Below are 139362 nucleotides of genomic sequence, written 5' to 3' on the forward strand. Positions count from 1 at the left end.
TCCCCGGCGGCAGGGGGCGCTCAACAAATCCCATCCTCATTATTATTATTATTATTACTATTGATGAATGAATGAATGAATGAATGAATGAATGAATGAACGAACGGGCGGAGTGAGGGTGGGGGGCGGTGCGGGTCCTCCCCGGCGGCAGGGGGCGCTCGACAAATCCCATCCTCATGATGATGATGATGATGATGGCTGAATGAATGAATGAATGAAGGAACGGGCGGCGTGGGGGTGGGAGGGGGCCGCGCGGCCCGCGCAGGCGCGGTGCGCGGGGAAGGGTGGGGGTGTGGCGGGTCCTCCCGCGCGGCAGGGGGCGCGGTGGGTCGGGGGCGGGGGTCGGTTCCGGGTCGGGGCGGCCTGTCTTGGCGGCGGCCGCCCCTTTTCCGGGTTGCCTCCCCCGGCCGCCGTCGCCGACGCCGCCGCCGTCGTCGTCGTCCTCCTCAGTCTCCTCAGCCGTCTCCTCAGCCGGCTCCTCAGCCGCCGCGGCCTCCTGAGCCGCCGCCGCCGCCCTCGGTGCCCTCCTCCGTCCTCCTTCCCTGTCCCTCTTCCCTTCCCTTTCCCCGCCTTCCCTCCTCCCTCCCGCGCGTCCGCCATGCCCGGCCCGGCGGCCGGGAGCAGGGCCCGGGTGTACGCCGAGGTCAACAGCCTGAGGAGCCGGGACTACTGGGACTATGAGGCGCACCTCCCCGGATGGGGGTAAAGAAACTAAATAATACCATCATAACAAACCCCCACCCCCCATTAACAGTAATAATAGTGGTAGTTATTGAGCGCTTACTACGTGCCAAGCACCGCTCTAAGCGCTGGGAAGGTTTTGAGGTGATGAGGTGGTCCCCCATGGGGCTCACGGCCTCCATCCCCATTTTACAGATGAGGGGACTGAGGCCCAGAGAAGAATAATGGTAATGATGGCAGTTATTAAGCGCTTACTACGTGCCCAGCGCCATTCTAAGCGCTGGGGAGGTTACGAGGTGATGGGGTGGTCCCACATGGGGCTCACGGCCTCCATCCCCGTTTTACAGATGAGGGGACTGAGGCCCAGAAAATAATAATAATAATGGTAATAATGGCAGTTAGTAAGCGCTTACTACGTGCCCAGCACCGTTCTAAGCAATGGGGAGGTTACGAGGTGATGGGGTGGTCCCACATGGGGCTCACGGTCTCCATCCCCATTTTACAGATGAGGGGACTGAGGCCCAGAAAATAATAATAATAATAATGGTAATAATGGCAGTTAGTAAGCGGTTACTACGTGCCAAGCGGCGTTCTAAGCGCTGGGGAGATTATGAGGTGATGAGGTGGTCCCACATGGGGCTCACGGTCTCCATCCCCATTTTACAGATGAGGGGACTGAGGCCCAGAAAATAATAATAATAATGGTAATAATGGCAGTTAGTAAGCGGTTACTACGTGCCAAGCAGCGTTCTAAGCGCTGGGGAGATTACGAGGTGATGAGGTGGTCCCACATGGGGCTCACGGTCTCCGTCCCCATTTTACAGATGAGGGGACTGAGGCCCAGGGAATAATGATAATAACGGCGGTTACTAAGCGCTTACTACGTGCCCAGCACCGTTCTAAGCGCTGGGGAGGTGACGAGGTGATCGGGTGGTCCCACATGGGGCTCACGGTCTCCATCCCCATTCTACTGATGAGGGGACTGAGGCCCGGAGAAGAATAATAACATTAATGATGGCAGTTATTAAGCGCTTGCTACGTGCCAAGCAGCGTTCTAAGCGCTTAAGAGGTAACGAGGTGGTCCCACATGGGGCTCACAACCTCAATCCCCATTTTACAGATGAGGAGACTGAGGCCTAGAGAAGAATGATAACACTAATAATGGCAGTTATTAAGCGCTTACTACGTACCCAGCACCGTTCTAAGCGCTGGGGAGGTTACGAGGTGATCGGGTGGTCCCACATGGGGCTCACGGTCCCCATCCCCATATTACAGATGAGGGGACTGAGGCCCGGAGAATAATGATAATAATGGCAGTTATTAAGCGCTTACTACGTCCCAAGCAGCGTTCTAAGCGCTGGGGAGGTTACGAGGTGATGAGGTGGTCCCACAAGGGGCTCCCGGCCTCCATCCCCATTTTACAGATGAGGGGACTGAGGCCCAGAGAAGAGTAATGATAATGATGGCGGTTATTAAGCTCTTACTACGTGCCAAGCAGCGTTCTAAGCGCTGGGGAGCTTACGAGGTGACCGGGTGGTCCCACATGGGGCTCACGGTCTCCGTCCCCATTTTACAGATGAGGGGACTGAGGCCCAGGGAATAATGATAATAACGGCGGTTACTAAGCGCTTACTACGTGCCCAGCACCGTTCTAAGCGCTGGGGAGGTGACGAGGTGATCGGGTGGTCCCACATGGGGCTCACGGTCTCCATCCCCATTGTACTGATGAGGGGACTGAGGCCCGGAGAAGAATAATAACATTAATGATGGCAGTTATTAAGCGCTTGCTACGTGCCAAGCAGCGTTCTAAGCGCTTAAGAGGTAACGAGGTGGTCCCACATGGGGCTCACAACCTCAATCCCCATTTTACAGATGAGGAGACTGAGGCCTAGAGAAGAATGATAACACTAATAATGGCAGTTATTAAGCGCTTACTACGTACCCAGCACCGTTCTAAGCGCTGGGGAGGTTACGAGGTGATCGGGTGGTCCCACATGGGGCTCACGGTCCCCATCCCCATATTACAGATGAGGGGACTGAGGCCCGGAGAATAATGATAATAATGGCAGTTATTAAGCGCTTACTACGTCCCAAGCAGCGTTCTAAGCGCTGGGGAGGTTACGAGGTGATGAGGTGGTCCCACAAGGGGCTCCCGGCCTCCATCCCCATTTTACAGATGAGGGGACTGAGGCCCAGAGAAGAGTAATGATAATGATGGCGGTTATTAAGCTCTTACTACGTGCCAAGCAGCGTTCTAAGCGCTGGGGAGGTTACGAGGTGATCGGGTGGTCCCACATGGGGCTCACGGTCTCCATCCCCATTTTACAGATGAGGGGACTAAGGCCCAGAGAAGAATAATAATGATGATAGTAATAATGGCAGTTATTCAGCGCTTAGTACGCGCCAAGCACCGTTCTAAGCACTGGGGAGGTTACGAGGTGATGAGGTGGTCCCACATGGGGCTCACGGCCTCCATCCCCGTTTTACAGATGAGGGGACTGAGGCCCAGAGAATAACAATGATAATGACGGCAGTTATTAAGTGCTTACTAGGTGCCAAGCAGCGTTCTAAGCGCTGGGAAGGTTACGAGGTGATGAGGTGGTCCCGCATGGGGCTCACGGTCTCCATCCCCGTTTTACAGATGAGGGGACTGAGGCCCAGAGAAGAAGAAGAATAACGATAATAATAATGGCAGTTATTGAGCGCTTACTACGTGCCAAGCACTGTTCTAAGTGCTGAGGGGGGAGGGTTACGAGGTGATGAGGTGGTCCCACATGTGGCTCACAGTCTCCATCCCCATTTTAGAGATGAGGGGACTGAGGCCCAGAGAAGAATAATAATAATGATAATGATGGCAGTTATAAAGCGCTTACTAGGTGTCAAGCACCGTTCTAAGCGCTGGGGGGGGGGATACGAGCTGATCAGGTGGTCCCACGGTGGGGGGGGGGGGGTTTAACGGTTTTAATCCTCATTTTACAGATGAGGTGACTGAGGCCCAGAGAATAGTAATAATAATAATAATAATAATAATGACATTTATTAAGTGCTTACTATGTGCCAAGCACCATTCTAAGCGCTGGGGAGGTTACGAGGTGATCAGATGGTCCCACATAGGGCTCACAGTCTCCGTCCCCATTTTACAGATGAGGGGACTGAGGCCCGGAGAATAATAATGGCAGTTATTAAGTGCTTACTACGTGCCAAGCACCGTTCTAAGCGTTGGGGAGGTTACGAGGTGATCCGGTGGTCCCACATGGGGCTCACGGTCTCTATCCCCATTTTACGGGTGAGGGGACTGAGGCCCAGAGAAGAAGAATGATAATGATGGCAGTTATTAAGCGTTTATTACGTGCCAAGCACCATTCTAAGCGCTGGGGAGATTACGAGGTGATCAGGTTGTCCCATATGGGGCTCACGGTCTCCATCCCCATTTTACAGATGAGGGGACTGAGGCCCGGAGAATAATGATAATAACGGCAGTTATTAAGCGCTTACTACGTGCCAAGCAGCGTTCTAAGCGCTGGGGAGGTTACGAGGTGATGAGGTGGTCCCACGGGGGAGGGGGGGGGGGGGGGGGGGCTCACAGTCTCCATCCCCGTTTTACAGATGAGGGGACTGAGGCCCGGAGAATAATGATAATAATGGCAGTTATTAAGCACTTACTATGTGCCAAGCAGCGTTCTAAGCGCTGGGGAGGTTACGAGGTGATGAGGTGGTCCCACATGGGGCTCACGGCCTCCATCCCCATTTTACAGATGAGGGGACTGAGGCCCGGAGAATAATGATAATAATGGCAGTTATTAAGCGCTTACTACGTGCCAAGCAGCGTTCTAAGCGCTGGGGAGGTTACGAGGTGATGAGGTGGTCCCACATGGGGCTCACGGCCTCCATCCCCATTTTACAGATGAGGGGGCTGAGGCCCTGAAAATAATAATAATAATGGTAATAATGGCAGTTATTAAGCGCTTACTACGTGCCAAGCACCGTTCTAAGCACTGGGGAGGTTACGAGGTGATTGGGTGGGCCCACATGGGGCTCACAGCCTCCATCCCCATTTTACAGATGAGGGGACTGAGACCCAGAGAATAATAATAATACTAATGATGGCACTTATTAAGCGCTTACTATGTGCCAAGCACCGTTCTAAGCGCTGGGGGGAATACGAGGTGATTGGGTGGGTCCCCATGGGGCTCACAGTCTTCATCCCCATTTTACAGATGAGGGAACTGAGACCCAGAGAATAATAATAATGATACTAATAATGACATTTATTGAGCGCTTACTACGTGCCAAGCACTGTTCTAAGCATTGGAGGGGATACGAGTGCTTAGTCCAGTGCTCTGCACGCACTAAGCGCTCAGTAAACACGATTGAATGCATGCGAGGTGATCGGGTGGTCCCACAGTCTTCATCCCCGTTTTACAAATGAGGGAACTGAGACCCAGATAATAATAATAATGACATTTATTAAGCGCTTACTACATGCCAAGCAGTGTTCTAAGCGCTGGGGGGGCATACGAGTGCTTAGTCCAGTGCTCTGTACACAGTAAGCGCTCAGTAAACACGATTGAATGAATGTGAGGTGATCAGGTTGTCCCACGGGGGAGTTAACAGTTTTAATCCCCATTTTACAGATGAGGGAACTGAGGCCCAGAGAATAGTAATAATAATAATAATAATAATAATAATAATGACATTTATTAAGTGCTTACTACGTGCCAAGCACTGTTCTAAGCGCTGGGGGGGATACGAGCACTTAGTCCAGTGTTCTGCACACACTAGGCGCTCAGTAAACACGATCGAATGAATGCGAGGTGATCAGGTACCACGGGGTGCTTAACAGTTTTAATCCCCAGTTTACGGATGAGGTGACTGAGGCCCAGAGGATAATAATAATAATAATGATGGCATTTATTAAGCGCTTACTACGTGCAAAGCACTGTTCTAAGCGCTGGGGGGGCTATGAGGTGATCAGGTGGTCCCACGGTGGGGTTAACAGTTTTAATCCCCATTTTACAGATGAGGTGACTGAGGCCCAGAGAATAATAATAATAATAACGATGGCACTTATTAAGCGCTTACCACGTGCCAAGCACTGTTCTAAGCACTGGGGAGGTTACAAGCTGATCAGGTTGTCCCATGTGGGGCTCACAGTCTTCATCCCCATTTTCCAGATGAGGTCACTGAGGCCTAGAGAAGTGAAATGAGTTGCCCAAAATCACACAGCTGACAATTGGTGGAGCCGGGATTAGAACCCATGACCTCTGACTCCAAATAATAATAATGATGGCATTTATTAAGAGCTTACTATGTGCAAAGCACTATTCTAAGCGCTGGGGAGGTTACAAGGTGATCAGGTGGTCCCACGGGGGGCTCACAGTCTTCATCCCCATTTTACAGATGAGGGAACTGAGGCCCAGAGAAGTGAAGTGACTTGCCCAGGGTCACAATGATGATGGCATTTATTAAGCGCTTACTATGTGCAAAGCACCGTGCTAAGCGCTGGGGAGTTTACAAGGTGATCAGGTTGTCCCATGGGGGGGCTCCCAGTCTTCATCCCCATTTTACAGATGAGGTCACTGAGGCCCAGAGAAGTGAAGTGAGTTGCCCAAAGTCACACAGCTGACAAGTGGTGGAGCCGGGATTAGAACCCATGACCTCTGACTCCCAAGCCCGGGCTCTTTCATAATAATAATGATGATGGCGTTTGTTAAGCGCTTACCGTGTGCCAAGCACTGTTCTAAGCACCGGGGAGGTTACAAGGTGATCAGGTGGTCCCACGGGGGGCTCACAGTCTTCATCCCCGTTTGACAGATGAGGGAACCAAGGGCCGGAGAAGTGAAGTGACTCGCCCCAAGTCACCCAGCTGACAAGCGGCGGAGCCGGGATTAGAACCCACGACCTGGGCTGAGCCGCTCAGTACTGGGGGTCTGGGGAGGGTCCCCTGCCCGAGGAGGTTTTACCTGCCGCCAGACCTTGGCCAAACCGCTTCGCTTCTCTGGGCCTCACCGCCCCCATCTGTAAAATGGGGAGAAACCCCCTTCCTTCTTTGAGCCTCACCTCCCTCGTCTCTAAAATGGGGTTGAAGACTGGCAGCCCCACGTGGGACATTGGACACAGTGTGTCCAACCTCATCACCTGGTATCTAGCCATCCCAGCGCTTAGGACAGCACTTGGGAACATAGTAAGTGCTTAACACGTACCATAATTATCATTATTGTCATTATTATTGTTATCTGGGCTAAAGCCCTTTACTGCGTCCAACCTGTTTACCTGGTATCCATCCCAGTGCTTAGGACAGCACTTGGAGTATAGTAAGCGCTTAACGCATACCATAACTATTATTGTCATCGTTGTCATTACTATTATTATCTGGGCCAAAGTACCTTTACTGTCTCCAACTTGATTACCTGGTATCCATCCCAGCGCTTAGGACAGCACTTGGAGTATAGTAAGCGCTTAACACATACCATAGTTATTATTGTCATCGTTGTCATCACTGTTATTACCTGGGCCAAAGTACCTTTAATGTGTCCAACCTGTTTACCTGGTATCCATCCCAGTGTTTAGGACAGCACTTGGAGTATAGTAAGCGCTTAACGCATACCATAATTGTTATTGTCATCGTTGTCATTACTGTTGTTATCTAGGCCAAAGTACCTTTACTGCGTCCAACCTGTTTACATGGTATCCATCCCAGCGCTTAGGACAGCACTTGGAGTATAGCAAGTGCTTAATGCATACCATAATTATTATTGTCATCGTTGTCATTACTATTATTATCTGGGCCAAAGTACCTTTACTGTCTCCAACTTGATTACCTGGTATCCATCCCAGCGCTTAGGACAGCACTTGGAGTATAGTAAGCGCTTAACACATACCATAATTATTATTGTCATCGTTGTCATCACTGTTATTATCTGGGCCAAAGTACCTTTAATGTGTCCAACCTGTTTACCTGGTATCCATCCCAGTGTTTAGGACAGCACTTGGAGTATAGTAAGCGCTTAACGCATGCCATAATTATTATTGTCATCGTTGTCATTACTGTTGTTATCTGGGCCAAAGTACCTTTACCGTGTCCAACCTGTTTACCTGGTATCCATCCCAGCGCTTAGGACAGCACTTGGAGTATAGTAAGCGCTTAATGCATACCATAATTATTATTGTCATCATTGTCATTACTATTATTATCTGGGCCAAAGTACCTTTACTGTATCCAACTTGATTACCTTGTATGCATCCCAGCGCTTAGGACAGCACTTGGAACATAGTAAGCGCTTAACACATACCATAATTATTATTGTCATCGTCATTACTATTATTATTATCTGGGCTAAAGTTCCTTTACTGTGTCGAACCCGATCACCTGGTATCCATCCCAGTGCTTAGGACAGCACTTGGAACATAGTAAGCGCTTAGCACATACCATAATTATCATTATCATCATTGTCATTATTATTATTATTATCTGGGCTAAAGTTCCTTTACTGTGTCCAACCCGATTACCTGGTATCCATCCCAGTGCTTAGGACAGCACTTGGAACATAGTAAGCAGTTAACAAATACCATAATTATCATTATTATCATCGTTATTATTATTATCTGGGCTAAAGTATCTTTACTTGTGTTTCGCCCACCCATAATAATCATGGTATTGGTTAATAATAATAATGATGGCATTTATTAAGCGCTTACTATGTGCAGAGCACTGTTCTAAGCTCTGGAAAGGTTACAAGGTGATCAGGTTGTCCCACGGGGTGGTCACCGTCTTAATCCCCCGTTTACAGATGAGGTAACTGAGGCACAGAGAAGTGAAGCGACTTGCCCAAAGTCACACAGCTGACAATTGGCTGTGCCAGGCACTGTACTGAGCGCTGGGGTCCGTTCGGGATCATCAGGGCAGACACAGACCGCCCCCGTCGCACCTGGGGTTTACAATCGGAGAAGGGAGGGAGAACAGGTATCTCACCCCCATTTTGCAGATGAGGGAACTGAGGCTCAAAGGAGCGTGTCTTCACCTCTTCCTCCAGTTGTGGGGGTGAGTTAGGTTAAGGGATTCTTGGCAAGACTGGGGAGCCCTCATGCAGCTCTCATGTGAGTAATTCGTTGGTGGCTAATACAGAGTCAGTCCCCAGAATCCTTGCCCCTGAAAGTGGTTAGGTTGCGGGGCGGTGGGGAAACCAACCCAGCCCAACGCCTCCCCCTCCCCCTGTTGCTTATTTTCCTCTCTCGCCATCCACAGTAATCAGGACGATTACCAACTAGTTCGGAAGCTGGGTCGGGGAAAGTACAGTGAAGTTTTTGAGGCCATCAACATCACCAATAACGAGAGGGTGGTTGTGAAGATTCTCAAGGTGAGTGTCTCGGCGATGATTCCCCTTCACGCCTTTCCCGTACTAAAACTTTAGAGAACTTAAAAGGATGAGTTTCCGGTCGTATTCCAGAAGCAAGATATTCCCCCCACCCCACCCCAACCCGCCATCACCGGCTTTTCCTTCTTTTGGGCCCTTCCACCTCCCCCAAAAGTTACGGCTCAGCTAGTGGTGTTCAAGACCCCAGAATTTTAGGAGCGGTCGTGGAGAATCAAGAACGCTGTCTGCCAGTAGTGAATAAAAGTCATACCTACTACATTATGAAGATGGGTTTGGGATAGGGAAGGTGGGTGCCACTGAGTCTGATGACTTGTTCTGGTGATTTTTCAGTTCTGGTGGAACTAAATTGAGGCATTGCCCATTTTCTATCTCGGAGTTGATTTTAGCCATTCGGGAAAGTTTGTTACATCCCTCCAGTTAACGCAGGCAGCACATGGACTTACTCATAGCTGGTCTAGACCATGGGCAAATAAACAGCGTGTTAAAGCCACTTGGAAGCAAGTTTTGACTTCCCACTGGTGTCTGCTTTTCTATTTCCCTAAGAGTAATTTCCGTACGGTGAATTTTGAAGGGGAGTTGTGTTTGGCTTTCTTTTTTTTTTTCTTTTAGTTGTAATACAGTAATTCGTTGACGCTTTAGGCCAAGAGCTTAATAGGTGATTTAGTGGCCCTTTCCTAATGGTGATGGGGACAAATCCTGGTCAACCGTTAGCTGAAATTTCCCAGAGATTGGATTTGTGCGGTAACCGTTGATGCCGACATAGTTGCTACAGTCTGAAATAAAGTATCATCCGGACCCTGTAATGGGTCAGCAATTGGAGGAACCTTACATTAGGGGGAAAAGCAGTGTCGTAACCCAAGAGTCCTTGGTTTTGTCATTTTTCCGCTAGCGTTTTGATCAGCTAGTGGACTAAGGCTACGGGATGAGAGGCTTGTTGCCATTGTGGTTTTGCCGTGTCCAGCATCGTGGGCGAACCGGGTTTGATTTGCGGTCTCTGCTCTCTCCGTCTGGGAATGCCGTGGGGAGGAATAATGTCACACTGCTTAATAGCAACCCTTCCAGCCGATGAAGGAACCGGATTGAAGAGGAGGAAAAGTGGGCCCTGGCAGGTTGAGGGGGAAAGGTGAAGTGGGTTACGGGCAAAGGGTATTCAGCCCGTGACTTAGTAGTGATTACCTTTGCTGAGCAGGGTGCGAAGAATTTTTTTTTTCCTCCCTTTGCATAAACCATTTCGATGCTGTTAGTTGGCATAGCATAATGATAAGATAGGAAGTAGTAATGGTTAGAGAGGCAGCGTTGCTCAGTGGAAAGGGCACAGGCTTGGGAGTCAGAGGTCATGGGTTTGAATCCCTGCTCTGCCACTTGTCAGCGGTGTGACCTTTGGCAAGTCACTTCAATCAATCAATCAATCGTATTTATTGAGCGCTCACTGTGTGCACAGCACTGTACTAATCGCTTGGGAAGTACGAGTTGGCAACATATAGAGACAGTCCCTACCCAACAGTGGGCTCACAGTCTAGAAGGGGGAGACAGAGAACAAAACCAAACATACTAACAAAATAAAATAGACTAGATATGTACAAGTAAAATAAATAAACAAATAAATAAATAGAGTAATAAATATGTGCATTATCTCATCTGTAAAATGGGGATTAAGCCTGTGAGCCCCCCATGGGACGACCTGATCACCTTGTATTCCTGCCCAGCGCTTAGAACAGTGCTTTGCACATAGTAAGCACTTAACAGATACCAACGGTATTATTATTAATGGTATCTACTGAGCGCCTACTGAATGCGGTGTGCTTGGGAGATGCCCCTGACACCGTCCCTGCCTACAAGAAGCCTATATTCCGATCGGAGACAGACCTCGAAAGGGTGTACCTGCGCACACGTGTGATGTGGGTAGACTTTCTGCGTTCAGTAGCGCTTAACAAATATTATGATTATATTTAAGAGCAAAAAAGGTGGCTGAAGGGTTGATGAGAATCAGGGCACTGGTCATTAGTCTGGGGACGCTTATTTGAGGAAGCGGGGGTTTTAGTAAGGCTTCGAGAGTAGTGGGTAGGGCAGAGAGGGAGAGAGTGAGGGTGTGTGTTTGGGCTGAGGTCTGTCAGTGTGTTTGTGTGTGTTAGGGCTAAGATCTGTCAGTGGGGTGGGGCAGGAATTCCAGGCCCTGGAGAGATGGAGATAGGTAGGGTTTTTGCATTGTGGTTTTTAGTTCTTCGTTTTTCCCGAAGAGGAAACTCAGACCTAGAAAACGTGACTTTCCTCAAGTCACCCTTTAAAGCAGAGGCTCCCAGCAAGTCAGCGGTACAAATTTGGAACAGCTGATTCCTTGTCGCTAGGCTCTATTTACTAGACTAAACTATTAACAGTTGCTTAATTTAGTCCTAGATGATACACAGTGCAACAGGCTGGAAAGATGGATCCTCCACTTGAACACTGATTATACTTCCTAAAGTTGGTCGTGGAGATGAGGGCCTCGACCACCACCAAATTCTTGCCGAGGATTCAACGAGATTTAGTCCTAAAATTAGGCCATGCCATTTGTCTTGTTCTACCCAGATTTCTCTGCCAGCTGCACCGTGGAAGTTTATCAATAGCATGTGGTTTTCGTTGCTCTTATGTGGGGAGTTACCGCATCTTCATCTAACGTATGCTCTGATATCCAAATAAACCCCTCCAGGTGTGTTTGGTCGCCCTTTAATTTGTGTTGTATTAGATCCAGCGCTTAGAACAGTGCTTTGCACATAGTAAGCGCTTAAGAAACGCCATCATTATTATTATCAGAGTAGCTTGTGATCCAAAGGCACTTCTTGGCCTCCATTTGTGACGCCTCTCTGTGTTGAGAAAGTCGCCGGATCTGGCATCAGCCCACATAATAGTCAAGAAGCAGCGTGGCGAACTCGATGGAGCCCGAGCCCGGGAGTCAGGAGGACCTGGGTTCTAATCCCGGCTCAGCCGCGTGTCTGCGGTGTGACTCTGGGGAAGTCGCTTAACTGCTCTGGGCCTCAGTTCCCTCATCTGTAAAATGAGGATTAAGACTGGGAGCCCCAAGAGGGACATGGACAGCGTGCAACCCAGTTTGCCTGTATCCACCCCAGCGCTTAGTACAGCGCCCGCACATAGTAAGCATTTAACAAATACCACAGTAAGTAGAATGTACCTTCCCTAAGGGGTGGCGGCGGGGGGGACGCCTACTTCATCCTGCAAAATAACGGTACAGTGACTTTTACCTTAGAGCAGTCAGTGAGCTCTAGGTGTTAATGAACAAAAGAGATGAGTTTTCTTTGTGTAGCTGGATTGTTGTGTTACCCATTATCTATAGCTGTGTCACAGCCATCTGGAAAACGTTAGGATTCTGAGAACTGATATGTTGAAAGCATCAATAAAATTTCCTGTTTATCGGCAAGTGGAATTCTCTGGCTCCAGACGAAAGAGAAGAGCTGTGTTGAATCAGTAACCAGGTTTGGGGGGGTTGTTTTATTCCTAGTTTCTGAGGGGAGGGGAGCACCAAAAGGCCTGTCCGTTTTGACAGGCCAGCCGTTCAACTCCTGTCCCCCGTCGTTCAGGGAGAGGAAGAAAGGGCAAAACAGGGATGATGGTTTGCTATCTAAGCCCGGATATTGTGTTTATACAAAGTGGAAGGAAGTTTTCGTTGTTATTATTTATGGGGTCCCACTGAACGTAGTGGAGTTCTGTACGGAATGTTTGGGAAAACATGGTCAAGGCCTCGGGAGTTTTCAATTGTGAGGCTGATTTATTTCCCTACATCCCCAAAAGGAGCCAAAGGGCAAGATCTTTTTTCTTTTCTTCTGAAAGCAAAATAGAAAATAAATGTACGGTGGCTTGGAAATTCTCAATTTAGGTTGTCTGTGAATAGTGTCTTTGTGATTAAATGGCATGGGTGACTCAAACTTTCCAAAAAAAAAAAAAAAAAAAACCCCTTCTCTGTCCCGAGTCCTAAGAGAATGATTATCCCAATACAAGTGTATCTGGGAGTATGCTCGAATATGCATTCTGACTTTTTTTTTTTTGACAAAGGTAGTTTGGGGCGGGGGGGCTCTAAAATAAGCTCCTCTAATAGAAGGCTGAGAACAGCCGTGATTGTGTATCTGTGGCAGTGACTTTGTAATAAGCCGTTTTAAGGTAATCCAGATAACCTCCCTCTTCCTTACTGATGGCACTTGATGTGCTTTTTTTCTCCTTTTATTTTAACTTTTCCTGAAGGCAGGTCCTCCCCATCTTGACTTTGGCCGTAGTGCCTAGCAGAGATGCCCTGCCATCCCTAAAGTATTGAATTCAATGTAGTTCTACTTTTCGTGCATTAGTAAAACTTGGGTGTGGAGGTTATATTGCAAAGGGAATGGGAGCCCGATCAACATTATCCCATTCCCAGCTCTGGAAAAGCCAAGATTTCATTTGGATAATGTCACTTATCCTAGCCTTGTTGACCCCAGCGACGAAACCTCTTAAAAGTCCTGCCGAGGCATGGGTCAGCTGCAGGTCTCGACGCTGACTGTCCCAAGGGTCAAGAAAAATAGCCAGGCTCCAACACTCGCTCTTATAGTATTCCCTTGCTATTCCCTCTCCCACTCTCTTTCTCCCGTCCCACTCTGGATCTGTAGTGGAGGTGGTAAGGTGTTGTTCCTAGCCAAAGATTTTCCATCCTTTCAGGACTCTTTTGTGTGCGAGAACCGGTTATTTGTCAGCTAATACCAGTCAATCCCCGGTATTTATTGAGCGCTTACTCTGTGCAGAGCACTGTACCGAGCACTTGGGAGAGGACGAATTAGCAGACACGTTCCCTGCCCGAAACGAGCTTATATTGATGCATTTCCTGGGAAGCAGCTTGGTCTGGTGGCTAGATCCTGGGAGGCAGGAGGACCTGGGTTCTAATCCCGGCTCCGCCACTTGTCTGCCGGATGACCTCGGGCCTCGTATCACGTCATTTCTCTGGGCCTTGGCTACCTCATCTGTAAAATGGGGGATTAAGACTGGGGATCCCATGCGGGACCAGGGCCTGTGTCCAAACTGATTAAATCGTTTCTGTCCCAATGCTTAAAATAGTGCCTGAAGCAGGGTAAGCTCTTAACCAATCCCTCTCACCCCCCCTCCAAAAATTGAATCCAAATGTGAAGCGCCCATTTGAGACAGAAGCTCCATTTCATTGTAATTAATCAATAGCATTATCAAGTCCTTACTGTGTACCAAGCACCTGGGGAGAAAACAACCGAATTTAGTACCTAGGCACTTAAATCTTGGGTAGGAGGGAGCAGTAGAGGGTGTAAGGTTGAATTTAAGTGTTTAGGTGGCTCAGAAGGGCTGAGCGGCAGTTGGGAGATAAGAAATTAATCAGGGAAGAGCTGCACGAGCTATGATTTCAGGGGGACTTGAAAAGTGGGGGAAAGCTGAGGCTGTACTGTAAAGATCACTCAGATACGGTGGTTTTCCCTAAATGCTTCTCAAGTGTGCATTCAGAACTGGCGGCGTATCCAGCTTCTGTGTGCAGCCTCGGGGTTCAGCTCTGACAATACCTGAAGTTAAATATTGAAGAGAGTGGGCAGTTCTGTCTAACCACTGTTGTTTTCGTTTGTTTTCACTGCCCTAAAATCTGTCCCTGTTCCGTGTGGTATGTAGACTGTAGGCTCGTTGTGGGCAGGGCATGTGTCTGTCTATTGTTCTGTTGTACTCTCCCTAGCACTTAGTATAGTGCTTTGCACACAGTAAACGCTCAGTAAATACGGTTGAACCGATGAATGGTATTTCATCCAGTGTCCACCTTCTCTCAATATTTTTTCCAGGGCTCGTGGCTGATGTTTAATACATCTGAGTGGACACGTGGTGCGTCACCATTTTCTAGGGTGGTCTTTCCAAAGAAAAGTCTCTGGGCTTCACTAGGGCAGGTGTAGTTGAATTATGCTATTAACGGGAACTGCCGCACGTGCCACAAGGTGCAGCCAGATGGAACCTGAATCATTCTTACACGCGTAAGCTGATTATGCAGCCGAGTGACCCGGGCTCGGTGGGAAGGGCCGGGCGTGGCCTTGCCTCCTGGCTGCCAAAAAACCGAATTCCGGCTCCAGACGGTTGCCCAAGGAACGTCGTCGTTAGAGGTTTGAGTTGGCCATGCTTATGACTTGGAACTGTAAACGATGCCGTCTTAGTGGGGCAGTACTTTGGTTTTGCTCTATTCGGACTGCCCGGTTGGGCGGGAACAGGATGAATCCTTGCAAGTCGGGGCTTCCCATTTTCTTGAGTGGAAGGAAGGCATGCCCAAAATGTATATTCATGTAGCTGTGGCTGCAGTGGATAGGACCTAAGCCATACTGGTATCGGATCTACTGTCAGATTTGCTCAGGGATATCGTCACCGTCCCATCTGAGCTGTCCTGCTGTATTCCTGGCAGCTAATATTTACCATAGTTTCCAGTGATGAAATTAATGCTGCTGGTGCAATCAGTGATTTGCTAGAAGTAGAGCAAAAGTAGCGCCTCGAGGGAAATTCTTTATCTGCCTTTTAGCCAAGAACTCCACCCCTCCCCTCCACCTCGGTATTCTGTAAGATTACTCCTGAAGAAGTGAACTGGAACGGTCTTTCCGGATAACCTGTACTGTATAGGCATTGATTTTTATCGGAAGCAGTTCCCAAATAGGAAACTCCAAAAGCCACTCTGAAATCAGGAACTGATGGTCATTTTCATTTTAGCTATTCAACAACTTCAGAAGGCGATTCGAAACAGAATAGTTTTAATGCATTAGCATTGTTTAGAAAATATCAGCTCTCTAATTTCTTAGCTGTGTCGCAGACTTGTATCCTTTCATTTCAGCACTATAGTGCCCCAAGGATCTTTTGTGGGTTTTTTTTTCATTAACATTTAATTTTATGCTTGTTGGCAAGCCAAAAGAAAAGTCACTACGTTGTTTCAGAAGATAGAGGTAGGAACCAGAGAAAATCGTTTCAGAAGGTGGAAATACGTTTAGAAACTTCCCAAAAAGTAGCTTCTTATTACTAGAATTCCATATTAAAATTGTGTATTCTGTTCTTCGGTTTTGACTCCAGTGTGGATAATAGATATATGTTGCTTAATGTACCCTTTTACCTTCCTGGATTCAGCCGCTTTGAGTTACTTATATGCCAAATTCCCATCGGATGGAATGGAAACATTTTTGTACCTTAAACAACTCAAACCAGACTTTCTAAACATAGACATTCGCCTCTGGATTGAGATCAAACATGGGAACTTTGCAGACAGCTTATGAAAATCTAGGATTATAGTGGGAGCCCCTTTCCGACCTTAAAAATGGCAAGTATGAATGCGCACTTGTGTGCTGGATCTTGTTAAGAAGGTTCAGGTTACACCTAAGTATGTGGGAAAAATCAAAAATCCTTCTTTTCACGTATGGCACTGAGGATCCTCAGATAGGAGAAGTGGAGAGAACACGATTTCACGGCTCCCCTTGCTCCTCTTAAAATACCTTCTGTAAAGTTATTAATGAAATGCGAACTCATTAGCTTTCGCCATTCAGGCCCTCTTCCATTTCATTTGGAAAATCACAGTTACCACTTGAACTCCCATGGAGCCCATTTGTGGTTTGGGGCCTGGAGCATCTCCCAGGCTTAAAGAGCTGAGGTAAGCCGGGGTGGAGAGACAGCTGGGATGGGGCTTTCCTCGTCCGGCCCAAAGCCCGGTGCCCGTTATTTCGATCTCGGGGAGTGGGGACAGAGTCGAGTTAGGCTCTGTATTCTGCCATCCCGTGGATTCCAGCGTAGGTGGGTGAGACGTGGAAAGTGGGCAGACGAACTCAATTCCTCACACTGACTTGGACCCTCAGAGTTAGTAGAACGTGAGTTCCCTGCCAAACGGGTACACCAAAATCACGGACGTTCAACATCCAAAACAACCACTTGAGAGAGCGAAGGTAGGCTTTGGGAGCGGATTAAAAAAAACAAAGTGTGTTGGAAGCGCAAGGGCCCTATAAACCCGAGGGCGGGACGGGTTTCTCGTTTCTCTTACGGTTGCCGGCGGGGTCTCCTCTTGGAGTTGAAGGCACGTCTAGACATCTGCAGCTGCTGGTGACCCCTTTCTCACGTTCCACCTGGCCGTCGTTGAGCTTTGTGGCTCTGGTGGCATCAAACGCTCGTTTGCCGGTGTCGGGCCCATTTCTTTAGAGACATTTTACGTGTCCCGGTCTCAAAACGCTTCTTCAGTTGTGTATTTGGTGAAATCTCCATGGTATGTGTGGGGCTTGAGCTCCACAAGAGGAGGAGCACAGTTAGCGTGGGTGTCTGCCGTAACCGTACGGATAGATTTTTAAATTTCTAAAGACCTTTAGCCCCAGCCACAAGGAAGACTAGAACTTGAAACACCTTCTCTCTCATACAGTTCTTTCAGTACTAAAGACTTCCAGGCTCCGGGAAGGTATCTTTGGAATGTACCCTTTCCGCCACCAGTTGTGTGCTGGACCCTAAATGTGATCAAACGACACTTTTTTCCCCCAGTTTAGTGGTATATCATAAGCCGATCTTCTCTTTTGCCTATCCGATGACTATTTCCATGGAAACTGGATCCAACAGAAGAGCTTAATGCGTCTGCCACTGACATGAGGTCCCAGACCTGGGGGAAAACAAATGGCAACAGGAGGTGGGAGCCAGCAGCTTAGGCACAGTTTGGAAACGATTTCAATCCTCCAGCTTCCCGATTTTTGGAGGGCAAAATAATTGCGTGTCGACCAGTGAAGGGACAAGTTCGTGTGCCGCATCCCGTTGTAAATTTTGCCTTAAATGAATACAAGCTGTCGGTTCAGGGTTCTAATGATGCCAGTAATCCCCATTCGGCATTTCCGTAATTGGGGAACTGTACATTATACTAGAGTTCACTGTAGAAAACAAGCATTCATAGTGGCATTCCAAAGACCTCCAAACCTGCAGAATGCCCGGGGTGTCATCAGTTTAAGTAACCGGTATTTAAGGCGTTCCGAGACGCAGTTAACGCTCCTCAAAATTAGTGCTTTTAACCATTACAAAATGATGGGTGTTTGCATTAGGTACTCTGCATTTGTAGTTGTCTGTACAGGATATGGCCTTAAATTTAGAGGAAAAGAAACCACCTCAAGTTGGAGCCAACCGCTCTGAGAGGCTCCTTGATTCTCTTCTGAACCCCATTTGTTTTTCCACTTTAGACCCGCTTTTTCCCGTTGCCTGGTGCAAACGAATAAATAATCCATAGGGCGTGGTGTACGGTATTAACTTCCAAATGAATCTCACATCTACTTGCTCTTGTGTATTTAAGCCAGTGAAGAAAAAGAAGATAAAACGAGAGGTAAAGATTCTGGAGAACCTACGCGGTGGAACCAACATCATTAAGCTGATTGACACGGTGAAGGATCCTGTGGTAGGTGCCCCCCGTGTTTTAGAAACAAACGCAGCCTTCCAGATCGGTGATCCTTTTAATCAGTTGAGAACCGAATCGCCTTCTCAACATTCAGAATTTCTCCTGGCTATATGGAATGGTAGCCTATCTATGCTGCGAGGAGTGCCTTTTTTAAAAAAAAAAACCCAAAACAAACCAACCGTGATAAAGGATTCCAAGATTTCACATTTAATGAGTTGGTTGTGTTTTAACCTTGACTTGAAATTCGCTTGCTTACCAAAAAATAGAGTGGCTGAAAGGATAAAATATCTGCCATCCTATGGTTTTAGTTGCATTAGGGAAGTAGTGTAAGCACTAAACATATCATTTAAAAAACCAAGAATTTTAAGAATCCCAACTGACACAAGAAATACCCTCCATTCTCTTATGATACAGGGTTTATATTCTTGGTGAACATTGCGTTAAGGAAAGCTCTGCCCTACATTGTGTGCCTTGACTGTGATTTCTTCCGATGTCACATTGTGTACTGTCCGGACAGATGTACGTTGTTGGAAGAGCATCTGTTAATGGCCCGGCCACCTTCTGTCCGAACACATGGGGGGAAAGAAACGCGCGTTCGAGAAGAACCGAGCCTAGTAATCCCCCCGTAGAGCAGTATAGAACTTATTAGGCAGCATAAAAGTAGACGGTACATATAGTCAGTTCCCCTATATTGCAGGTTTTCACCACTCATTTTGGATTAAAACGTGGTCGGGGAATTGGGAGAGCCTTCCCGGTTAGAATGCGAAGCAGAGTGGCAGAAATAGCTGGGGGCCCGCTCGTGTTTCTGGTCTGAACGTGGGTGCTACAAGAGGAGTTTTCCTCAACCTGATATTCCCCCAGAACATTGCCCCCACATTATGGGAGAACCGACCGCCACTAAATAGTCCACGTTGGTACCCACCTCTCATACCCTTTTGTCATCTTTTTCAAACTATACCGTATCTTCTACGGAGTGGATTATGAAAAAGCAGTCTCCTGTAACGTAATGAAGGTTGAAGTAAGGCTACTCTTCCAGATTGGTTTCTTCGGTTCCCCCTTTAAACTATACCCCCTCGCTTGGTTTAAAATCTGGTGTCCAATAACCACCGGTAGCGTGTTACATTCTAGCTGATGGGTAATTAAAAAAAAAATACAAATAAAAGTCCGTCGCTCGTCTCTAAACCTCTGGTGGTCGTCAAACTCCCCTGCTTTACTATGAATTGAGAGCATAGGAGATGATATTTTAACTCTCCGTTTATAGTCATCAGGCAGTTATAAGGGGAGGGAAGATGGGGAGAAAGTGCAAATCTCCGTGGGAGGTGCCGGGTCCGTGCTGCATGTGCGGAGAAGGCCGGCAGTTCTCCTTGGGTTCCCACTGCCGGGGCAGGGCAGATTTTTCTGATCTCCCTGAGCCAAAACGAAAACTGCCAGGACGCTTAAGGGAAGAGCCAAGGCAATTGTTTTGATAGCTGAGTGGGATCAAGGGGCCTGCCTTTGTGGAAAAGGCTGAGTCTGCTGTTCTCGAGCCCATTTTAAACGACGACTCTTCTTTCTTGCAGTCAAAGACCCCCGCTCTGGTGTTTGAATACATCAACAACACAGATTTTAAGGTGAGTGTGTGTATTTTTCGTCGCCTCCAAGCAGTTACTATCTACCAAGTGCAAAGATGCCTCAAAGTCAGTGGGCCGTTGGTCCCGGCAGGACGAAATTAGTCTGATGCCTCACAGTCTGCATTGGCAGCCAGACCCCAAAATGGCAAGGAATAAGAAATAAACTAGAAAATGTCCCATTGTCCGTTCTGGTTATTGTTGAAACGGTTCAGAAGACGTAGGAAAATGGGCATCGGGTGAAATCATTCCCCTTCTCACTCTCAGTATGGCAGAAGCTGTTGTGATGTGTCTTAAATCTAAAATAATCTCTTTGCGGTGATACTCTATTTCTGGAAAGCCTGTTGGTAGAGATGGTAGCTTTGATTTGTATAGAAATCCTGCAGAGCTGGCACGAAGTGTTGATGACTAAAGGCTGATATTGTGTGCTATCATGATAAACGATGCGTCAAAGTAAAGCAATCATTAATGTGTGTGCACACAAAATACAAAAGGTGACCCATTTGGATCCACAATAGGGCTCCTTTCAGCTTGAATTAAAATTTATTTTTGAATTAGAGGAGTGTCCCCAATTTTAGATCTACAGAACTATCCTTCCAGAGGATTGCCGTGTGGGATGGGATGGAAGGGAGGGCATGGTGCAAAATTTAGTGTCTGGGTTTTGGTTGTGTGAGGAGTCAGGGATGAAGCAGAAAATCACCAATTCAGAAATTTCTCCATTCCTTCAGACACCGTCATATTTATTGAGCGCTTACTGTTTGCAGAGCACTGTACCGAGCGCTTGGAAATGACAATTCGGCAATAGAGACAATCCCTGCCCGCACCGGGCTTACGTTCATTCATTCATTCAATCGGATTTATTGAGTGCTTACTGTGTGCAGAGCACTGTACTAAACACTTGGAAAGTACTAGTTGGCAACATACAGAGACCGTCCCTACCCAACAACAGGCTCACAGTCTAGAAGGGACGAGACAGACATCAAAACAAGTGAACAGGCATCAGTATAAATAAATAAAATTTAGCTATATGCACATCAAAACAAGTAAACAGGTATCAATATGAATAGAATTATAGATATATACATAGTGGGATGATGATTTCTAATTGCACTCTGAAACCACCAGATAGGTTCTTTTTTTTCTTCTTGAATTCGGGGAGACAAGCTTTGCAAGAAAAGCAGTGCACGTTTTTCTTCACGTAACTTCTGAGTCATAACCTTTTAAAGATGAATTCAGTTTTCTGCACTGAATGAGTGAAGTGCAGCTTAGTCAGTTGGCAAAATTTTCCTGACTAGATCACTGGTCCCCGTGTTGGTGCAGGAGGAGGAAGCCCTGTCGCTCTCCTGAAAACATAATCTGTATTTAAAACAGTCTCCCACAGGATAAAGAAACGAAATCTGACTGTGTTGTACCGAAGAGCCCTATTTGGGCTGAAAAACCTGGGCCTTAATTTCTGAGAGGCATCGCTGTGCGTGTTTGAATGTGTCTTGGGTATATGGCCGTGCCTCAACTGGGCTATCTGTTCTCCCATCCTGTCTCACACACCCCTCTTCCCCTAGACAGGGATGGTGGACAGGAAGAGCCGGGGGTGTGCAGAGAACATGGTAGAGCCCAATTCTAGTCTCTTACGCGTTTCTGTACGATGCCACGCAGCAGCCATCCTCTAAATCATCTGTTCCCGTGGCTTCAGCTACCCTCTCCGCATGGACAATTTCCAAATCCACCTCTCCATCCCCGATCTCTCTTCCTCTCTGCAGTCTCACATTTCCTTGTGCCTTCAGGACATCTCTACTTGGACGTCCTGCCTAAACCTCAGACTAAACATGTCCAAAACAGAAGTCTTCATCTTCCCACCCAAACCTTGTCCTTCCATCACTTGAGACAATACCACCCACCATCTTCCCTGTCTCCCAAGACACGTCTCTCCCATTCAACCCACAGAGTCGATCTGTCACCGAGTCCTGTTGGTTCTACCTTCACAGAATCTCCAGAATCGGCCCTTTCTGATTCCAGACGGCTACCAGGGCTGATTCAAGCACTTATTGTGTCCCACCTCGACTGCCGGATCAGCTTTCTCTGACCTTCCCGCCCTCTTGTCTCTCCTCTCTCCAGTCCACATCTCCCCTCCCCACTCCTCCAGTGGCTGCCCAACCACCTCGACATCCGACTCCTTACCAACAGCTCTGTCCCTCCTACCTAACCCAGCATAACTAGAAACATTTAAAATAAGGAATCCAGGACAAGGAAATACGGCTCAAATCGCCTGAGACCTTGTGAACAGGGTTGCAGCCTTGATTTGAGGGCCTCTAACGAAGTTCTGATCAAAGCCTTTATCCAAGGCCTTTTTGATGTTCAGTTAGAGGCTGCATGAGAGAGACCTGAAATGCCCGAATCAATTTGGACCCCAGATACCTTGGTGGTGGTAACACGGCCTTTACACAAATAGCAGGGAGAGCACTAAGGGTGGCATTTTCAAGTTATTTCTTTTAACTTTGATTCGAATCAGCTGAGCTGCTGGAATGCAACTCCCTCCTTAGTATGAGCGGTCTACTCCGGAGTCCTCTGTTTTTTAAATCGGTGCCATATTTCTGAAGCCATTGTGGCTGAAAGTGAAAAACTGGAAGTAAAGTAGAGCACTTCAAATTTGAGATACTGACTCTCATGTTTTGATCTCGTTGTTTGGTTTATGGCCATTCCAGGAGCTAGCAGTCTAGGGATCACTGGAAGGCTTTGGTGAATGCCCCGAGAGATAAATTGTAGCAACCGAGGAACCCCTAGCCCTAATCCTGTAGCCACGTCTGTGAACACTCCTCGTGTATGTGAATTAGTCCCAGAGTCATTCCAGTCTCCTCAGGGTGATCCAAGCAGGGCCCAGCCTAAATTGGGCCCTCAAGGGATCCCTCCCCAGCAAATCATAACTTTGGGATGTAGAGTTCCTCACAGAATCCCTTTGGACCAGTGCTAGGTCGTCTCCCCCACATTTTCCTACTTCAGCTTTCCTGGGGCTTGATTGGAGGGGCTGGTTTGGGAATTAATATAACAGGTGAAACTTGGGCAGGCTGTGAATTTTCCTGATTTAAAGCAATTCAGATTGCAGTTAGCGTTTGAAAACTTGTATCATCAACTCCCTAGGGGGAGGAATATGTCTTGTTAAGTTAAAAAGAAAGTTTAAGCACTTGGAAAAGTTGCTTTGGCACTCTACATGTTGTATTGAGTAAAAATGACTGTAGCTAAGGAATACTACCGACATGCAGTACTGGTTATATGATGCTTTGTTTTGTGCTTTTATTTTGGAAGTGGATAGCTACAGGTTCGCTGGTACAAGTCACTTAAATTCTCTGGACCTCAGATATCTCATCTGTAAAATGGGGATTAAGACTGTGAGCCCGGTGTGGGACAGGGACTGTGTCCAACCTGATCTGCTCACCCCAGCGCTTTGAACAGTGCTTAACACTTAGGCATATAGTAAGTGCTTGACGGATACCATTAAAAAAAAGGTACAGATTTAAGTTAAGAGTTGAGGCTTTGCCAATAATTTCCTATTTAAAGGGGATTTTTGTGGCGTCTCATGTTTGGCCCAAGTGCGTCTAGTTGTGAATGAAACAAGAATCCTAAGCAAGTTGTCTTCTCTCACATTCATCGCATAAAATGCCGTCTTCACTGCTGATATTAAGGAGGAAGGTAAATAGAAGGTGGGAGGTGGCTGTTCTCCCCACCGCTTCCTCCCGAACGCTTTCGGTGAATGAAACTAATAACCCAGTGCCAACTTGTTGCTGAACTGAAGCGATTGTCAAGTTCAAAAATTAGGCATTTGTTCTCTTTCTTAATTTTTCATTAAATTTAGGACAGTATCATTAAATTTGGGACAATTAGGGGAGTCTTTTTTCCTTAGCCTCCTAATCGATGAGCAGCTCCCTTTTGCCTTCTTCATTCTGCCCTACTAATGACAAACAGTAGTCCATCTTTCAATACTCTCCAAATGGTGCCAGATAGAAAAACACCCTAAATAACATTGCTGCCTCTTGGTAACGGACACTTATAATTAGCACACTGACAGCTCAAGGACATTTATTTTTAAGCCCCACTCAGTTTACAGCGATGCCTAAGGAAAAACCGACGTGGCATGGGAAGAAACGTCTGTAAGAATGAAATCTACAGTATTAATGGTGATAATAATAATAATTGTGGTGTTTAGGGGCTTTGTGCCAAACACCGCACTAAGCGCTGGTATAGATACAAGGCAGTCAGGCCGGACACAATCGCTGTCCGTTATCACCCCACAGATATCCATTTCTGTAATTTATTTAGTTTCAGTAATGTCCGTCTCCACCTCTAGTATCTGAGCAGGGAATTTGTCTGTTCATTGTCGTACTCTCCCAGGCGCGTAGAACAGTGTTTTGCACACTCTAAGCGCTCAGATTCATTGTCGGTCATATTTACTGAGTGCTTATTGTGTACCGAGCACTGTACTAAGTGCTCGGAAAATACAATTCGGCAACAAATAGAGACAATCCCTACCTACAATTGAATGAATGGATGACACCAGTACGTTTCAACCGCCTCTTCAGTCTGGCCGAACGACCCTTTCACTCTATCAGCCTACTTGAGGCTCACCTTCAAGGGGTCACGCTAACTCTCGGACTTAAAGTCGATGTCACGCCCCTGAAGGGGAACTAGTCTCCCCTCCACTCTAGACTGTAAGCTCCTTGTGGGCAGGGAATGTCTGTTTAGTGTTGTTTTGCACTCCCCCAAGCTCTTGGAACAGTGCTCTGCTCACAGTAAGCGCTCAATAAATACGATTGATTGAAGGAAGGAGTGAATGAAGTTTTGAAGCCTGTTGCCGGGGCACGAGCCCAGGAATGAAGTCTGGCAGAGGATGGGGCGTGCAGAGGTGATGCTGGGACAAAGTGAGCTCCCCCGGCAGCCCCTCATAGGCCAGCTCTAGTTTCTGGTGTGGGAATTTCAATCCCCCCATAGTGGGATTTCCGTGAAGCTGCCTGGCAGTTCCCTGAGCCAGCGGCTAAAATAAATAATAAATAATTATGGTACCTGTTCAGCGTTTACTACGTCCCAAGCGCTTTTCTAAGCACCGGGGAAGTTACAAGCTAATCACGTTGGACACAGTCCCTGTCCCTCACGGGGCTGAAGGTCTTAATCCCTGTTTCACAGATGAGGTGACGGAGGCCCAGATAAATGAAATGACTTGTCCGAGGTCACACAGCAGACAAGTGGCATAGCCGGAATTAGAACCCAGGTCCTTCCGTGCTCTGTCCACTAGGCCGTGAACTTCGAAGTTAATGAAATCGGATGATTGGAATAGTCTTTGAGAAGACCCTTGTGCTGATTGTTTTTTTTACAAGGGGGATGGGAGAAGGGAGGTTGAATCCTTCTTTACTTTGCTAAGAAAACAATTTGGATTTCATTTCATTTCAAGCATCTCTGGTGAGAGTCTGCCGACGTCGGTGGAGATTCTTCTTTACACTAGGAGCGGAAAGAATGAGATAGAGAAAAGTGATGAGTTACAGAAAGATACCGGAGAAGCTCCGTTTGCGCTAATTATGACCTAGGGGTTAGTTCACCATGGAGGTGATTGGGTGACAGATTTTAATGGTGTTAAGTGACAACGCTCTGAGGCTATTAAAATGAGTCTTGAATCTTAAATGCCTTTCTGGCGCCTCACAACAGCTGAAAGATTAAAGTACCCAGTGAGAACATAAAAGCAGGCTTATTTTTACTGCAGATAGCCATGTCTTCAGTAGATCACGAGTAGAAAACTTTCCGTTTTTGCCTCCTGGTGACCTCTGATTACTTACACTTGCCCTTAGGTAGATCGAGGACCCCACGGTCCATTTCTTCTTCCTTCCTGCTACTAAACATTCTCTACTTTGGCGTGGGCTCGAGTAGTGGAGGTTTTTATGGCACCCTTGGCAGACCGATCTTGCCACCTTGATGTTTTGCTCTCCCAAGTGCCAAGAGCACCCTCAGCACCAGTGGAGCACCCCTTTGTGCCTGTTTCTCCAGTAGCTTGCCACCCTGCGAGTGCTTTGCCAAGGACCTCTTGAAGCGCATCTCTCCACTTGACAGTTCATTGGGAGCTCTGTAAATTGCCCGACAGTGCAAACTTGGGTGGCTGCGTGGCCAGGGAGAATGTTCAGGCAAATTCTCCCTTCCCAGGTAATTTGCGCTCACTGGATTTACTTGGAAAGACTCTCTAGAGGTTTGAACTCATTCTTTTTGCCCCTTTCCCATCCCAGATGTGAAACCAGGAAGTCCCCCATTGGTCTCTGGTTCTCTCTGGTAGCTCCACGATACGTATTAAAGAAAAGAGTTCTTAAAAACAACGGTCTGCCTCTGAATTCAGGCATCGAGACTTTTCCTGCGGAAGGTATGAGACTTTGAAAAACGAAAGGAACAGCAACTGACTCTTCCGTTTTACCTCATTCCAGCAACTCTACCAGATCCTGACAGACTTCGATATCCGGTTTTATATGTATGAACTGCTAAAGGTGAGCGATGTTTTGGGACAGGAGGTCAAGGCCACTCTCCCGCTCTTGAGCGGAGTTGGGTTTTGTTATCCAGTTTTAGAGAGCGGACTCTTTTCAAGAAAAGATTTAGCATTCATGTGGGCACACCGACAAGTATGTAAAGAATTGCGGAAAAGTATGCGAAATGGAGTAAGAGTACATTCATTGGGTTTTGACATCATTGACAAAAGTTATCAGAAGAAAATGTGGGTTGACTTACGGGGGGAAAAATCTCCTAGACTTGAATCCAGTAAATGTTCTTAGCTGGATCTGCCTAGACGTTGTTCCCCTTCAGGATTATTATTTTCACCGAGAAATTCCCAGGCAAAAGACATTAGGCCCAGTGGCATCAATTTGACAGATTTTCTGTCTTTTCCACTGAGTGGCATTTGGGGCATTCACAGAAAGACTGAAGGAAAGAGGAGACCGAATGATCTTACTAGATCTTTCCCGTTGACTCAACTGGCAGTGCTGCTGGCATCCTGTGGATAAAATTAGGTCTTTGGGGCCTTCAGACTCTCACCTCCCACTGGCAGCACAAAAACACTATATTTAAGGTAAGATAGTCTAGGATTTAAATGGAGGACAAAAGTTATGCTCCTTAAATAGAGCCCTGTAGTTCTTTTTTCGGAAGCTGGTCAATAAAATAGGTGCTCTGACTTCCTACTTTGCCCGTGATCCCTGCAAGCAATAATTGCATAATTCCAGCTCAGCAATAGGAGATACATTTTCTTCCTAATAAGATTTAGCAGCTGAGAGCTCAGCACAGTTGAAAATTTGGGTCCCAGCCCCAAAATGGGATAAGTCCATACCATGCCTGAGCTGATTTCTGGGCAAGATCAGATTGCATGTACCCTAGAGTCCTGTCCGAAAAATGGTTTTGTCTCTGTTCCTGGGGTTTGTCGTTCCAGTGGATGCCTGGAGACTGTGACTGAAGGGATTGGGGAGGGGTGCGGGGTGGGGGGGGGTCGATCAATCAATCAATCGTATTTATTGAGCGCTTACTGTGTGCAGAGCACTGTACTAAGCACTTGGGAAGTACAAGTTCGGTCCTCAGGAGGTCCAAAACAAGGAACAGCGGGGGTAAGGGTGCGAAGTCAGGCCCTATCCCTTCCATTTCGGGTCTCTCTCAAACAGCCCCAGCAGAAGTTTTTAAAACATCCTGTTTTGTATTGACTATTGTAGAGCAATGCAGTGCCCTGACCCCAAGCCCTCTAATCTTAGAGCTCTGACCACAGGGACCGCCCCTGAACTCTCCCAGTGCTCTGCACCCAGTAAAACACTCAATAAATGCCACTGATGATGATGGGGGGGTTGTTAGCAAGTGTGGTTTAGCGGCATGCAGTGGCTCCAGGCTTTACCAAATCCCTTCATCGGGAACATCAAATCAGGAAAATCCATTTTTGAGTACATTATAATATCGCCCACCTTTTGAGAACCCAACTTTTAAGGAGGCAGATTTCTAAAGGCCTTTCTTAGAGGTCTTAAGCTTCAGACGTAGTTCAAGGAATACATATATAGCGCTCATTAAGGTAGGAAACTCTCATGAGGCAGCCGCCCAGAAGTCAAACTGTAAAGGATGGCTTTTAACTAACTCCTTTTTCCTAGTGTATTTAATGAAGTGTCCTCACCCTCCAGTGATGGATACTATAGGCCAGGTGCTCTGACTTTTTTCTTAGGTCAGGGGTGCCATGATTGGATGAATTTCAGGAAGATCTTGATGTTGGTCAGATTCTGAGGCCCCGAAGCATTCAGTGGGGCTCAAAGGTGTATATTTTATCTGTCTGCCAGGCCCTGGATTACTGTCACAGCATGGGGATCATGCACAGAGACGTCAAACCCCACAACGTCATGATAGATCACCAACAGAAAAAGGTACTGTTACCTCTGAGCAGGAGGATGGTTTTTGAAGGCTTCGGCGCAGGCTGAGCTATTTCCGGTGTCTCTTTTCTTAAACTTGGTGTGGTCCATCTTCTCTCTCCTTCATTCACTTCTAAATATTGGCTTCGAATTTGCTTGCTGTCAGGTCTAAAGCTCAAGCGATTTTGCTGGCCTGAGGCAGGCAATTCCAGCACCTGAAGTTCCTAGATCAGAAAGCCGTCAGCATCACTTAGTGTTCATTCCCAAGTCTTGGATCCCATGGTTTATTAGCAGTAGCATATTTCCCGTGAATTCCTTAGCAGATGATGTGTGGTTCCCACCCCCGCTGCCCCCCAACAGCCTTTAGGCAAACCTGAATGCTCTTTCTAAACTTATTTTCAACTATAGCTAGTTCAGTTCTTCCCAACTACTGGCTCGCTGTTTTAACAATTGGTATTGTCAGCAGTAAATGAGCCATCCAGTAATAGAATTATGCAACTCTAGATAAATCTACAAATAGTCTGCAAAACACAGCTGATACCCAGTGCTGGGGAAGCAGTATGGCGTAGTGGAAAAAGCGTGGTCCTGGGAATCAGAAGGACCTGGTTCTAATTCTGGCTCTGCCACTCGTCTGCTCTATGACCTTGGGCAAATCACTTACTTCAGTTCTGTGGGCCTCAGTTCCCCCATCTGTAAAAAGGGGATTAAGACTGTGAGCTCTGTGTGGGCCGTGGCCTGTGTACAACCCGATTAGCTTGTTTCTACCCCAGCACTTTGAACAATGCATGCATAGTTAGTGCTTAACAAATACCTGTTAAAAAAAAAATAAAAGAGAAAACCTTCAATTCCAGAAATGACCCCGTAATTTGGGTCAAATGAAAGTGTGAAATGAAAGAATGAAATAATAGTGATGGTATTTGTTAAGCGCTTACTAGGTGCAAAGCACCGTTCTAAGCGCTGGGGAGGATACAAGGTGATCAGGTTGTCCCACGTGGGTTCACAGTCTTAATCCCCATTTTCCAGATGAGGGAACTGAGGCACAGAGAAGTTAAGTGACTTGCCCAAGGTCACACAGCTGAGAAGCGGCAGAGCAGGGATTAGAACTCATGACCTCTGGACTCCCAAGCCCAGGCTCTTGCCACTGAGCCACGCAGGACATTTGAGGTCGATCACTTTTATAAGAAATTTTAGGCCCGATGGGCTTTGGTGGCGTCGCCTGCCAATAAATAGCTAAATAGAAGGACTCCCGATTGCATTTGTACCTTTTGTTGTTTGTATAGTTGCGACTCATAGACTGGGGACTGGCAGAGTTCTATCATCCTGCTCAGGAATACAATGTCCGTGTGGCCTCTAGATACTTCAAAGGACCAGAGCTCCTCGTGGACTATCAGGTAAAGTGATATCCACACCCTTTGGACATTCCAGTCTGGAATCCCGATAATGCCGACGTAAAAGCGGAGAGATCTGAGGTGAGGAAAAAGCAGCCCCCCTTGCCACAGTGATATGTGGTTTTCTTGTTCTCCCCAGATGTATGATTACAGCCTGGACATGTGGAGTTTAGGCTGTATGTTAGCCAGCATGATCTTCCGGAAGGAACCCTTCTTTCACGGTCAAGACAACTACGACCAGGTAAGGAATTGCCGTTGGGCTTCTCCGTAGTTTTCTTCGCTGCCGTTTATCTGGAAGAGCAGGTGGAAGAGTATCGTTTAGTGGGATCTAGGTGGATTATCTGTCTGCCTTTCCCCATGACATATATTGAGTCACCTCCTGGATGTAGCACCATACACTAGGCACTTCGGGCATTTAATGAGGTGTGAGCTCTACCCTGGAGTTTCTACAGACAGTGCAGAGTACGTTCTAAACTGCTCAGCAGTCATAACATCTCCACTAGGCAAATAATAATAAACTGTATCCCTGTGACAATACAGAGGCCAGTAATAGGTCAGTACCTTCCCAGGAATATAAAGTGAGTCAGAAATGGAGCCAGGAGCTAAACTCAGATCAGCCCAGAGTTCATTAGACCAGAGTTCCCCAGATGCTGTACCCTAGAGCGGTCGCCACAGTGCTTCAGGAATCTTGAATTTTGGATGTTCCTGTGGTGCATGGTCAGGCAGAATCCTAAATGTGCTTGGCCCTGTTCATCCCATGTAATACTGGCCATAATCTTGGGTGACATGTATGTGGCTAGTAGACTTTTTAGACTGTGAGCCCACTGTTGGGTAGGGACTGTCTCTATATGTTGCCAACTTGTACTTCCCAAGCACTTAGTACAGTGGTCTGCACACAGTAAGCGCTCAATAAATATGATTGATTGATTGATAGTACCCTTCCACCTGTGCTTTTCCATGTGTACCTCCATGTTCCTGGGGTTTGGTGGGACTTGTGGGGTGGTGGAGGAAAGATGGGCGGGAAGGTGATGCATACAGATGCAGAAGCATCTCCCAGACTGAAAAAGGATGGGCAGTCTTGGTAACTTGAAATCTAAAGAGTTAGCTGTGGCTTCTTGAGTTGCAGTGTTGGAGGCAAAAACTGAGGGACTTGGATTTCCCCCCAAGCCTGTGCTGTTTGGCCAGGTGCTAATGGATTCATTTCTCAGGCTGGGCAATAGTTTTTGAGCTTGGGTGGTCAGGCGGCCACCCTCTTCCTTCTTCGGCAGAATATCTTTTAGCTCCGCAGGTCGACGGTGATGCCATTTCAGTGAGGTTCTCTATGTCTGTTTTGTGTTGCAGCTTGTCCGCATTGCCAAGGTCCTGGGCACAGACGAGCTGTATGGGTATCTGAAGAAATATCACATAGACCTGGACCCTCACTTCAATGATATCCTGGGACAGTAAGTAAGAGAGAAAGGGCTTTAGCATATCTTTAACATAGAGAAGCAGCCCGGCCTAGTGGGTAGAGCACGGGCCTGGGACTCAGAAGGACCTTGATTCTAATCTTGGCTCCATCACTTGCCTGCTGTGTGACCTTGGGCAAGTCACTTCACTTCTTTGTGCCTCAGTTACCTCATCTGGGATAAGACTGTGAGGCCCATGTGGGTCATGGACTGTGTCCAACCTATTTTGAATCTTCCCCAGCACTTAGAACAGTGCCCGGCACTTAGTAAGTGCTTAGCAAATGCCATTTTAAAAAAATAAAATCTGTTTCAGACCTACAGAGCTGACATTACCGTCCAGTGATTTTTTTTCCTCCTCTCCAGGTTTATGGAAATAATAACGGTGGATTTATTAAGTGTTGATTATGTGTTAGACCCTGAGGTCGGTACGGAGGCATCAGATGGGACACAGTCTCGAACCCACATAGGGTTCATAGTCTAAAGGCAAGAGAGAACAGGTATTTAATCCCCATTTTGCAGATGAGGAAACTTGCACAGAAAAGTTAAGTGCCTTGCCCAAGGTCACTCAGCAGCCAAGCGGCAGAGTCCATATTAGAATTCAAATCTCCCGACTCCCAGTCTTACGCTCTTCCCACTAGACCACACAGTCTCCTGAAAGATAAACACAGTACTTAATAGATTAGACAGAGTTTTCATTGTGAAGCTTTTGACCATTGTATGGGTCTGTCTCCAAAGAATGGAATGCTTAAACCTGGATTACGGTAGATGATTTAAAAAAAAAAAAAAGATCAGTGCGGAAGGTATAATTAGTTTAGCTTGGCTGATTCTTGTACACAGATCCCTCTGGGACCTACGGGAATGTGTTTAGGATTAAGAGAAACAGGCCTGCCAACAACCAAGCATGCTGAGTTGGGAAGAAAGGCCTTTGAAAATGTTACCCATGCTTTGGCAGGTGATCCTTCATGAAATTTGGAAGGAGAGATTACTGTTGAATTACTACTGGGTGTGGCTGTGTCTCTAAGGATAAGGGCTAGTAAGTGACCCAATGCCCTCCCAACAGCAGTGGCCCAAGTTGGCTCCATGAAATGCAAGAAGTTCAAGGTGACCACTGCCCTAGTAGTTTGCAGGGCTTTTGTTATTCTCAGACCGTTCACTAACGCTCTGTTCTTTTCTTCAGACATTCGCGGAAGCGCTGGGAAAATTTTATCCACAGTGAAAATAGACACCTTGTCAGCCCCGAGGCCCTGGACCTCCTGGACAAACTGCTGCGTTACGACCATCAACAGAGGCTGACTGCCAAAGAGGCTATGGAACACCCGTATTTCTGTAAGTTCCGTTCACTGAGGTGGGTCTCAGGAAAGTATCTCTTAATACTTAGGAGGCGTAATTTTAAAAAGAAACAGATTGCGGTGGGCATCCCAGCTCCTAAATCCAGTTCCGCTATTAGGCTGCTCCAGACGGAAGGCACTTTGCACCTACGGTGGTTGTTGTTGTTGTTGTGTACTTGGATCAGCCCCGGGGAGTTGTTGCAGGAAATCAGGCTTGAAAAAACACCTTGTGAATCAGTCAATCAATCAATCAATCAATCGTATTTATTGAGCGCTTACTGTGTGCAGAGCACTGTACTGAGCACTTGGGAAGTACAAGTTGGCAACATATAGAGACGGTCCCTACCCAACCGTGGGCTCACGGTCTAGAAGGGGGAGACAGAGAACAAAACCAAACATATTAACAAAATAAAATAAATAGAATAAATATGTACAAGTAAAATAAATAAATAGAGTAATAGAGTAAGAGTTGTTGTAGAGTTGTGAAGTCTGCTGGGTTTCTTTTGGCTTCCTTGGATTTTCGTAGAAGCCCTAGTGGACACAGTGGAACGCTTGACTTGAAAATCTTTTTAAGTTTTGCTGCGAGATTCTCACAATAAAGCCCATCAGACACCCCAAGCTCTGTTCATCACAAAGCGAGTATGCGGGATTGATGCTCAGCCGATTAAGAGGAAGGATTACTGCCGTCCAAATGGCAGAGGCGGTGCTTTAACCCCAGTTACAGGGTCTCCCGCAAAAACAAAATGGAGCCCCGAGTTCTGCTTGCCTGAAGAGGGTAGGCCTCTATTGACTCTTCATTGGCAGGCTTCCTCCAGCCCTTGCAGGAAGAAGGGTTACCGCTGCTGAGGTGGTTAGGCAGAAGCCAAACACATTTTACCTGTTGCCGTTCTGCTTAAAATTAACTTCAGTTATGCTTTTTCCAAAATGCAGTGGTTGCAACTTTTGTCTTTGTAAATTTCTTTGAGATATATATATATATATATATATATATATATATATGCACACACGCGCACACACACACACACACACACACACACACACACACATATCCCTTTGTGGGGTAGGATTCTCTGTTTTATCTTATATCAACCCCATTGCTTAATGCAGTATTAGGATTTGGTAAATGCTCAATAAATAACCCAACTATTGTTCTGAAATGACCTAAGAAACCTGGAAAATTGGCATGGATATTCCCCAGTACATATAAACCCCATTCGGGTAATCAAGAGCCGAATGTAATATTTTAAAAATTAAGAATGAACATGGAGGAACTGAGGTTTACTTAGATTTCTGGGCCGCCTTTTATGGTGCTCAAAGACCTCGGCGTACGTGACGAATATTAAGTAAATGCCCAGTAGTTAACTGGAAGAGCAATATTTTACCAGGTTGAAAACATTGACCGGAACGTTGTGTATTCACTCCATCGAATTTATTAAGCGCTTACTGTGCGCAGAGCACTGTACAATCACTTAGGAAAGTACAATACAACAATAAACAGTGACAATCCCTGCCCACAACAAGCTCATGGTCTAGAGCTACGCTACTCGGTATTTGAGCTGATCAGTTTGCATTTATCACTCTGCTATTGTGACTCAGTTTCTCTTTCTTCCACTCCTCAGCTCCTTGCTTGCTATCCCTCTAGTTCCATATGTCCTTCAGTATTTAAAATAGAGGGTGTGTCTTTTCCTGCCTCCACGAGGGAGGATCTGGGCCCTGACTGATCTCCCAGCACTGGCTGACTTGGCTATCCTTCTGTTGCAGATCCAGTGGTGAAGGAGCAGTCCCAGCCCAGCTCAGACAATGCTGTGCTCTCCAGTGGTCTGACAGCAGCTCGATGAAGACTGGAAAACGACGGGTAATTCGAGATTGATGCTTACCAATAAACCAACCAACCAAAAAAAAAGTCTTGAAGGAAAACTCCAGTGTGATATAAGAAATTCTGATAACTCCTCCTAAATGCAAAGAAGAGTAAAGAACTAAAAACCTTTCTGTCAAAAAAAAAAAAGAAAAAGAAAAAAAAAATCAGTGAACAAGGAACTGCTATCTTGACAGTTTGACCGTAAAGTTTAGGGCCCAGGTAAAGATTTCTCTCCATTGGAATGAATGGGAGATGAGAGACTCAGACTTGTTGTAATGCAAGTTTTATTTAACAGGAAGCGACTGTTGAATTAGCCAACTCAAACCAACAAACTCTGACCATCTGATTTCCTATCTATTCCACTGTGGTCTGGGTTTCATTCTGTGGGATCCAGGCTCGAGTTTTAGCAAAATGTCAGCTTCCACTGACGCACCAGCCTCATTTATCAAAAGGAGATATTAAAACAGTGACAGTATTTCTTTTTTTTTTTTAAGCTGTTTTACAAATTCATGTTTTATGTACTTATGGTGTGAGCGCTGTGGGGGACTGTACCTCATCACTGCAGTTTTCCTTTAAGTCTCTCAGCATATGAAAGTGAACTAGAACGCCTATTGCAAAAAAAAAAAAAATCCTCTTTGGTATCAGCTGACGTCACCGAAACCTTGGGTCGTCAGTTACCAGGGACCACGATCTTGTCAAAAGTTACGTAGGGGTTGACTGGGGGAGGTGTTGGTCCAGGGCTCAGGACATCTCCATAAGTCCTTCTTTTTCCTTTTTGGTTTAGCCATTTTCCACAATACTGGCCGAGAGAAGCACCATTTTCTTGCCAGACTGTGTGTGCACCTGTTATCAATTCATAGTATTGAAACATTCATTTACCACCAGACATAAGAATGGAAAGTTTGTACCTCAAAATTGGAACAAAAGAATAGTGATCCCAAATAGTGTATTCAGGAAATATTGGGGGGGATCAAGGAAGTGAAGACCAGGGAATCTATAGGCTTCTTTGCTTCTTCTTTTCTCCCATAGGGGAAACCGTTTCCCCTAGAAGTCTGGGAAGTGAATACTTTTGGGCTCTGATTTAAAGGACAAGTAACCGTGTAATGTAATACATGGATTACATGCTGTGATCTGTGCAGAGCAAATCTCATCGTTCATGCGTGAGAGTCTGGAGTGCTGTGGGGAAAAAAAAATGCCCTGAGGAAGCAGAAGGCACCCAGGAGGAAAAGGAGGAGGAGGAGGAGGAAGGGAAAGAAGAAGAGGAGGAGGTGGAGCGGGGCTGGGATACATGAAGCGATCGGGGGAGGTGAAATTAGGGATAAGGCAGGGGAAGTGAGCCATTGCAGAGCATGGATCCAAGACAGTGGCCCCCAAGCGATAGCAGATAAGCTAGATTTTTGTCGTTCAGGGCAGTTATTTCATTTTAGGGATGCTCCCTCACGAGTTATCACCATCCCGGTCCAACTCCATTAGCCCCATTGATCACAGAAGCCTCCCGTGGGTCCCAGCTGGGAATCTGGCCAGAGTCCGTGGAGACGTCATTAAACCTTAGGGCAGAGCTACAAGTGCAAACCACCAGTACCACACATTAGGACTTCTTTTATTAACTATTTAATAATGCCATACATTTTTATATGGTTAGATTGTTTGTTTGAAACATCTGTTTACATTCCATATTCCAATAAAATCATATTGGTATTGGCAGTAGGTCCTATCTATACATGTAAATCCTATTTTTGTCTTCTAGTCCGTGGGAATTTTAAATGCCGATAAAAAAAATTCTCCCTTTAATGCAACTGAAAGGACCCTCAAGCCAGGAAATGCAAAAGTGAAGGTTCTCACACCAGTTCTTCCTTGCCTACGATAGGTGTCCTGGATATAGCGCTTGCCATCTACCTGAAAAATCCAAAGCCGCAACAGTTCGGCTACGGGCCGAAGCAGCCAGTGTGTTTATCAGAATAGCAGCCTCCAGCCATTACGGCCTTAGACGGTACAAAGCCAGGAGCTGACTGAGACCAAAGGAGCCTGGCTCGGGATCTTGGGAAAGCAATAACACAGTTCTTCTTTCTCTTCTCCGCCTCCCCCTGCCCCCTCCTCCTTTTCCTGCAAGCAAGAGAAGCACCTACCTGGCAAAAAAAAAAGTCAGTTGATCTGCGTGTGCTTCTCCCTCCTCTGACCATTAGTAAATACTCACTGCACAGCTAACTGATCTGCTCCTGGCAAGGTTTTAAAGGCGGGTTTTACCAAGGACCACCTCTGCTTAGTGTTAGGAGCAGGATGTGCTTTTTTTTCCCGAAGCCTAGCCAAGAGATCTTCTCTAGGGGGTAGACCAGTTTCACTTTTCAGCACCCTGCAGGAAAAAAAAAAAATCCAGTTTGAAAATATACCCATCAGTTGACTTCTGGTTTGGGTTCTCTCTCCTACCGCACCCTTTTATGTCTTCAGAGTGCCCAAGATAAGCATCATCTCGTACAGTGTAGAGGTTCTGGTCTGTCTGGATTTTTGCTCTCACCTCTGACCCCGCCCAGTTTGTGGCTTAAAAAGACCATGTAGTGGAAGGCGAGGGAAGCAATACATGCGATAGGAAATACACTCCTGGTGCCATCATGAGCCGTTGCTCTGATGAACTAATGAAAGACGGGATAATAAATCCGGACTGGGGCGGTGGCTGTGCCAAAAGACTTGTCTGCTCTTACACCTTAAGTGTCGTGATGAGTTTGCTTGGATTCAGAGCATGCTGTGAACCTAGCACCTGGGCAGTGGCCAAAGTAGCCTTTGTGGTCAGAGAGCGGGTTCACTTCCCCAGCTCGCCTCCCGTTCATTTTAACTTGAGGGGGGATGGCCACGTGTCCATCTGGAGTATCCACTGACCCGGATTGCGAGAGGAGAGCCCCGAACTTCTGCTGGACTGTGTCAGTAATCAAGCTGGATGTGGCTCTGCCCTCCTGAAGAAGGATTGTTGGCGGTGGGGTTGCCCGGTAGGAAGAGGCTCCATGAGCCTCTTAACATTTTTGTGTAAATCAATTTCTCGACAGGTTCTACTCTCTCTTCAAAATGGATTGTTCCTAGTCCAGCTGGATTTCCTCCTACGGACACTGTAGCACAGACGTACTCTGGGCTCTCAAAGCAAACAGTTGGCGGGAGTCTGAGAAGGAAAGCAATCAAACTTCTCAACCTACACTCGGGTTAAGCGTGAAGGGGTTAGAGAGGAAAAGCTAGAAAAAGATTTGGGGGCTTGAGGGAAAGGGCGAGGGAGGTTAAGGGAGGGGAAGAATGAGAATAGGGTAGTGCGTAGTGCAACTAAGGAGAGGTGAGGCAAGCAGAATCAATACACGAATGAGGAATTTGAAAAGCCAAGAGGTAGATGAATTAATTCTTCGATGGATGCCGGAGATAATTTTTCTTGGAAGGGCCTTAAGAGGGGGAAGATGGTATTAGGTTCTAGCAGGAGAAACTTCCCAAAAGGGAGATCTTAAGGGATAGGGTCGTTGTCCTTTTAGATCCCCGAACCAAAATTGGATAATTCAATAGAAAAAATGGAATATGGGGACTGACTTGAACTAGCCCCAAAGGAGGACTAGTTGCGAGAGGTCTTCCAAACTTAGGACCGTGCATACTCAGGGAAGCAGTTTATGTTTTCTAATATGCTACATGAATCAGGACGGGCTAGCTTGGATGGAATCCGTCTCCATGGGCAACAGTAAAATACTTGGGTAAAGTCTAGGGCCTCTTCCAAAGAGGCACCAAGTTGGGATGCCAGGGCTGCCACATCAGTTTTAGAAGCAGAGGTCTGTGATGCCGCCATAAAACGAAGTCCCCGCTACAAAAAGGAACGGCAGGTAGCTCACTGGGTTGGAGTTATTTGAACGCACTCCTCGATGCTAAAGTCCATCCAGGACAACGGCAACCGAGACGCGGAGCGAAACCACAGGATACCACCCGTTGCCTCGGAACGTGATCCCGGGTGGAACGGAAGTCCACCTTAGAGTGCTGAGATCCGGTAGAGAGACTTTGATGAGAAGCTAGGAGTGGAGAGGGAGCAGATGTGATACCGTGTGTGTTAAGTCTCCAAAGATGAGGATAGAATAAACCTCCTTAAGCTCTGTGGATTGGTTACGGGAAACAAAAACCCAACCCCTTTGAAGCGGGAACTGGAAGAAGTGGCAACCCGTTGTGGAATGGCACAAACGTTGCCTGACTCCGATGGGAGACTCGATAGAGAGTGCTTCGGGCATCTTCTTAACCCTGAACTGTATTTATTAGGATTGTAAAGAGAACCTTTTTTTTCTACCGGACCAACGAAGTAACAGCTTTCTCCCGCTGACCATTCCGGCTGAAGGCGGAACGTGAGGGATTGGGACTGAAAGCCAGAGCCTGGCAGGAAAGCCCGGATGATAACCTTCGTAAGGAATCACGGAGCCTTCGTCCTCCTACCGATGGCCGGAAAGCAACACCGTCTGGAGCGTGAGCCTTAACAAATGACTACTTGAGACACAGTGGGCCACCTGTCTTTGTATCACTGGATGACTCGATGACTGATGTATGATGTTTGCTGCTGCCCTCAGAGGAAAGACAAATGCCGTGTTAAACCTTATCTGTTTTCATAAATAAAATTAAAAAAAAAAAACCCAACAACCTCCTTTGAGACCTGGGCGACTTAGCATTCCTAGGAGAACCTAAACTCTTGCATTTCCTGTCTCTCTGGGGGAGGTGGGGGATGAGATCTGTACCCTAAAGGTTATGTTTCTGTGGTGTTCACACTTGATCCTCAGGCCTTGACTGCTGACCCGTAAGTGTTTGGGGAGAGGAACTGGAGCAGTTTCCTGGGTGGAGTTGCACGTTTGTATTTTTGCGTAAAGTCCGCAGCTTTTAAGCAGCATTGCTCATGGAGACACCAGAGTCCTGCCTTAGGCCCTGAGGAGTTGGGCAGTGTGTGTTCTGTACACTGTTCCAGGTAACTTATACCAGACATGTACTCTTGCATGAATGAGAAGTGTTTTTTTGGGGTTTTCTTTCCCTCCAATTGCCAGTGGAAGTTGATTTTGAAATTGAGCCAAGGGACTCTTCCATTCAGAGTTGGAAATGAGTAGAGTGGCTTTGACTTTCCTCTACCGGCAAAAAAAAAAAAAAAAAGGCAAAGGGAACATGTTGATTTTTTATTTTAATTTGTGCTGCATCTGCTCCCGCCAAACATACCGATGTATTGATACGGCTGCATGGAGTTTTCTCCGACTTTACGTACGCCGATAGCACTGTCTCTTCGGTAGATTCACTTCAGGTGGACACTAGGCCCTGGATAACTTTTTAATCTATAAATGGATGCATTTAAAAAAAAATCGATAGCCCTGAGCATGACGTGGCTCCCGCTAGCGTGTGAACTCAGCTCTCTGGAAACATTACTTTCAGAATGCTTTCCGAGGTACACGGTCCCGACTCACCGCGGTTGTTACGGGGAGTGGTCGGAGAAAGAACATGACGTGTATTTTTCAGCTCCCGGGCTGTGCAAGGAAGACAGTTAGTGTGTATTTTAACCTGTTCGCTACAGCCGTGTTGGTCGATAGCTTCAGCCTTACTTCCCGCAGGGAGCATGACAGTATTTTCACACGCCTGTTCACTTTGACGCCGCCCAAGTGTGGTACCCACGTTGAGGATCCGGGTTTTGGCTGCCGAGCTTGTTTATTATGATGGAGGGGTGGTCCGTGCTCCGGAAAAAGCAGCCTGAGCACCGACGAAAGCGGCTAATAGGAACTCAGAGGCACAAGATAGTTGAGGGACATACCCCGGTCAATAATGCATGGTGTGGCACTGACTAGCATCAGGTGGGATGCGTCTGTTCTTAAGACGGCGGCTGGCTTTTGCGGGAGGGTAAACGAGCGGGAACTGGCGGAGGTTCTACCGTCACCTCGGGCTTGTGGAAGAAAGTGACGGGGGGTACTGTCTTTTCGACCATTTAGTTGGGAGGTGAAACATGAAAGCCAAATTACTTGCAGCCCTGCCAGTCGGCAGAGAAGAAAGGCCTGGTGAAATGGAGGCGAGCTGTCCGCTTCAGACGACCCGTCTTTAATGCTTTCTCTTCCCTCCTCCCCTCTCTCTTCCCAGGTCTGTTGCTGTTCCTTCTAATTTTCCATAAGCAGAACAACAACCAAATCAAACGTCTTAAACGTGTGTACAGACATCGGGTGCAGCGGAAAGACCCCGTCACAGTGACAGGTTACGAGAGCGTGAAGCACACCGGCCGAATTGCACCCAACACTCTATAAAACAAACCTCCTCACTTCTGAATGTAAAAGGTTCATTCGCCTTTGACTTCCTGTTGACCTCTTCCTGACCCAGAAAGCATGGAAAATGTGAAGGGTATGCAAAAAAAAAAAAAAATGGTTGTTGGCTATTGTTGCCCTCCTTCCCGTGGCCTTGGCCACCCCACCCACCCCCCCAGCCAATTCTACTAACTAGCTGGCCACAAACTCCAGTCGGGGAGGGGCGGGGAGTATATGGCATGATGGACAGTTATATATTATAATTAAATCTATATATTATTGAATAAAAGTTTTAAAAGAAATGTATGGAGAGTTTTCAGTACGGCAGGAGCCGTGAGTCAAGATTCCCACGGCAGCTGGAGATCCCGGGATTAGTTGGCTAAAGATTGTGACCTCTCAGGGCGGGGGTGGCTCGTGTCCCATTTAGAGTTCGAGAGGTTAGTTGAGGACAGGAGCAGCTTTGGGGAGAGGGCGAGACCTCGCCGTTGTGGTAATTCCGCGGCGTAGCCCGGAAGGTTAGCGACGTGGAGGGAGATACTTTCTGGGACTCAGGCCACAGTAATTAGGCATAGGAGGGTTCAGTGAACCTGTCAGGAAAAGTTTCCCCTTTGTTTAATAACTAGCCCTCTCTTTGATCACACAGATTCCTCTCTTTTTTTCCAGCAGGTTGCGGGACTGGCTACCATTTTAGCTAGCGAACAAATCTCCTTGCCTCTGCATTAACAGTGGACTCAGGAAGATTGCTTAGCTTCTCCCCCTCCTGCCTTCCCTTTCTCTCCCTTCCCCCATCCCCTCTCCCCTCCGCTGTACCTCCGCCCCATGTGAAACTGACCCGCTTCAGGGTTAGTAACCTCGGGGAAGGGCCGGCCCGTCATCCCAGGGTAGGGGGCATCGACTGGGCACGGCCTAGTCCCTGGAGCCTTTAATCAGTTCAAAGTAGGAAATAGTGAATCCGAAAAATCAAGGGACTGGCCCAAATGGGAAAAAAAAGTTACCGTTAGTAGTGAAAGGGGCGGTATCTGTGCCCAAAGAGACCTTCCCCCCCCTTCAATGAAAGCCGGAGATAAAATCACTAATTCTTCATTGTTTGCCTACCCACCCCTACATCATCTTCATCTTCCTGGCAGGTCATGCCAGTGAAGAGGAAAGCTTGCACAGCTTTCTGTGCTCATCTCCCGTTCTCTTCTGCGAATGCTTCCCCGGGGCCTTCCGCTGGGCCTGCATGAGAACTTTTAAAAAAAGGGGGAGAAAAAGCACTCGATTGGAACCGACCAGAAGTCGCGCGAGCTAGGCCTTCGTAATCAGTCCTCATGACAATCCTTCCTCCGGTCCGTCGTCCGCTGAATTGGAACAGGTGAAACCGTGGGAACAACTGTATGCACACAAAGTATATTTTTTCGGGGGCGGGGTGGGGGCGAGAGCGGTGTACAGCAGAGGGGTAGGTGGAGAGGTTACAGCTTTTGTCACGTCGTCGCAATGTCAACCTGTCGTTTGAATCAATCAAATCACCAAGACTGAGCTGCCTCTCTGGAACGCTGGAGCTCATCAACCGGACTTTGTATTTTCCCGGCCTCCGTCTGGCCTAGTTTTTCTGCAAGGTCCCGTGTGTTGAAGCTGTCTGTTGTAAGGCTACCTCTGATATAAGGCTCTGTTGACCTTTTTTCATCTCCCAGCTCTTTGGAAGCGCAGTATAAATACCTGTCTATAACGAGCACCTCCCTGTACCGCCGTATTTTTCCTATCTCCTAAGCCTTATAGAAGTGGTGCTTTGTATGTGCGTGCGTATATAAAACGTGTATTGATTATCTGTGTGTTGGCCCGTGTGTGAATATGTATCTCCACCCAAAGAGAATCTTGTTATAGGCTGAATGTAACATTTGTTTTCTTTTAACAAACCACAAAAAACCCACCATCACATGGAACTCGGATTCTCACCTTTGAGTTGAAGTCGGCTCCTATCCCAGAGCCAAGCTGGGCATTGCGGGATGGAAACTCCATTCAGTGGAGGCTTACAAAGAGGATCAAACGGCCTTTTGAAAAGTAGACGAACTTAAGGAGGAGAGGAGCTCCAGTAGATGGAGGAATAGTAGGGGTGGGCTCAGTTCAATCAGTTGGTACCTAAAGAACCTACAAACGTTTATTCATTCCCCGGTTAAAGATGTTCCCAAACCCAGCTTGCTCACCTATGTATGGAAATCCAAAATTCACAGGCACTTCCTTCTGGAATCCCTGCTGAAAACAATGGCCTGATTGTTAAGGGCCAGTGTTTCACTAGATGTGTTCTTTATGGGCTGAATGTTTGGTGGAGAAAATTCTTCAGTAGAAAATGATTATCATTGTGGTATCGGTTAAGATATTTGTTTAGCGTGTATTACGTGTTAAGCACCGTTCTAAGCGCTGGTTGTCCTGTGTTGGTTTGTCCTGTACGTATCCAGGGCAAGCTTCACACTAAGCAATTATCTAATGTTTTCAGTGTTAGGCCAGGTGGAGATATCTTTCACCGGAGACGCATGTACCCCTAGTTTCACCTCTGTATTTGCCCTAGGGATACTGATGTCGCTGGAATGACGAAAAACATCTCAGCATTTGTCCAGGTGCAGGGGTTTCCTCGGAGCCACATCTGCTCATTGGGAAGCAGGACGGCCTAGTGGATAGGTCACAGACGTGGGATTCAGAAGGACCTGAGTTCTAATTCCAGCTCCATGGCTTGTCTGCTTGTGACCTTGAGCAAGTCACTTCACTTCCCTAGACCTCAGTTCCCCCCTCTGTAAAATGGGGATTAAGGCCGTGAGCCCCGTGTGGGACAGGGACCATGTCCAGCCCTATTGTATCTCTCCCAGCACTTAGTACAGTGCCTGGCACATAAAAGCACGTAACAAATACCATAAAAAATGTTTTCCTTTATCAGATTCAATGACAATATGAACATACATATATCCATATACAGAGATACATAGTTGTCCTTGGTATTCAAAGAAGACACCATTGATGGGGAAAAGCACAGATGAATATTTGTGGGACCGAAAAGGCCAATATGGGGCCACTGCCTCAGCCGCATTGTGCCCACAAAAAGGCTCTTTGTGGTGTTGTCGTGTTTGATGTCTGTAGCTCCAGATGCCTTGTCTCATTCTTTACCCTGTGACAAAAAGTACTAATTTCTAAGCCTCCTTACTAACGTGTTATTGTTAAATGAGAGGAGACGAAGCATGGCCTAGCTGAAAGAGCGCAAACAAGTCAGAATCAATCGATCGATAGTATTTATTGAATGCTTGCTGTGTGCAGAGCACTGTACCAAGCGCTTGGAAAACACTATCGCAGAGTGGGTAGACACGATCCCTGCTCACGAGGAGCTTATAAAGGCCTAGGTTTTAATCCCGGACCAACCACTTGCCTGCTGTGTGGCCTCAGTTTCCTCCTCTGTAAAATGGGGATTTAAATACCTGCTTTCCTTCCCTCTTAGACTGTGAGTACCTTGTTGGGCAGGGGCTGCTTCCAACCTGATTTTCTTGTACTTACCCCAGTGCTTAGTCCGTTGCTTGGCACTTAATAAGTAACACAGTTTTTGAGGTGACATCTGTGAATTATTTTCTGCCTGGTATCGGATTCTCCAGACGCAGACATGAGCTGCCTGTTCTCCCAACCATCAATTATTCACTTTGGGGGCTCAGAGCTACTTTTAATTGCTTTCATTTTTATTCTGTGGGAATGTTTGCTGGCAGCCAGCCCCAGAATGAATGGGACATGGTGCCAAACACTAAAAGGCCCCGTGATTGACACTTAACAGAAACGTATCTCAATAAGGAAGGGACCAGAGTCTCAAACAATCAGTCGGTCGATCACTAATATTTATTGAGCACTTCATGTGTGCAGAGCACTGTATCATCTGGAAATTTTGGAAGGAGTCAAGTTCTTAAGTTTGCTTATGTGATTGCCCATTCATTCTCAGAACCTAAAAAAGGAAGAAAATATAGGTAGTCCCAAACTCATACAAAAAGTAGGTCAGTTCCTTCAACTTTGTTAAATGGCAGGGTCTCTAGGATTTGAGGTGGATTGGCATTCTTAGCCAAGGTACCTCTTCAAGAGCTAAAGTTTCAACTTCAGTGATGTTGAGCCAGGGCCCGACGTTTTAAGCCCGACAGAGGTCTGGTAGTGGCAATCAGCCACTGTCACCACCTCCCCAGAAAGTCTAATGGCTCAGTTGTGATCGAAGGAGTTTTTCTATTATTTCCCTTTGAGATGACCTGGTTTAGAAACACCTTGGGACAAGTCACTCAGCCTTTGCGCTAGTGTTTTCAGCTCTCTAATAGGGTGAGACACACTTTGTTACAGGTAGTGCCTGAGCACACTTTATGATCCAGGATAAAGATATGAATTTTAGAGTAAAGAGCAGAAGCAATCACCTAGCATCGGAAGACGCATTTCAAGTGGACTGTATGAATAGGATTGGATAAGTTGACTTCGGTCCTGTCTTTATGTAACTGGTGACAGAGAATATGAGAACACATTATTTTTCCCTGAAGCAGAGGCAGATTCCTGATAAGCCATTAATAAATCAATTTTATCCATCTCTTGCTCTTACGTTCAGTCTGTCTACCTGTCTTTCGCTGTGGTGAGGAGATAGCTAGTGCCTGGGGTTTCCGACTTGATAGCTTTCATTTGGAAGAGTTTGACTACGGCCAAAACCTTCACCGCAAGAATGACATGCTTGGGAGAGTGCAGTACAACAGCATTAACAGCCACGGTTCCCTGCCCATAATGAGAGGGAGAGACAGACCCCATTATTTTTTCTTCCTCACTCTTTCTGCCCAAACGGAGAAGCGGCGTGGCCTAGTAGTTTATTTTATTTTATTTTGTTAATATGTTTTGTTTTGTTCTCTGTCTCCCCCTTCTAGACTGTGAGCCCGCTGTTGGGTGGGGACCGTCTCTATATGTTGCCAACTTGTACTTCCCAAGCGCTTAGTACAGTGCTCTGCACACAGCGCTCAATAAATACGATAGAATGAATGAATGAATAGTAGATCACAGGCCTGGGAGTCGGAAGGATCTGGGTTCTAATTCCAGGTCTGCCACTTTGCTGTGTGACTTTGGGCAAGGTCATTTAACTTCTCCGTGCCTCAGTTACCTCATCTGTAAAATGGGAATTAAGACTGATGAGCTTGTCTCTTTCCCAGAGCTTAGTACAGCGCCTGGCACGTAGTAAGCACTTAACAAATGCCATCAAACAAAAAATGGTAATCGCTGAGCGGTTACTGCGTGCAGAGCCCTGTACTAAGTACTTGGGAGTTGGTAGGCACATCCCTGGCCCACTAGGAGATTACAATCTAGAGGACTTGAAGTAGTGAAGGTGTGGAGGGGAAATGCACAGGAGTGAGGGCCTGGAAACCAGGCGGCCCTGAGGCGGTGTAAAATTTTCTGTCCTTTCCCAATCCCTATAATGTCATTATGTTATGCTGCGTCTGTTATCCCAGGCACGGAGCATAACTTGACATCATACGGCATTTCACCCAAATCCCAACACCCGGACGGTTTCTTCAGAGTCTTGTTAACACAGCTGCTAGTTTGGACTCGGGCAGAGGGAGGCCAAGTGTCTTCAAATTTCCAATCTCCGTCAACCCACGGCTGCCTCCGCACCTTCCTCCCTAGTCTGCTTGTCCAGAGCCGGTTCCACTGTAGGAGCCAGAGGTGTAGACTGAAGGAGAGGACCACTGAGGCAAGCGGGTGGAAATAGCCACCTTGGGATCAGACTCTCCCTTTGCTACGGTTTCCCCGAGTACCATGAAAGATTTGGGATGATGTAGCACTTCTTCTCAGCAGATTCCTCTCTCGGCCATGATTTCACCATAAGCAGGGGGGAACCGGCCCAATATACCAAACCCACTCCAGCCTCTCCTTTCTCTTCCGAACCGTTTCACTCTTGCATGTGAGAAAACACTTGGAGCAGACAGGAATTGATACAATTAACCCCAAAAGAGAATACTAATATCCGGGTTCATCAAGCCCTTACTATGTGCCAAGCACTGGGATAGATGCAGGTTAATCAGGGAAGACACAGTCCCTGTCCCACATGGGGCTCACTGCCTAAATAAGAGGGAAAACAGGCATTGAATTCCCCTTTACAGATGAAAAAATCGAGTCTCAGAGAAGTTTAGTGACTTGCCTAATGTCACACAACAGACAAGTGAGGTAGAGCCAGGGTTAAAACCAGGTCCTCTCCTTCCCCTAGGCCGCTCTGCTTCTCTGTTTAGCCTTATTTCTCACTGATCTTTAATTTGGTCAAATCCTAAAGGTCGCAGGATTTATTTTTTTTCTGCTGAACTCTGCTATTAGTTCAAGGAAAACAAAAATATTTGAGCTTGAGAAAATTTCAAGCCTAAAATATAGGCCAAAGTGTGACAGATGTTTTTCTTTCAGTTTGTTGAAAATTTAGGAGTTTGGGTATTCATTCATTCCTGGAAAGAGCATGGGCTTTGGAGTCAGAGGTCATGGGTTCAAGTCCCGGCTCTGCCAACTGTCAGCTGTGTGACTCTGGGCAAGTCACTTAACTTCTCTGGGCCTCAGCTACCTCATCTGTAAAATGGGGATTAAAACTGTGAGCCCCCCATGGGACAACCTGATCACCTTGTAGCCTCCCCAGCGCTTAGAACAGTGCTTTGCACATAGTAAGGGCTTAACAAATACCATCATTATTATTATTATTACTATTCATTCGTATTTATTGAGCGCTTATTGTGTGCACAGCACTGTACTAAGCGCTTGGGAGGTACAAGTTGGCAACATATAGAGACAGTCCCTACCCAACAGTGGGCTCACAGTCTAGAAGGGGAAGAGAACAAAACAAAACATATTAACAAAATAAAATAAGTAGAATAAATATGTACAAGTAAAATAAATAAATAAATAGGGTAATAAATACGTACAAACATATATATATATATATATATATATATATATATATACACAGGTGCTGTGGGGAAGGGAAGGAGGTAAGGCGGGGGGATGGAGAGGAGGGGGAGGAGGGGTAGAAAATACTACTCCTATAATTGTGGTATTTGTTAAACAATGGTATTTATACGACAGAATTAGCTGACACATTCCCTGCTCATAACTAGCTTACAGTCTGGAGGGGGAGACGTTGATGTGAATAAATAAGTAATTTATAATGTATAATTTAAAGAAATATACATAAGTGCCGTGGGGTTGGGGGTGGGGCGAATATCAAATGTCCAAAGGTCCAAGCGTGTAGACGACTCAGAAGGGAGAGTGAGCCGGGGGAAACAGGGCTTAATTGGGGAAGGCCTCTTGCAGGAGATAATAATAATAACAATAATAATAATAATAATAATAATAATAATAATAATAATAATAATAATTGGCATTTGTTAAGCGATGTGACCTTAACTGCTTACTAGGTGCCAAACCCTGGGGTAGGTGGAAAATAACGTGGTCGAACACCATCTCTATCCCACATGGGGCTCACAGGGTAGATTTGTTATTGAACGACTTAGGTTTAGGGCTAAGCACAGTTGGGTATCTAATCCCAGTTTGTGTCTCCCATATGGGAGGGAGAACAGGTATTGAGTCCCCATTTTTCAGATGAGGAAACTGGGGCCCAGAGAAGTGACTTGCCCAAGGTCACACAGCAGACAAGTGGTGGCTCTGGGATTAGAACTCGGGTCCTCCGATTCCAGGATCTCTGCTCTTTCCACTAAGCCGCACTGCTTCCCATAATGTGGGTACAGCTATAAAGTGGAGACTGGCTTATCAGCCCTCTCTCCCTTTTCCTCGTCTTCCCCGCTTCCTTCTTTTCCTAGCCACAGTCAGAAAGGAAGCAGCAAGAGGGTGCCTGGGTCCTGTTTGGACTCTTCCCAAACCCCATCGTATCAACCTTCCCAGTTTTGATCTTGTCCTGCTCTGATGCCCTGGCTGTATTCCATCCAATTTGTCTAGATGTGAGCCTTTTTTTTTCTTGCTACTGCGGTTCTTTATTTTTTTTATTCGTTTTTCTGCTTTTCCTCTGGTTTTCATGAGAGAGAGAAAACTCCCACTTTATCCCTCCCAGCTCTTAATAACCACTCTAAACATTATACTTTGACCCTGAGGCCTCCTCCAGGAGGCCTTCCCAGACTGAGCCCCTTCCTTCCTCTCCCCCTCGTCCCCCTCTCCATCCCCACCATCTTACCTCCTTCCCTTCCCCGCAGCACCTGTATATATGTATATATGTTTGTACATATTTATTACTCTATTTATTTATTTATTTATTTATTTTACTTGTCCATATCTATCCTATTTATTTTATTTTGTTAGTATGTTTGGTTTTGTTCTCTGTCTCCCCCTTTTAGACTGTAAGCCCACTGTTGGGTAGGGACTATCTCTGTATGTTGCCAATTTGTACTTCCCAAGTGCTTAGTACAGTGCTCTGCACATAGTAAGCGCTCAATAAATACGATTGATGATGATGATGATGATGACCCTGAGCACAGGGGAAGCTGGTGAGAGGGATGTGGATGGGTTCAAATGCAAACCACCACAATTTCGGCCAAAATAACCCCAGGGCCTGTCCCGTTGCCGGCAGGTTACAACTTTCATGTGCTCGCCTGAATGGCAAAGGGCCAGAAATTAATGATGATAATAATTATACGATTCGTTAAGCGCTTACTATGGGCAAGGCACTGTACTAAGTGCTGGGGTGGTTACAAACAAATTAGGCTGGACACAGACCCTTGTCCCATGTGGGCTCACAGTCTCAATTCCCATTTTACAGATGAGGTAACTGAGGCCCAGAGAAGTGAAGTGACTTGCCCAAGGTCACACTGCAGACCGGGATGAGAAACCACAACCTTCAGACTCCAAGTCCCCTGGTCTAGTCACTACGCCGTGTTGCTTCTGGGAAGGGTGCACTACAGTATTTTCATGGACAAAGTGTGGAAAAGAGATTTTCTCTCTCTCAGTGACTCTGAAACTCATGGATGCAGTCATGGACGCAGTCACAACGTGGGGAGCATTTTCTTCAAACCCAATGGGTCGTAGTGTCGCGACAGGCGTGCGATTTGCTTGACAATCCTGTGGTTGCTCTCAGAGGTTGTCTTGGCACCCTATTCATTCATTCAATCCTATTTATTGAGCGCTTACTGTGTGCAGAGCGCTTGGGAAGTACAAGTTGGCAACATATAGAGACGGTCCCTACCCAGTAATCCCAAATCTGCTGTCTGAGCGGAGGTTACCGCTTTTAGACTGTGAGCCCACGGTCGGGTAGGGACTGTCTCTACATGTTGCAAACTTGTACTTCCCAAGTGCTTAGTACAGTGCTCTGCACACAGTAAGCGCTCAATAAATACGATTGATGATGATGATGATGATGATGAAATCCCAATCCATCCCACCTTATTCTCACTGACTCGCCCAAGCGCTTAGTACGGCACTTTGCCCATAGTAAGCACCCACTAAACACCTCATTTAGGCCTCCTTTGATAAGTCAACCCAAAAATCCTGGGCCTGATCTGGGTTTGGAGGGGAATGCTATTGAAAGCCCTCAAAAAACCCACTGTTGGGTAGGGACCGTCTCTATTTGTTGCCAAATTGTACTTCCCAAGCGCTTAGTACAGTGTTCTGCACACAGTAAGCGCTCAATAAATACGATTGAATGAATGAATGAATGAACAGCGGGCTTCACAGTCTAGAAGGGGGAGACAGACAACAAGACAGAACGTATTAACGAAATAAAATAAATAGAATAAATATGTAAAAATAAAATAAACAGTAATAAATACGTACAAACATATATACAGGTGCTGTGGGGAGGGGAAGAAAGTAAGGCACAGGGGATGGAAACCTTACTTGTAAAGTTTCCTTCCCTTACAGAACCCAATGCAAAGAGATGTGGTAATCAATCGGTGGCACTTACTACGTGCTTACTCTGTGCAGAATACTGTATTAAATGCTTGGGAGAGTACAGTAGAGGAAGTAGGCACAACCCTGCTCTCCAGAAGTTACAGTCTAGGGGTGGAGGCAAGCATTAAAATAAATTACAGGTAGGGGAAGCAACCGAATTTGAGTGGCCATAATTACTGCAGAGGTAAGAAAATCCCTAAAAGCAGGAACCTAATTTGATTGGAACTCAAGGCTGATCCTGCATGGAAATGGGAGGATGGGACAAGGGCCGTTAGCTTTCCATTTCATTCATTCATTCAATTGTATTTATTGAGCACTTACTGTGTGCAGAGCACTGTACTAAGCGCTTGGGAAGTACAAGTTGGAAACATATAGAGACAGTCCCTACCCAACAACGAGCTCACAGTCAAGAAGGGGGAGACAGACAACAAAACAAAACATGTGGACAGCCCATCTTGCGATGAAAAGGGACAAGATTCTGGAATTTACTCCTACAACCACTAATACTATAATCACTTTGACCAATTCCTCCACACAGATTTACTCAAGACGGAGGCTTTTCTTTTTCTGCAGTTTGTTAGGCGCTTGCTCTGTTTCAGGCATTCATTCATCCAGTCCGCCGTGTTTATCGATCGCCTACTGTGTGCCAAACACTATACTAAGCTTTTGGGAGAGTACAATATAACAACGAACAGATAGAACAGTGCTTTGCACGTACTAAGAGCTTAATAAAGGCCATCGTTATTATCATTAATATATTCCCTGCCCACAACGAGCTCACAGTATAGAGGGCTGTACTAAACCCTGGGGAAGATGCAAGATAATCAGATTGGATCCACAATGGGCACTTATGTACGTATCTGTAATTTATTTTTTTACGGTAATGTCTGTCTCTCCCTTTAGACTGTAAACTTGTGCGGAGGGAAAGCTCCTAATCCGTTATATTGTGGCATAGTGGGTCGAGCAGGGGCCTGGCAATTGGAAGGTCATGGTTCTCATCCTGGCTGTGCCACTTGTCTGCCGTGTGACCCTGGGTAAGTCACTCTACTTGTCTGAGCCTCAGTCACCTCATCTGGCAAATAATAATAATAATAATGGCATTTATTAAGCGCTTACTATGTGCAAAGCACTGTTCTAAGCGCTGGGGGGGGTTATAAGGTGATCAGGTTGTCCCGTGGGGGCTCACAGTTTTAATCCCCATTTTCCAGATGAGGGAACTGAGGCCCAGAGAAGTGAAGCGACTTGCCCAAAGTCACACAGCTGACAATTGGCGGAGCCGGGATTTGAACCCACGACCTCTGACTCCAAAGCCCGGGCTCTTTCCACTGAGCCACGCTGCTTCTCAAATGGCTGTGAGCCCCACGTGGGACAGGGACTGTGCTCAACCCGATTTGCTCGTACACCCCCAGCAATTAGTACAGTGCCTGGCACATAGTAAGCGTTTTACAAATCCCATTATTATTATTATTCCAAGCACTTAGTACAGTGCTCTGCGCACAGTAAACACTCAATAAATACGATTGATTGGGGCTCACAGTCTTAATCCCCACTTTACGTGAGGTAAATGAGAGATAGAGGTAGATGAGCCCAAAGAACTCAAGTGAATTGCCCAAGGTCACACAGCAGAGAAGTGTAAAAGACTTGTACATATCTATTCTATTTATTTTATTTTGTTAGTATGTTTGGTTTTGTTCTCTGTCTCCCCCTTTTAGACTGTGAGCCCACTGTTGGGTAGGGACTGTCTCTATATGTTGCCAATTTGTACTTCCCAAGCGCTTAGTACAGTGCTCTGCACGTAGTAAGCGCTCAATAAATACGATTGATGATGATGATGATGATGTAAAATGGGGATAAAGACTGTGAGCCCCACGTGGGACAACGTGATCACCTTGTATCCCCCCCAGCGCTTAGAACAGTGCTGCGCACATAGTAAGCGCTTAAATGCCATCATTATTATTATTATTTAAGTGGATGGGGCTGAGGGGGATTAGAACCCAGAACCCAGGGCCTCTGACTAGGGGCCAGTCGCCCGTCGTTCTCGAAGGGAGACTGTGAGCCCACGGTTGGGTAGGGACCGTCTCTATATGTTGCCAACTTGTACTTCCCAAGCGCTTAGTACAGTGCTCTGCACACAGTAAGCGCTCAATAAATACGATTGATTGATTGATTGATTGATTGAGGCTCCATCATCACTACTAAAGTAATCCGACCAAAGGATCAGGACTGACTTGACTGTTCCTTTTCTTTTCCTTTCCCCCTCAGCTTTTCCAATCGCCTTCCATTTGGAGAAGCAGCGTGGCTCAGTAGAAAGAGCATGGCTTAGTAGAAAGAGCACAGACTTGGGAGTCAGAGGATGTGGGTTCGAATCCCAACAGCGCCACTTGTCTGCTGCGTGACCTCGGGCAAGCCGCTTCACTTCTCTGGGCCTCAGTTTCCTCATCCGTAAGATGGGAATTAAGACTGTGAGCCCCACGTGGGACAACCAAATTACCTTGTATCTACCCTAGCTCTTAGAACAGTGCTCGGCACATAGTAAGCGCTTAACAAATACCATCATTAATTTTTGAATTCTGGACTGTGAGCCCATAGTTGGGTCGGGATTGTCTCTATCTGTTGCCGAATCCACTTCTCTGGGCCTCAGTTTCCTCATCCGTAAAATGGGAATTCAGACTGTGAGCCCCACGTGGGACAACCAGATTACCTTGTATCTACCCTAGCTCTTAGAACAGTGCTCGGCACCTAGTAAGCGCTTAACAAATACCATCATTTATTTTTAATTCTGGACTGTGAGCCCGTAGTTGGGTCGGGATTGTCTCTGTTACCGAATCCACTTCTCTGGGCCTCAGTTTCCTCATCCGTAAAATGGGAATTAAGACTGTGAGCCCCACGTGGGACAACCAGATTACCTTGTATCTACCCTAGCTCTTAGAACAGTGCTTGGCACATAGTAAGCGCTTAACAAATACCATCATTTATTTTTAATTCTGGACTGTGAGCCCATAGTTGGGTCGGGATTGTCTCTGTCTGTTGCCGAATCCACTTCTCTGGGCCTCAGTTTCCTCATCCGTAAGATGGGAATTAAGACTGTGAGCCCCATGTGGGACAACCAGCTTACCTTGTATCTACCCTAGCTCTTAGAACAGTGCTCGGCACATAGTAAGCGCTTAACAAATACCATCATTTATTTTTAATTCTGGACTGTGAGCCCATAGTTGGGTCGGGATTGTCTCTGTCTGTTGCCGAATCATACTTTCCAAGTGCTCAGTGCAGCGCTCTGCACCCAGTAAGCGCTCAATAAATACAATTGAATGAATGAATACCTGAATTATTATTATTATAATTATTGAATTATATTGAATAATTGAATATTATTGAATACCTCAATAATAACGATTATTATGAATCATGATTCACAGAGAAGCAGCGTGGTTCAGTGGAAAGAGCCCGGGCTTTGGAGTCAGAGGTCATGGATTCAAATTCCGGCTCCGCCACTTGTCAGCTGTGTGACTTTGGGTAAGTCACTTCACTTCTCTGGGCCTCAGTTCCCTCCTCTGTAAAATGGGGATGAAGACTGTGAGCCCCCCGTGGTACCACCTGATTACCTTGTATCAACCCCAGCGTTTAGAACAGTGCTCGGCACAGAGTAAGTGCTCAATAAATGCCCTCATTATTATTATTATTATTCTCTGGGCCTCAGTTCCCTCCTCTGTAAAATGGGGATGAAGACTGTGAGCCCCACGTGGGACCACCTGATTACCTTGTAGTCACCCCAGTGCTTAGAACAGTGCTTGGCACAGAGTAAGCGCTTAATAAATGCCATCATTATTATTCTTCTTCTCTGGGCCTCAGTTCCCTCCTCTGTAAAATGGGGATGAAGACTGTGAGCCCCATATGGGACAACCTGATTACCTTGAGAAGCAGTGTGGCTTAATGGAAAGAGCATGGACTCGGGAGTCAGAGGTCGTGGGTTCTAATTCCCACTCCGCCACTTGTCAGCTGTGTGACTTTGGGCAAGTCGCTTCACTTCTCAGTGCCTCAGTTCCCTCATCCGTAAAATGGGGATAAAGACTGTGAGCCCCACTTGGGACAACTTGATCACCTTGTACCTACTCCAGTGCTTAGAACAGCACTTGGCACATAGTTAGCGCTAAACAAATACCTTCATTATTATTATTGAATAATAAATGCCACATGCTCCGCCACATGTCTGCTGGGTGACCTTGGGCAAGTCATTTCACTTCTGGGGCCTCAGTTCCCTCATCTGTAAAATGGAGATGAAGACTGGGAGCCCCCCGTGGGACAACCTGATCACCTTGTATCCCCCCAGCTCTTAGAACAGTGCTTTGCACATAGTGAGTGCTTAACAAATGCTATTATTATTATTATCAACTCCAGCGCTTAGAACAGTGCTTGGCACATAGTAAGCGCTAAACAAATACCTTCATTATTATTATTATTATTATCAACCCCAGCGTTTAGAACAGAGCTTGGCACATAATAAGCGCTAAACAAACACCTTCATCATTATTATTATAATTATTATCAACCTTATCAACCCCAGCGTTTAGAACAGCGCTTGGCACATAGTAAGCACTAATCAAACACTATTATTATTATTATTATTATTATCAACCCCAGCGTTTAAAACAGCGCTTGGCACATAGTAAGCGCTAAACAAATACCTTCATTATTATTATTATTATTATCAAACCCAGCGTTTAGAACAGCGCTTGGCACATAATAAGCGCTAAACAAACACCTTCATCATTATTATTATAATTATTATCAACCTTATCAACCCCAGCGTTTAGAACAGCGCTTGGCACATAGTAAGCGCTAATCAAACACTATTATTATTATTATTATTATTATCAACCCCAGCGTTTAAAACAGCGCTTGGCACATAGTAAGCGCTAAACAAATACCTTCATTATTATTATTATTATTATTATTATTATTATTATTATTATTATCAACCCCAGAGTTTAGAACAGCTCTTGGCACATAGTAACAGCTTAACAAATGCCATTATTATTATTATTAGTAGTAGTATCATCAACCCCAGCGTAGAACAGTGCTTTGCACATAGTAAGCGCTTAACAAATGCCATTATTATTATTATTATTATTATTATTATGAATTATTATCAACCCCAGCGCTTAGAACAGGGCTTGGCACATAGTAAGTGCTAAACAAATACCTTTATTATTATTATTATTATTATCAACCCCAGAGCTTAGAACAGCACTTGGCATATAGTAAGCGCTAAACAAATACCTTATTATTATTATTGTTATTATTATCATTATTGTTATCAACCCCAGCGTTTAGAACAGCGCTTGCACATAGTAAGCGCTAAACAAATACCTTCATCATTATTATTATTATTATTATTATTATTATTATTATTATTATTATCAACCCCAGTGTTTAGAACAGCTCTTGGCACATAGTAAGCGCTTAACAAATGCCATTATTATTATTATTATTATTATTATTATTATCAACCCCAGCGCTTAGAACAGTGCTTTGCACATAGTAAGCGCTTAACAAATGCCATTATTATTATTATTATTATTATTATTATTAATTATTATCAACCCCAGCGCTTAGAACAGGGCTTGGCACATAGTAAGAACTAAACAAATACCTTCATTATTATTATGATTATCAACCCCTGCGTTTAGAACAGCGCTTGGCACATAGTAAGCGCTAAACAAATACCTTCATTATTATTATTATTATTATTATTATTATTATTATTATTATCAACCCCAGCGTTTAGAACAGCGCTTGGCACATAGTAAGCGCTAAACAAACACCTTCATTATTATTATTATTATTATCAACCCCAGCGTTTAGAACAGCTCTTGGCACATAGTAAGCGCTTAACAAATGCTATTATTATTATTATTATTATTATTGTTATTATTATCATTATTGTTATCAACCCCAGCGTTTAGAACAGCGCTTGCACATAGTAAGCGCTAAACAAATACCTTCATTATTATTATTATTATTATTATTAGCATTATCAACCCCAGTGTTTAGAACAGCTCTTGGCACATAGTAAGCGCTTAACAAATGCCATTATTATTATTATTATTATTATTTATTTATTATTATTATTATCATCAACCCCAGCGCTTAGAACAGTGCTTTGCACATAATAAGCGCTTAACAAATGCCATCATTATTATTATTATTATTAATAATTATTATTATCAACCCCAGCGCTTAGAACAGGGCTTGGCACATAGTAAGCGCTAAACAAATACCTTCATTATTATTATTATTATTATTATTATTATTATTATTATTATTATTATCAACCCCAGCGCTTAGAACAGTGCTCGGCACATAGTAAGCGCTTAATAAATGCCCTCATCATTATCGTTAGTCGGAATCACGCTCCCCCTCCCTTTGGGCGCCAGGGGGCGGGGCTGCCATGGAGCCAGCGTCCCCCGTTGCCATGGCACCGCGCAGGCGCAAAAAGTCCAATCACGTTCCTTGAAGCCGTCTCTCCGTCCGCCTTGGAGAAAGTAGCGCCGGCCCAGTGACAGAAAGTAGTTCCTAAAAACGACGAGTTTTCAGGGAAGAAAATGCGGAGAAAAGGCCGTCCGGGCGGGATGTCGGGGAAGGGGCGGGGGGGTCGCCGACATCGCCGTCGGGGGGCCTTGAGTCGCGATCGGGGGGACGATGGGGGGGTGGCGGAGGGATCTGGCGGCCGCGTGAGGCGGCAGGGCCTCGCGGTTGCCGTGGAGTCCGCGCCTCAGGCCGCGGAGGGAGGGAAGGAGGGAGGGCGGGGCGGGGGGCCGCGCCGCATCGGGATCGGGATTGGGAACGGGATTGGGATCAGGATTGGGATTGGGAGCGGTCAGGGCGGCAGCGGGGGTCTAGCCCGCCTACAGGCCCTCCTCTGTCCGGGACTCACGGGGCCAGGAACGCCAGGAGGACCGCCAGGAGGAGGAGGACCACCAGGAGGAGGGGGAGGAGGACCCTGCCACCGACCGCCTCCACAATGTTCAAGAACACCTTCCAGAGCGGCTTCCTGTCCATCCTCTACAGCATCGGCAGCAAACCCCTACAGATCTGGGACAAGAAGGTGCGAGGCCCGGGCTGCCGTACTTACTGAGCGCTCCCTCTGTGCACAGCACTGGGCTAAGCGCTTGGGAAGTCCATTCGGTCATCCCTTCAGTCCTGTTCATTGAGCTCACGGCCTAGAAGTGTTTACTGAGCGCTCCCTCTGTGCACAGCACTGGACTAAGCGCTTGGGAAGTCCATGCAGTCATCCCTTCAGTCCTGTTTGTTGAGCTCGCAGTCTAGAAGTGTTTACTGAGCGCTTCCTGTGTGCACAGCACTGGACTAAGCGCATGGGAAGTCCAGTCAGTCATCCCTTCAGTCCTGTTTGTTGAGCTCACAGCCTAGAAGTGTTTACTGAGCGCTTCCCGTGTGCACAGCACTGGACAAGGGGTTGGAAAGTCCAGTCAATCATTCATTCCTTCAGTCGCGTTTATTGAGCGCTCCCTGTGTGCAGAGCACTGGACTAAGCGCTTGGGAAGTCCATTCAGTCATCCCTTCAGTCCTGTTTGTTGAGCTCACAGTCTAGAAGTGTTTACTGAGCGCTTCCCGTGTGCACAGCGCTGGACTAAGCGCTTGGAAAGTCCAGTCAATCATTCATTCCTTCAGTCGTGTTTATTGAGCGCTTCCTGTGTGCAGAGCACTGGACTGAGCACTTGGAAAGCCCATTCATTCATTCCTTCAGTTGTGTTTATTGAGTGCTTCCTGTGTGCACAGCACTGTACTAAGCGCTTGGGAAGTCCATTCAGTCATCCCTTCAGTCGTGTTTATTGAGCCCACAGTCTAAAAGTATTTGTTGAGCGCTTCCTGAGTGCACAGCACTGGACTAAGCGCTTGGGAAGTCCATTCAGTCATCCCTTCAGTCGTGTTTATTGAGCTCACAGTCTAGAAGTGTTTACTGAGTGCTTACTGTGTGCACAACACTGGACTAAGCGCTTGGGAAGTCCATTCAGTTATCCCTTCAGTCCTGTTTGTTGAGCTCACAGTCCAGAAGTGTTTACTGAGCGCTTACTGTGTGCACAACACGTGCACAGCACTGGACTAAGCGCTTGGAAAGTCCAGTCAATCATTCATTCCTTCGGTCGCATTTATTGAGCGCTCCCTGTGTGCACAGCTCTGGACTAAGCGCTTGGGAAGTCCATTCAGTCATCCCTTCAGTCCTGTTTATTGAGCTCACGGCCTAGAAGTGTTTATTGAGCGCTTCCCGTGTGCACAGCAGTGGACTAAGCGCTTGGGAAGTCCATTCAGTCATCCCTTCAGTCCTGTTTGTTGAGCTCACAGTCTAGAAGTGTTTACTGAGCGCTTCCTGTGTGCACAGCACTGGACTAAGCGCTTGGAAAGCCCATTCAGTCATCCCTTCAGTCGTGTTTATTGAGCTCACAGTCTAGAAGTATTTGTTGAGCGCTTCCCGAGTGCACGGCACTGGACTAAGCGCTTGGAAAGTCCATTCAATCATTCATTCCTTCAGTCGTGTTTATTGAGCGCTTCCTGTGTGCACAGCACTGGACTAGGCGCTTGGGAAGTCCAGTCAATCATTCATTCCTTCAGTCGCGTTTATTGAGCACTTCCTGTGTGCACAGCACTGGGCTAAGCGCTTGGGAAGCCCATTCAGTCATCCCTTCAGTCCTGTTTGTTGAGCTCACGGCCTAGAAGTATTTACTGAGCACTTCGTGTGTGCTCAGCACTGGACTAAGCGCTTGGGAAGCCCATGCAGTCATCCCTTCAGTCCTGTTTGTTGAGCTCACAGCCTAGAAGTGTTTACTGAGCGCTTCCCCTGTGCTCAGCACTGGACTAAGCGCTTGGGAAGCCCATGCAGTCATCCCTTCAGTCCTGTTTGTTGAGCTCACAGCCTAGAAGTGTTTACTGAGCGCTTCCCCTGTGCTCAGCACTGGACTAAGCGCTTGGGAAGTCCGTTCAGTCATCCCTTCAGTCCTGTTCATTGAGCTCACAGCCTAGAAGTGTTTACTGAGCGCTTCCCATGTGCTCAGCAGTGGACTAAGCGCTTGGGAAGTCCATTCAGTCATCCCTTCAGTCCTGTTCATTGAGCTCACGGCCTAGAAGTGTTTACTGAGCGCTTCCCATGTGCTCAGCAGTGGACTAAGCGCTTGGGAAGTCCATTCAGTCATCCCTTCAGTCCTGTTCATTGAGCTCACGGCCTAGAAGTGTGTATTGAGCGCTTCCTGTGTGCACAGCACTGGACTAAGCGCTTGGGAAGTCCAGTCCGGCAACAGACAGCCCCTACCCAACAGCAGGCTCACAGTCTAGAAGGGGGAGACAGGCATGAGTCATTCAGTTCATCATCATCATCATCAATCGTATTTATTGAGCGCTTACTGTGTGCAGAGCACTGTACTAAGCACTTGGGAAGTACAAGTTGGCAACCTATAGAGACAGTCCCTACCCAACAGTGGGCTCACAGTCTAAAAGTTATTCATTCCATCGTGTTTATTGAGCGCTTCCCGTGTGCAGAGCACTGGACTAAGCGCTTGGAAAGTCCAATTCATTCATTCCTTCCGTCGTGTTTATTGAGCGTTTCCTGTGTGCAGAGCACTGGACTAAGCGCTTGGGAGAGCACAATTCGGCAACAGATAGAGACGATCCCTGCCCAACAGCGGGCTCACGGTCTAGAAGAGGGAGACAGACATCAGTCATTCATTTATTCATTCCGTCGTATCTATTGAGCGCTTCCTGTGTGCAGAGCACTGGACTGAGCGTGGCCATTAGGCCATGCCCGGCACCTACCCCGGTGCTTGGAACAGTGTTTGACACATAGTAAATGCTTAACTATTCATTCCTTCAATCGTTTTTTAAATCAATCAATCAATCAAAAATGGGGCTTTAGACTGTGAGCCCCTCGTGGGACAACCTGATCACCTTGTAACCTCCCCAGCGCTTAGAACAGTGCTTTGCACATGGTAAGCGCTTAATAAATTCCATTAAAAAATGGTATTTATTCATTCAATCATATTTATTGAGTGCTTACTGTGTGCAGAACACTGTACTAAGCGCTTGGAAAGGACAAATCAACAACAGAGACGGCCCCTACCCAACAATGGGCTCACAGTCTAGAAGCGCTTACTGTGTGCGGGGCACTGTACTGAGCGCTTGGAAAGTACAGTTCAGAAATAAAGAGAGACAATCCCTGTCCACACCAGGCTTACAGTCTGGGAGGGGCGGGGGGGACACACCAAATACCAAGTGAACTCTCCTGAGCGCTTAGTTCAGTGCTCTGCGCATAGTAAGCGCTCTTTAAAAGCCATTGATTGATTGATTTAAAAAGCAAACAAGGAATAGGACAGGCTCCTGGGGTTCCCGCCCCGACTCTCCCAGGCATCACCTTCTAGACTGTGAGCCCGTTGTTGGGTAGGGACTGTGTCTGTTGCCGAATTGTAATAATAATTAGAGAAGCAGTGTGGCTCAGTGGAAAGATCCTAGGCTTGGGAGTCAGGAGGCCTTGGGTTCTAATCCAGCCCCAGCACTTGTCTGCTCGGTGACCGTGGGCAAGTCACTTGACTTCTCTGAGCCTCAGTTCCCTCATCTGTAAAACGGGGATTAAGTCTGTGAGTCCTGTGGGGGGCAGGGACTTTGTCCAGCCCAATTATCTTATATCTGCCCCAGCGCTTAGAACAGTATAATATAAATAATAATAATGGTGGTATTTGTTAAGCGCTTACCATGTGCAAAGCACTGTTCTAAGCGCCCGGGGGGATACAAGGTGATCAGGTTGTCCCAATTCGGGCTCACAATCTTAATCCTCATTTTACAGATGAGGTAACTGAGGCACAGAGAAGTTAAGTGGCTTGCCCAAGGTCACACAGCTGACAAGTGGGGGAAGCAGGGATTCGAACCCATGACCTCTGGCCCCCAAGCCCGCGCTCTTTCCACTGAGCCCCGCTGCTTCCCCAGTATCTGGCGCATAGTAAGCTCTTAACAAAGAAGAGAACAGAGAAGCAGCGTGGCTCAGTGGAAAGAGCCCGGGCTTTGGAGTCAGAGGTCATGGGTTCAAATCCCGGCTCCGCCACTTGGCAGCTGTGTGACTTTGGGCAAGTCACTTAACTTCTCTGCGCCTCAGCTACCTCAACTGTAATATGGGGATTAAGACTGTGAGCCCCCCCCCGCCGTGGGACAACCTGATCACCTTGTAACCTCTCCAGCGCTTAGAACAGTGCTTTGCACATAGTAAGCGCTTAATAAATGCCATTATAATAACAAATGCCATCGTTATTATTATTAGGTCGGGCACAGTTCCTCGTGGGGCTCAGAGTCCAAATCGGAGGGAGAACAGAGAGTTACTCTCCGTTTTACAGTCGAGGAAACTGAGGCACAGAGAAGTGGAGTGACTTGCCCCAGGTCTCACAGCAAGCAGTTGGTAGAGTCAGGATGAAAACCCAAGGCCTCTGACGCCCGGGCCTGTGCTCTAACCATTAGACCACACTGCTTCTCAAGGACTCCTTGCCCGCCCAGACGCCTGAGGCCCTAGAACAGGGGTGTGAGGATGGGTGGTTAAAGGATACTTTAATTGATTCGAGAGCATCCGGCAGCCCAGGTCACGTATCTACTAACTCTGTTTTATTGTCCTCCCCCAAACGCTTAGTACAGTGCTCAGCACACAGTACACGCTCAATAAATACCACTGATTGCTAACCCCTCCGTGTCCGCTTACAGATGAAGAAACTGAGGCGGCCAGTTGGGTCTCTTGAATTAGAGGTTCAAGACTCTCCCGGGACGCGTGGAAGGGGGAACTCTACCTGGAGATAGACAATAAATACTACTGAGTCCACTTTTTTTTTTTTTCCAGAAGTGGGTTTGTTATAGAAGAGGCTGGAAATTCTGTTTTTTGAAAGCCCGCCAAGAAGGAGGTCATTCGTACCCCCTAATTCATGGACTTCGTTTGAAAAAGTAAACCCTGAGCCTGTGCACTTCAAGCACCTTGGACTTGTGAAAGCGGAAAGGAACAGATCTAGAGGAATTGCCAATTCCGTGGCTCGGTGGAAAGAGCACGGGCTGGGGAGCCAGAGGTCGTGGGTTCTAATCCCGGCTCCACCACTTGTCAGCTCTGTGACCTTGGGCAAGTCAGTTAACTTCTCTGGGCCTCAGTTTCCTCGACTGTAAAATGGAGAGTAACTCTCTGTTCTCCCTCCGATTTGGACTGTGAGCCCCACGAGGAACTGTGCCCGACCTAATAATAATAACGATGGCATTTGTTCTTATAATGGCATTTATTAAGGACTTACTTACATCCCTCATCTGTAAAATGGGGATGATGACTGGGAGCCCCATGTGGGACAACCTGATTACCTTATATCTACCCCAGCTCTTAGAACAGTGCTTGGCACATAGTAAGCGCTTAACAAACCAACATTATTATTATTATTAAATGATATTTTGGGGGTCCATAGAACAACTAGTCATCCTTTATGGGGGGGAAGCTGCTTTCTGCTGATACTGGTGCTGGATACATTTTGTCAGAGAAGGATAGTTAATGGCATGTCTCCTATGATCCCCATTTTTGGAAAGCCAACTTAATTGATTTTTCAATTAACTTAATCGATCAGTGGTATTTATTGAGCTCCTGCTATATGCAGAGCACTTTTCTGAGCACTCGGGAGAGTACACTACAACAGAATTAGCAGAAACGGTCCTTTTCCATAACGACCTTACAGTCTAGAGGGGAAGACAGACATTACCTTAAGAAGTTAGCCAAATAATTCCACCCATGACGTTTAGCTTTTACCTGTGGATGTGATTCAAGCGAACAATCTGTTTTCTTTGTGACTGGAAATAGGGAGGGTGCATGTGAAATTTATCATCTGGATAAGAATGCTGCTGAATTTATGGAATCTCATCTTGGGCAGGGAATGAACCTGTTTGGTATTGTATTGCACTCTTTCAAGGGCTTAATACAGTGCTCTGCACCCAGTAAGCGCTCAATAAATACAGTTGACTGACTGGAAGGACCTAGGTAGGTTGCGTCTAGACCTCTGCTTTCATAAATCAAATGAATGTAATATGTATATTTTTTTCTCCAAGAATTTTGTTTGTTTTGAGGTTATTCATCATCCCTTGCTTCAGTGCCTTGTCCTTTTGAATTCTTCTGGTGGAAGATGCTTTTTAAAGAAAATAATGGCCTTTGCGTAGTTTCGGTATCTTGATTTTAAAGGAAATCTCAAGCTTTTTAGCTCAAAAGTGGCTTTTAAAACAAAATCAGGCCACTGTTGTTTATCAGCTCCTTCATAAGCTTACCCAGCCGCTTTGCAGTTTTGAATAATCTCTCAGGTTTTCCATGTAAATGTGTTTGCTTTGGAGTAAAGAAGAAAAATAACTAATTGTAAATGAGAAGGAACATGGGGAGGCAGCTAGTTGTCAGTGGGGAACACTGACAGAGGCTTGGGGATTGCACAAATTTAACAAATTGTATAAGGAGATATATAAGTAGACTAGAGAGCAATGAACCCATGGCTACTACAGAAAGGATCTTTTGGTCATTTTTAAATGTCAAGTGATCTAGACTTTGGACTACTAAATGTAGCAAATAACAACCGCGGCAGTTTTTGCAATGCATATTAGTAGAGCATCTCGACTTGTTCTATGTTATTTCAAGCCCTTCTATAATCAAGTTTGTTCTCGCTGGAGTAAAACATTGCAAGTGGGTCATGAATGGTGGCCACAGGAACTCCCACAGCGAGAGCATTCTCCCAGTTGTCGCAGATTAAGACACTGAAGGATTTATTACCTCATCTGTAAAATGGGGATTAAACCTGTGAGCCCCTCGGGACAACCTGATCACCTTGTAACCTCCCCAGTGCTTAGAACAGTGCTTTGCACATAGTAAGCGCTTAATAAATGCCATTATTATTATTATTATTACTATTATTATTCATTCATTCTTTCAGTCGTATTTATTGAGTGCTTACTGTGTGCAGAGCACTATACTAAGCGCTTGGAAAGTACAATTCGGCAACAGATAGAGACAGTCCCTACCCAACCACGGGCTGGAGGGAAGTCGCCTCAGCAGCATGTGGAGAAGTACCTTGTAATGGGAATGTGCTCGCCAGGTTACTGGACTTTACTGGAAACGTCAGCATCAGGAGAACAGTGAGGGAGATCAGACTGAAGAAAGGAAGATTTCAGGCGAATGCCGTTAAACTCGCCCAAACTGTAAGAGCCCCGACTGTGCCGTAGGTCCCGTGTTCGGGTAAGACTGTTGGGAGCGTCTCTTAGGAAAAAGTGTTGGGTAACGTGATGTGAAGCATCTTTGTTCTCTCTGAAATCTTCTCTCCCCTGAATTTCATTTCTCAGACCACAGTTTTACTCGTCAACATGTTTACATGTGAAAGAAAGGCAAGAAGTCGGTTACCATGGTGGGCTGTGTCCCTTAACGCTGCCACCAGAGGTTGGATGGTAACCTGACGATAGAAACACACATGAAAATATTGGTAGAGCCAACGGCCAGAATCACATATTCACCCAGTCGTATTTATTGAGCGCTCACTGTGTGCAGAGCACTGTACTAACATATGCTGGCCCGAGCACTGGGCAGACATTACGAACGTAAAATCAATAATGGAAGAAAACTTTTGAACCTCAAACTGTTTGGAGTACATTTTTCCTCACACTTGGAAGTGTTCGCATATACCCACTGCTGATATTAACTAGATTGAAAAAAGTTTACAAGTGGATTTTGAAGCTCATAAAAAAAATGTGTGGAGAAGAAGCTCACCCGCTTGGAGAAGTGAAGTGACTTGCCCAAGGTCACACAGCAGACAGGCGGCTCAGTGGAAAGAGCACGGGCTTTGGAGTCATAGGTCGTGGGTTCGAATCCTGCCTCCGCCACTGGTCAGCTGTGTGACTTTGGGCAAGTCACTTAACTTCTCTGGGCCTCAGTTCCCTCATCTGTAAAATGGGGATGAAGACTGTGAGCCCCCCATGGGGCAACCTGATCACCTTGTAACCTCCCCAGCGCTTAGAACAGTGCTTTGCACATAGTAAGCACTTAATAAATGCCATTAAAAGAAAAAAGTGGCGGAGCGGGGATTAGAACTCAGGTCCTCTGACACCCAGGCCTGTGCTCACTCCACTGGGCCACGCTGCTTCTCTAAGCAAGGCTTTGAAGGAGGGGATAGAGGTGGGTGGTCTCTTGTAAGGAGGGGGAGGGCCAGAGGAACTTGCACTTTTATGCACTTCAATCTGTGTCATTCATTCATTCAATCATATTTATTGAGCGCTTACTGTGTGCAGAGCACTGAACTAAGCAGTTGATAATGATGGCATTTATTAAGCGCTTACTATGTGCAAAGCACTGTTCTAAGTGCTGGGGAGGTTTCAAGGGGATCATGTTGTCCCTCGGGGGGCTCACAGTCTTAATCCCCATTCTACAGATGAGGTAACTGAGGCACAGAGAAGTTAAGTGACTCGCCCAGAGTCACACAGCTGACAGTTGGCGGAGCCGGGGTTTGAACCCATGACCTCTGACTCCAAAGCCCGGCCTCTTTCCATTGAGCCACGCTGCTTTGGGCGTTTGATAATCACCCCACTCCCCATCCCAAAGCACCTAGGTCCGTATCTTTAAATTTTATAGTTATAGATTTCTTATTCTTAGTCATTTCTGCCTCCCCCTCCAGACTGTCAGCTCGTTATGGGCAGGAAATGTGTCTACTAATTGTGTTGTACTGTCCCAAACACTTAGTACAGTGCTCCGCACCTCGTAACTGCTCAATAAATATGATTGAGAAGGGGGGACACGGGCAGGGTGCCAGCAGGAAGATAGACAAGATTGAGATACGGTGAGCAGGTTGGTGTTAGAGGAGTGAAGGCGTTTGGGCCAGATTGTGGTAGAAAATCAACGCAGTAAGATAGGATGGCTACAGATACAAATTAAGCCGAGTGCTATAGATACAAATTAATCGGGTTGGACACAGTCCCCGTCCTATATAGGGCTCGGTCATTGTGCCTGGGCCGTCCTGGAACCGAACCTAACAAATAGCATGTAGGTCTGTTCTTCCAGTTGTATTTATTGAGTGCTTACTGTTTGCAGAGCACTGTACCAAGCGCTTGGGAGAGTACAATACAGCAATAAACAGTCATATTCCCTGCCCACAACAGGCTTACAGGCTAGAGTCGGAGAGACAGACATCAAAACAAATAAAATGACAGATACGTACGTACGTACTTTGGGGCTGGGGGTCAGGGGACGCAGGGCTCAGTCTGGGAAGGCCTCTTGGAGGAGATGTGCCTTCAGTAAGGCTTTGAAGCGATACGATAAGCTCTTCAGCGTACGACTATTCCCCCACAGTTGGAATTACTTTGTGCAGTTTGCTACCTGAATTCTGTTTTTGAATCTACTAAGAATTTTTTTTTTTAATGGTAGCTCTTTGGGGTTTCTCAGTGCCCCCCAAACAACTTCTATTGGCCTGGAACGCAGAACGGCCGGATTGCGTTGTTCTTGGATCCGGCTAGAGCAATTCCCGACCCAGCCTACTGAGGTCTCCCTCAGCCTTTCCTCGAATTCCGGCTCCCGCTTCAGTGGTCTTTGGCTCTGGTTGACGGTAAATTAGGGACTAGGGTCAGCTCGTCCGGGATACAGATGGCACAGAGTTTCACGCCCTGGTGAGGAGTGGATGGGACAAAGAAAACTGAGGGTAGAGAGAAACACAGGTTGACGTTTGAAGCAAGCCTGCAAGTAAATCCGCGAAAAACCCTATTCCTCCCTCTTCTTCCATTTCTCCCTCCCCAGGTCCCTTTTTATTCCCTCTCCCACCCCAGTTTTTTAACCGTCCACCTTCATCCAAATAAGATGAAGAAAGCCTTTACTGTTTGGTCTCTGGGACTGGGTATTTGAAAAGGTGGTTTAGAAGTTCGTTTCCCCCCCCCTCCGTAAGTTAAAATCCCTGTTCTCAGATCCCTGGAGGCTATGATGATTATCCCGTGACAAGGATTTACAGTTTCAGTTGGATTTAGCCACTGGGAAGTAAAACTGCCGCCGGAATGAAGACTGTTGACTGACAGGATGGCTAGTTGGTATGGATGGCTGGGCTAACCTTTGGCTCAAACCCAGTCTAGCTTAGTAACGTCCTCACTGGAAGGAGTTTGAGAGAGGAAGTTTGTGTTGGAGGGATTCCCCCACAGTTTGAATTACTTTGTGCAGTTTGCTACCTGAAATCTTTTTTTGAGTCTACTAAGAAATTTTTTTTAATGGTATTTGTTACGCGGTTTCTGTGTGCCAGGCACTGTTCTGAGCGCTGCGGTAGATACAAGCTGATCAGGTTGGACATAGTCCATGTCCCACATGGGGCTCACAGCCTTAATCCCCGTTTTACAGATGAGATAACTGAGGCACAGAGAAGTGCCTTGCCCAAGATCACACTGCAGACAAGTAGCAGAATGGGGATTAGAACCCAGGTCCTAATGATTCCCAGGCCCGTGCTCTATCTACTGGACCACACTGCTTCTCTGTGTTGATAGGTGGACTTCCACGGAAGTCGAGGACGATATTCCCTATCCCTTTTCTCACTAGCCCATGTATTGTATTTCCTCAAGATACACTCACTTGTTGCATCCTCTGCCCCAACAGGAACATAACTGGCTGCAAAGCGCTTATTACAGTGCTTGACAAATGACTGAATGTCAGAGCCTGAGAGTGAGTGGGACTGTACAAACTGCTATCACTAGAATCAATTTCCTACCTGCAGATTCCCAGCCTCGTAGTTTTTGCGATGGTCCGGGGGTTCATCTGAAAACTTGTTTTGGGCAGGGGAACGTGCCTACCAATCCTGTTATATCGTACTCTCCCAAGCACTTAATACAGTGCTCTACACACCGTGCGCGCACAATACTAGTGATTGATTGATTCATGTGTCGTTTTCCCATCAGCAATTTTCAAAGCATAGGGAAGTTGATCATCAACTCAGCTGTTTGTCTTTTCTGTTGCTATTTTTTCCACTTTCTGGCTTTTCCCCTCTCCCATAATGATTGTATGGAGCTAACCATTGTAGTTATTTTCCCTCTTCACTCTTTTGAACAAAGGGCTCTTTGCTAATTATCATCAGTTATTGTAATCCTTCCTCAGTCTGGCTTGTGACAGGCTTGTGGTTTCATGATCACCGTTTCAGCTGAGCAGTGGTGAGTTTAATAGGTTAGTGGAAGCTGCACTGTTGTCTTGGCTGTGGAGGCATTTTCACCTGGTTCACGTGGAGGCCAGAGGGTCTCGGTTCTCTAAGATTTAGGCCCTGGTTTTCCTTCCACCTCTTCCAAAACAGAAGCAGGGTGGCCTACTGGATAGATAGGCCTAGGAGTCAGAAGGACCTAGCTTATAAACCCGGCTTTGCAACTTGTCTTCTCTGTGACCTTGGGTAGGTCACTTCACTCCTCTATGTCTCAGTTACCTCATCCGTAAAATGGGAATTAAGATGGTAAGCCCCATGAGGGACGTGGGCTGTGTCCCACCTGATTAACTTGTACCTACCCAGCGCTTAATACAATGCCTGGCACGTCTCAGTGCTTAGTACAATGCCTGGCTTGTAGTAAGTGCCTAGCAAGTATACCACACAAACAAAAAAATGACACAAAAAAACTAGATTTTTAAATTTGAGCCAAAGCACTGGCTAGACTCCACTGTTTGAGCTAGGTCGCTTTATTTTGTATGTTTGAGCCGACATGTGTGGCCAGTTGTCATGCCCACCAAAGAGTGTGCTAGAGGAGACTAATAGCAAGCACTCCATTTAAAAACTTTAGAAGACACAGAGGTCTGACTGCTTCAGAAATATTGGCAGCCCCATCCCCACCCTCCCCAGTCCAGGCTGGCTCCCTGCAGGGTTCTAGAAGCAGTTCAAGATGCTGATTTTACTCCATAAAAGTCCCGAGGAGAGTTCCAGTGAAATCATCAGCTATAAATTTTGGGGTGGGGAGAAGGCATCCTCATCTCTGGAATTTCCTTCGCCTTAGGTCTGACCAAACCCTCTCCTCTGGACCCTGAAGGCTCTTCTGCTCTTTCTACAACTCTGTCCTGAGCGGGGCTCTGTGAAGATCTGTTATTTATGGGCCTCGACTTCCTAGGCCCGAGGCCATGGTCTATAATTGTGTTTGTTCCCAATATGCTGAATTTTATTTGAATAATTAAGCTGCAGCAGAGTGCCTCTCAGGGAACCCAGGGTTCTCTCAGTTGCTACCTCATCCTTTAAACTTCAATGTCTGATATTTTTCAGGGATGACTGAAAAATTCAATAGTGGAGATGTTGGGAATCGTTAGCTCTGTGAATGCAAATTCATTTTAGCTTCTGTTTCTACTCTACCTATTCCATGAAGCTGAGGCTGGTCAAAGCGAGTGTTTGGAGCAATTTCTTGGTGTCCACCACCTTTGCTCCAGAATGTTATGGGCAGCAAGTCAATCTCTAGAAATTCTTCCTCAACAGGCCTGCTCCGTGAGCTCCCCAAGCCACTGATTGCTTTAGCAGTTTCCCCTGAACTCATATGCTCAGATCTTCTCATGTGTTTCAGAGAAGCAGCGTGGCTCAGTGGAAAGAGGATGGGCTTTGGAGTCAGAGGTCATGGCTTCAAATCCCAGCTCCGCCAATTGCCAGCTGGGTGACTGTGGGCAAGTCACTTAACTTCTCTGGGCCTCAGTTATCTCATCTGTAAAATGAGGATTAAGACTGTGAGCCCCCCATGGGACAACCTGATCACCTTGTAACCTCCCCAGCGCTTAGAACAGTGCTTTGCACATAGTAACTGCTTAATAAATGCCATTATCATTATTATTATTATTGTATGTGTGTGTGAGAGAGAGAGAGAGCAAGCACAAGCAGACCCCTGCCCGAAAGCCCAGGAGCCATGTTCCCACCTGTTCAGGAAGCATATGGCTCAGAGCAGGGTTTGAGTGATTGATAGTGTTCAGCAGAAATCTCAAGCCTCCTGTGGTCTTGGTCTCCCTGAGAGACAAACCAGATTTCAAAGCAACAAATCTAACTTCCCCTCTAGTTCAGCATTCTGGGCACTTTTTCTTTATATTTAATGAGTCCACCCAGACGGCAGCAACTCCTCTTACTTTGCCGCGACCTGGCTTAGCCAGTCCTCATCACACCAGTTTCCGGTGGACTCTAGCTTTGCCCATTTTCCCTGTTCCCTGCTGTTCCTTTGTTAAATCGTATTTGTTAAGCACTTACTCTGTGCCTGAAACGTACTAAGAGCTGGGATAGATACAAGCTAATCAGGTTGGACACAGTCTATGTCCCACATGGGGCTCACAGCCTGAATCCCCACTTTAATAATAATAATAATTATGGTATTTGTTAAGTGTTTACTATGTGCCAAGAACTGTTCTAAGCACTGGAGTAGGTACAAGGCAATCAGGTTGTCCCACGTGGGGCTCACAGTCTTAATCCCCATTTTACAGATGAGGTAACTGAGGCACAGAGAAATGAAGTGGCTTGCCCAAGGTCACACTGCAGACAAGTGGCGGAGCCAGGATTAGAACCCACGTCCTCTGACTCCCAAGCCCGTACTCTTTCCACTAAGCCACGCTACTTCTCACTTGCTCATTTTACAGATAAGTGAGGCACAGAGGAGTGAAGTGATTTGCCCAAGATCACAGGACAGGCAAGTGGCAGGGCCAGGATTAGAACACAGGTCCTTCTGACTCCCAGGGATGTGCTGTATTTACTAGGCCACACTGCTTCTCCATCCTTATGTAGCTCTGCTCACCCTTCAGAGTCTCTTTTAGTATTCTTCTTAAAAACCTACCTGTTTCTGCTGTCCATTTCCCAGATGGATACTAGTGTAGGTTTCCCAGTGGAAGTTGCTGTACTTCTGACTCTTTTTTTTGTTTCCCCCCCGCCAAAGGTACGGAATGGCCATATCAAAAGAATTACCGATAACGATATCCAATCGCTTGTGCTGGAGATCGAAGGAACAAACGTCAGGTAGGAATTTTTTTTTTAATCGTATTTGTTAATCCCTTACTCCATGCCAGGCACTGCACTAAGCACTGGGGTAGATAGAAACTAATCAAATTGGACACAGTCCTTGTCCCACAGGGAACTCACGGTCTAAATGAGGTAATGGAGGTCCAGAGAAGTGAAGTCACTTGCCCAACAGGCAACTGGAGGAGCTAGAATTAGAACCCAGGTCCTCTGAATTCCGGGCCCCTGCTCTTTTCACTAGGCCACTCTGCTTCTCAGGTGACTCCCTGGAAAGAAGACATGAATCCCAGGTCTTTCCCTTTCCTGCAAACCCATTTTCCCAAACGGACCCATTCTGCACGAGGTTCAGAGACGTCTGCCGAGACCAGTAGCTTCTTAACGGCTCTGCCCAGGTAGCGGTGTTATTTCCACTAGCGGGTTGTGGTCTAGTTCAGCACAGAAAAGCCGAAAACATGCCCGTCTACTTGCACTTTATCCCGTTCATCTTTTAATACGGTGTTTGGGACATAATGAGCACTTAAGAAATACCCCGCGTGTTGGTTGAAGTTCTCACGGAAGCGTTCCGGGGAGGTTGCATCCTTGTGTGTGTCTCCCAGTTGACCTGGGTAACGGCTTCTGTCTGGGGGTGTTAGAGACCCTTCTCCTTTCTCACCCTGCCATGGGCCTACCTGAATGCCAGTCTCCCCCTCCGAGACCTGCCACGCCAGCAGTGAGGTGGGAGGTCTGAGCTTTGGACCGAGGAGGGAGACAGTCAGTCAGTTCAGAATAGCAGTAGGAAAGGGAATCCAACCCGCAATTTCAATTGCCTCATCCTTTCCCACAGCACGACTTACATCACATGCCCTGCGGATCCAAAGAAGACACTGGGTATTAAACTACCCTTCCTGGTTATGATCATCAAAAACTTGAAGAAGTATTTCACCTTTGAAGTGCAGGTAAGGTGGAGGGGGTCAGGACCGCCCCCGCGGTCCTAAAGAACACGACCTGTTTCGTCCTTCGTCGGAAAAGGTTCATTTCGTCCACTTTTTTGTACTCGTTAGAAAACTTCACCGAGGCAGAAAGCCCGAGTTTCAAATGCGGTTTGGCCAGCACGTATTAGAGCAAAGCGACCAGAGGGCCGCTTAATCGCTCTAAAATGGCGGTTAAGACCGGGAGCCCCATGTGGGACGGCGGCTGTGTCCAACCCGATTAGCTCGTCACGGATTTATTCCCCATTTTGTAGATGAGGGACCTGAGGCCCAGAGAAGTGACTTGCCCAAGGTCCCACAGCAGACAGATGGAGGAGTCAGGATTAGAACCCAGGTCTTTCGGATTCCCAGGCCCGGGCTCTAGCCACTAGGGCCACACTGCTTCTCTTCTTGAGGGGTCACCTGTCTACTTGTTTTGTTGTCTGTCTCCCCCTTCTAGACTGTGAGCCCGTTGTTGGGTAGGGACCGTCTCTAGATGTTGCCGATTTATAATAATAATAATAATAATAATGATAGTATTTATTAAGTGCTTACTATGTGCAAAGCACTGTTTTAAGCGCTGGGGAGGTTACAAGGTGATCAGGTTGTCCCATGTGGGACAGTCTTCATCCCCATTTTACAGATAAGGGAACTGAGGCCCAGAGAAGTGAAGTGACTTGCCCAAAGTCACACAGCTGACAAGTGGCGGAGCCGGGATTTGAACCCATGACCTCTGACTCCAAAGCCCGGGCTCTTTCCACTGAGCCACGCTGCTTCTCTAAGCACTTGCCAAGCGCTTGTACTAAGCGCTTGTACTTCCCAAGCGCTTAGTACAGTGCTCTGCACACAGTAAGCGCTCAATAAATATGATTGAATGAGTGAATGAAAGGGGTTTGGAGTCTTTTTTCCTTTCTGGCATTCTGTCTGGGCTCTTCTCTCACTCCTGAAAAATTTTGCAAAAGTGCTCAGTACAGTGCTTTGCACACAGTAAGCTCTCAATAAATATGACTGAATGAATGAATGAATGAACCAGAGGATATGAATTTAGTAGGAAAAATCCAGGAATTCCACAGTAGATAGGAAAAGCGAGTACCCAAGGGAAAGGATCCCCAACTTTAGGGACTAGAAAAGCAAAGGCAAAGAAAGCATCTCTTCTAGGGCTGCTAGCCCTGGAATGTGCTTACTGATGGACTCAACTCTGAGCACAGTCGTCTTTGAAGCAGCGTGGCTCAGTGGAAAGAGCACAGGCTTTGGAGTCAGAGGTCATGGGTTCAAATCCCAGCTCTGCCAATTGTCAGCCGTGTGACTTTGGGCAAGTCACTTAACTTCTCTGTGCCTCAGTGACGTCATCTGTAAAATGGGGATTGAGACTGTGAGTCCCCCATGGGACAACCTGATCTCCTTGTAACCTCCCCAGTGCCTAGAACAGTGCTTTTCACGTAGTACGTGCTTAACAAATGCCATTATTATTGTTAGTACAGCGTGGCTCAGTGGAAAGAGCCCGGGCTTTGGAGTCAGAGGTCATGGGTTCAAATCCCAGCTCTGCCAGTTGTCAGCCGTGTGACTTTGGGCAAGTCACTTAACTTCTCTGTGCCTCAGTGACCTCATCTGTAAAATGGGGATTGAGACTGTGAGCCCCCCGTGGGACAACCTGATCTCCTTGTAACCTCCCCAGTGCCTAGAACAGTGCTTTTCACATAGTAAGTGCTTAACAAATGCCATTATTATTGTTAGTACAGTGTGGCTCAGTGGAAAGAGCCCGGGCTTTGGAGTCAGAGGTCATGGGTTCAAATCCCGGCTCGACCAACTGTCAGCTGTGTGACTTTGGGCAAATGACTTCTCTGGGCCTCAGTTACCTCATCTGTAAAATGGGGATTAAAACTGTGAGCCCCCCATGGGACAACCTGATCACCTTGTAACCTCCGCAGCGCTTTGCGCATAGTAAGCGCTTAATAAATGCCATTATTATTATTATTTGAAAAAGTAGGTTTATGAGATAATTTCCATGATCCTCCCACGACTGCATAAACAGCTGGTGTTGTCTTGGCAACTCTACAGGATAAACTGGCTTACTTCCTGGCCATCTGTATCCAAGACAGTTGTAGCTGTAAGCTCGTTGTGGGGAGGGAATTTTTTTGTTGTTGTTATATTACACTCTCCCAAGTGCTTGGTAATAGTGCTGTGCACGCAGTCAGCAGTCAGTTACGGTTGATTGATTGAATGAATGAATGTAGCCACCTTCTTTCCCTCCCGTTGATGAAGTCCAGTGGAAATTAGGCTTGGCGAGTTCAGTTGCTCACCTCCCCAACTCCCCTTTTGGATCTTCCTAGGATATAGACTTGTTCTCCCCTTGTCCTCCCTTCCATCCAACGCCAGGTACTAGACGACAAGAACGTACGTCGGCGGTTCCGGGCAAGTAACTATCAGAGCACGACCCGAGTCAAACCCTTCATCTGCACCATGCCCATGCGCCTGGACGACGGTTGGAACCAGATTCAGTTCAACCTGTCCGACTTCACCCGACGGGCGTACGGCACGAACTACATCGAGACCCTGAGAGTGCAGGTACCAGCTCCTCGCCTTGGCATCCTCAGGGAAGTCCGAGTGGCCGAAGTCAGCCGGATGGAAAACTGGCGGGGAGCGGGCTTGTCTTCCGTCCCACGTAATGGGATCAGTGGGGGTTTCTAGTAGGGCCGAATGACGCCTGCTTTGGGAACGTCTCAAAGGGCCTTGGGCTTCCGCCCTTTACAAGGAGTCCAGAAAGGCGAGCCGGAGGAAGGGGAGTCTGGGGAAAACGTTCGTTTGCGGTGTCGAGGGATGGGCCCGGAAGGCCGTCCAGTTCTCAGGGATAGTGTTCCCTGGAAGGGTCTTTGTGAGGCTGGGATCCTGAGAAGACTGGAAGTTTGGATGTTTACTTGAGAGAGGTCAGAGGGCATTTCAAAACCAAGCTGCTCTCCGTGGCGTATAGGTCCGGTGTCACCATGAGAGGAATGGGAAGAAGGGAGGAGAGGAGGAGGAAGTGGTCTGTTTTTCTCCCACCATTAAAAATAGCCCTTGCCTCTGCAGATCCACGCGAACTGTCGCATCCGACGGGTATACTTCTCAGACAGACTGTATTCGGAGGATGAGCTGCCGGCTGAGTTCAAACTGTATCTCCCAGTACAGAACAAGGCTAAGGTGAGCTATCCTTCCAAGGAGGAAATAGGACCAACCAGAAAGGACAGGGCAAGCCATCTGCAGCCTGTTTCTTAAGCATTCGAACTCTTTGAGACCTTTATCATCATCATCAGTCGTATTTATTGAGCGCTTACTATGTGCAGAGCACTGTACTAAGCGCTTGGGAAGTACAAATTGGCAACATATAGAGACAGTCCCTACCCAACAGTGGGCTCACAGTCTAAAAAAAGGTACAGGACCTTTATCCTGTACCGAGAACCATTCTATCCCCACTCAGGACCCCCTGAGAAACTGAGCCGCTTCTTAATGAGAGTGCTTGATTTTTATTGACTCCTTAAGTATGCCCTTTGCCACAAGGCCCAGAAGAATATAAAAGCATAGGATTCGCTAACGATTGATTCTCTGTGGCTTGTCTACAATTAATAATAATTATGGTACTTGTGAAGTGCTTACTATGTGCCGAGCACTTTTCTAAGCACTAGGGTAGCTACACGGTAGTCAGGTTGGACACAGTCTCTGTCTCACAAAGGGCTCACAGTCTTAATCCCCATTTTACAGATGCGGTAACTGAGGCCCAGAGAAGTTAAGTGACTTTCCCAGGGTCACACAGCAGACATGGTGGAGCCGGGCTTATAACCCATGACCACCTGACTTCCAAGCCAGTGCTGTATGGACTAAGTCACACTGCCTCAAATCCATTGGGCTTGTCCGGGAAGAACAACCTGTCCTACTGTGGATTATTCACCACTGGCCTTGAACCCCTCTTTTCCTAATCATTCAGGCAGTGGTATTTATTGAGCCCTTGCTGTGTTCAGAGCACTGTACTGAGTGCCTAAGACCAGTGGTGTGTTATCTGAAATGGCCCCCTCACAAACTGGAAGACTGTCTGTGAACAACCCTATCAGTCAGTGATATTTGTAATAATAATAATAATAATAATAGTGATGGTGGTATTTGTTAAGCGCTTACTATGTGCCAAACACTGTTCTAAGTGCTGGGGTAGATACAGGGTAATCAGGTTGTCCCATGCAGGGCCCACAGTCTTAATCCCCATTTTACAGATGGCGTAACTGAGACACAGAGAAGTTAAGTGACTTGTCCAAAGTCACACAGCTGATAAGTGGCCGGGATTAGGACCCACGACCTCTGACTCCCAAGCCTGCGCTCTTTCCACTGAGCCGCGCTGCTTCTCTGTTGAGCGAGCTCTTCAGTCTCTCTTTATGAGTGCTTACTATGTGCCGAGCACTGTACTAAACGTTTGGGAGAGTAGAATATAACAGGGTTCGTAGATAAGTTCCTTGCCCAAAAGGAGTGTTCCTTAGTTCTAGGAGTTGGCCTTCCCCCGGCAGTTTGGCAATCCCAGCAGTGACGTGGGAGATAGTAAGCGCATAGTAAGCGCTTAATAAATGCATCATGATTATTATTATTATTATTATAAAATCACCAGCTCTAGCGTGACTGGGCCTCGAAGAGAGCCTAATGTGGCATGATAGCAGGCCCCTGGCCCCAGTCCCTTTCAATCGCCTGAGTTCTCTAGCTGAGGAACTTAAGCCGCTGTTAGTTTCGGGCTTCCTTTTGTCGCCATCAGCAACACCTGATGAAAACTTGATGCCTTGTAAGAATGTAACATTTCCTTTTTCTTTTTCCTTCCCCAGCAATAACAGAACTGGAGCACAGCACAAGAGAGGAGCCCTGGGGCTTAATTCTTAATTTAAAAAGGACCATGTGAAAAAGAGAAATATTTAGATAAAAAGTCCAGTGATAGGGTTCTTTTATTTAATACTTTGGTTGTCACCCCCGTTCTGGGGTATCTGTAATCGTGTAACAGTTCAAAATTACATTTTTAAGTCCAGTGGAGGATAAGCAGCTTATGGTGGGCTCTCTGTCCAACCCTGGAACCTGCCCATGGGGTGACAGTTGACCCCTGGGGGTTTCCTTCTGCGGTCTGCCCTGGTCCGGGAGACACAGAATCTTCATCCCGACAATTCCGGGGTTTCAACTCGCCTTATGAAGCCGATTCAGAAACGATATTTCGTCTTCTGGTTTTCCTGTCCGTCATTTTATATATTACCTAGAAAAAAAAAGCATACCATGTGTTATATAATCTGGAAGTGAATAAAAAGGTTTTGTTGTGTTTGTAAATAGCTTCTGGCTTTTACCTCGGTGAATGATGTGGCATTTTTCTCTGGTCCTTCTGGAAAACAGACCTCTTCCAAAGACCACCCGAGCTCACACCCTAGTTTAGCCCCATTTCTGGAGCTTGAAGGATTTGGTTTAGTCCGAGGCAGGTGGTTTCGGGGCAGGGAGGTTGGGGCAGACTTTGGTATCAGCCATCTTGAATCCCTCCATTTGACAATCCCAAAACCTCCAGGCCAAAAGACTCCTTTTTTCCCTCCCGGCTGCTGCTTTTCCACCATGATTGGGGATCGAGAAAGATGTCCCAGGTGACCAACATCCATGCAACCTCCTCCGGTGTCATGCCTCCGAAGATTGCTGCCTGCTGTTTGTGATTACCCCCCCTCCTTTTCCGGAGGAAACATGCCACCCATTCCCGCCCTGTCAGCTTTCCCACCTAGCCTGCTTTCCTGGTGCCATTCCAAGGTAAGTGCAAACCCAGGGCACTGTCCCTGAGTGTGGCCATAATAATAATAATAATAATAATAGTATTTACTCTGTGCCAGGCACTGTACTAAGCACTGGAGTAGATACAAGGTAATTGGGTTGGACGCTGTTCCTGACCCGCATTGGGCTCCCAGTCTTAATCTCCGTTTTCCAGATGAGGCCCAGAGAAGTGAAGCGACTTGCTCAAGGTCACACAGCGGTGAGCCTTTCTGACTCCCAAGCAGTGTTTCTTCCCTATCCTTCTGAGATCCGTAGGGATATCCCGTTCCTCAACCCAGCCATAATGCCCAGATCAGTCCAGCCCGTGTGCCCGCCATTGCCTTTTGGAACACGGACCTTGTTTGGCTGCAGTGTTATGTTGCCAACTTGTACTTCCCAAGCGCTTAGTACAGTGCTCTGCACACAGTAAGCGCTCAATAAATACGATTGATTGATTGATTGCAGTGCCCAGGAGCTGCACAGGGCTGGAGCAGGAGCGGAGGTCTTTGCCCTGGTAGTGGCTGGCTAATGTGGCTCTTCCTTGTGCACTCTTGAGCATATTGCAGGATTGAAAGACGCTTTTGTGAAAGGGAGGAGAAAGGGGTTAGCATTCTTCTCATCCAGGCCACAGGCCTTGATGATAAAGGGCTGCTGGAGACGGAGAGGAATAATGCGCTCCCCACACAGAGAGCGTCTTTCACGCCAGCGGCCCCCAAAGCACGTTACCCACTCAATGTAGAGAATTACCTCACCACCCTCTCTGGTGGGGAAGGTGACAGCTGCTCACTTCCAATCAGCGCTGTGTCTCCACTGGGGAGGAAATGGAAGGATTTGAGGGTGATGTGAACTATTTGTTCAAGCTGGAATGAGGCCAGGATGAGCTGTGGCCTAGGAATACTGCAGGAGCCTTGTCCGTTTTCCCTCCCCACATCCCCTGGTCCGTGACTCCGTGGTCTCCCTTGGTCTGGGGTGTCTGTTGGGACATCGAAGGGACGTAGATCTTTTTTTTTTTTCTTTGCCAAAGGGGAAAGTGAGGAATTAAAATAGTTGAGATGTCTTTAAGAGAAGCAGCGTGGCTCAGTGGAAAGAGCACGGGCTTTGGAGTCAGAGGTTATGGGTTCGAATCCCGCTCCTCCACATGTCTGCTGTGTGACCTTGGGCAAATCACTTCTCTGAGCTTCAGTTACCTCATCTGTAAAATGGGGATTGACTGTGCCCCACGTGGGACAACCTGATCACGTTGTATCCCCCCCAGCGCTTAGAACAGTGCGTTGCACATAGTAAGCGCTTAACAAATGCCATTATTATCATTATTATTATTATTTAAGGAGCCTATCTAATGTAATAGGGATGTATGTATAATAGGGATGTAATGTATATGTAATATAAGCACATAGTAAGTGCTTAACAAATACCATTATTATTATAAGGAGTAACTGGAGTTTGTGGTGGTAGCAGATTGAGTTGCATTGTAATAATGCTTCTGGTATTTGCTACACGTTACTCTGTGCCAAGCACTGAGTAAAGTGCTGGGGTAAGTACCAGATAAGCAGCAGTAGAGAAGCAGCGTGGCTCAGTGGAAAGAGCCCGGGCTTTGGAGTCAGAGATCATGGGTTCAAATCCTGGCTCCACCACTTGTCAGCTGTGTGACTTTGGGCAAGTCACTTCACTTCTCTGTGCCTCAGTTCCCTCATCTGTAAAATGGGGGTGAAGACTGTGAGCCCCACGTGGGACAACCTGATCACCTTGTAACCTCTAGTGCTTAGAACAGTGCTTTGCGCTTAATAGTAAGTGCTTAATAAATGCCATCATTGTTATTATAATGAGCTCGATCACAGTCCCTGCCCAATTTGGGGCTTACAGGGGAGGGAAAATAGATACTTAATTCCTGTTTTTTTACGGCTCAGGAAACAAACATTCATTCAGTCTTTTTTATTGAGCACTTACTGTGTGCAGAACACTGTACTAAGCACTTGGGAAGTGCAAGTCGGCAACATATAGACACGGTCCCTACCCAACAACGGGCTCACAGTCTAGAAGGCACAGAGGCACAGAGAAGTGAAGTGACTTACCCCAGGTCTCACAGCAGGCAAGTGGCGGAGCCAGATTAGAACCCAGGTCTCCTGACCTCCCCCAACCCCCCACCCTGTGCCCGTGTGCTTTCCAGTAGGCCACGCTTGTCAAGTTGGGACCCATCCTGCTCCAAATGGGTGTAAAGTAGAATCAATCAAGGGCATTTATTGAGTGCTTACTGTGAGGAGAGCACTCATAGTAAGCATTTGGGAGAGGACAATTTAATAGGGTGGTAGACATGTTCCCTGCCCATAAGGATCTTACAGTTTGGAGGCAGAGACGGACATTAAAATAAATTACAGCTAGGGGAAAGGGGAAGAGTAAAGGGTATGTATATAAATTAAGAGGGGTTTCTGATTTCCCCGTGACCACTGGATCATAACAGTTGAGAATTACTGGGTCAGGGACTTAAAATTAACTACTAGACTGGAAAAACAGCACTTTTCTAGTAAAGCACGCCCTAGTCAAACTGACCGAGTTTCCTGTCAGGAATGACAGATGAATTTTGGTTCTAGGATCAAAAGCGGGCACAGATGAGTTGATTGTAGGCCCCCACTCCCACTCTATCTTCTTGCCAGTTGGATTCCTCCTGGGGCACGATGTGAGATCCCCCTTTAAAAAAAAAACAGTATTTGTGAAGCATTAGTCACTGTACTAAGCGCTGGGGTAGGTTGGACACAGTCAATGTTCCACAAAGGGCTCCCAGTCTCAGTGGAAAGAGCCCGGGCTTGGGAGTCCAGAGGTCATGGGTTCTAATCCCGGCTCTGCCACTTCTCAGCTGTGTGACTTCGGGCAAGTCACTTAACTTCTCTGGGCCTCAGTTCCCTCATCTGTAAAATGGGGATTAAGATTGTGAGCCCCACGTGGGACAACCTTGATTACCTTGTATCCCCCCAGTGCTTAGAACATTCATTCATTCAATCGTATTTATTGAGCGCTTACTGTGTGCAGAGCATTGTACTAAGCGCTTGGGCAGTCCAAGTTGGCAACATATAGAGACGGTCCCTACCCAACAGTGGGCTCACAGTCTACGTGCTTGGCACATAGTGAGCGCTTAACAAATACCAACATTATTATTATTAATCCAGAGAAGTGAAATGACTTGCCCAGGGTCACACAGGAGACAAATGGCTGAGTGTGGATTAGAACCCAGGTTCTTCTGAATCCCAGGGCCATGCTCTAACAACTAGGCCACACCACTCTTGGGACAACTGGGCGGTCAGGGCCGTGGCGAGATCCGGAGGAGTCTTGATCAAGGGGGACGGTCACAAAATCTGCCCGGCCTAAAAGTTGCCTCCGTGGGCTCTCTGCCCTTATGGAAAATCCACCTCTGCCCTCCCCCTTCTCCAGACTCTGTATCTTCCCCAAGCCTTTATCATCATCATCATCATCAATTGTATTTATTGAGCGCTTACTGTGTGCAGAGCACTGTACTAAGCGCTTGGGAAGTCCAAGTTGGCAACATATAGAGACAGTCCCTACCCAACAGTGGGCTCACAGTCTAAAAGGGGGAGTCAGAGAACAAAACCAAACATACTAACAAAATAAATAGAATAGAATAGATACGTACAAGTAAAATAAATAGAGTAACAAATATGTACAAGCATATATACATATAAACAGGTGCTGTGGGGAAGGGAAGGAGGTAAGATGGGGGGGATGGAGAGGGGGACGAGGGGGAGAGGAAGGAAGGGGCTCAGTGTGGGAAGGCCTCCTGGAGGAGGTGAGCTCTCAGTAGGGCCTTGAAGGGAGGAAGAGAGCTAGCTTGGCGGATGGGCAGAGGGAGGGCATTCCGGGCCCGGGGGATGACGTGGGCCAGGGGTCGATGGACAGTAGGCCCTCAATACGTACTATTGATTACTTTCTTTCAGACGAAGAAAATGGGTTGAACACGGGGGACAGGGGAAGGCAGAAAGCAAATTGTAGGGAAGTGTGTTTTTACTTGGCCAAAACTGACTGCTTCCCAAAACTACTCCATAAAACCTCCATTACACCATAAGTGCTCTCCCATTCTCCTCCCTCCTCCTGTCTCTGCCATTCTTCCACCATCCTTATTCCTTTTGTCTGTGCTGTGTGTCTGACACAATTCCCGATTGCAGTTTAATTCCAGACCATTTATACGAACTGCAATTTTGAGTCAAGATTCAAGGGCTGTGAAGATTTTTAGTTCTGAAAACATAGTTCAGTTGACCTTTGAAGGTGAAAATGATAATAGCAATCAAGGTATTTTAGTGCTTACTATGTGCTAGGCACTGTTCTTAGCAATCAATCAATCAATCAATCGTATTTATTGAGCACTTACTGTGTGCAGAGCACTGTACTTAGCACTAGGGTAGATACAAGCAAAGCGGGGTAGACAAGGTCACTGTCCCATGTTGGGCTCCACAGTTCTCAACCCCCATTTTACAGATGAGGTAATCAAGGCCTGGAGAAGTGAAGTGAAGGTCACACAGAAGACAAGTGACAACTGGCAGAGCTGGGATTAGAACCCATGACCTTCCGACTTCCAGTTCCATATTCTACCCACTGCACCATGCTGCTTCTCCATCCCATCCCTTCCACTTTGTCTATTTTGCAGTCAAATGTTAATTATTTTTGGGTTTCCTTTTCCCCTGCCTTTCTCTAGACATGTTAGTGCTCTGTTATCCCTAATTTTAATGCTTTCTCTCTCCTCCACCCTCTCTTTTACACTCCCTCGCTTTCTCTTCATGTTTTGCAAACCATATTATGTTTATTTTTCCCTTCCGGGTTAACCTTATTTAGCTTTGCAGTAATTTTTTTAGTCTCTTTTTCCCTTTACCCTTCACACTGAGTCCTACATTGAGACTTTATGTTTCCTTTCCCCTTGTCCTATGTCCGTTCTCGGCCCTGCTGTTTGTCCAGCAGTAAGAACACTAGTCTGGGAATCGGAAGACACGATTTCTAGCTCTCTCCCGTCAGGCTGGTGAACTTGGGCAGAGACCACATTTACATTAGCAATATGCTGCACCCCTGCCCGCCTTCTTGCATGTGGCACTCCGGGCCCTAGCCGAAACATGACTGACAGGAGCAAGGGTTGCAGGGAAAGCCATTAGCACGCTAATCACTTCCTCCGTGCAGGTTCTCAGACCTCAAGTTTCCGAACCAAGGCTCATCTATTATTCCTAACGGGAAACTCTACCATCAGCGAGAGTCAACTTTCATAATTTCCCAGCAAATTATTTTCATTGCGGCCTTTTGGCCACAGCTAGCTAAACTTCTCCTTAACCCCTGCGAGGATCCTTCCCACCACTTTTCTAACCACGGAAGGCAAACCCTAAAATTCTGCCTCGATTTCTCTTCCTTTGCTGCTCCCTGGAAGCTTCAAAGTTAAAGCACAACCCACTTTCAAAATGGATCGGTTCTCATCTTGGCCCCTCAGAGGAGAGTCCCCAAATTTTGATTAGTCCTTTTGCTTTGATTCTCACTTTTGGGGCTGCTACCCTCACCCAAATTTATTATTCTGCATTCATTGTTGTTCATAATAATAATAATAATGGCATTTATTAAGCGGTTACTATGTGCAAAGCACTGTTCTAAGCGCTGGGGAGGTTCAAGGCCAGCTCAGTCTTAATCCCCATTTTTTACAGATAAGGTAACTGAGGCCCAGAGAAGTTAAGTGACTTGCCCAAAGTCACACAGCTGACAGTTGGCAAAGCCGGGATTTGAACCCATGACCTGTGACTCCAAAGCCCGGGCTCTTTCCACTGAGCCACGTTCATCTTCGCCCCTTAATCACTTGAGGATTTTCCATATAACAGCATGGCCTAGTGGAAAGACCATGTTCCTGGGAGTCAGAGGACTTGGGTTCTAATCCCAGCCCTGCCAAATGCTTGCCTCGTGACCTTGGGCAAGTCACTTCCCTGTGCCTCAGGTTCCTCAACTGTAAAATGGGGGTTTTCCCTCCTACTTGGAGCGTGAGCCCCACGCGGGACGGGGCCTGTCCAACCTAATTCACTTGTTCCTACCCACCGCTTAGAACAGCGTCTGACACAAAGTGAGCACTTAAATACCATAAGAAAAAAACAAAACAACAGGAATCCAAGCCCAGCTCCTTGCTCTCCTTTGTTGTCAAGTCACGCAGGTATGCCATTACAGTGCTCAGTAAGTGCTCAATAAATACGATTGATTGATTGATTACCAGCTCCAACCGATACTTAATCTTCCAGTCTTCATCTTTATAAGTGATCGGTTATAGCAGCCCTGTGCCTTTGAGCTGGGGGTCTGAGTAACAGAGGGTTATAGCAGCAGCCCTGCCTCTTTTCCCCCTCTCCCTCAAACTCTTCTCTTTTCCACCCATTTACCTGGAAGCCCACACCGAATCACGCAGTAAGCACACGATAGATAGTATTACTACTCCCTGTGATTCCCTTCAACTAGCCCTTCCGCTGGACTTTCCAAACTTTCCCTGGGACTGGGCCCACCCCAGGTTTCCTGCAGCACTTCTCAAAGCTGCAAACAGGCCACCACTGCTTCTCTCTGCTGGGCCTGGCCCCTGGTTCCTAGAAAGCAGCCAAGCCCAAGTGTCATTCACAAGTTCGTGTCCTACCTTGGGTTACCATTGGAACTCAGGACCCAGAAGGAAGAAGAGGCAAAGGAAAAGCCAAGCCAACGGTCAGAATGGCCAGCTAATCTCCCCTTCAAAGCCTTATTGGAGGCACATCTCCTCCAAGAAGCCTTCCCTGCCTAAACCCTCATTTTGTACTTCCCAAGTACCAATTTGTACTTCCCAAGCGCTTAGTACAGTGCTCTGCACATAGTAAGCACCAATAAATATGATTGATGATGATGATTGATGCTTTTGTCTTCTACTACCTTCTCCACCGGCCTCGCACTTGGATTTGCTCCCCCTATTCACCCCTCCCTCAGCCCCACAGCACTTATGTCTATATCCATTATTTATTTATATAAATGTCTGTCTCCTCCTCTAGACTCTAGACTTATGTTGCCAACTTGTACTTCCCAAGCGCTTAGTACAGTGCTCTGCACACAGTAAGCGCTCAATAAATACGATTGATTGATTGATTGACTCTAAGCTTGTTGTGGGCAGAGAACGTGTCTACCAACTCTGTTAAACTGTACTGTCCCAAGAGCTTAGTATAGTGCTGTTCACTGAGTAAGGGCTCAGTAAATATAGTAATAAGGGCATTTATTAAGCGCTTACTATGTGCAAAGCACTGTTCTAAGCGCTGGGGAGGTTACAAGGTGATCAGGTTGTCCCACGGGGGGCTCACAGTCTTCATCCCCATTTTACAGAGGAGGGAACTGAGGCCCAGAGAAGTGAAGTGACTTTTGCCCAAAGTCCACAGCTGGCGGAGCCGGGATTTGAACCCATTATCTCTGACTCCAAAGCCCGGGCTCTTTCCACTGAGCCACACTGCTTCTCTGTATGACGGATAGTTTCCAAACACTGAACCATCTGAGCCTCCCCTTCCCTTTGGAACAGAGTCACATGAAGGAAAATGATGTGGGAAGACAGGAGGAGGCGGGAGAAGGAGAAGGCAGAGAGGATCACCGTCTCCAGCTCAGTCTAGGGCAGAGCTGGTAAGCAGAAGCTACTTTTTTGACCCCCAACTAGTCATTCCTAAGTGAAAAAATAAACCCCCTGGGGAGAGTCTGGTCTCCTTGCCGGCCCCTCAACTGGGGCTCTGCTCTCTGAACTGTGGCAAGGCTTTGATCAGAGCTCTGGTGCAAAGTGCTTGTTTTCTACATCAAAGGCCAGGCCTCCCTTTGAAATCCTAGCTGGGGTGCCCCTGCCCCCCTTCCAGTTTGCGGGGAGGGGACAGGGGCAAGGAGCCCCTAAACTCTACTAAAAGAGTGGTTTTAGGAGCCCCTAAACTCTACTAAAAGAGGAAAAAGAGTAGTTTTAGGCGGGAGCTGGGCTGAGGAGAGGAGGTCAGCTTAGAAGAAGTGAGGGGAAAGGTCCAGCTGGGTGAGTGGACACTATGACATATTTAGGGACTTGGGAGGCCAACCTATCACGATCTGGCCTGCAGAATCACAAAATGGAGCAAACTCCAGTGCCTTCTATGAATGCTAAGCCCTCCCCATCTTCTACACCACTCTGCTCTCCCTCCTTCACCCTTATCTGATGAACCAGGAGCTAATCTACTCATGGGATATCAAGGGGCATGGGGAATGAAGCAGTCTGGGAGGTGGGGGTGGGGGAAGAGGCTTGGTGCTGATAATAATGCTGATGATAATAATAATGATGCCATTTATTAAGCGCTTACTATGTGCAAAGCACTGTTCTAAGCGCTGGGGAGGTTACAAGGTGATCAGGTTGTCCCACATGGGGCTCACAGTCTTAATTCCCACTTTACAGATAAGGTAACTGAGGCACAGAGAAGTGAAGTGACTTGCCCAAAGTCACACAGCTGACAAGTGGCTGAGCCGGGATTTGAACCCATAACCTCTGACTCCAAAGCCCGTGCTCTTTCCACTGAGCCACGCTGCTTCTGTAAAGATAATAATAATAATAATAATAATGGCATTTATTAAGCGCTTACTATGTGCAAAGCACTGTTCTAAATGCTGGGGAGGTTACAAGGTGATCAGGTTGTCCCACGGAGGGCTCACAGTCTTAATCCCCATTTTACAGATAAGGTAACCAAGGCACAGAGAAGTGAAGTGACTTGCCCAAAGTCACACAGCTGACAAGTGGCAGAAGCAGAATTTGAACCCATGACTTCTGACTCCAAAGCCCGTGCTCTTTCCACTGAGCCACGCTGTTTCTCTAAAGATAATAATAATAATAATAATGGCATTTATTAAGTGCTTACTATGTGCAAAGCACTGTTCTAAGCGCTGGGGAGGTTACAAGGTGATCAGGTTGTCCCACGTGGGGCTCATGGTCTTAATCCCCATTTTACAGATGAGGTAACCGAGGCCCAGAGAAGTGAAGTGACTTGTCCAAAGTCACACAGCTGACAAGCGGCAGAGCCGCGATTTGAACCCATGACCTCTGACTCCAAAGCCCAGGCTCTTTCCACTGAGCCAGGCTGCTTCTCTGAAGATAATAGTATTTGCTAAGCACTTACTGTGTGTCTACCACTGTACTAACCACTTGGGAAGATAAAATAATCTCGTCCCCCGTGGGACTCACCATCTAACTAGGAGGGAGAACAGGTATTGAATCCCCATTTTGCAGATGAGGCAACTGAAGCGCAGTGAAGTTGTCCAAGGTCACAGAGCAGACAAGTGTCTATATCTGTAAATTATTGATTATATCTGTGATTAATTGATTTATATTAATGTCTGTCTCTCCCTCCAGACGGCAAGCTGGTTGTGGGCAGGGAATGTGTCTATTATTATTAATAATAATAATAATGGCATTTATTAAGCGCTTACTGTGTGCAAAGCACTGTTCTAAGCGCTGGGGAGGTTACAAGGTGATCAGGTTGCCCCTTGGAACAGTCTTAATCCCCATTTTACAGATGAGGTAACTGAGGCACAGAGAAGTTAAGTGACTTGCCCAAAGTCACACAGCTGATAATTGGCAGAGCTGGGATTTGAACCCCTGACCTCTGACTCCAAAGCCCGGGCTCTTTTCCACTGAGCCATGCTGCTTCTCTAATTTATTGCTATACTGTACTCTCCCAAGGGCTTTGTGCACCGTGAGCGCTCACTAAATCATCATCATCAATCGTATTTATTGAGCGCTTACTGTGTGCAGAGCACTGGACTAAGCGCTTGGGAAGTACAAATTGGCAACATATGGAGACGGTCCCTACCCAACAGTGGGCTCACAGTCTAAAAGGGGGAGACAAGAGAACAAAACCAAACGTACTAACAAAATAAAATAAATAGAATAGGTACGTACAAGTAAAATAAATAAATAAATACTAAAAACTAAATACGAATGAATGAATGAAAAGCGGCGAAACGAGGATTAGAACGCAGGCCCTCTGGCTCCCAGGCTCTTTCCACTAGGATTTGGATCCCATTTTCTGTACTGCTCCAAGGTGCCAGCGGAATTGGCAGGAGCAAATGATGTAATGTCCTGCACCTGCTGCATCTTCTATTTGAGGGGAGTCTCCTGTCTCTTTTGGAGGAAACACTCCGCTCAGGAAGTAGGCCCAATGTTCCTGGGAGGTGGGGTCTTCCCTGAGCTGGAGGCGAGGTTTGGGGGGCCCACTGTTGGCATTAGTTAAGCGCTTACTATGTGCGAGGCACTGTTCTAAGCACTGGGGGGGATACAAGGTGACCAGGTTGTCCCACGCGGGGCTCACAGTCTTAATCCCCATTTTCCAGATGAGGTAACTGAGGCTCAGAGAAGTTAAGTGACTTGCCCAAGGTCACACAGCAGACAGGTGGCGGAGCCGGGATTCAAACCCATGACTTCTGACTCCAAAGCCCGGGCTCTTTCCACTGAGCCATGCTGCTTGGGTAGGGACTGTATATGTTGCCAACTTGTACTTCCCAAGCACTTAGTACAGTGCTGTGCACATAGTAAGCGCTCAATAAATACGATTGATGATGATGCACACAGTAAGCGCTCAATAAATACGATTGATTGAGGGGTGTCAGCCGAATCTGGTTGGTGGTAATGTCAGAGGCCCGCAGAGCTCCTTGTGAACCAGCCTGTGGTGGGGACGGGAGAGCATCTGACTGTCAGAGGCCCCCAAAAAGGTTAATCACAGTATTTAATTAAGCACCTACTGTGTGCCAAGCACTGTAACCAGCCTTGGGAGAGAATTAACATCTTCTTCTTCAGATGCCATCAAGTCATTTCTGACTCACAGCGACTTCATGGACATTTATCCACAGAGTTTTCTTGGTAGAAAGACAGAAGTGGTTTACCATTGCCTTCCTTGTGCAGTAAAAGCTTAAGTCTCTGCCATTGTCTTTGATCGACAGTTTGGTCACTTATCATAATAGTAATTATGGCATTCATTCATTCATTCAATCGTATTTATTGAGCGCTTACTGTGTGCAGAGCACTGTACTAAGCGCTTGGGAAGTACAAGTTGGTAACATGTAGAGACGGTCCCTTACCCAGTAGCAGGCTCGCAGTCTAGAAGGGGGAGACAGACAACAAAATAATCAATCAATCAATCAATCATATTTATTGAGCGCTTACTGTGTGCAGAGCACTATACTAATTGCTTGGGAAGTACAAGTTGGCAACATATAGAGACAGTCCCTACCCAACAGTGGGCTCACCGTCTAAAGCAACACATATTAACAAAATACAATAAATAGAATAAATATGTACAAGTAAAATAAATAGAGTAATAAATCTGTACAAACATATATACAGGTGCTGTGGGGAGGGGAAGGAGGTAGGGCGGGGGATGGGGAGGGAGAGGAGGGAGAGAGGAAGGAGGGGGCTCAGTGTGGGAAGGCCTCCTGGAGGAGGTGAGCTCTCAATAGGGCTTTGAAGGGAGGAAGAGCGCTAGCTTGGCATTTATTGCTTACAATGTGCAAAGCACTGTTCTAAGCACTGGGGAGGTTACAAGGTGATCAGGTGGTCCCACGGGGGGCTCACAGTCTTCATCCCCATTTTACAGATAAGGTAACTGAGGCCCAGAGAAGTTAAGTGACTTGTCCAAAGTCACACAGTTGGCAGAGCCGGGATTTGAACCCATGACCACTGACTCCAAAGCCCGGGCTCTTTCCACTGAGCCACGCTGCTTCTCATCTGCCTTTGACTCTTTCCCATGGCACTGCTGCCCAGCAAAGATGAATCAACTCTGAAGCTTTGGCATAGACCTTTCTATTATGGGTAACACTGACAAGAGGATATCTCTCAGTGGCATAGCTCTAAGCTTCATGGGGATATGCAAACTCTCCTGCCATGTAAGGTGTTGATTTATAGGCGAGGAGAATTAGCTATCTTGGTAAAATCCTGGAGAGGTGGCATGGAAGCCCTCAGAGAGACCCAGACTCTGAGATCCAACTGCCAGGAAATGAGGAGAGATCAGATGGGCGGCTTTCGTCAAGCTCTTGTAAAGCTGGTTTCTCAAGCCGCACAATTTCAGCCCTTCTGTCACCCCCGGAATGAAAGAGAATTTTAGAGATAGGCCCGGGGGGAGGAAGAAGATGTAGCCGGTGTCACTTAGTGGACCTGGAGACCAGCTGGGATTGAGCATCTCGAAAATCTAGCCCCTTGGGTATTTCCCTGGCTGAGGCTCTGCCATCGCTCAGTGTTGACTGGTTGTTTTACAAAGCAGGTTCCTTGGAAAGAGAGAGTCTGTGGGTGGAGGAAGGGAGTGAGGGAGAGAGGTGATTTCTTAGGTCCCGGGGAATCTCAGCTCACATGCAGGGTTGGTGTAAGATCTGCTTTCCAGGAAGGCCCTGTTTGTCCATGTAAGCTGATTAGATGTACCCAAATAGATGGAACAGTCATAATCATCATCATCATCATCAATCGTATTTATTGAGCGCTTACTATGTGCAGAGCACTGTACTAAGCGCTTGGGAAGTACAAATTGGCAACATATAGAGACAGTCCCTACCCAACAGTGGGCTCACAGTCTAAAAGGGGGAATAATGAGGTGAAAGGCTAATGAGGTGAAAGAGATAAGATCCATTTGGGACCCATTTTGGGCCAGGTGGTAAGAGGGTCCCCCAAGCTGCAGCAGTGGCGATGCCAGGGAAAAAGAGGACCAGAGAAGAGACTGATGAGCCTCTTTCCTTCCCTTCGGTGGCAGTGACCCCTACCATTTCTGGGGCCAAAATGGCCCGTTTTGGGCTGTTCACGGGAATTTTTGTTACAATCTCTTTCATGGTATTTTTTAAGCGCTTACTATGTGCCACCATGCTACCCCATTGTTGTGCCAGAATCCTTTCTGTTTCCCAGGTCAGCCTCTGAGAAACCCTCCTTCTTGGACTGTGAACCCCACGTGGGACAGGGACAGTGTCTGACCTAATTAACTTGTATCTATTCCAGAACTTTGATCAGTGCTTGACACATAGGAAGTGCTTAACAAATTCCACAATAATAATAAACAAGGGAGAGTCCATGCAGATACCCTTGGTGGCGTGGGCTCAAACAGCTGAAGGTAAAGAGCGAATCTCCCTCCAGCTGTTCACTCTCTTCTTCTTAATGAGTTTGATGGAGGCGGGGGCTGTTTGTCCTTCAGACCTGGTGGGGTGGGTTTTCGGGACCAATCTTCACCTGGAAGATTGGTGTGAGGGACAGGGCTCAGCTGAAGAGGCTCAGGAGGTGCTAGTTGTGGGGGAGGGAGGAGATACAACATGGCTGAGGCCAAAGGAGGCTGTTGTAAAGATCCCCAGGCCTTGCTCTCTGGTTTGGTAAGAAGTGAAGCCCACTCCTGCCTGAAGCCCCATGGATCCTCCCGAGCAGTGACACCTGGACAGGTGTTTCCAGGCCCAACCCAAGCATGGACTCTTCCCTCAGAAAGGGAATTCCAGGCAAGTCTCGACAGTGGGATGGAATCCGGGAGGGAAACCCTTCTACCACCTCAACCAGAGCTTCACAGGAGGGGCCTTTGGTGTTCAGGAATCTGCCTCTGGAGAGCACTGCCGCCTCAGAGACATCTGCCCCCTCAGAAGCATCTGCTCTATCTTCTCCCTTTTTTCTTTTTTTCTTTCTTCATCTTCTTTTTCTTCTTTTAGACTGTGAGCCCACTGTTGGGTAGGGACTGTCTCTATATGTTGCCAATTTGTACTTCCCAAGCCCTTAGTACAGTGCTCTGCACATAGTAAGTGCTCAATAAATACGATTGATTCTTTTTCTGTGCTTAGGCAGAGAGAGGTCACTCTCACCTCTGTGGGCCAGGCTGTAGTCATAACAGTCTCTATATGTTGCCAACTTGTACTTCCCAAGCGCTTAGTACAGTGCTCTGCACATAGTAAGTGCTCAATAAATATGATTGATTGATAGTAGTAGTTAATAATAACTGTGGTATTTGTTAATAATAATAATGATGGTATTTGTTAAGCGCTTACTGTGTGCAAAGCACTGGGGAGATACAAGGCGACCAGGTTGTCCCACGTGGGGCTCACAGTCTTAATCCCCATTTTACAGATGAGGTAACTGAGGCACAGAGAAGTTAAGTGACTTGCCCAAAGTCACACAGTTGACAGTTGGCGGAGCGGGGATTCGAACCCCTGACCTCTGGCTCCAAAGCCCATGCTCTTTCCACTGAGCCATGCTGCTTGCTATTCACCGGGGTGGATACAAGCAAATCAAGTTGTTGTATTTATTGAGCCCCAGCTGGATGCAAGGCATTTGTTAAGTGCTTACTTATGTGTCAGGTAGTGGCGTAGATGCAAGCTAAGCAGGTTGGACACAGTCCCTGTTCCACGTGGGGCTCGCAGTTTTAATCCCTATTTTACAGATGAGGTAAGTGAGCCCCAGAGAAGTGAAATGACTTGCCCAAGGTCACCCAGAAGAAAAATGGCAGAACTGCATTCACCTTCTGATACCCAGGCCTATGCTTGGGAAATACAAGACGCTACTCAGAAAATTGCCCTCTGCTATCCCATGAATCCCTCAAGCCTGGATTATAAAATGTCCTTGCATTTGGCTCTGGATCAGAGTGGGGGTGGGGTTCGGAGGGAGTTGGAATATTTTATTGTCGACAACCCCTTTCCTACTCTTTGGGAATCTTCTACTGTGGACAACCCCTTTCCTCTTCTCTTGGTTCTCTTCCGATGGGGATTTAATGGCCCCCGGGAGCTGACAAGCCTGGGAACAAGGCAGATCTGCATTTTCTGTCCCAGCAGGGCCAGCTCACCTGGCGCCAGGGCCACGCGGCGAGAATCCGGGGTTCGCCCCCTCCACCTCCGGGGCTGAGGGGCAGGGTGGCTGCCCCGCCGGGCTGGAGATTCTCTGTCAAATGAGCGTTTTCACTCACTCCCCGTGAGTTAATCCTTTGCAGCTGTTGTCTTGTGCGGCAAAGACAGTTGTTGAAGGGGAGGGAAATATTTATTTTGAGTTTGGTCGCTGGCCGTGGACCAGGAAAAATGAATGACCATATTGGGGCCTCTGTCTGGTTGTCTGTGTAAACGGGGGATTGGCGATGCCTCTGGTGACGACTTCACCTCTGGAGGGTGAAGTCAACCCCGGCTTGGGGAGTGGGGTGCGGGTGTGGGGACCACCCAAGCACAAGGAGGTTTTATTAAGGGCCAAAAGGAAGGGGCTCGAGCACTCTGGGAGGCGGGGAGCAGTGAAGAAGTGCGGGGAGATGAGCGGGAGGTTGAGGCAGGAGGTGAGGGGATTTGGAAATGGACAGTTCTTACTCTGGCAGGCCGTCAGACAGGGTGAGCCATCTCTCGGCAGGGGAACAGACAGGGAGGCCCATCAGTCCGTGGCACCTGGATGTGGGTGGGCTGTCAGATTTAATAATAATAATGGCATTTGTTAAGCGCTTATTATGTGCAAAGCACTGTTCTAAGCGCTGGGGAGGATCCAAGGTGATCAGGTTGTCCCACGTGGGGCTCACAGTCTTAATTCCCATATTACAGATGAGGTAACTCAGGCCCAGAGAAGTGAAGTGACTTGCCCAAGGTCACACAGCTGACAATTGGCAGAATCATGACCTCTGACTCCCAAGCCCGGGCTCTTTCCATTGAGCCACGCTGCCTCTCCTGTTGAAATGGATTTGAAATGGAAGCTGTGGAAAGGGTCCCCAGGCTGAGCCCGGTGGATCCTCCCGAGCAGTGACACTTGGACAGGTGCTTCCAGGCCCAACCCAGACAGGACTCTTCTCTCAGGAAGGGAAACCCAGGCAAGTCTGGAAGATGGCAGGGAACCCAGGAGGAAATCCATCCCCCACCTCAGCCAGCACCCCACAGTAGAGCAGGAAGACAATGGGGAGAATGAGAGGCTCGGGAAACGCCAGTTGTCAGACATCCTGAGCCTTTCCAAATTGACCCGAAGTGGCAGGCCCATGTCCTCCAGGCCTCAGGAAAGCTGTGTGGGCTGAGGAGGAGGAAGAGAGGCTCCAACCCCCCAAAACCGTGACCTCAAAGTCGACTGAAGGCAAATAATTGTAGCATAGCTCATTCATTCATTCATTCAATCGTATTTACTGATCACTTACTGTGTGCACAGCACTGTACAAAGCGCTTGGAAGAGCGTGATATGACAAATGTGAGCCCGCTGTTGGGTAGGGACCGTCCCTATATGTTGCCAACTTGTACTTCCCAAGCGCTTAGTACAGTGCTCTGCACACAATAAATACGATTGAATGAATGAACAGACACATTCCCTGCCCACAAGCTCTTTGGCTCCAATATTCACAGAATCCACAACCAATTTCTCCTCACCCTATAACTCTACTTCACCTGTTTTACACCTGATGGACTGACTATCCGGTGGCGGTTTTTTCCTCCCAGATTTTTTTTTTACTGGTACTTCTTAAGCACTTACTATGTGCCGGGCTCTGTACTAAGCACTGGGGTAGATATAATCAGGGTGGACACAGTCCATGTCCCACATGGGACTCACAGTCTTAATCCCCATTTTGCACATAAGTTAACTGAGGCACAGGGAATTGACTTTCCCAAGGTCACAGAGCGGGCAAATGGCAGAGCTGGGATTAAAAAGCAGGTCCAAGGTTGATTTTAAGAGGGACAATGAGGAGGCAGGAGAGAGGCTGGGATCTCCGTAGTTGAGAGAGCTTGACTGTGAGCCCACTGTTGGGTAGGGACCGTCCTTATATGTTGCCATCTTGTACTTCCCAAGCGCTTAGTACAGTGCTCTGCACACAGTAAGCGCTCAATAAATACGATTGATTGATTGGGAATCTGATACTCCGCGTGGTCACCTTTGTGGCTATAATCCAACGTGTCGGGGTAGTAGATGGGAAAGCGGAGTAGGTTGGCGGGCAGTTTTGCATCTAGATTCTCCAAATCCCTGGCCCACAGACACTTCACCTGTATGTAGAGTGAGCGATCTTGCTTACTTTACCACCTTCCCCTTTCTATTTTGTTTCTCCTATCACTAGGCAAACAAGGAACTCATGCCTGCCTGTTATAAATAGGTAAAAAATGCCCCCTCCCCTCCTGTATCAATAATTGTACATCTCAAGCACTTAGTACAGTGCTCTGTACACAGTAAGCGCTCAATAAATGCGACTGAATGAGTGAATGAATTGATACAGACTGATTGATACGGATTGATTCCCAGACAGAGCCCCTTCCTTCCTCTCCCCCTCCTTCCCCTCCTCATCCCCCTGCCTTACCTCCTTCCCCTCCCCACAGCACCTGTATATATGTTTGTACAGATTTATTACTCCATTTATTTTATTTGTACATATTTATTCTATTTATTTTATTTTGTTAATATGTTTTGTTTTGTTGCCTCCTCCCCCTTCTAGACTGTGAGCCCGCTGTTGGGTAGGGACCGTCTCTATATGTTGCCAACTTGTACTTCCCAAGCGCTTAGTACAGTGCTCTGCACACAGTAAGCACTCAATAAATACGATTGAATGAATGAATGAATTGTGGCACTTGTTAAGCACTTTGTATTAACTACTGGGGTAGATGCAAGGTAATTAGAGAAGCAGTTTGGCTCAGTGGAAAGAGCCGGGCTTTGGAGTCAGTGGTCAGGGGTTCTAATCCCAGCTCTGCCAATTGTCAGCTATGTGACTTTGGGCAAGTCACTTCACTTCTCCGTGCCTCAGTTACCTCATCTGTAAAATGGGGATGAAGACTGTGAGCCCCCACGTGGGACCCCCTGATCACCTTGTAACCTCCCGAGCGCTTAGAACCGTGCTTTGCACATAGTAAGCCCTTAATAAATGCCATCATATATATATGGCATATATATTCATTCATTCAGTCGTATTTATTGAGTGCTTACTGTGTGCAAAGCACTGTACTAAGCGCTTGGGAAGTACAAGTTGGCAACATATAGAGACGGTCCCGACCCAGCAGTATACGTATGTATAATTAGGTCCCACGTGGGGCTCACAGAGTAAGCAGGAGAGAAAACAGGTATTGAATCCCCATTTTGCAAATGAGGGAACTGAGGCCAGGAGAAGTGGTGACTTACCCAAAGTCACCCAGCAGGGATGGGGAGAAGCAGGGATTAGAACCCAGGTCCTCGGGCTCTCAGGACCGTGCTCTTTCTACTAGGCCGCACTGCCTCCCATGAAAGCCAGATACCAGGGGAAGAGTGAGCAGGGGTGGCCCCCAGGTTTGGCAGGGCCAACCTGGACTACCGAGAGCCTGGAGAAGAGGGTCCAAGGAATTGGCTGAGACCTGTTCTTTGTGAGGGAGCACTCAGGAACCTTCCACCTTCAGGAGGGAACCTTATCCCACCTCTGAGCTCTGGCTCCCAGCAGGCTCCCTGCACCTGGAGCAAACCTCCAATGGCTACCAATCAGTCTGCGCATCAGGCAGAAACTCCTCACCCTGGGCTTCAAGGCTGTCCATCCCCTGGCCCCCTCCTACCTCACCTCCCTTCTCTCCTTCTCCAGCCCAGCCCGCACCCTCCGCTCCTCCACCGCTGATCTCCTCACCGTACCTCGCTCTCGCCTGTCCCGCCATCGACCCCCGGCCCACGTCATCCCCCGGGCCCGGAATGCCCTCCCTCTGCCCATCCGCCAAGCTAGCTCTCTTCCTCCCTTCAAGGCCCTGCTGAGAGCTCACCTCCTCCAGGAGGCCTTCCCAGACTGAGCCCTTTCCTTCCTCTCCCCTTCTTCCCCCTCTCCATCCCCCCATCCTACCTCCTTCCCTTCCCCACAGCACCTGTATATATGTATATATGGTTGTACATATTTATTACTCTATTTATTTATTTATTTATTTTACTTGTACACATCTATCCTATTTTATTTTGTTGGTATGTTTGGTTTTGTTCTCTGTCTCCCCCTTTTAGACTGTGAGCCCACTGTTGGGTAGGGACTGTCTTTATGTGTTGCCAATTTGTACTTCCCAAGCGCTTAGTACAGTGCTCTGCACATAGTAAGCGCTCAATAAATACGATTGATGATGATGATGGAGCAGAGGCCCCTTCACTCAACCCAAAGCTCACCGCCTCCAGAAAGACTCCCCAGATGAAAAATAAGAAATAATTGTGGGAGTTGTTACGCACTTACTATGAGCTAAGCACCGGGGAAAATACAACAGCGTTAGATCAAAGTCCTTGAGTCACATGAGGCCCACTGCCTAAGGGTGCGGGGAAAACAGGCATCCGATGCCCACTTCACAGATGAGGAAACTGAGACCCAGAGAAGCAGCGTGGCTCAGTGGAAAGAGCCCGGGCTTTGGAGTCAGAGGTCGTGGGTTCAAATCCCAGCTCCGCCAATTGTCAGCTGTGTGACTTTGGGCAAGTCACTTCATCATCATCATCAATCGTATTTATTGAGCGCTTACTATGTGCAGAGCACTGTACTAAGCGCTTGGGAAGTACAAATTGGCAACATATAGAGACAGTCCCTACCCAACAGTGGGCTCACAGTCTAAAAGAGTGGGCTCACAGTCTAAAAGACTTCACTTCTCTGGCCTCAGTTCCCTCATCTGTAAAATGGGGATTAAGACTGTGAGCCCCCCGTGGCACAAGCTGATCACCTTGTTAACCTCCCCAGCGCTTAGAACAGTGCTTTGCACATAGTAAGCGCTTAATAAATGCCATTATATTATTATTCTCTGGCCTCAGTTCCCTCATCTGTAAAATGGGGATTAAGACTGTGAGCCCCCCGTGGGACAACCTGATCACCTTGTTAACCTCCCCAGCGCTTAGAACAGTGCTTTGCACATAGTAAGTGCTTAATAAATGCCATCATATTATTATATTATATTATTATTCTCTGGCCTCAGTTCCCTCATCTGTAAAATGGGGATGAAGACTGTGAGCCCCCCATGGGACAACCTGATCACCTTGTTAACCTCCCCAGTGCTTAGAACAGTGCTTTGCACATAGTAAGCGCTTAATAAATGCCATCATATTATATATATATTATATTATTAAGTGACTTGCTCAAGGTCACACAGCAGGAAAGTGGCAGAGCTGGATTAGAACCCAGGTCTTCTGACTCCTAGGCCACTAGGCTGAACTGGAGAAATTCCCAATGGACTCTGGAGAAATGGGTGTATTTATAACTGGGCCTCCTTCTTGTCCCTCTTCCCACAGCTCTTAGGGTGGAAGTCAGACCCGGTTGGCCCTCTGTAATTCCCAGTGCTTGGGAGCACTAAATGGGGATGGAGAGGCAGTGTGGCTCAGTGGAAAAGAGCCCGGGCTTTGGAGTCAGAGGTCATGGGTTCAAATCCCGGCTCCACCAATTATCAGCTGTGTGACTTTGGGCAAGTCACTTCACTTCTCTGGGCCTCAGTTCCCTCATTTGTAAAATGGGGATGAAGACTGTGAGCCCCACGTGGGACAACCTGATCACCTTGTATCCCCCCCCAGCGCTTAGAACAGTGCTTTGCACAGAGTAAGTGCTTAACAAATACCATTATTATTATTCTCTGTGCCTGTTACCTCATCTGTAAAATGGGGATGAAGACTGTGAGCTCCCTGTGGGACAATCTGATCACCTTGTATCCTCCCCAGCGCTTAGGACAGTGCTTTGCACATAGTAAGCACTTAATAAATGCTATTATTATTATTATTATTCCTCCCACCTCCACCAATTTCCCTCACTCATTCCTCTCCCTCTGAGGGTCTCTAATGCTGTGGCTGTCTGTCAGTGCTGCACCTCCCTGATCTGACTGTTGTTTTTTTTTTTTAATAGTATTTGCTAAGCGCTTCCTTTATGTCAGGCACCTTACGAAGCACTAGGTTACGTACAGATTAATCAAGTTGGACACAGTTCATGTCCCACATGGGGCTCACAGTCTTAATCCCCATTTTACAGATGAGGTGACTGAGGAACAGAGGAGAGAAGTGACTTGCCTGAGGTCACAAAGTAGACAAGTGGCAGTGATGGGATGAGAACTCTTCTGATTCATTCATTCATTCAATCATTTGCCAACTTGTACTTCCCTTGCCAACTTGTACTTCCCAAGCGCTTAGTACAGTACAGTGGGGGACAATCTGATTATCTTGTAACTACCCCATTGCTTGGAACAGTGATTGACACATAGTAAGCGCTTAACGAGCCCGCTGTTGGGTAGGGACCGTCTCTATACGTTGCCAACTTGTATTCCCAAGCGCTTAGTCCAGTGCTCTGCACACAGTAAGCGCTCAATAAATACGATTGATGATGATGATGATCATATTTATTGAGCGCTTACTCTGTGCAGAGCACTTACTAAGCGCTTGGGAAGTCCAAGTTGGCAACATATAGAGACGGTCCCTACCCAACAGTGGGCTCACAGTCTAGCAGGGGGAGACAGGGAACAAAACCGAACATATTAACAAAATAAAATAAATAGAATAAATATGTACAAATAAAATAAATAAATAGAGTAATAAATGTGTACAAACATATATACAGGTGGATTCCCAGGCCCGTGTTTTATACACCAGAACTCACTGCTGTTTTGGAGGTGAAGAACCCAGATGGGGTTGTGTAAGGAAAAAGGGGTAGATCAATCAATCAATCAATCGTATTTATTGAGCGCTTACTGTGTGCAGAGCACTGTACTAAGCGCTTGGGAAGTCCAAGTTGGTAACATATAGAGACAGTCCCTACCCAACAGTGGGCTCACAGTCTAGAAGGGGGAGACAGAGAACAAAACCAACCATATTAACAAAATAAAATAAATAGAATAGATATGTACAAGTAAAATAAATAGAGTAATAAATCTGTCCAAACATGAGTCGGAGTGGGGAGTTTCAGGGAGTCCCCTGAGACTCGGGCAAATAATTTACCTCTCTAGACTATAAGCTCGTTGTGGGCAGTAGATGTGTCTGTTATATTGGCATGTTGTGCTCTCCCAAGAGCTTAGTACAGTGGTCTGCATGCAGTAAGCACTCAATAAATATGATTGATTGATTAACTGTTGATTGATAGGCTGTGAGCCCACTGTTGGGTAGGGACCGTCTCTATGTGTTGCCAACTTGGACTTCCCAAGCGCTTAGTACAGTGCTCTGCACACAGTAAGCGCTCAGTAAATACGATTGATTGATAGGCGAGGACCTGGTCTGGACTTATGCATCCTGATCCCCCGTCCATGGTTTTGCTGGAGAGGCCACGGTGGTTCAGCGTGGTTTAGTGGGTAGAGCACGGCCCTGGGAGTCAGAAGGACCTGAGTTCTAATCCAGCCTCCACCACTTGTCTGCTGTGTGAACATGGGCAAGTCACTTCACTTCTCTGGGCCTCAGTTCGCTCATCTGGAAAATGGGGATTAATTCATTCATTCAATCATATTTATTGAGCGCTTACTGTGTGCAGAGCACTGTACTAAGCGCTTGGGAAGTCCAAGTTGGCAACATATAGAGACGGTCCCTACCCAACAGTGGGCTTACAGTCTAGAAGGGATTAATTAAGACTGTGAGCTCCATGTGGAAGAGGGACTGTGTCCAACCTGATTAACTTGTATCTACCCTAGTGCTTAGAACAGTGCTTGGCACATAGTAAGCACTTAACAAGTACCATAGGTAGGGACTGTCTCTATATGTTGCTAACTTGTACTTCCCAAGTGCTTAGTACAGTGCTCTGCACACAGTAAGTGCTCAATCAATATGATTGATTATTATTATTATTATTATTCATGCCAAAAAACAGCAGGGTTATGATGGGAAAGCTGGACTTGAGGCCTTTCCTGATTAAACCCTTTTTCCCCCAACTGCTTCTTTTCATTCATTTATTCAATCAATCATATTTATTGATCACTTGTATGCAGAGCACTGTAGCAGCGTGGCTCAGTGGAAAGAGCATGGGCTTTGGAGTCAGAGATCGTGGGTTCAAATCCCGGCTCCGCCAATTGTCAGCTGGGTGACTTTGGGCAAGTCACTTCTCTGGGCCTCAGTGATCTCATCTGTAAAATGGGGATTAAGACTGTGAGCCCCCCGTGGGACAACCTGATCACCTTGTAACCTCCCCAATGCTTAGAACAGTGCTTTGCACATAGTAAGCGCTTAATAAATGCCAGTATTATTATTATTATTATTACTAAGCACTTGGGTGAGTACACTATAACAGACACATTCCTTCCTTCTGTGTCTCCTACTGGATTTGTCCCCTTTAAGCACTTGATATTCACCTCATCCTTAGCCCCTCAGCATTTATGTACATATCCATAATTTATTTATATTAATGTCTGTCTCCTCCTCTAGACCATAAGTTCCTCATGAACGGGAGACTTGTCCACCACTTCTGTTGTATTATAGTCTTAGTACAATGCTCTGCACACAGCAAGTGCTCATTAAATACCCCCGATTGAGAACAGTGCTTTGCACATAGTAAGCCCTTAACAAATACCATCATCATTATTATTATTATTCTGAGCCTCATCTGTCAACCACTTCAGTTGTATTATAGTCTTAGTACAATGCTCTGCACACAGCAAGTGCTCATTAAATACCCCTGATTGAGAACAGTGCTTTGCACGTAGTAAGCGCTTAACAAATACCATCATCATCATTATTATTATTATTCTGAGCCTCATCTGTCAACCACTTCAGTTGTATTATAGTCTTAGTACAATGCTCTGCACACAGCAAGTGCTCATTAAATACCCCCGATTGAGAACAATGCTTTGCACATAGTAAGCGCTTAACAAATACCATCATCATTATTATTATTATTCTGAGCCTCATCTGTCCAGTCTATCCTGGATGATGGGGTTGACACCTCCCCTAGAAAGTTCGGGGTGGGGCCTACAAAGGAAAAGACTTTGAACTCCTTTGAGGTTGAATCAAATATTTTGAGTGCTTACTATGTGTGCAGAGCACTGTACTAAGCGCTTGGGAAGTACAAGTTGGCAACATATAGAGACGGTCCCTACCCAACAGTGGGCTCAAGGTCCTATCAACTACTCCTCTGAGAGTAGCCCCAGTTCTCAGCCAGACTCCAACCCATCCTTTACCTTCCCTACGCGGGCCATTTGGCATTCATATTTCTCGTTGCACTTTGTACAGTCGTTTTCCACATTATTCACTCATCCATTGCCAATTTGTACTTCCCAAGCGCGTAGTACGGTGCTCTGCACGTAGTAAGCGCTCAATAAATACGATTGATGATGATTCATCCATTCAATCGTATTTATTGAGCACTTACTGTGTGCAGAGCACTGTACTAAGCGCTTGGGAAGTACAAGTGGCATTATACTCTTTGAGCACTTCTTTCTTCGATTTTAAAATTATTTTGCGTCCGTCTCCCCGGCTGGAGCGAAAGCTCCTTGGGAGCAGGGATAGTGTCGTCTATTGCAGCCTCTCAAGCGCTCAGTACAGTGGTCTGCCCACATTAAGTGCTCAATAAATACTGTTGATTGCTTATTTGGTCACCAGGTGGCGCTAAGTACGGCGCTCTGCACACAGTAAGCGCCCAATAAATACGATTGAATGAATGAATGAATGACTGTCTCTATGTTGCCAACTTGTCCTTCCCAAGCGCTTAGTACAGTGCTCTGCACACAATAAGCGCTCAATAAATACGATTGAATGAATGAATGAATGACCGTCTCTATATGTTGCCAACTTGTACTTCCCAAGCGCTTAGTACAGTGCTCTGCACACAATAAGCGCTCAATAAATACGATTGAATGACTGAATCTATATGTTGCCAACTTGTACTTCCCAAGCCCTTAGTACAGTGCTCTGCACACAGTAAGCGCTCAATAAATACAATTGAATGAATGAATGACCGTCTCTATATGTTGCCAACTTGTGCTTCCCAAGTGCTTAGCACAGTGCTCTGCACTCAGTAAGCGCTCAATAAGTACGATTGAATGAATGAATGAATACCCCCTGGTCCTGCCATCACTCCCCCGGAATTAACTCCTTCAATCGTATTTATTGAGCGCTTACTGTGTGCAGAGCACTGTACTAAGCGCTTGGGAAGTACAAGTTGGGAACATATAGAGACGGTCCCTACCCGACAACGGGTTCACAGTTTAGAAGGGGGAGACAGACAACAAAACAAAGCATGGCGACAGAACCGTCAGAATAAATAGAATTTATAGCTAGATGCACATCATTAACAAAATAAATAGAATAGAAAATATGTACAAGTAAAATAAATAAAGCAATTAATATGTACAAATATATACAAGTGCTGTGGGGAGGGGAAGGAGGTAGGGTAGGGGGGATGGGGAGGAGAAGAGGAAAAAGGGGGCTCAGTGTGGGAAGGCCTCCTGGAGGAGGTGAGCTCTCAGTAGGGCTTTGAAGGGAGGAAGGGAGCTAGTGTGGCAGATGTGTGGAGGGAGGGAATTCTGGGCCAGGGGAAGGATGTGGGCCTTGAGGTTATAAAGAGGTTAAGAGAAAAAGGTAGAGAAGCAGGGTGGCTTAATAATAATAAAAATAATATATTATTATAATTATTATATTATATATCATAATATATTATATATAATATATATAATAATATTATATATTATAATAATTATTATTATAGTATTAAGCGCTTAACTATGTGCCAGGCACTGTACCAAGTGCTGGGGTGGATACAAGCAAATCAGGTTGGACACAGTCCCTGTCCCACGTGGGGCTCATGGTCTCAGTCCCCATAATAATAATAATAATAATAATAATAATAATAATAATAATGGCATTTGTTAAGTGCTTACTATGTGCAGAGCACTGTTCTAAGTGCTGGGGGGGATACAAGGTGATCAAGTTGTCCCACGTGGGGCTCACAGTCTTAATCCCCATTTTACAGATGAAGTAACCGAGGCCCAGAGAAGTTAAGTGACTTGCCCAAGGTCACACAGCAGACAGGTGGTGGAGTCGGGGTTCGAACCCACGCCTGTGTTCTTTCCACTGAGCCACGCCATTTTCCAGATGAGGTCACTGAGGCCCAGAGAAGTGAAGTGACTTGTCCAAGGTCACACAGCAGACAAATGGTGGAGCCGGGATTAGAACCCATGACCTTCTGGCTCCCAGGCCCACGTCCTAGTCACTACGCCAGGCTGCTTAGTGGATGGAGCCCTGTCCTAGGTGTCAGAAGGTCCTGAGTTCAAATCCCCAGCTCTGCCACTTAGTTGCGTTGTGACTTTGGGCAAGTCTCTTCACTCTTCTGGGCCTCACTCAGCTCATCCTGAAAAATGGGGATTAAGACTGTGAGACCCACTTGGCGAGTGGACAGTTTCCAACCTGATTAGCTTGTATCTACCCCAGCGCTTAGGATGGTGCCTGGCACGTAGTAAGCGCTTAACCACTACCACTGGAAAAAAAAAGAGTTAATCAGCCCTTTCTCCTCAGCCCTTCCCAACCTCCCACTTCTCCGTCCTTCCCTCACCTAATCTTTCACCCCGACAGCCGGTCTGTCCTTGGTTACCTCCCGACCTCGCCTTCTGACCTTTCCCCACATCCCATGGGCCTCGCGCGTGTGTGTTCCCGGGCTCCAATCCTGGTGAGCCGGCTGTGAAGTTTTCCGGGTTCCCTGACGATCCCGCCGAGGCGGGGGAGACGTTGGCCAAGTAGCGGCGTCCGGCAGGCCCGGACCAGAGAGGGTGCCCACCGTACCCTGGGCCACGCTGGCTCCCCTCCAGACGGAGGGAGCGTCCTCCAAGCCAGCTGGCCTCGGGCCAGTCAACTAGGGGAACCGGAATTGTTCGCTTCCTCGTTGCGTCTTTTTGATTCGCTTCTAGCTTGGGGAATTCATCAGTGAAAAACCCCTCTTGGGCAGGGTTGCCAAAAGTCCATAAATTCGTGCAGCTGAAAGGGCTGAAGCCACAATAACTGCAATTGTGGTATTCGCCAAGCATTTACTATGTGCCTAACGCTGTACTAAGTGCTGGAGGAGGTACAATGCAAGCGTGATGGGCACAGTCCCTAACAGGTCACATAATCACATCATGTATATATGTTTGTACATATTTTTTTTCTCTATTTATTTTATTTGTACATATCTATTCTATTTATTTTATTTTATTAGTATGTTTGGTTTTGTTCTCTGTCTCCCCCTTTTAGACTGTGAGCCCACTGTTGGGTAGGGACTGTCTCTATATGTTGCCAATTTGTACTTCCCAAGCGCTTAGTACAGTGCTCTGCACATAGTAAGCGCTCAATAAATACGATTGATGATGATGATAATCTAAGAGAGTGGGAGAAAGCAGGTATTTACTCCCCATTTTACTGATGAGGAAACTGAGACACAGAAATGTTAAATTCATTCAAGGGTATTTATTGAGCGCTCACTGTGTGCAGAGCACTGTTCTAAGCGCTTGGGAAGTGACTTTCCCCAGGTCACACAGCAGGCAAGGGGCAGAGATTTACTATTCATTTTGTTAATGATGTACATCTAGCTTTACTTCCATTTATTCTGATGACTTGACACCTGTCCACATGTTTTGTTGTCTGTCTCCCCCTTATAGACTGTGAGCCCGTTGTCGGGTAGAGACCGTCTCTACTTGTACTTCCCAAGCGCTTAGTACAGCGCTCTGCACACAGTAAGCGCTCAATAAATGTGATTGAATGAATGAATAAGAACTCCCAGGCCCAAGCTCTTTCCCCTAGGCCATGCTGCTTCTGTAGGAAGTGGCACGGTAAAAGGTGGAACGGTGGCTTATGGATGATAGAGCAGGGGCTTAGGAGTCAGAAGGACCTGGGTTCTAATTCCGGCTCCACCACTTGTCTGTTGTTTGACCTTGGGCAACTCACGTCACTTATCTGGGCCTCAGTTCCCTCATCTGGAAAATAGGGATTAGTACTGCGGGGGACACAGTCTGATTTTCTTGTATCTACCCCATGCTTAGCACTGTGCCTGGCACAGAATAAGGACTTAAAAATGCCATTTAAAATATATATATATATATATATATATATATATATATGTGTGTGTGTGTGTGTATATATGTGTGTATATATATATGTGTGTGTATATATATGTGTGTGTATATATATGTGTGTGTATATATATATATATATATACATATATATATAAAGGTATATACAGGCTTTACAGACACTCCCAATTTCACCTTATTTTTTATGAACTGTGAAATTATGGATGTCAGCTAGCATCCCTCCTAGCAGCAGCTGTATTGGGCCCAGCTAGGGGAACTGAAGGGCAGTTGTGGTATTTAACTGGTATTTTTTAAGTGCTTACTATATGCCAAACACCGTTCTAAGCGCTGGTTGCCCCCCCCCCCGTGCTCTTGAGGGGCTTTCTTGGGTAAGGCAAGAGCTGGAAGACACAAACGTCGGGGAGAGTTTAGGGTCTAATCTGGGGGTGAGGAGGGATATTTGAAGCTTTCTGTAAGCTAGCGGGTGGCATCAGATCTTCAGAACTCATGGATGGTTAAAACTAATGGTGGGGACCAAATCCTGGGGAAGTCGAGGCAGCGCGGGCTGAGTCCCTGCCCCAGGCCCCTTCCCCTGGACCCCTCCCCTAAAGTTTTGGATCCTGGGCTCTCCCTGGCTTGGAGCCCAAGGTAGTAATCGCCAGCTCCTGGGCAGCCCCCGATACCCTGGCTGACGTAGAGGCCTCTGGGGTTTGCTGGCCAACTCCGAGATCCCAAGTTTGGCTTTTGTGACGGAAACCTGTTGCTATGGGGACGGGCCCTGGCTCCAGCTCGGAGCTGTCAGGTTCACCTCCTTGTCTCACTGGTTCATTTTTGTGAGTGAGAATTTCCAGATGGCCCCTGGCTGGGCAGATACTCTCCCAGCACTGCTGGCAGCCCCGGGCTCCGGCTCCCAAATCTTCCCTCTCCTACCGCAGCGGGGGGATCCCTTCTCCCCGAGAATCCTGGCCAAACACCTCACAAAGACCCCAACCAATCAATCAATCAATCGTATTTATTGAGCGCTTACTGTGTGCAGAGCACTGTACTAAGCGCTTGGGAAGTACAAGTTGGCAACCATAGCCCCTCCGACTCAGAGACTGCCCCTGGCCCACTACCTCCACCAAAATCTCCTCCAACCTACAAAGAATCCCAGTTCTGTTAGTTGCTGTGTGAACTTGGGCTACTCACTTAATTTCACCATGCCTCAGTTCCCTCATCTGCAAAATGGGGACTCAATACCTGTCCTCCTTCCCGCTTAGGTTGTGAGCCCCATGGTTGACCTGCTTATCTTGTATTTACCCCAGCACTTAGTACAGTGCTTGGAACATACTAAGTGTTTAACCAAGACCACAGTTATCATTACCCAGGGAAGACTTTCTCCCTCCTCCAGTTCCTCTCACTTGGGCCAGGAAGAGAACGGTGCCTATTTGTCTCGGATGGATGCCCCGTTGGCGGGGCTTTTCCCAGTCAGCTGCCGTCTGAAGGGTGAAGGTTGTTGGTGGAAGGGGGACACGACCCTCTCCATCCCCCCCATTTTACCTCCTTCCCTTCCCCACAGCACCTGTATATATGTATATATGTTTGTACATATTTATTACTCTATTTTATTTGTACATATCTATTCTATTTATTTTATTTTGTTAGTATGTTTGGTTTTGTTCTCTGTCTCCCCCTTTTAGACTGTGAGCCCATTGTTGGGTAGGGACTGTCTCTATATGTTACCAATTTGTACTTCCCAAGCGCTTAGTACAGTGCTCTGCACATAGTAAGCACTCAATAAATACGATTGATGATGATGATGATGACTGACTGGGGAGGCCTCCTCAACCCCAAAGTAAACCTCCCCCGGGGCACCTCCTGGCTTTCTCCCTAGCTCTGCAACGGAATGAGCTCTTCTCTCTTCCTCTGCCAACCCAATCCCAGAGGATTTGTTCCTGAAAACCGGGGGTCAATTTATACCCTGATTCTCTCCTCCATCTCCCATCACATGCTTGGTGGGGGGTGGGAGTTGGACTCCTGGGGTTGAGGATGTGCAGTCTCAGGAAAGTGGGAGTTGAGACATGGTTAGCTCCTCTGTCGTACTCTTTCAAGTGGCCTCGATTTTAGGCCCAGGTGGTGATGTGGCTTTCTTTTCCTCAGACAGCCTAGCTGGAAAGATCGAAACTTTGCCCAGGTGCCCAGAGAGACTATCCCCAGCCACTGTCACAGCGCTATTCTACAAACAGCCCTCACCCCCAACCAGCAGCATGGCACCAGTCTACCCCCAGCCCACTGCCCCCCAAAACCACTGTGGTACTATCCCGGCTCCGCCAATTGTCAGCTGTGTGACTTTGGGCAAGTCACTTCACTTCTCTGTGCCTCAGTTCCCTCATCTGTAAAATGGGGATTAAGACTGTGAGCCCCACATGGGACAAGCTGATCACCTTGTAACCTCCCCAGCGCTTAGAACGGTGCTTTGCACATAGTAAGCGCTTAATAAATGCCATCATCATCATTATTATTATTATCCTACCCCCGGCTCGCCATCTCAGCCACCACTGTGATACCGTTCCTTCATTTATTCATTCATTCAGTCATATTTATTGAGCGCTTCCTGTGTGCAGAGCGCTGTACTAAGCGCTTGGGAAGTACAGGTCAGCAACATATAGAGATGCTCCCTACCTCACAACAGGCTCTCAGTCTGGAAGGGGAGACAGACAACAAAACAAAACATGGAGGTGGGTGTCAAACTCGTCAGAACAAATAGAATTAAAGCTCTAGGCACATCATTAACAAAATAAATAGAATAGTAAATATGTACAAGTAAAATAGAGTAATAAATCTGTACAAATATGTATATATATATAGGTGCTGTGGGGAGAGGAAGGAGGTAGGGCAGGGGGGATGGGGAGGAGGAGAGGAAAAAGAGGGCTTTTTAACCCCCAATCATCATCATCATCATCATCAATTGTATTTATTGAGCGCTTACTATGTGCAGAGCACTGTACTAAGCGCTTGGGAAGTACAAATTGGCAACACATAGATACAGTCCCTACCCAACAGTGGGCTCACAGTCTAAAAGGGGGAGACAGAGAACAAAACCAAACATACCAACAAAATAAAATAAATAGGATAGATATGTACAAGTAAAATAAATAGAGTAATAAATATGTACAACCATACATTTATACAGGTGCTGTGGGGAAGGGAAGGAGGTAAGATGGGGGGATGGAGAAGGGGACGAGGGGGAGAGGAAGGAAGGGGCCAATCAATCAATCAATCGTATTTATTGAGCGCTTACTGTGTGCAGAGCACTGGACTAAGCGCTTCCTCGCCTCCAGCCACTCTCGTGTCACCGTTTTGCCCTCAGCCCCCACCGTCATGGCCCCGTTTTACTCCTGGACCCCGTCAGGGGATGGGGAGTTGAAAGGGTCAGGGGACCTTCTCCCGGATGACCCTTCCCCTCAGCTCGGATGCCGTTTCAAACCAGTGAGGCGATCCAACTAGGAAAGGGGAAAATGCTGGCACTTGCTCTATTGAGAGTTGATGGGCCCCCGTTGCCCTGGTTACCTCTTCTGCATCTGGCTCGGGCCTCCACCGCTCTGGCAGAGAGGCAGGCCAGGCCGTGGCTCTCGGGCAGGCGATGCTTCAATCACCACCGGCCGCTGGACGTGGCTCGGCCTCGAAACGGCCACTATGTTGCCCTTCTATCTGGTTCAAAGCAGCGGGCGTTGGGAAAAGCTGTTGTCGTCTCGGGGGAGTGGAGAGTTTAAGATCAGCAAGTTCCCTTTCCCCTGGGGGACAGAAGAAGGGATTCTCCCAAGCGCTTAGTACAGTGCTCTGCACACAGTAAGTGCTCAATAAGTATGATTTTAGACTGTGAGCCCGCTGTTGGGTAGGGACTGTCTCTATGTGTTGCCAATTTGTACTTCCCAAGCGCTTAGTACAGTGCTCTGCACATACTAAGCGCTCAATAAATACGATTGATGATGATGATGATTGAATGAAGGAAGGAAGGAACTCTCCTGAGATCCCCTAGGAGCTGGTAGCAGCTTGAATCTCTTAGAGATTGTGGGTAGCGGGAGGGTAGACTTAAGGGAAGGGAGATGGGTCACAGCATGGCCGAGTGGATGGATTACAGGCCTGCGAGTCAGAGGACCTGGGTTCTAATCCCAGCTCCGCCATGTGTCTGCTGTGTGACCTTGGACAAGGCTCTTCACTTCTCTGCACTTCAGTTACCCCAGCTGTAAAATGCAGATTCAATCCTTTTCCTTCATACTTAATAATAGTAATGATGGTATGTATTAAGCGCTTACTATGTACAAAGCACTGTTCTAAGCGCCGGGGAGGTTACAGGGTGATCAGGTTGTCCCATGGGGGGGGGCTCACAGTCTTAATCCCCATTTTACAGATGAGGTAACTGAGGCACAGAGAAGTTAAGTGACTTGCCCAAAGTCACACAGCTGAAAATTGGCGGAGCCAGGATTTGAACCCATGACCTCTGACTCCAAAGCCCATCCTCTTTCCACTGAGCTGCACTGCTTCTCTACTCTGCTTCGCTACTTAGACTGTGAGCCCCCATGTGGGACAGGGACTGTGTCCAACCTGATTAACTTGTGGCTACCCCAGCGCTTAGAAAAGCGCTTAGCATATAGTAAGCACTTAAGTACCATGACCATTTTTAATTATTAACATTGCTGTATTGTAGTTTCCAAGCACTTAGTACAGTGCTCTGCACACAGTAAGTGCTCAATAAATAGGATTGAATGAATGAATGAATTATTATTAGAAGCAATATGGCCTAGTGGAGTCAAAAGGACCTGGGTTCTAATCCTGACTCCGCCACTCTTCTGCTGTGGGATCTTGGGCTAGTCACTTCACTTCTCTGTGCCTCGGTTCCCTCATCTGTAAAACGGGGATTGAAACCGTGAGCCCCAAGCGGGATAGGGACTATGTCCAACACGAATTGCTGGTCCCTATCCCGGTGCTTATTACAGTGCCTGGCACATAACAAATACCACAATTATTATTTGAGAGGCGAAACCTGCGGGGAGAGGAGGGGGAGACCCAATCAGCTCCTCGCTCAGACCCGGGCCTACAGGGCCGAGCTGCCACCTTCTCCCTCTCTGTGTGGAGACGTGTCGATGTGAAACCCTCTGTCTTCCCCTTTTAGACTGTGAGCCCACTGTTGGGTAGGGTAGTACAGTGCTCTGCACACAGTAAGCGCTCAATAAATACGATTGATTGATTGAGACAGGGAGGAATGGAGCAGCCAGGCCCAGGAGGCTCCCCGGGAGAGAGGGACCCTCTTTCCGTTGCTCTGCTTAGCAGACATGGATGGCCCAAGAGTGGGGTGGGAGGCGGTGAGAAGACAGAAAGGCTGTTCTTCCCTTTTAAAGTAATTAGCCCAGCCACAATGGCTGCAGGGATTTACAGCTGTGCTTGGCAAGAGCCTGCCTTGGCGGCTCCACTCCAGCCCAGTCGGCACTGGGGCTGGCGGGGGGCCCATTGAGGGGGTGGGAGAAGGGGCAGGGAGCCTTCCACCCCGCGGTGGGTCATAGTGGTTAGAACTGGGAGTCGAGAGGACCTGGGTTCTAATCCCGGCTCTGCCACTTGTCTGCTTCACTTCTCTGGGCCTCAGTGACCTCGTCTGTACAATGGGGATTGAAACTGAGAGCCCCACGTGGGGCAGGGACTGTGTCCAACCCAATTTGCTTGTATCCACCCCGGCACTTAGTACAGTGCGTGGCACACGGTAAGTGCTACCAAATGCCACAATTATTATTATTATTACAGGAAAGCATAGACGGAGGGCCAGAGGGGAGGGATCATTGTTATCATTGTTATTATTAATGATAATAATGAGGAGGATGGTTTTAAGTGCTTTCTATGGGCCAAGCGCGGGGATAGATAAAGGATAATCAGGTCAGACATGGTCCCTTGTTCATTCATTCATTCATTCAATTGTATTTATTGAGCGCTTACTGTGTGCAGAGCACTGTACTAAGCGCTTGGGAAGTACAAATTGGCAACGGATAGAGACGGTCCCACGGTCTAGAAGCGGGGAGACAGACAACAAAACAAGTAGACAGGTGTCAATACCATCAAAATAGGTAAATTCATTCAATTGTATTTATTGAGCGCTTACTGTGTGCAGAGCACTGTACTAAGCGCTTGGGAAGTACAAATTGGCAGCAGACAGAGACGGTCCATCCATATTCCCGTGAACAGTCCACAAAATCATTCTTGTAGTTCCCAAGCGTTTAGTCCAGGTCTTCATTCATTCATTCATTCAATCGTATTTACTGAGCACTTACTGTGTGCAGAGCACTGTACTAAGCGCTTGGGAAGTACAAGTTGGCAACATATAGAGATGGTCCCTACCCAACAATGGGCTCACAGTCTAGAAGGGAGAGACAGACAACAAAACAAAATATGCAGACAGGTGTCAGAATCGATGATAACAATAACAGTATTTGTTAAGCAATTATTATGAACCAAGAACTGTACAAAGTGCTGGGGTAGATACAAGAAACACAGTCGAAGAAAAAAGGAGAACAAGTATTGAATCCCCATTTCACAGATGAGGAAACTGAGGGAGCCAGAAGTTGTGACTTGCCCAAGGTCTCCTAGCAGCAGGCAAATGGCAGAACCAAGATTAGAACACAGGTCCCCTGACACCCAAGTCCAGGTTCTCTAAAGTGGTAGAACCTCCTTGGAAAATGCTCTCACCAAATTCCCAATTCCCACCTGGAAACTGTTCATGAGCAGAAGCATCTGGTCCCATCCCACTTCCTACTGTAGATTTCCAAGCGTTTCAGGGAGTTCTCAGTGCTTTGCACGTAGTAAGCGCTTTATACGTCTTCGTTCCCAGAGTTTCCCTGGCGGGTTTTCCTTGCAGAATGTGCTGGCCATGGCAGAGCCGGCAGAGGCAGGGGGATTTCTGGAGAGTCAAAGGTGCCTTCCCCGGCTCTTGCCACTCCCCATCTATTTCTGGGCAGAATCAGCATGGTTGAGTGGATAGAGCTCGGGCCTGAGAATCAGAAAGCCGTGGGTTCTAATCCCGGCTCCGCCCCTTGGCTGCTGTGTGACCTTGGGGAAATCGCTTCACTTCTCTGGGCCTCAGTTACTTCATCTGTAAAATGGGGATTGAGACTGGGAGCCCCACGTGAGACAGGGACAGTGTCCAATCCAATTCGCTTGTGTCCACCCCAGTACTTAATGCAGTGTCTGGCACATAGAAAGCGCTTAACAAATACCACAATTATTATTATTATTGTTGTAAGAATCGGTGTCTAAGGAGCATAATCTAGCTTCCTCCGGGCCACAGGTGGCCTGACCTGCCAGGTCCACATTCTTCTCAGCGTCACCTCTCTGTCCAATTCAGGATAGGGCGTGAGGGTGTTGGATTTCAGGACATTTGTTGCCCCTCGGCCGGGTTGGCTGCTGCCCGGATTGTCTTTGTCCAGAAATGCTCTGGGCATGTCACTCCCCTCCTCAAAAATCTCCAGTGGCTACCAATCAACCTGCGCATCAGGCAGAAACTCCTCACCCTGGGCTTCAAGGCTGTCCATCAACCTCGCCCCCTCCTACCTCACCTCCCTTCTGTCCTTCTCCAGCCCAGCCCGCACCCTCCGCTCCTCCGCCGCTAATCTCCTCACCGTACCTCGTTCTCGCCTGTCCCGCCATCGACCCCCGGCCCACGTCATCCCCCGGGCCTGGAATGCCCTCCCTCTGCCCATCCGCCCAGCTAGTTCTCTTCCTCCCTCCAAGGCCCTACTGAGAGCTCACCTCCTCCAGGAGGCCTTCCCAGACTGAGCCCCTTCCTTCCTCTCTCCCTCATCCCCCTCTCCATCCCCCTTATCTTACCTCCTTCCCTTCCCCACAGCACCTGTATATATGTATATATGTTTGTACATATTTATTACTCTATTTATTTTACTTGTACATATCTATTCTATTTTATTTTGTTAGTATGTTTCTACTCTGTCTCCCCCTTTTAGACTGTGAGCCCACTGTTGGGTAGGGACTGTCTCTATATGTTGCCAACTTGTACTTCCCAAGTGCTTAGTACAGTGCCCTGCACACAGTAAGCGCTCAATAAATACGATTGATTGATGACGCTGGGGCCGAGGAACGAAGCATTGTCAGATAGTGTTTGGCCACCACCAAGCTCCCCATGGTCTCCCGGTCAGGACAGGACTCCAACCCCCCCGGGAACTGTCTTGCCTCATTCCTGGTTCCCAAGGCACCCAGGAGATTGGATTGGTTCCAGGGAACTACAGGAAGAAACCTGAATGGCAGCCAGAAAGCGGCATGTGACTCCCAGTTCATCAGCAAACATCAGCTGAATGGACGCTCCCCCTCCACCCCAACCTCCAGGGTGGATTTCCCCCCCTCCACAGTCCTCCTCCTTTATCCTCTCCTTCCCCATCTTCCCCTCCCCCATAGTTCCTGGCATCTGGAAATTTTCATCCCTCCGAAGCTGTCCCGACTTGCGAGTTGGGTGATTCCGGTCAACTGATTTATTCCCTCTCTGGATGGGGGGAATTGAGGACCACGGAGAAAGCACCCAGATGGTCCTTCATTAGCCCTCCCCTTCCCTCCCTCCCTCACCGCCCGAGTCCTCTTGCTCCTTGAAGATGGCGAGACAGGCCCAAGGGGGAAGAGAAGATGGCCCCTGGGAGAAGAGAAATGGAGGAAATTGCTTTGTTAAGACACGATGAGGAAATTGAAAGAAGTGAAGCTGGAGAGAGTGGATGAGCCTGTTGCCCTAGAAACTGCTCCAGCTTCTTCCTGCAGAGAGAGTCCGTGCAAGTGTCTGCAGAGGGCCGTGACTCTTCACTTAGGAAGAGAATCAGGATTAAAGCCCCTGGCCCTACTCCCGATTCCCTCTCTTCTGTTCTTCTCAACAACCCAGGAAGCCTCTGGCTGATATTCGTGTTAGGTTCAGGTCCAACTGCTGCAGGGCCGGCCATGGTGGCCAGTGACTCGGCAGTAACTCTAGGAGACACCTCAAGTGTGGACCCCCATTTTATCCACTGTCTTAGAGGCAGCGGGGACTAGTGGAAAGAGCCCTGGGAGTCATAGGACATTCTTATGGTACTTGTTTAGCACTTACTGTGCATCCAAAACTGCTTTGCACATAGTAAGCGCTTAACAAATGCCATTATTATTATTATTATTATTATTATTATTATTATTATTATTCTAAGTGCTACGGTAAGTACAATTAGGTAGGACACAGTCCCTGTCCCACACGACTCACATTCTCAATAGTAGTCAGTCAGTTGTATTTATTGAGAGCTTACTTTGTGTAGAGCACACAGAAAGTACAACAAAACAATAGACAACTCTGTTGCCAACTTGTACTTCCCAAGCGCTTAGTACAGTGCTCTGCACACAGTAAGTGCTCAATAAATACAATTGAATGAATGGATACATTCCTAGCCCACAAGGAGCTTAAAGCCTAGAGGAAACAGAGGCACAGAGAAGTTAAATGACTCTCCCAAGGTCACCAAGCTAGCAATAGGTAGGGCCAGGATTAGAGCCCAGGGCCTCCAATGCCCAGGCCTTTGCTCTCTCCACTAGACCTTCCTGCTATGCAATCTTGGGGAAGTCACTTCACTTCTCTGTGCCTCCCTTTCTAAATCTGTAAAATGGAGATTCAAAACCTGTTCTCCCTCCTATTTAGACTGTGAGCTCCGTGTGGGACAGGGTCTGTGTCTGGCCTGATTATCTTCTATTATCTTGGGCAAGTCACTTCACTTCTCTGGGCCTTAGTTACCTCATCTGTAAAATGGGGATGGAGACTGGGAGCCCCATGTGGGACAGGGACTGTGTCCAACCCAATTCGCTTGTATCCACCTCAGTCGCTCAGTGCAGTGCCTGGCACATAGCAAGTGCTAAATAAATACCATAATAATAATTATTATTACCTCAGCTACTTAGTACAGTGTTTGGCCCATTGTTAGCCCTTAACCAATATCATAATTATTATTAATAACCCAAATGATAGAATAGGGACCATTCTTAGCGAATTTGCAGAATGTTTCATGAAAATCCAGGCAGCAGAAGAGTGGTGTGGTGGCCATTTGGATGGAAAGGAAAGGGTGTATCCTGAAAGTATTGAGGAGGAAAAACAGATTGGCTACGGCGACAGACTGAATGTGGGGGTTGAGAAGCAGTGTGGCCTAGCGGATAGAACACGGGCCTGGAACTCAGAGGGATCTGGATTCTAATCCTGGCTCTGCCACTTGTCTGCTGTGTGACCTTGGCCAAGTCACTTAACTTCTCTGTGCCTCAGTCCCCTAATCTGTAAAGTGGGGATTAAGACTGTGAGCCCCAGGTGGACAGGGACTGCATCTAACCCGATTTGCTTGTATCTCCCCCGGCGTTTGGTACAGTGCTTGACACGTAGTAAGATCTTAACAAATGCCACTATTATTATTATTATTATTATTGAAAGAGAGGGGGAGGAATGAAGGATAATACCAAGGTTATGGGCTTCAGAGTTGGGAAAGTTAGATGGATGAGAGGATTTGGGAGTGAAGAAGAAGAGGGCAGGCAAACGATGACCTGCAGAGAATCCAGGTCATCACGTGTATTTCCTCTCCTCCCTTCTCACTCCCCCTCCTCACTAGGCCCCCAAACCCTTCATATTTGTACAAGTGTTTTGCCGCGCTTTATTCCAGACCTACTAGCCAGATGAGACTGGGATTCCAAGTTGATTTCCAGGGAAAAATGATCGTTCCACTGATCCCCTCTCCACCCCTTCCTCCCCCGCTCTCCTGGGAAGGGTGGACTTGGAGAGGCAGGCAGTGGAATCTGAGCTGGGAAATCACTTTATTTCCATTTCACTTCCTGCCCGCCCACCTTACCTCCTGCTTCCCTTCTCCTTCTTTGAGGAGGATGGGGAGTGGAAGAAGGTTCCTGGGGAAGAGAGAGAGACTTCCTCCCGATAGAGCCTCCGTTGTTTATCTTCTCCCTTTCCAAACAGATTCCAGAAACCATCTGGCTGGAGCTCTTTCTAGGGGTACACATGTCCATTCTTCAGATGAGAATGCTCAGGATGGCTTGCCTGAGTTGTTGTTGTTGTTGTTTTAAGGTATTTAAGGCATCGCTAATGCCTGAGCCGGAATCTGGCCCTTATCTGTGGTGAACGGATCCTCCTCAGTCAGATAGCCAACCGAAGATATGTTCTGAGCGTCTTCTGGACCTCTGTACTAAGTAAAGTAAAATTAGTAGACCGGATCCATTCCCTGGAAGAGCTGATACCTGGTGGGGAAGATAGAAAAATAAACTACATCTAGGAAGAAGTAGTGTGGCTTAGTGGCAAGATCATGGGCTTGGCAGCCAGAGGTCGTGGGTTCTAATTCTGACTCTGCCACTTGTCTGCTGTATGACCTTGGGCAAGCCACTTAACTTCTCTGTGCCTCAGTTACCACATCTGTAAAGTGGGGATTAAGACTGTGAACCCCCACGTGGGATAACCTGATGGTCCTGTATCTACCTCAGTGCTTAGAACGAGTGCTTAACAAATGTCATGATTATTATTATTATTGCTATTATTAAGTAAAAGTATATGTGAGGTATATGGATGGGAGTACATGGGAAGCAGCCTGACCTTAGTGGAAAGAGCACGAGGCTGGGAGTCAGGGGACCTGGGTTCTAATTCTGTCTCCACCATTTGTTTGCTGTGTGACCTAGAGCAGGTTGCTTAACTTCTCCATGCTTCAGCTTCCTCCTCTATAAAATGGGGGTTGGATCTTACTCACTGCTACTTATTCCCATGCCTACTTAATGGCATTTGGGACAGAGACGGTGTCCATTGTGATTATCTTGAATCTACCTCAGTGATGGTACAGTGCTTGGCACATAGTTTGTGCTTAAAAAGTTCCATTAAGAAATGTACATAGGGGCAACGGGTGCTTAGGTGGCAGAGAAGTGCTAAAGTGGCAGACGCAAGGATACAAGTTGGGGCTATTGCAAATGTTAGGAAAGAGGCGATGTGATTTCAGAAGGACTTTGAATCAATCAATCAATCGTATTTATTGAGCGGTTACTGTGGGCAGAGCACTGTACTAAGCGAAGATGACGTGGGCCAAGGTCTGTGGGAAGCGAAGAGGGAGGCATTTCCAGGCAGGGGGCAGGAGGTGAGCAAAACATCAATGGCAGGAGGAGATGAGCAGAAACGAAGCTAGAAAAGGAGAAGAGCCAGTTGGGGTTGTACTGGGAGAAGAGAGTGGATAAATAGGTAGAGGAGAGTTGCTTCACTGCCTTAAAGCCAGTGGTGTGGACTTTCTGCTTGATGTGGAGATAAAAAGAGCAACCACTGGAGGTTTTGGGAGTTGAGGGGATCCAGACATTCATTCAATCGTATTTATTGAGCACTTACTTTGTGCAGAGCACTGTATGAAGCGCTTGGGAAGTACAAATCGGCAACATATAGAGGCGGTCCCTACCCAACAATGGGCTCACAATCTACAAGGGGGAGACAGACAACAAAACAAGTAGACAGGTTTCAAAACGGTCAGAATAAATAGGATTATAGCTATATGCACATCATTAGCAAAATACAATAGTAAATATGTACGAGTAAAGCTACATTTTAGGGCAGAATAAATAGGATTGTAGCTATATGCACATCATTAACAAAATAGAATAGTAAATATGTACGAGTAAAGCTACATTTTAGGGCAGAATAAATAGGATTATAGCTATATGCACATCATTAATAAAATACAATAGTAAATATGTACGAGTAAAGCTACATTTTAGGGCAGAATAAATAGGAGTATAGCTATATGCACATCATTAACAAAATACAATAGTAAATATGTACGAGTAAAGCTACATTTTAGGGCAGAATAAATAGGATTGTAGCTAGATGCACATCATTAACAAAATAGAATAGTAAATATGTACGAGTAAAGCTACATTTTAGGGAAGAATAAATAGGATTATAGCTATATGCACATCATTAACAAAATAGAATAGTAAATATGTACAAGTAGCGCTACATTTTAGGGAAGTGATCCAGGCAGCGGAGCAAAGGGAGGACCAGAAAGGGGAGCGGCTGGAGGCGGGGAGGTCAGCGAGGAGGCCGACGCAGTGGTCAAGCCAGGGTGGACCAGCTTCTGGACCACCGTGGTCCAGATTCTATCATTAATAAATTCTATCATTAAATGCTCAGGCCAGGGAATCGCAAGGGCCGGATTTCCAGCGTACCTGCTCCCTCTCACCCCTCAGCTCACCAGGGCAGTTGGGAAGCAGGCACTCCACGGGCTTCTAGCCTATCTGGCTTCTCCATCAGCTTCTGTATAAACACTGCTTTCCTCCCCAGGATGTGGGGGACCTCTCCTCCCTGCGGATCTGGATGTTGTCAGATCTCTCCCTCTCCACTGGCAGGAAGTGAGATTCCTCCCCCCAGCCCCCTCCAGCGGGATTAAGGTCCCTCATCCCACACTTCTCAACCTGCACAGCAGGCAGGCTTCTCTGGCCTGAATAGGCCACCTAAGCTTCCCTTGCAGACTGGTTTGTAACTCTTCACTCCTGGGCGATAGATACTTGCATCTTTTATAATAATAATAATAATAATGATGGCATTTATTAAGTGCTTACTATGTGCAAAGCACTGTTCTAAGCGCTGGGGAGGTTGATTTGGGTCTCTCACCCCTGGCAGCCGCGCGCTACTAAAAGTCCACCACTTTTGGGTCTCGCTTGCTGATTCTCGGCACAACATGTGGAGACCCCGGCAAGATGTCACGGTGTCCCATGTCTTCTAGACTGTGAGCCCACTGCGGGGTAGGGACCGTCTCTATATGTGGCCGACTTGTACTTCCCAAGCGCTTAGTACAGTGCTCTGCACACAGTCAGCACTCAATAAATACGATTGATGATGATGATGATTGAGCCCACCGCGGGGTAGGGACCGTCTCTATATGTGGCCGACTTGTACTTCCCAAGCGCTTAGTACAGTGCTCTGCACACAGTAAGCGCTCAATAAATACGATTGATTGATGATGATGACAAGGTGATCAGGTTGTCCCTTGGGGGGATCACAGTCTTAATCCCCCTTTTACAGATGAGGTAACTGAGGCCCAGAGAAGTGAAGTGACTTGCCCAAAGTCACACAGCTGACAAGTGGCGGAGCCGGGGTTTGAACCCATGACCTCTGACTCCAAAGCCCAGGCTCTTTCCACTGAGCCACGCTGCTTCTCTGGGGACCATCCCTGTGACTCTTCACTTAGAGGTTGGTCAGACCCATGGCTGCCAGGTTATTTGAGGTCAGTGGGGAGCAAGGTGGGGGGAAAGGGGAGGAAGAAGCAATTGCTGAGGAAATAAAGCTAATATCAGAGATAGCAACGACTTGGGGAGAAGCTAGAAGTCAGGGAGACAGTTGCTTTATCTACTAGACTAGTAGTATTAGTAGCAGCGGCGGTAATTGAGTAGCGACTAGGTGCAAAGCTCAATACTAAACGCTTGAGAAGTACAGTATAAGCAAATAACTCCTTCCCAGCCTACAAGGAGTTGCAGCATGGCCTAATGGAAAGGGCACGGTCCTGGGAGTCGAAGGACCTGAGTTCTAATCCCAGCTCCACCATTTGTCTGTTGTGTGACCTTAGACAAATCACTTAACTTCTCTGTGCCTCAGTAATCTCCCATGCAAAATGGGGACAAAGACTGTGAGCCCTATGTGGGACAGGGACTGTGTCTTGACCTGATTATCTTGTATAATAATAATGGCATTTCTTAAGCGCTTACTCTGTGCCAAACACTGTTCTAAGAGCTGGGGTAGATATAAGATAAGCAGGTTGTCCCATGTGAGGCTCACAGTCTAAATCCCCATTTTACAGATGAGGTAACTGAGGCACAGAGAAGTCAAGTGGCTTGCCCAAAGTCACACAGCAGACGTGTGGTGGAGTAGGAATTAGAACCCACGTTCTCTGACTCCCAAGCCTTTGCTCTTTCCACTAAGCCACGTGCTTCTCTACCCCAGTGCTTAGTACAGTGACTGGCACATACTAAGTGCTTAACAAATACCATTATTATTATTATCATTATTGTAGAGGGGAGACAGTGATATTTACAAATCAGGTCGTCAAAATTAAGAATTGCCTGTTCAATTGAATAAATGTACATGTGCAGAAATAAGTACAAAACTATCATTTATTCAATCGCTTTTATTGAGCACTTACTGTGTACACAGCACTGTACTAAGCATTTGGAAGGGTGCGATCCAAAAATAAACAGACACATTCCTTGCCCAGAATGAGCAGAGATGGTTGATGCCTTTATTTGACTTGGGTTGCCAAGAATTAATCAGAGAAGGCTTGTTGGAGAAGGTGGACTTTTAGTAGGTCTTTGAATATGGATAGAGCAGTGGGAGGCTGGATTTGGGGAGGGAGGGAGTCCTAAGCCTAGGAAACAGTCTGAGCGAGGGGACGGAGGCGAGAGAATGGAGAGCGAGGTGCAGTTAAATTAGACTCTAAGCTCGCTGTGGGCAGGAAATGTGTCTGTCGACTCAGTTGTATTGTACACGTCCAAGCTGTGAGTGCAGTGTTCTGCACACAGTAAGCGCTCAATAAATATGATTGATAGAGTGGGAGGAAAAAAGGGAGGAGAGAGGGTAAAGAGAGTAGATACGTAGGGTGGAGTGAGTTGTGAAGAGCTTTGCAGCTGACTGTGAGGAGTTTTTTTCTTGAGACAGAGGGACCTGGAGAGACAATGAGAAACAGTGTGGCTCGGTGGAAAGAGCCCGGGCTTGGGAGTCAGAGGTCATGGGTTCTAATCCCAGCTCCGCCACTTGTCAGCTGTGTGACTTTGGGCAATCCCGTTAACTTCTCTGTGCCTCAGTTCCCTCATCTGTAAAATGGTGATTAAGACTGTGAGCCCCACGTGGGACAATCTGATCACCTTGTATCCCCCAGCGCTTAGAACAATGCTTTGCACATAGTAAGCGCTTAACAAATGCCATTATGATTATTATTACCAAGTGATGCTACAGAGAGATGATCTGGTTAGCAATGGGTAGCGTAGATTGGAGCGGGAAGAGGCTGGAGGCAAGGAGTCCAGGGAGAGGAGGATGGTACAGTAGACTAGCTGCGATATGAGCAGACCTCTTACCATTCATTCATTCAATCGTATTTATTGAGCGCTTACTGTGTGCAGAGCACTGTACTAAGCGCTTGGGAAATACAAATTGGCAACATATAGAGGCGGTCCCTACCCAACAACGGGCTCACAGTCTAGAAGGGGGAGACAGACAACAAAACAAAACATGTGGTCAGGTGTCAGGTCATCAGAATAAATAGAAGTAAAGCTAGATGCACATCATTGACAAAATAAATGGAATAGTAAATATGTACAAGTAAAATTAACGGAGTGATAAATCTGTACAAACATATATACAGGTGCTGTGGGGAGGGGAAGGGATGCATATGGGAGCTGCTGGGGAGGAAGGTCTCACAGGATTTGCAGTAGATTGAATGTGAGAGTTGAAGGAGGGTGAGAAGTCAAAGATGTCGCCAGGGCTGTGGACTTCTGGGACAGGGAAGATCGTAATGTTAATCACCCTTTCTGACCTAGATGGTTTAGGCATTCACTGATTTGGAGACAGCGTTTTTTAAAAATGGTACTTTTTAAACACTTATATCGTGCCAGGCCCCGTACTAAGCACCAGGGTAGATACAAGTCGGTCAGGTTGGATACAGTCCCTATCCTGCTTGGAGAGCACAGTCTTAATCCTCATTTTACCAATGAAATAACTGAAGCACAGAGAAGTGAAGTGACGTGCCCAAGGTCACAGAACAGACAAATGGCGGAGTCAGGATTAGAACCCAGGTCCTCCTGATTCCCCGGCCTGTGTGTCTCCACTAGGCCAGACTGTCCCGGAAGACTTCTTGAGATTCATTCATTCAATCGTATTTGAGCGCTTACTGTGTGCAGAGCACTGTACTAAGCGCTTAGGAAGTACAAGTTGGCAACATATAGAGACGGTCCCTACCCAACAGTGGGCTCACAGTCTAGAAGGTAGCCTCGCCAACCATCACCTCTCCGCGGACTTTCCCAGCCCCGAGCGTCTCCCGGGGACCCCGTTGCCGCGCGTCGCCTCAGCCCGCTGCTCGGGAGGGAGGCGGGAGATCCCTTCCAGTTCTAGGAGTCTAGGATTCTTGGCTCCGAGTGAGAGATTCCTCCAATCTCGGTCCTCGGTGACATCATTTTTTGAACTGGGGATGACCAAGGGGTCAGTCCAGCCGGCTGGATGCCAGGGTGAGCAGGGAATGTGTCTGTTACATTGCTGTACTGTACTCTCCCAAGCACTTACTACAGCGCCCTGCACACGATAATCGCTCAATAAATCATCATCATCATCAATCGTATTTATTGAGCGCTTACTGTGTGCAGAGCACTGTACTAAGCGCTTGGGAAGTACAAATTGGCATCAAATCGAGACAGTCCCTACCCAACAGTGGGCTCACAGTCTAAAGGGGGAGACAGAGAACAAAACCAAACATACTAACAAAATAAAATAAATAGAATAGATATGTACAAGTAAAATAAATAAATAGAGTAATAAATATGTACAAACATATATACATATATACAGGTGCTGTGGGGAAGGGAAGGAGGTAAGATGGGGGGGATCGACTGATTGATTGATGAAGTCCGGGGAAGAGGCACTTTTAAACCAAGAAGGAGTGGAGGCCATATCCATTAGGAGCCGTGCCTGCCGGGAAGACAGGGAGCAGTCTCCATGCCCTCTACCACTTGGAAAAGATCCAAAGAGTGTAGAATAGGTGGAATTCAGGGCCTCAAACTGGCATTGGAAATCAGCTGCTAGGTGAGGCCAGCCCCTGGATGGTCCAGCCAGTTTTCCAGAGGTCTGGGGGTGGGGGTCTTGGAAGAAGTGACTCACGGAGGGAATTCTCCAGGAATATGCCTTTAGCGCATTCTCCCATCCTGCACAGTGGTGGAAAACTATAGAATGTTTCAGCCAGTGGATTTTCCTTAACACAAGGTAATTAGGGACAGAGAGAAGGGTAACTTCTCCTCCCGTCCCTCCTCCTCTCTTCAACACAAGGCAATTAAGGGACAGAGAAGAGACTAATTAGAGAAGCAGTGTGGCCTAATGGATAGAGCGTGGGCTTGGGAATCAGAAGGACCGGGGGTCTAATCCCTATTCTGCCACTTAATAATAATAATGGCATCTATTAAGCGCTTACTATGTGCAAAGCACTGTTCTAAGCACTGGGAAGGTTACAAGGTGATGAGATTGTCCCACGGGGGGCTCAAAGTCTTCACCCCCATTTTACAGATGAGGGAACTGAGGCCCAGAGAAGTGAAGTGACTTGCCCAAAGTCACACAGCTGACAATTGGAGGAGCTGGGATTTGAATCCATGACCTCTGACTTCAAAGCCCGTGCTCTTTCCACTGAGCCACGCGCTTCGTGAACTTGGGCAAGTCACTTCACTTCTCCATGCCTCAGTTCCCTCATCTGTAAAAAAATGAGGATTAAGACTGTGAGCCCCATGTGGGACAGGGACTGTGTCCAACTTGATTAGCTTGTCTCTACCCCAGTGCTTAATACAAGGCCTAGCACATATTAAGCGCTTAACAAACACCATAAAAAACAAAAATAACAACAACAGAAAATAATTCTCCCCTCCCCTTCTCTCCTCTCTCCTCTCTTTCCACTTTCCTCCTCTTCCCTCCCTTCCCCCCAGCATTAGGGAATTTATAGGCTCCAGGCTGGGTTTGGGTCTCAGTTCTTTTGGCAGATTGGGTCGAATTGACATTTAAAGTGCTTAAGCCAGAGCCCTGGAGATCTGAGAGAGCCCTGGAATCCAGGGTGAAGAGCACAGAAAGCCCTTGGGAATGCAGGAGGTACTATCTCTGGACCCTTTCGGAGAGTGACAAAGAAAAAATCCCTGCGGAGAGAGGAAACAGCTGGCCTGCGATCAGTTTCTTTTTGCTGTTCAACTCCGGCTTCCCTCCCATATTTTAGGATTGACCACTCTCCCTTCTTCCATTCCTTCCCCCCCCCACTTCCTCTCCTCTTCCCCTCCCTCTTTTCTTCCCTTCCTCTCTCTCTTCCTTCCTCTCTCCCTCTCCCTCCCTTTTTCTTTTCTTCCCTCTTTTTGCCCCCATGCAATGCCAAGGTCTTCTTGGGGGGCTGGATCATTCACTGTCTATGCCCTTTCTGGAATCAGGGCCCCCTCCTCCCCGGGGTTGGGGGTTCCATGCTGCTATGGTTTTCAAAGAGCCTCATTTTGTGTTGGCCAGACTCTGCTGCGCTGGCCTGGTTGAGGCGCACCGTGTTGCCGCGTGGCTTGACCGCACCCGAGGGGGACAGCCCCAGAAGTGCACGCAGGGTCAGCGGGGGCCCCTGGGACCCCCGGAGGGTGGGACCGGCATACAGTAGCCGCTTCCCCCCGCAGAAGGCTGTTATTGTGACCCACAAATAGGTTGTCTGCGGAGGGACGGGAAATCCTGCAGCACAATGAGGGTTTGATTTTGGTACTTTCCTCCCGGCTGATGTCTTCATCCGACCGCCTGGGAAAGACAAAGCGTGGCAGCGTAAGCTCAGTCCCCATTCGGCCCACCCGCTGACCCTCCCCGCGCCACCTCTCTGGGCTGGGTGGGCTGGTCAGGGTTGGGCAGCAGGGACAGTTTGAGGGACTGCCCTTCCATGCCCCCCCGGGCCCTCTGCCAAGTTGGGGTGGGTGCCAGAGCCCTGCCACCTGGGTGGGGACCGGGGACAAGAGGAGCAATTAATGACCACTCCACACCACCCCCGCAGAGCCGCTGTCCACGCCCAATGGAGCCGGGGCCGGCTCAGGACAGGGCCGGAAGAGATCAACCCCAAGAGAGGCCGGCCGTTCCGTCCGGTGCCTGACTCCCATAGGGAAGGGAGGTGGGAAGAGAGGCTGCTTGACGCCGCTCGGACAGCCCCAGGCCGGACCCTCAGGACCGTTGTTCCGGCCACGGCCCCGCCATCGTCTCTGACCCAGGCCAGCATGGCTCCTTCTAATCTTTGCCTCGGTTTTGCGCTCTGCAAAATGGGAGAGCAGAATCTCCTGCGCAGAACCCCCCGTGTTAGGTCCATATTGGGGAGGACCACATGTCTCCTGAACAGCTTCCCTGAGTCTCTCCTTCCACTGGGTCTGCTTGATAATAATTATAATAACCGTGGTGTGTGTTAAGCACTTACTATGTGCCAAGCACGGTTCGAAGCACTGGGGTAGTTACAAGTTAATCAGGTTGGACGCAGTACCTGTCCCACATGGAGCTTATGCTCTTATTCTCCATTTTACAGATGAGGAAACTGAGGCCCAGAGAAGAGAAGTGACTCGTTCAAGGTCACACGGCAGACATATGGTGGTGCAAGGATTAGCACCCAGGTCCTTCTGAATCCCAGGCCCAGGCTCTACACTCTGACACACTGCTCTTCTGGATTGGCTCAGTATTCCCTGGCTGAGGGGGCGAGGGTGTGCCAGAGAAAAGGGGAGAACCGGGCAACCTGAAGGGCTCTTCATCTGTGACCTCCTGAGTCTCCTCTCTATAGGGCTGAGCTCCAGGGCACTAGGCTTGAGAAGCAGCATGGCTTAGTGGAAAGAGCACAGGCTTGGGAGTCAGAGGTCGTGGGTTCTGATTTTGACCCCCCCACTTGTCAGCTGTGTGACTCTGGGCAAGTCACTTAATTTCTCTGTGCCACAGTTACCTCATCTGTAAAATGGGGATGAAGAGTGTGAGCCCCAAGTGGGTCAACCTGATTACCCTGTATCCCCCAGCGCTTAGAACAGTGCTTGGCACATAGTATGTGCTTAACAAATGCCGTCATTATTATAGGCCAGGCCCTGCCAGGCTCATGGCAGGCCAGGCAAGATTGGCCAAAGTTCTGCTGTTGCAGAACAGCAACAAACAGTATGAACCGAAAAACAAGCAATCTCGCGAGAGGGAGAGAACAAGGCGGGTGGGGGGAGAGAGAGAGAGAGAGAGACTGAAACTCCCACCTTGAGCAAACAAGTTTATGGAAGTTTATTTTCTTTTCCTGTGGCTAGGAGAGAGTGGTTGACAGCTGACCACACATATTAGTCTGGCTTCCAGATGATCTCAGGAAGAGTCCAGTCTCTCACCCAACACTACCGGGTTGTAAAAAAAAATATCTTCTGCTGAACCTGACTGCAGGTTTCTCAGGCCCTGGACAGAGAGGCATATCTCCTGCCCCCTCAGAGGGGCATGCGGACTCCCACTGTCATTCCTCCTGAGCAGAAGACCCCCGACTCTGTTCTCCCCATTTCACAGAAGAGTAATTATAATTGTGATATTTAAGTGCATACTATGTGCCAAGCATTGTCCGAAGCACTGGGGTAGATACAAGATAATCAGGTCCCACATGGGGCTCACATTCTAAGTAGAAGGGAAACCAGGTATTGACTTTTCACTTAGCGAGGCACAGAGAAGTGAAGTGACTTGCCTAAGGTCACCCAGCAGGTTAGTGACAGAGGAATTCCTGCTCCCCCAACTTGTATCCCCCAGTACTGATGCCAGCGCTTACATTATAATAATAATAATAATAATAGCATTTGTTAAGCACTTACTATGTGCAAAGCACTGTTCTAAGCACTGGGAGGATGCAAGGTGATCGAGTTGTCCCACAAGGGGCTCACAGTCTTCATCCCCATTTTACAGATGAGGTAACTGAGGCCCAGGGAAGTTAAGTGACTTGCCCATAGTCACACGGCTGGCAATTGGTGGAGTCGGGATTTGAACCCATGACCTCTGACTCCAAAGCCCGGGTTCTTTCCACTGAGCCACACTGCTTCTCTAAGCATCTCTGAGATCTCTTACATCTCACCGTCCCCCTAACTGCTTAGCACATATGGACATATCAATCAATCGTATTTATTGAGCGCTTACTATGTGCAGAGCACTGTACTAAGCGCTTGGGAAGTACAAATTGGCAACACATAGAGACAGTCCCTACCCAACAGTGGGCTCACAGTCTAAAAGGGGGAGACAGAGAACAGAACCAAACATACCAACAAAATAAAATAGGATCAGTTACTGGGTTATGAGAGTCAGTCTTCTCCACTAGATTGCAACGTCCTCAAGGACAGGGATTGTGTCCACTACCCCTGTTGTACTCTCCCAAGCGCTTAGTTCAGCGCTCTGCTCCCAGCAGGCGCTTGGTAGATTTCACTGGTGACTTCAAGTTCAGGGAAGGGTCCCAGCGGCCTTCAAGCCCCCTGATGAATTTCTAGTGGAGCCGCCCTGCTCCGAGTCTTCATCTGCTGTCTTCCCCGCTGGACGTGTCCAGCTCTGGAAATCCACCCACCTTCCCTAAGCCCAGTTTGGCCTCTGAGCAGCCTTCCCTGGAGCCTGGGTGGCCGCGGCGGAGGTTGAGGGAATCAGAGGGAGCTGCCCGCTGGGAGCTGGGATGGTGTCACTAGTTGCGCCTGGCTGTGCGGACCCCCCGGGTGGGGTTGTGAGCTTGGGCACCTGCTGATGTCCCCCAGAACCCCGAGGAACAAAGATCTCTTCTGTAGGCCTCATTCCTCCGCAGAGATAAGAGAAGCCAGGACCTGGCTCAGACCTGGCTACCCCAAGGGGACCAGCTCTGAACACAGAGTCCTCTGTTTGCCTGTCTGGATTATCTCTCAGTTAATTATTGATGATCAAGAGGCGGATGTGCAGGCAATGAATGAAGCCCTCTGAGGGCCCAGAAGGAGGGGTCCCCTCCCCTACCCAGTCCACTGGGATTGATCCCCATTCCCCCCGACCCTTCCGGAGGACTTGGCGGGGGTGAAGGACAGACTGATCCAGAGGTCACCGCTTCCTTCAAGCACTTCTGCCCTTATGTTCATATCTTTAGATTATAGATTTTACGTTATTTATTCTATAGACTTCCTACAGACCATAAGCTTGTTACAAGTCTGTTGTATTGCACTGTTCCAAGAGCTTAGTACAGTGCTCTGCATATAGTAAGGGCTCCATCAATACCATCCATTGATGGATTGAGTCAATTCCCATTTCATTACCCTCCCAGCATCTCCGAGCTCTGAGTTGTGGGGTCGGGCCCCCTCTCCGTGCCAGTCAGAGTGTGCTCCTTCTAGGCTGACTGACTCTTAGAGACCCAGCCCCGCTTTCTCACTCATCCAGCGCTTAGAACAGTGCTTGGCACATAGTAAGCGCTTAACAAATGCCATCATTATTATTATTCAATCATGTTTACTAGCACTTACTATGCGCAGAGCAACTCTCTGCACAGTAACTCTTGGGCCGGAGAGTTGGGGGTGCGGAAGGTGACAGCAGCTAGACCTCAGGGGTTCCAGCCCTCTTATCTCTCAGACCCCCAGGAGAGGAAGGAACATCCAGCAGATCAAGCTCCTAATGCTCCCTGGCCCCCGCCCCTACCCCTCCCCACCAGTCCCCAGGCTGAGGAGGTGTGTGTTGCGGGGGTTCTCTTTCCTCATTTGTCATCAATCAATCAATCAATCGTATTTATTGAGCGCTTACTGTGTGCAGAGCACTGTACTAAGCACTTGGGAAGTACAAGTTGGCAACATATAGAGACAGTCCCTACCCAACAGTGCGCTCACAGTCTAAAAGGGGGAGACAGAGAACAAAACCAAACATATTAACAAAATAAAATAAAATCATCTTGCACTGGGGCACATCTGAGAGCACCCAGGGTTAGCTTAAAATCATGTCTCCAAAAAGTGCTCCCGAGTGTTTTGGGTGTGATCTTTGACCCTGATGTTTTGCCAGGACCCATGAGCAGAGGTTGATCTGTCATCACCCTCGGAATCCATTCTGAAGATGGGAGGGGGAGAGGGGAGCCCAGGTGTCTTTCCACAGATCCGTGATGGATGGGGAAGGGTGGAAGCCTCGTCCCTCGGCTACAACAGAGAGTACAAGTATACTTGGGCACTGGGTGCTACTTTGTCCATCCAGACAGACCCTCCCGCTGGGCATCTGTACCTCTGGGTCAGCCCCAGGCTTTCCACCCTGCCCCTCTGCCCTCCCTCAGCTGCTCTCTAGGCAAGGCTGTTGTATAAAGGGTCTGCTTCATCTCTTTTTCCCCACCTCCAGGACACAGTCCAGGTAGAGGTGAGCAGAGTGAGAAGAAGTTAAAATCTGACACCAAAGTCATCGGCCACATGAATACCTCTCTGTCTAGTCATCATCATCATCATCAATCGTATTTATTGAGCGCTTACTGTGTGCAGAGCACTGTACTAAGCTCTTGGGAAGTACAAGTTGGCAACATATAGAGACAGTCCCTACCCAACAGTGGGCTCACAGTCCTTTCCCCACCTCACGTGAGGCCATTCTGATTGTGGCCCAGCAGGCTGTAAAACACCCCACTAGACCATAAGCTCCTTGTGGACACAAATTGCGTCCACCAACTCTAATGTATTTTACTCTATGAGAAGCAGTGTGCCAAGTGGATAAAGCATAGGCCTGAGTGTCAGAAGTACCTGGGTTCTACTCCTACCTCCACCACTTGTCTGCTGTGTGACCTTAGGCAAGTCACTTCACTTCTCTGTACCTCAGTTACCTCATCTGTAAAATGGGGTTAGGACTCTGAACCACACGCTAATTATCCTAATTATACACCAGTGCTTAGTACAGTGCCTGGCATGTCGTAAGCTCCTAATGAGTATTTAAAAAAGTGCCAAGAACAGTGCTCTGCACATGAAGTGCTCAATAAATACCAGTGAATGATTGAGTCAGATTGAGCTCAGGACCGGCACCCCTTGACCTGAAATCTGTCCCTCCCGCAGATCTGGCGTGGCACAAAGCCAGTCTCTGGGGCTGGAGTGGGGGGTGTTGAGGGGTTATTCCCCACGGGGAGAACTCAACAATAATAATAACTGTGATATTTGTTCAGCACTTCATTACATACCAAACGCCATGCTGAGTACTAAGCAGATAGGACCCGTATGGAGCTCACAGTCCGAGGAAGAGGGAGAACAGGTATCTTGCCCCCATTTTACGGATGAGGAAACTGAGGCCCAGAAAAGATAAGGTCACCCAGCAGGCAAGTGGGAAGCAGCATGGCATAGTGGATAGAGCACAGACCTGGGAATCAGAAGGTTATGGGTTCTAATCCCAGCTCCACCACTTGTCTGCTGTGTGACCTTAGGCAAGTCACTTCACTTAGTAATAATAATAATAATAATAATAATAATGGCATTTATTAAGTGCTTACTATGTGCAAAGCACTGTTCTACGCATTGGGGAGATTACAAGGTGATCAGGTTGTCCCACAGGGGGCTCACAGTCTTCTTCCCCATTTTTCAGATGAGGTAACAGGCCCAGAGAATAATAACAATAATAATGATGGTATTTGTTAAGCGCTTACTATGTGCAAAGCACTGTTCTAAGCGCTGGGGGGATACAAGGTGATCAGGTTGTCCCACGTGGGGCTCACAGTCTTATTCCCCATTTTTCAGATGAGGTAGCAGGCCCAGAGAATAATAATAATAATAATGGTGATGGTATTTGTTAAGCGCTTACTATGTGCAAAGCACTGTTCTAACTGCTGGGGGGATACAAGGTGATCAGGTTGTCCCCCATGGGGCTTGCAGTCTTAATCCTCATTTTACAGATGAGGGAACTGAGGCCCAGAGAAGTTAAGTGACTTGCCCAAAGTCACACAGCTGCCCATTGGCCGAGCCAGGATTTGAACCCATGACCTCTGACTCCAAAGCCCAGGCTTTTCCCACGGAGCCATGCTGCTTCACTTCTCTGGGCCTCAGCTACCTCATCTGTAGAATGGGGATTAAGACTGTGAGTCCCAAGTGGGACAGGCTCTGTGTCCAACCCGATTTGTTTGTAACCACCCCAGGGTTCAGCACAGTGCCCGGCACATAGTAAGTGCTTAACCAATAGCATAATTGTTATAATTACCATTATTAAGTGGCAGAGCCAGTGAAAGACGACCCAGACCATTATTTCTTATTGCTTTCCATTGCCTGCGGGACCAGAGGGGAGGGTGTGGGGAGGCTGGAGAGCACCTAAATAGCTATTTCTTACTGCAGGCCCCTTCCTCGGGCCAGGGCGGCTGGGCCAGATGCTTCAGGAAGGAGGCAGTAAGTGGCAATGGAAGGACTGGCAGTCCTCAGTGAAGAGGGATGTGCCAGTTCTTTCCAGATGGAGCACGGATGCAGTGATTTCACTAAAAGCATCGCTGCTGAGCCAAGCCCTTTCCCCCCGGGGAGCTCCCAGGGTTATTTCACTCATCTTCACAAGCCCAGGGGGAAGAAAGTCGGAATCGACCTCCATCTTCCTTCTCCTCCTTACCCATGATGGTGGGGAGAGAGAGCTCAGAGAGAGAAAGAGAAGAGTCGGAGAATCAGTGGCAGAAGCAGAAACGGACCCCGGTGCCCTGATATCTAACCCAGTATTGCAGTAGTCCGCAGCCCTGTAGAAGTGCCTAGCAGTGGCTTTTCTGTAGCTAATGAGTCAGGACTCTTGGCTAATTGGCAGCAATAGGAACGGCCAGGGCCTGGGGTCAGAGCAGCAAGCTGGAATCTAGAATATCCTGGGTCCTCTCCCAACTTCCCCAGGGTTGTGTGTGTGGTCTGGAGTCCACCCCACCCCCCCACCTTCCCCCTTCCCTCTGCCTCAGTTGGTCCATCTCTAGGCAAGACAAGGAGAGAGTCACATTTGACCCGGACTTCCTGGGGTGCCCGTAGAGTTAATAAGCTGATGTTTGGAAAGCACCTCTGACGAAAAGAACTGTTTTCAGAGCAAAGTGGGGCTGTTAAGAAATGGTTTATTTAGGTTTTCCAACGGCTTTGGAGCGTGAGTCTGGTGAGAGATTATTAAGAAAGCAAAGTGAGAGAGAGAGTGTGTGAGAGAGAGAATGCAAAGAAAAGCAATCAACCAACACTACAGGCTGGACCCAAATTGACAGCAGACAGGGAATTCAGGTCCCTGGATCTTGACGTTGTATCTGCTCAGACTCCGTGAGGCTGTGGGGGCTGATTGCATATAGCTGAGTTCTGATCCCTCCTTTCCCCCTGTATGGAGGGTGACAAGGAGCCTGGTGATTAATAGACTAAGAATCCAACCAGGAGAAGCTCGTCGCGGGCTGGGAATGTGCCTGTTCATTGTTATATTGTACTCTCCCAAGTGCTGAGGACAATGCTTTGCACACAGTAAGCGCTCAATAAATACAACTGAGTGAATGAGAAAAACTCCATCAGCAGGTTGGGGTTTCCGACGAGATGTTCTCAGGTAGTCCCAGTTGGGAACGCTTTTGTGCGGAAGAGACAGCCAAAATGACCCCCTTGAACAGCTGGTGTGCAGTGTCTGGCTCCACCTCTAGACTGTAAGATTGTTGTGGGCAGGGAAAGTATCCATTGTATGGTCATGTTATACCATCTCAAGCACTTAGTACAGTGCTCTGCCCACAGTGAGTGCTCAATAAATACAACTGACTGACTGCATGGAGCCCATCGTGCAATGTAGACACACTTTAACGTGGTTCTTGAGGACTGGAGGTCAGGAAGGAGATGAGAAGGATGGGGGACATGGCGGAGGGGAGGGGCACCAGGGCTGGCCCCTGGACTCTGGTTCCTGGTTCCTTGAAATGGGGCCAACATCACCACACCCCCTAGCTCCCCGTCATCAAGTTTGGCTAGGCGGGATGGGATTTGGCTCCTCTCACCTTGCTCCTAGGGTTCCTATGGGTCCTGAACCACTATTTGTGGTTTGCTTCACACCCTCCCCACGTTTAGGATAAGAAGGGTTTGGTCTGGCTCCCGAGCCCAGTGTGCAGACCCCATCCCCCAACCTTAGCTCCAGCAGGTCCATCCCTACAGGTTGGGAGAGGGAGAACTTCCCCGGGGAATGTCTGGAAGGCTGAGGAACTGCCTGCTCTGGAAGGTAAAATGTGGCTTCTCCTCTGACAGGGAAAAGAGGGCTGGCTGAGCCTTGCTGGGAGGTGGCTTGGCCCCAAAGTAATCCATTCCCTCATTCCCGGCCTTCCTGAAGATGGATCCCCGGGGGGTGAACGCCAGGGCTGTGGGAAGGTGCTGACAGAAGCAGACAACCCCCTGAACTTGGGCTAAATATGTGGCAACTGGGAATTGTGGAAGCAAGAGTGTGCCCACAGGCCTGGTCCTGCTCCTTTTTCCTGGTGGGTAAAGCCCAACTGGACACCGAGCAACGGGCTACTGAGCAGCACCGGCTGGGGGTCTGGGACCTGTGACAAGGCTTGGTGACTAACTTTCTTGACCCGTAGAGCCCTGGCTGGTGGCAGAAGCCGACGGTTGGAAAATTGTCCTGTGCTCCTTGTTTAACTTCTAGCTTTGGTTTCCCAAGCACCTAGTCCAGTGCTCTGCACACAGAGACGCTCAGTAGACGGTGAGCTCATTGCAGGCGGAAATAATCATAATAATAATTGTGGTATTTGTTAAGTACTTACTATGTGCCAGGCACTGTATTAAGCATTGGGTAGATACAAGGTTGGACACAGTCCCTGTCCCAAATGGGGCTCACAGTCTTAATCCCCATTTTACAGACAAGGTAACTGAGGCACAGAAAAGTTAAGTAACTTGTCCAAGGTCACACGGCAGACAAGTGGCATAGCCAGGATTAGACCTCAGGTCCTTCTACTCCCAGGCCTGGGCTCTAACCACTAGGCCTTGCTGTTTCTATTGGGCCATGCTGCTTCTCACATATTCCTTCTTTTGGCCTCTGAGACCAGAAACTTGAACTCCATCCTGGCCTGGCCTCTGATCAAGCTTGTGACCTGGAGCAAGTCACAACCTCTCTGGGCTTCAGTTTTCTCGCCCGCATGATGGGGTCCTGCAATATCCTGCCTTTCCTCAGGGATGAGGTCACTGATGGGGAAGTGCTTAAGATAAATAAAAGGATCCTCAGTTCAAGGTATTCTTATTGTATTGCTGTTGGCATGGCCCTAGGAAATCGTCTTATTCTTGCGGGCAGAAATGCGTCTTGTGATATTGCAAGGCGATCTGAGCAGCCGCCCCCCGGATGCAGGTGGTCTGGTCCCAGTGACGGCTACTGCATTCTCACATTGCATCCTCAGTCCCTCTCCCCACTTCCCTGGGTTCCAGTGGGTGTGGGAAGCTCGGCTTTTCCCAGCCCATACTGGCACTATGATGCTCTGGACTCTGTGCACCTGCATCCCGGGGTGGAATGAATCATAATACTTTTGGCATTTTTACTAGGTGCCAAGCACTGATAGAGTCCCTGTCCCATATGGGGCTCACGATCTAGAGGGAAGAGGAACGGGTATTGAATCCCCGTTTTACAGATAAGGAAACTGAGGCACAGAGAAGTGAAATGACTTGTCCAAGGTCAAACAGGCGGTAAGTGATGGAGGTGGGATTAGAACCTAGGTCTTCTGACTCCCAAGCCTGGGCTCTTTCCACTAGGGGTTGAGGAGGGCAGGGGGGAGAGAAAGAGACAGAGAGACAGAGAATGTGAGTTTTGGGTGGTCCCAGCTTCCCACCCTAGGGCTCCCAGCTACCATGACTCCACCGCTGTAGTCACAGGCTAGAAGATGGGATTTCCGATTGACTAGAGTGACTCTAGGCTGCTGATCCTAGATCCGGGCCTGGAAGCTTCTCTGCGCTCTGAGGCCAGTGCAAGATGAGTGAATAATAATAATAATAATGATAATAATAATAATGATAATAATAATAATGGTATTTGTTAAGCGCTTACTATGTGCAAAGCACTGTTCTAAGTGCTGGGGAGGTTACAAGGTGATCAGGTTGTCCCACGGGGGGCTCATAGTCTTCATCCCCATTTTACAGATGAGGGAACTGAGGCCCAGAGAAGTGAAGTGACTTGCCCAAAGTCACACATAGAGAAGCAGTGTGGTTCAGTAGAAAGAGCACGGGCTTTGGAGTCAGAGGTCAGTGGGTTCGAATCCCAACTCTGCCACGTCTGCTGTGTGACCTTGGGCAAGTCACTTAGCTTCTCTAAGCCTCAGTTCCCTCATCTGTAAAATGGGGATTAAGACTGTGAGCCCCACGTGGGACAACTTGATCACCTTGTATCCCTCCTAGTGCTTAGATCAGTGCTCTGCACATCATCATCATCATCAATCGTATTTATTGAGCGCTTACTGTGTTCAGAGCACTTTACTAAGCGCTTGGGAAGTACAAGTTGGCAACATATAGAGACAGTCCCTACCCAACAGTGGGCTCACAGTCTAAAAGTCTAAAATAGTAAGCGCGTAACAAATGCCATCATTATTACTAATTGCCGGAGCTAGGATTTGAACCCATAACCTCTGACTCCAAAGCCCATGCTCTTTCCACTGAGCCACGATGCTTCTGTAGCCACCCAGCAGGAGGGAATGCTAAAAAAAAAAATGTGCCTGGCCAGGAGTGTGCTGCCAAGAGAGGAGGCTCAAGTTTCCTGTGTCACCAGCCCCCCTTCCTCATCCTTCTCCTTGCTGAGCCCAAGGCTCTGCACTGCCCGCCCCTGCCCTGCCTCCTTCCGTGCCAGGACCACCCAGCTGTCTGCCCGCCGGCACTCTGATTGTATTACCACATTAATACAATCACTCATCCTATCCCGCCTAGATTACCGCATCAGCCTCCTTGCTGACTTTTCAATCTCCGGCCTCTCCCCGCTCCAGTCCATACTTTGCTGTCCGGATCATCTTTCTAAAGAAACGTTCAGGACATATCACTCCCCTCCTCAAAAATCTCCAGCGGTTGCCTATCCACCTCCATATCAAACAAAAACTCCTCTTGAAGAGCTCCATCACTTTGCCCCCTCCGACCTCACTTCGCTTCTCACCATCTACAATCCAGCCCGCACACTTCACTCCTCTGATGCCGCTAACCTTCTCACTGCGCCGAGACTGGCCTGTCTCGCTGCTGACGCCTTGCCCTCATCCTGCCTCTGGTCTGGAATGCCTCCCCTCCTCAAGTCCGCCGGACGATTAGTCTCCCCCCCTTCAAAGCCTTATTGAAGGCCCATCTCCTCCAAGGGGCCTTCCCAGACTAAGCCCCAGTTTTCCTCATCTCCCACTCCCTTCCGTGTCACCCTGATTTGCTCACTTTTCTCCTCCCCGCTCCCAGCCCCACAGCACTTATGTATATATCCGTAACTTTATTTATTTGTATTGCTGTCTTCCCCTCTGTGTGAATGTGACTCTCAATGACTGTGAGCTCACTGTGGGCAGGGATTGTCACTCGTTGTATTGTAATAATAATAATGATGGCATTTGTTAAGCGCTTACTATGAGCAAAGCACTGTTCTAAGCACTGGAGGGGGGGGATACAAGGTAATCAGGTCGTCCCACGCGGGGCTCACAGTCTTAATCCCCATTTTACAGATGAAATAACTGAGGCACAGAGAAGTGAAGTCACACAGCTGACAACTGGCAGAGCTGGGATTTGAACCCATGGCCTCTGACTCCAAAGCACATGCTCTTTCCACTTCTCTACTTTCCCAAGTGCTTAGTACAGTGCTCTACATCCAGTAAGCACTCAATAAATACGATTGATTGAATGAATGAATGAAGGGTAGGGAGAGAGCGCTATCACCTCCCTCCTCTGGCAGCCCCTCACAGGGTGTCCTGGGGAGCCTGGGGTGTCTCTCTCGAGGGAGAGAGGACTGCAGGCAGGCCCAGAGAGGGCAGTTTGTCCGAAGCCATCAGCTAGGTCAGGGCAGACCTGATTCAGGTCCCCTTACCCTGACTGACCGTCATGGACGGTCGATTAGTGACAGAGGGGCAGTGACTGTCAAACTGGAATTGAGCTCCCCAGTGGGCCAGGGTCACTGAGGCTGGCAGAGATCTTACCAGCAGTTTGGGAGCAGCAGCGGCAAGCTGGGGTTCTCTGAAGGCGCTGAACTAGTCCCCTTCCGCCCCGGTGCCCTGCTCCTGTCCCCCTCCTCCCCCCGACCCGCCCCCTCCCTGAATGGTCTTCAGATCTTCTGAAGTGGTCTTCTAGACTGTAAGCCCACTGTTGGGTAGAGACCGTCTCTATACGTTGCCAACTTGTACTTCCCAAGCGCTTAGTACAGTGCTCTGCACACAGTAAGCGCTCAATAAAAACGATTGAATGAATGAATGAACCTGCTGGGCTGCCAAGGAGCAGTCCAGATGTGGACTTGGACTTGTGGTGGAGACAGCAGGGCCTGGTGGAAAGAGCACAGGCCTGGGTGCTGGGAGAGCTGGGTTCTAGTCCCAGTTCTGCCGTTGTGTGACCTTGGACAAGTCACTTAACCCTCCTCCGGGCCTCAGTGTCTTCATCTGCAAAGCAGGAATAAGATGATAATAAGAATAGTAATTGTTAAGTGCTTACTATGTGCCAGGCACTGTACTAAGCCCTGGGGCTTAGTACAAGCAAATTAAGTTGGACACAGACTTTCTTTCCCACCCTCTTGCACTGTGGGACCATGGACTGTGTCTCATTTGACACTCTCGCAACTTCCCCAGCCCTTAGCTCACAGTAAGTGCTGAACAAACGCCAGTATTTGGAGGGTCACGGGGCCCTGGAGGTCAGGGAGCTCTGCGAGGTTCCCAGGGTGCGGACATTTGAGAAGCACTGCCCTGTGACTCCCCAGAGTAGGCTGAGGGGCCCCGGCTTCCCTCCACGCCTCTGGGCACAATACCCAGCGCACTTGGGGAGGTTGATTCAGGGAGGGCAGAGGGCAGAGTCGTGGTGGAGGGAGGGAGAGTCTGGTTGAGCAGAGAACAGGACCCTGCGGACCTCTCCAGCCTGCCCTGCTGCTTTCTGCTCAAACCCCAAGCCCAATTCTGCCACTCCACCAGCACACTCAGAGCCTTACGGTGCCAGACAGTGCCACACATCATGGAGAGGCAGCAGGAAACCTCTTCCTCTCTCTCCTCCCCTCCCCTCTCTTTCTCTCTAACCTCTCTTCCCTCCCACCTCCTCTCCTTTTTTTCCCCTCCTCTTTCCTCTCCTCTCTTTCCTCCCTTCCCTTCTTTCCCATTCTCCCCTCCCCTTCCCTCTCCTCCGCTCTGCTCTCGGTTCCTCCCTCTCTTCTTCCAGCTAATCAGGGCTAACTCAAAGTAACGGTCTCCTTCCCACCTGTCTGCCTGGGGGAATCCAGAGATGAGAAGATTGATAATCGTCTCCTTTTTGGGCACCGTCCACCTGGAACTGGAGGGGGCCTGGGGCGGCAGACAGGGGGCTGGGCTAGAGAGAACACTGTGTGGGGAAAGCAGAGGGGGAGGGG

The 139362-nt window shown here is 47.5% G+C and overlaps 2 protein-coding genes across 6 annotated transcripts; both read left to right on the forward strand.

Annotated features, from left to right (window-relative positions):
• The first annotated feature begins 509 nt into the window (after positions 1-509).
• Positions 510-40952, forward strand: CSNK2A2 (casein kinase 2 alpha 2). Of its 5 annotated transcripts, none has more exons than XM_038753460.1 (12): positions 599-702; positions 8927-9038; positions 18349-18450; positions 20010-20060; positions 26504-26563; positions 28373-28456; positions 29722-29832; positions 29969-30070; positions 31171-31271; positions 32452-32600; positions 34364-34457; positions 40560-40952. In XM_038753460.1, exons 1-11 carry the CDS (start codon positions 599-601, stop codon positions 34438-34440), a joined length of 1053 nt encoding a protein of 350 aa, XP_038609388.1. In that variant the 3' UTR covers positions 34441-34457; positions 40560-40952. The 5 variants fall into 5 exon arrangements, with proteins under 5 accessions (XP_038609392.1, XP_038609388.1, XP_038609389.1 ...); XM_038753461.1 differs by lacking the exon at positions 40560-40952 and adding an exon at positions 38724-39085; XM_038753462.1 differs by lacking the exon at positions 40560-40952 and adding an exon at positions 38765-39084.
• Positions 40953-57450: 16498 nt separating this feature from the next.
• On the forward strand, positions 57451-77864 carry CFAP20 (cilia and flagella associated protein 20). Its single transcript, XM_038754025.1, has 6 exons — positions 57451-57710; positions 71519-71598; positions 72422-72533; positions 74922-75110; positions 75612-75722; positions 77378-77864. The coding sequence occupies exons 1-6, from the start codon at positions 57627-57629 to the stop codon at positions 77381-77383; spliced, it is 582 nt and encodes a 193-aa protein (XP_038609953.1). The 5' UTR covers positions 57451-57626; the 3' UTR covers positions 77384-77864.
• The last annotated feature ends 61498 nt before the right edge of the window (positions 77865-139362 follow it).

The sequence above is a fragment of the Tachyglossus aculeatus genome, chromosome 11, assembly GCF_015852505.1.
Source record: "Tachyglossus aculeatus isolate mTacAcu1 chromosome 11, mTacAcu1.pri, whole genome shotgun sequence".
Classification (NCBI taxonomy): domain Eukaryota; kingdom Metazoa; phylum Chordata; class Mammalia; order Monotremata; family Tachyglossidae; genus Tachyglossus; species Tachyglossus aculeatus.

Coding starts and splice junctions, on each gene's coding strand:
- CSNK2A2 (XM_038753464.1), top strand. CDS start 599: ATGCCCGGCCCGGCGGCCGGGAGCAGGGCCCGGGTGTACGCCGAGGTC. Junction 28,457..29,721: donor TAGATCACCAACAGAAAAAG/GTACTGTTACCT, acceptor TTGTTTGTATAG/TTGCGACTCATAGACTGGGG. Junction 32,601..34,363: donor TATGGAACACCCGTATTTCT/GTAAGTTCCGTT, acceptor CTTCTGTTGCAG/ATCCAGTGGTGAAGGAGCAG.
- CFAP20 (XM_038754025.1), top strand. CDS start 57,627: ATGTTCAAGAACACCTTCCAGAGCGGCTTCCTGTCCATCCTCTACAGC. Junction 57,711..71,518: donor TACAGATCTGGGACAAGAAG/GTGCGAGGCCCG, acceptor CCCCCGCCAAAG/GTACGGAATGGCCATATCAA. Junction 71,599..72,421: donor ATCGAAGGAACAAACGTCAG/GTAGGAATTTTT, acceptor CCTTTCCCACAG/CACGACTTACATCACATGCC.